Raw genomic sequence first — 144,179 nt, 5'->3', positions numbered from 1 at the left:
TGGAGTACTTATCTTACAACAATCCTGTGAGGTGGCTAAGAAAAGGATTATTATTCCCATTTTGCAGATGAGGAAACTGAGGCTTATAGAGATAAAATTATTTCCCCCAAGGTAGGGCAACTAGCAAGCAGCTGGCTGGCCTAGTTCTAAGGCTGGGCTGAAAAGCCCAGCCACTGTCTCAACTCATTTCTTATAGGGTCATAGGGTTTAGAGCAGGAAGGGACCTTGAGATCATTTAATCCAATCCCTTCATTTTGCAAACAAGTAAACTGAGGAAAAATAAGGTTAAGTGATTTGCCCAAGGTCATACAGATTATAAGAACTTACCTCATACTTAACAGCAGAAAATGTACCCTACTATTTCACTGAGAAGCCTGCATCTCTCCAACATAAACTCTCTAAGTTCCATTCCTCTGTTACTCAAAACAGCATCACCACTTTTTCCTTCCCTCCAGATGTCACAGAAATGGTATGCCTGCTTTTCACAAAAATCTTACCCCTCTCCCTCTGTCCTCAATTCCATTTTGTTTTGCATCCACTCAACCTTTTTTTTTTTTTCCGTCAGTCATCTCCTTATTCATGTGCCTTCAGTCTTTCCTTCTCTGGCACTTTCTCATTTTCCTACAACTATTCTCCCAATTCTAAAAACAAAACAAACAAAACTTTCTGTTCCATTCATCAATGAATGAACAAGTGTTCATGAAATACCTATTAGGTGCCAGGCACTATGCTAAATATAAGAGATATAAAAACAAAAATTCCTGTTCTCAAGAAGTTTACATTCAGGGGCAGTGAGGTGGCACGATGGATAGAGCACCGATCCTGAAGTCAAGAGGACCTGAGTTCAAATGTGGCCTCAGGGCAAATACTTGACACTTACTAGCTCTGTGACCCTGGGCAAGTCACTTAACCCCAATTGCCTAAAAAGAAAAAAAAGAAAAAAAGTTTACATGCTACTGGGTGAACAACCTGTTCATTAAAAAGGGTGGGCATGTCTGGAGTCTGGAAGACCTGAGTTCAAATCTAACCTCAGACTCTTACCATCTATGTAACCCTAGGCAAATCACTTTATCCTGTTTGCCTCAGTTTCCTTATCCGTAAAAATGAGCTGGAAAAGGAAATGAAAAACTACTCCAGTATCTTTGCCAAGATACAAGACCCAAATGGGGTCACAAAGAGTCTGACATCACTCAAATGACTGAATAACAAAAATTTAATGGGGAGAACGGACCAGAAACTGAGGGATCAGAAGGAGCCTAAAAAGGGTGACACTTGAGAAGAACTTTAAAGAAATAAGAACCAAGTAACAGGGATGAGTTGGAAATGCATTTCCCTGGGGAATTCCCATGTGTGTGAGGAGCAGTAAGGTGAGTTGGGCAGAACTTCAGGGTCTAGGAAGGGGATCAACATATAGCAAAGTTGGAAAAGTAGATTCTGAAGGACTTTAAAAGCCACAGGGGTTTATGATTGATTCTAGAAGCGATAGGAAGCCAAAGGATTTTATTGAATAGGGGAGTCAGTCCTGCACTATAGGAAAATCAATTTGGGAGCTGAGGGAAAGATGAATTGGAGTGGGGAAAACTTAAGGCAAAGAGATCAATAAGAAGGCTGTTGTTCATAGAAGAGGTGATGTGGGTCTGAACTAGTGATGGCTGTGTGAGGAAAGACAAGAGGTCGGATACATGAGATGTTGCTGGAAGAAGAAACAACAAGATTTGGCAACTGCTTGGTTATGCAAGGTGAGGGAGAATGCCCAATCGAGGACAACACTGAACTGGTGAACCTAGGTGACTAGGTTGTTGGGGACCTTAGAAATAATAATTACTAGCATGTATGTGGCACTTTAAGGTTTACAAAGTGCTTTACAGATGATATCTCCTTTAAGCTTCACAATAACCCAGCAAGGTAGGTGCTATTGTTATCCTCATTTTACAAAGAAGGAGACGAAGTCTCGGAGAAGTTAAGTGACTTTCCTAGGGTCACACAGTAAGTGCATGTCTGAAGCAGTATTCTAACTTGTCTTCTCAACAAGTTCAATACTTTATTGACATACTACCTAGCTAGCTGCCTAGAAAAACAGGGAAATTTGGAAGAAGATTGGATTTGGGGAGCAAGACAGTGAGTTCAGTTTTGGACAAGTTAAATTTGAGATATCTATGGAATGTTGAAATATCCAAAAGGGGAAATATGCATTTATTAATGCTTCTTATTATTAATGTATCTAATATATGCCAGGCACTATGCTAAATACTTTACAAATATTGCCTCACTTAATCCTCACAACAACCTTGTAATGTAGGTGCTATTATGATCCTCATTTTACATTTTAGGAAACTGAGGCAGACAGAGGTTAGGTGACTTGCCCAAGGTCACACAGTAAGTGTCTAAAGTAGGATTTGAACTCATCTGTCTTGACTCCAGGCCAAGTATTCTATCTAGTGCACCACCTAGCTGCCTTAAAAGGCAATTGAACATAGAAGTCAAAACCTAGGGTGGCGGCAGCTCATCTGAACAGGAGTGTTGGGATGATCCATCTTTCCCTTCCCACCCATCTGCCTCACTGCTGCATAGCCACCCCCTCTCATTGCAGTTTCAACCCTGTCCATTGGAATAAACAGTGTTTCTACAGAAAAAAAGGCAATTGAAGGAAGATGTCAGATTAGAGGCAGTCATCCAGCTGGCCTCTTCCAACCTCACCCTCCAAACAACTTTAAAATAATTCCTCAAATCAAATTTTGGAGCCATAGAGCCAACAAAAGGTCAGAGTGAGACATTTTTCCAGCCTAAGAAAATTTAGGAGGTCAACAGGAGAAGTCTATAGCACTGGGTGGGAATCAGTCCAGAGCATGGCAGCAACAGTAGCCTTGGGCCCTGGCGAAGACTGAGACAGTAGTAGCAACAGCAGCTTCAGGAACTGCCAGAACAGGAACTGTAAGGGGGTCAAATGACTTGTCAGAAACACAATACTGGGGACCCTTTGCTGGCACTGAGTGCAGCTGGCACTGATTGGTTGTTCTATTGCCCACATACAGTTCTGTGTTGCAGTTTCAGGGTACAGAGAAGCAGGTGGTCAGTTACAAAGGAGCAGGGGCCCTGGTCCTAGTTTCTATTTATTTATTTATCCATTTTAAGCAATTGGGGTTAAGTGACTTGCCCAGGGTCACACAGCTAGTAAGTGTCAAGTGTTTGGTCTGAGGCCAGATTTGAACTCAGGTCCTTCTGATTTCAGGGCCAGTGCTCTATCCACTGCGCCACCTAGCTGTGCCCCCTGGTCCTAGTTTCAAGGTAGAAAGGAGCACTAGCACTTGTGGCTATAAGAGAGCAGGGGACTTGGTGACAGTTGGTGACAGCCAGGAGGAACACCAACATTTGTGGTTGCAGGGGAGCAGGCAATGACCAGAGTGCAGACCAGGAGAGCAGGGACCACACCTCTGCCCTGACCACACAACCTTGAAAGCACCAAAAACTTGAAGATCCCCAGAACTAGCTTTGAAAATGATAGTACAAAAAAGTCTGAAGCTTGGGAAAGCACCTCCCCATCCTGAGGTGAACACAGTTCAACTTCATCTTAATATTCAAAGTCAAGAAGTAGACTGCAAAAAGTGCAAACAATAACAAAAGAACCTGACCATAAAAAGCTACAGGAAAGCCCAAGACATACTCAGAAGAAGACAATAATGTGAAAACAGCTACAATCAAAGTCTCAAAAAATGCTAATTGGACCCAAGCCCAACAAGAATTCCTGGAAGAGTTAAAGAACTAGATAAAAGCAATAGAGGAAAAAATTGGGAAAAGAAAGGCGAGAGATGTGAGAAAATTATGAAAAGAGAATTAACAGCTCAATAAAAGAGGCACAAAGATATTGAAGAAAACAACAACTTTAAAAACAGAATTGGCTTAATGGTAAAAGAGGCACAAATTCACTGAAGAAAAGAAGTCCTTAAAAAGCAGACTTGGCCAAATGGAAAAAGAGGATTTAAAAACCACTAAGAAAGTAATTCCTTAAAAATTAGAATTGGGCAAGTGGAAGTTAATGACTCTATGAGACATCAGGAAACAATAAAACAAAATCAAAATGAAAAAATAGAAGAAATGTGAAATATCTTATTGGAAAAACAACTGACCTGGAAAACAGATTGAGGAGAGATAATTTAAGAATTACAGGACTACCTGAAAGCCATGATCAAAAATAGAGCCTAGACATCATATTTCAGGTGCGCCAATATCTTAGATCCAGAGGGTAAAATAAAAATGGAAAGAATCCACTGGTCACCATTTGAAAGAGAACCCCAAATGAAAACTACCAGGAATATTAAAGCCAAATTCCAGAGCTCCCAGGTCAAGTGGAAAATATTACAAGCAGCCAGAAAGAAACCATTCAAATATCATGGAGCCACAGTTATGATCACACAAGATTTAGCATCTTCCATGTTAAAGGAGCACAGGGCTTAGAATATGATATTCTGGAAGGCAAAGGAGCTAGGATTACAACCTAGAAAAACCTGCCCAGCAAAACTGAGTATATTTCCCTTCAAGGGAAAAAACTACTATTTAATGAAATAGAGGACTTTCAAGCATTCCTTATTAAAAGACCAGAGCTGAACAGAAAATTTGACATTCAAACAGAAGACTCAAGAGAAGCATAAAAATGCAAACATGAAAGAATAATTAGAAGGGACTCAATAAAATTAAATTGTTTACATTCCTATATGGGAAGCTGATACATGTAACTCCTAAGAACTTTATCATTAGTAAGGCAATTAAAAGGAGTCGGCATAGACAGAGGTCATAGGTGTGAGTCAATTATGTTGGGATGATCTTTTTTTAAAAAAAATAAAGGAGTGAGAAACAGGGATACAAAGGGAGAAGGGGAAAGGAAAAGGTAGAATGGGGGAAATTTTCTCACGCAAAAGAGGCATGCAAGGAAGAACTTTTATAGTGCAAGAGGAACTTAGAGGGTTGTTAGGCAAGCTTGAACTTTACTCTCATCAGAATTGGTTCAAAGAAGGAAGAATACATATACGCATTCAATTGGGTATAGAAATCCATCCTATCCAAAAGGAAAACAGAAGGGGAAGGAGATAAGAGATATGGGGCAGGAAAATCATAAAAGGGAGAGCAGATCAAGGAAGGATGGTCAGAAGGAAAATGGACTTTTGAGGAGAGAATAAAAAGAGAGAGAGAGAAGGATAAAGGGAAGAAAATAGGATGAAGGAAATACACAGTTAGCAATAATAACTGAAAGTGAATGGGATAAGCTCACTCATAAAATGGAAGTAGATAGCAAAATGAATTAGAGACTAGAATCCAACAATATCTGTTTACAAGAGAAACACTGAAACAGAAAGACACACACAGAGTTAAAATAGAGGGCTGGAGCAATCTATTATGTTTCAGCTGAAGTAAAAAAGGCAGGGGTAGCAATCATGATCTTAGACAAAGCAAAAGCAAAAATAGACCTAATTAAAACAGGTTAGCCAGGAAACTACATTTTGCCAAAAGATACCATAGAGAATGAAGTAATTTTAAAAATTTAAGGGCAAATTTCTCTGATAAAGGCCACATTTCTCAGATGTATAGGAAACTGAGTCAAATTTATAAAATTTGGAACCATTCCTAAGTTGATAAATGATTTTAAAAAAAGATATAAAGTTTTTTAGTTGGCACAGTGGATAGAACTTCAGGCCAGGAGTCAAAAAGACCTGAGTTCAAATCTGGCCTCAGACACTTACTAGCTGTGTGAACCTGGGCAAGCCATTTAACCCTATTTGCCTCAGTTTCCTCATTTGTAAAATGAAGTGGAGAAAGAAATAGCAAACCACTCTAGTATCTCTGCCACGAAAACCCCAAATGCAGTCATGAAGAGTCAGACATGACTGAAACAATTGACCAACAACAAAAAAGATATAAACAGGCAGTTTTCAGAAGAAATCAAAGTTGTCTATAGCCACATGAAAAATGCTCTAAATCACTATTGATTAGAGAAGAACAAATTAAAAGAACCCTGAGGTACCACCTCACACCTATAAGACAAATATTGGTGATGAGGGAAAATAGGTAGATTAAAAAAACTGTTGTTGGAGTCATGAACTGGTCCAATCATTCTGCAGAACAATTTTGAACTATGCCCCAAAGAGCTATAAAACTGTGCATACCCTTTAGCCCAGCAACACCACTACCAAATCTGTACTCCAAAGAGAACAAAGGAAAAGGAAAATGACCTATATGGACAAAAATATTTATGGAAGCTCTTTTTGTGCTGACAAAGAATTGAAAATTGAGGGGATGCTTATCAGTTGGGGAATGGCTGAACAAGTTGTGACATATGATTATGATGGAGCACTATTGTGATGTAGGAAATGATGAGGGGGGTGGTTTCAGAAAAAACGTGGCCACACCTTTATGAACTGATGCAAAGTGAAGTGAGAAGAACCAAAAGACCATTGTGCACAATAAAAGCAATATTGTAATGATGATCAACTGTGAAAGACTTTGCTGCTCTGATCATTACAATGATCCAAGACAATTCCAAAGGATTCATGATGGAAAAAATGCTATCCACCTCTAGAAAGAGAATGGATGAAGTATAAATCAAACTGTAATTTTCTCTCTTTATTTTTCTTGCTTTTTTGTGATATGGTTAATATGGAAATATGTTTTGCATGATTTCACATGTATAATTGATAACATTTTACATTCCTTCTCAGTGGTTCAGTGATAAAGGAGGGAGAAAGGGAGAGATTTTGGAACTCAAAATTCAAAAAGAAAATATTCTTTAAAAAGAATGTATTTTGGAAAAAAAAAGATAATTGATAGCCTATTAGATATCAGGAGAAAGATAAGGGCTAGATAACAGCTTGGAATTTATTGGCTTAAAGATGATCATTGAATTCATGGAAGCTGATGAGGTAATAAAATGAGAGAGTGTAGCAATTAGAAGAGGGTTCAGGACAGAGCCCTGGGGCACAGTTTCAGTTAGAAGGCATGATGTGAAGGATGAATCAACAAAGGAGATGTTTAGTCATTTTTCTGTCATGTCTTACTCTTCACGACCCCATTTGGGGTTTTCCTGTCAAAATTACTAGAAGGATTTGCCATTTCCTTCTCTAGGTCATTTTACAGGTGAGGAAACTGAGGCAAACAGGGTTAAGTGACTTGCCCAAAGTCACGTGACTTGCCCAAGGTCACACAGCTAGTAAGTGTCTGAGGTCACATTTGAACTCAGGTCCTTCTGACTCCAGGTCCAGTGCTCTATTCATTGCATCATCTAGTTGCCCCAGCAAAGGAGATAAGTAGAAGGAAAACTAATAGAACAATGTCTTGAAAACCCAAGTGAGGTAAGAGAGTATTATTGGGGTAATCTTATCTTCTGTAAGATCTCATCAACCTTGGACCTATCACCACCCCCTGTTACTCTAATTGAAGGGTGGACTATGAACTCCAAAACCTCCATTTAAGGAGAGAGCTCAGCTAAGGCATCTCCTCATTTCTCACGTGGCTACACTACTGTGGGTGGGACTTCTCTGACTGACTTCTTTTCCATAGGCCCTGACTCAAGTACCTTCTGTAGCAAATACGAGAACTGATGAGGTCTAGAGGTTAGGGTTCCTGGAATCTCAAGATCATGACACGTGGGTCCTACCCAAAAGAATTCAACCCAAGCCTTCTTTCAGCCAAAAACAAGGTTTATTGAAGATTCACCATATTAGCTAGACTCTTAAGGAATCTGAGCATCTGTGGGCTATTGGCTAGATTGCGAAAATCTGAGCAGTAGCTAGATTATAAGAATCACAGCAGTGGCTAGATTTTAGGAATCCCAGCATCTTAATGGAGACAAGATGGACGTTATATACAGAAAGAATATGGGAGGGATCTAGGAGTGGTCAAGTAGTCTATGAGGTAATAGAACTCCAGGGGTGGCCAAGGGAGAATGGAGCCTAGACAGGATTAAGGGTGGGAAGTGGTCTGGAGACATAGGGAGCTCTAGGCTAGGTTAAGGGTAATAGAATTGGGAGATGGGGTGTAGCCACAAAGAAAGGCCAGTTGATGGGATTCTAGCCTCAGGGGAACACTAGAGATTTGGCCACGTGGAAAAGTCCAGGGTTTTTCCTTTTTGGGGCCTAGATCCCATCCTCATCAGAGCCCCTTTGGAGCAGAAGAAATGTTTCCTAGAGACATGCCATATAGAACAATTAGCTTTTTCTAGGGTCTTACCTCAACTAAGCTAGGTTAGTTTTTCTTTAAAAGGCACTAACATTCCTCAATTGATAAATGGTCAGTTTTCAGACAGTTTTCAGACAAAGAAATCAAAGCTATCTATAGTCATATAAAAATGTTCTAAATCACTATTGATTAGGGAAATGCAAATTAAAACAACTCTGAAGTATCAACTCACACCTATCAGATTGGCTAATATGACAAAAAAGGAAAATGATAAATGTTGGAGGGGATGTGGGAAAAATTGGGACATTAATGCATTGTTGGTAGAGTTGTGAACTGATCCAACCATTCTGGTGAGCAATTTGGAACTATGCCCAAAGGGCTATAAAACTGTGCATATTCTTTGATCCCGCAATACTAGACACCCCTCCCCCCAAAAAAGGGGAAAAGGACCTATTTGCACAAAAATATTTATAGCAGCTCTTTTTATGGTGGCTAAGAATTGGAAACTGAGAGGATGCCTATCAATTGGAGAATGGCTGAACAAGCTGTAGTATATGACTGTAATGGAATGTTATTGTGCTATAAGAAATGACAAGCAGGATGACTTCAGAAAAACCTGGAAAGATTTACATGAACTGATGCAAAGTAAAGTGAACAGAACCAGGAGAATATTGTACACAGTAACAGCAATATTGTACAATGAAGAACTGTGAATGGCTTGGCAATTCTCAGCAATACGATGATCCAAGACAATCCCAAAGAACTCGTGATGAAGCATGCTATCTGCCTCCAGAAAAAGAACTGATACTGTCTGAATACATATTGAAGTATGCCATTTTTTGCTTTCCTTCTTTCCTTTTTTTTTTTCAAGTCTTCTTGTAGAAAATGACTAATATAAAAATGTTTTATATGATTGCACATGTATAACCTATATAGGCTTGTTTACCGTCTTGGGAGAGGGGAAGGAGAGAGGGAGAGAAGGATAGAATTTGAAATGCAAAACTTTAAAAAAAAGTTTAAAAAATTGTTTTAACATAATTGGGTGAAAAATAAAATATTATATACAAAAAAAAATTTTAAATGAAACAGAAAAAAAAGGCACTGACACCTTCCTGAGACTTAATTGGTTCTGAGGACTAAGGCTTGAAACACTGATGTAGCTTCCTGGTGACCTAAGTACAAAAGCCAGTACATGAGGCATATGAGGTATATATGTATGTGTGTGTGTGTATGCACATATGTATACATATACATGTATATATAAATATATCTGTGCTTAATCATAGCCTTCTTGGGGGGGAGGAAGTGGAAAAATAAAGTAAAAAGTGCATAGCAGAAGATGAAAGAAAACATATAAGAAAGCAAAGAAAAGATGGACAGCTTTGAAAATAATTTGTAGTATTTATTATATAGGTTTTCTTGAAATGGAAATTTATTGCTTTACATTGAACCCTCTCGTGTTCTTTTGTGTACATGGCAACATTTTTTCTTTTGTTATTTTGTATTTAAGTTTAAAATAAATTCAAATATCATGAAAAGAAGGAAATTTAAGAGATCCCCGAGTTCAGTTTCAGTGTTCCGCTTAGGAGAGTTATGGGATCATTCATAAAACTAAACTGTGACTTGATAACCCCAAGAAAACCTGCCACCCTCCCAATCTAAGATACTCATAGTACCTTAAATAATCTGTAAAATACAAAACCCCTCAAGGTTGTCCTTCCATATACACTCTGATCTCAAGTAACTGCGTGCCCACAAATAATAGGAGTAAACCAACTGATAAAGAGAATCAGAAGCTGCATCTCAGTGGCTATGCTCCCAAAGAAGGGTGGTGGGAGAGTCTATTAGTGATCAGGCCCTTCCTCCAGCTGGGTTGTTACAATCCCATCTGCTTGGCATGGATGATGATACTGACCAGGGCAGTCTGTTGTTTTCTGCCCCATTAAGTCTCAGTCCTGTTTCCCAGTTGTGTTCCTCTTCCATTCTCTGTTCTTCAAGATCTCATACTCACTCTCATGACAAACCCTATACAGCAGGGATCTTGAACCCCTTTCCTTCCCTTGAACTCCTTGCTAGCAAACTCTCTCACTAGTCCCTGAAATCTTGAAGGAGGAGCTGTAGTGCCTACCTGTACACAGGATTAATTATAATAATCCCCTTTTTTAAATATAAATTCCAGTGGCTCCTTATTTCTTCTAGAATAAAATGTGAGCTTTTATGTTTAGTATTTAAAATTTTTTGCAACGTGGCCTCCACCTACCTTTCTAGGCTTATTATACATTATTCCCCTTCATGTACTCTTTGGACCAGCCCTGGACCTAAAGTGCATTTCCTATAGCTAGCCCAACTCAGACTTAGCACACTGCTTTCCTGTCATCATCATACCATGCCACCCCATGTACTCTTATACCTCTTTCCTTCCTAGAGGCAGACAGAAAGGTCCTTGTGCATACTGCTTGAGCCTCAGGGAAATGTATCAGGACCAGGAACTATAATGGCATTAGGGTTTCTTGAACCATTCATATTCCTATAGAGTTGCCATAGACGGAATAGGAGCTAAGCAATATTTGAGACACTGCAGAACCTCCCTAAGGGCCAAACTTTCCCAGAATCAAAGGGAAAGGACCTTAGAAATGGCCTAGTCTAACCTGATTTTAGTTATTTAATATATTTTTCAGGGGAAGGGTGATTTGTTTTAAATATAGATAGATAGATAGATAGATATAGATATCATGACCCAATGCTTTGAAAACAAATGTTAAAAATTGTTTTTACATGCAACTGGGAAATAAATAAATAAATAACCTGTATGGAGTTGCTTGCCTTCTCAATGACGGTAGGTGGGGAGGGAGAAAGGGAGAAAATTTGGAACCCAAAGTTTTAAAAACAAATGTTAAAAATTGTTTTCATATGCAACTGGGAAATAAGATACACGGGCAATGGGGTATAGAAATCTATCCTGACCTATAGGAAAATTGAAGGGGAAGGGAATAAGAGAAGGGGGGGAGGTGATAGAAGGGAGGGCAGATTAGGGCAAGGGGTATTCAGAATACACACCATCTTGGGGCAGGGGGAGAGGCAAGATGGGGAGAAAATTTGGAACTCAAAATCTTGTGGAAATGAATGTTGAAAACTAAAAATAAATAAATTAATTAATTTTTAAAAAATATTTTTAAAAATAATTTTAAAATATCATGAAAAAAAAAGAAATTGAATTGTTTAACATGTATGACTACAGTCCTCAACTGCCCCAGAAGATCTTGACTTTATGAGTTGCTCAGAAAGTACAGATCCATGGCGAATGTGAAACAGCTGTTCAACAAGCCTACAAAGTTGTCACTAGCTCATAGGGGAATATACTAGATGTGATGGGTTACTATTTTATGTTTTAAATATTTGCTAATTTGCACTTATGAGTCTTTTGTATTTTGTGCATATTTTTTGTGGTAGAAGAAATAAATAGCTGTCCCATACCTGGTACCTATTCTGTACATTGAGTAACTTTTCTAAAAGAGATACCTTAATTCATTTTAGGGAAGACCCTATACATGATCCATACCCAATCTATTTTTTTTTAAGATTTTTCTCCAAGGATTTACTCCAGTGTAGGGGCATATTAAGTCAGAGAATGAGAGAAAAGCTTGCCTTCCTCTAGTCATCCCTTGTGGGAAGGGAGCAGTACCTCCTAGGCCACAGGTGATAACATTGAACATTATAGCATTGGACCGACACAATTTGGGGTAGGAAAAAAATTACCAGAGGGCTGAACAGTGGAGAAAAATGCTTTCCCAAAATTATACTTGCCCCACTGCCACTGCGGCTATTAGATTCATGACAGGCAGACTGTGTTGTTAAGGAGTAGCAGTCTCTGGAACTTCCAGTCCTAAGTAGACAATGTAAAGCCACTAAGGAGTGGCATTGTAGTTTTTCAGTCACAATTTGAGCGATGTCTGAGAAGTCTAGCATCCAGGCAATGTTGGAGGTTTGCCTTCACTCCACTACTGATCAAGAGCAAAGAGAACTGAATTTCTGGATCAGTTATTGCTCTCCTGCTGGGAGTCAAGAGAAATGGGCCAGGGACTGGGTCCAGAGACTGAACAGAATATATGGGTTAGGCTTATGCTGCACATGAGTAACATTTGTATTCTTAATACTTTTTACCTGGGTGAATTAAATGGAGTACATTGTATGTAACCTTAAAGAAAAGGCAATCGGTAAGGGACAAATGGAAGTAAATAAGCCATTCTTAGACTTAAATAAAAAGGCCAATGGATGACAGTTAGTTTTTCTGAGAACCAGAGGGAAGAGGTTTAATGGATACACCAGAGTACTCTTTGGTGCTAAATGGTGTCACCTTCTTGGTGTCTTTGAGTTGTAACTGAATTATCCAGTCTCACAACTTCCTTTGCTCAGTACCAGAGGGTGCTCTGGGCATAAACCAAACTCCCAGTGAATTTTACTCTGAACTAAGTCCATGTAAGTGCCACAGATCCAATCAGAGGCATGGGAGCAAGAACTCTTGTGTGAGGCCCAAAGGACCTGTGGTACATGGGAAGGTTTCATAAATGGAGGCACCCCAGTCTACAGCTGTATTTTGAGATTCAAACAGCAAAACAGTCTGTAATGACAGAAATTCAGAAGCACTTTTCCTTTTTAGGACTATAAAGAAATAGTCCTTTTAGGACTATTAGGAAAGTGAGAGCTAGTTCCCTGGAAAGAAATAAGTATTTATTAAGCACCTACTATGTGCTAAGCACTTTGTAACTATCTCATTTGATCCTCACAACAACCTTGCAAGAAAGGTGCTATTATTTAAAGTTGAGGAGACTGAGGCAAACATAGATTAATACATAGATTAAACACAGTTTAATACATAATTATATTAATTATGTATTACATTATTATCTATACCTATTTATTAATAACTTTAATTATTAATTATTACATTAATATATAGATTAAACACAGTTAGTAAGTGTCTGAGGCCAAATTTGAACTCAGGTCTTCCTGACTCTAGGCCCAGCTCTTTATCCACTGTACCACCTAGTTACCTCAACCTTCTCTCTAGGTTTTCATACCATCTTTCTGTCTGACTGCTACTTAGTTTCCTTTGCTGCATCTTCATCTGGGTCATATCTGCGAACCATGCATGTCCCTCAGATCTTTGTCCTAGACCCTCTTCTCTTTTCCCTTTTACTATCTCACTATCTCATCAGCTCCTACGGAGGACCCAATTATCATCTCTATACAAGTGAATCTCAGTTTTATTTATCCAGATCCAACCTCTCTCAAGCTCCAGTCTTGTCTCTCCAACATGCCTATTGGACATCTTGAACTGGTTACTCCACAGACATCTCAAACTCAATACGTCCAAAACTGAACTCATTCTTTCCCCAAATATTCCCCTCTTTCTAACTTCCCTCATACTGTTGAGGACACCGCCATCCTTTCAGTCACCCAGGTTCACAACCTTTGTGTCATTCTTAACTCCTCACTGTCTCAACCTTTTCTATTCAGTCTGTTATGAAGGCCTGTTGCTCCTACTTTCACAACATCTCTCATCTATGCCCCTTTCTCTGCACTCACACAACCTCTTTGGTACAGGCCTTTGTCGCCCCGAGCCTGGGCTATTAAACAGACTTCTGCTTGATCATTTTGCCTTGTCTCTCCCTAATCTAACATATCTCCCACTCAACTGCCAAAGTGATCTTCCTAAAGTGCAAGACTGACCTCCCACTCAATACACTCTACTGGCTTCTTTTTACTTCCAAGACCAAACATAAACTCTTCTATTTGGCTTTTAAAGCTCTTCATACCTTTCTAGTCTTCTTATGACTTACCATCATAGCAGAGGATGCAATCCAGTGACACTGGCCCCACTGATGTTCATTGAACAAGATACTCCATCTCCCTACTGTGCATTTTCACTGGCTAGTCTATATGCTTGGAAAACTTTCCCTCCTCATGTCTACCCTCTGGCTTCCCTGGCTTCTTTCAGGTCTCAGCTAACATTCAACCATCTGCAAGAAGCTTTTCCCAGTGAAAGAAATTATTATTTTACTATTATATTAATAATCAATTATTAAATAGGGAGCCAGGACCTTCTCCTCAATTTCCTTATTAAATTCCCACTCCTGTAAATAGTCAGTCTCTGATGGACACAACTGATGGGAGATTACCCCTGCTCTTTCATCTCTGGGGGGCAGGATCTCACCTAACAAGGAGACCTAACTTTCCTTTAGAGTATAAAGAGTCCAGTCTGGGTGAGTTGTTACCCTTGGGGAAGGAGTTCCTGTCTTTGTATCCCTCCATTAGAGTTTAAGGTGACCCAGATTATGAAAGAGAAAACTGATCAGAGTGATGTGAATGGAGATGGATTTTCCCCTGCTCAGATTGCTGGAGGTAGTTGAGTCTCATGATCAAGCCAAGTTCTTAGCAAGAGGTGCTGAAGACTCCTAGCCTACCTCCTCATTAACCATCCACCAATCAGGGTTGATTTTCATTTGTCAGGGGCATTCTCTTTCAAAAATATTTAAGGCTTTCAGGCTCTTCACAGGTCATCTTATCATCAATCTATTGATTGCGAGCTAGCCTAATTAATAAATAATTAATAAATTATTAATTACCCAGAAACTCTGTCTCTCAGGGTTTTTCATTTGTTACACCAGTCTCGCCTCAAGGCTCATGCCTTCCCTTTGAGATTACTTCCATTTCACCTTATATATCTTGTTTGTACACAGTTGTTTGCATGTTGACTTCCCTTTTAGAAGTGAGCTCCTTGAGGGTAACAAACACACTTTTGCCTTTCTTTGTATCTCTAGCGCTTAGCACAGTGCCTGGCATATAGTAAGTACTTAAAAAATACTTCTTGACTTGACTAGATCTGACTTGACTGTTCCTCCCTAAAACTAGGAGGAATCTTAAAGAGGTCAAATCCAAGCTTGATTTATATTGAGGCTCAGAAAAATTGACTTTTTCAAGATCACACAAAACTAGTTAGGTTAGAAAGTTTGATTCCTTTACTTTATTATTGGCCTTTTTTTCTCAGCCATACAACAAACATTTATTAAGCACCTATTGTGCACGGAGTACTATGATAGATCTAAAGTTTAGATAAGACACAGATAGGGTCTCTGTCCTCATGGAGCTTATAATCTAGAAGTCATCAACACAAGTATGATTCACAGATATAACCCACCTTCACCCCTACCCCATAATTTCCAACATTTTTTTAAAAGGAGTCTGCCAATATATGGGACTTCCTTAACACACATTTTAAGTCAACTAGCTGCCATGTCCTTAGGTATGTTTTTGCACCCTGGAGTATAAAGAAATAAGGAGATACTGGAAATTGCAGATGCCTGTGGCCTGGGGTGGAGTGGACCTGGGATTAAAATTTGAAATAACTCCATCATCTAAAGATGCAGAATTTCTCACCTCTAAGCTGCTAGGACCTTTGAGTGCCTGCTGAGCTCTCAGAAGTGTCCTTGAGAGAATCAGCAACACCAGCAATCACTTCTGCTGGGCACCTCAAACTATAGTCATTGGCTACAGAATTATGTTTACAATTGGCTGCAATATATAAGTTTTTAAGTGATTGACTTGAATAGCTTTTATCAATGAAAAAGTTTTCACTTACGGCTTTGGCTTTCCTCTTTGTATTCCTTGATGCCCAGATAGAAGGTCCAAACTCACTGAGCTCCAGAGACAGCTGACCTAGCATCTAGCTACTGTGATGTTGAACAACAACAGAAGTACTGGGCCTGCCCTGCCATGCCCTCCTCATATACTCATTCACCCCAAGCAAAGATAGAATTTCCCAGTACTCCAGATAATCTCCACCTGTCTCCCTTCCATCAGGCTAGGTCAAGACAACTAATGGAGCCAGCTTGAATGGAACAATGAAGTATTTTTGGCCAAGACAGAAATGAGCAAGAATTCAGCTGGAATGAACTTGATGTCTGTTCAAATACAGATTTAGGACTGAACCCTCCCGAGGGCTGTGTAGCTCTGTCCAAAACCCAGATGAGAATCCTGTAGGTGACAGTGAAAATGACTGCTACTTGAATATGGGTCCTGAATAGCCATTAGCAGAGGCTGGGAAGGTTATACCTGATTTTCAGGGAAAGGGGGTGGAGCAATGGATAGGGTGAGATGACTTATTGGAAATTTACCTGCCTTTTTCCCTACAGCTGTCCGAGTACTTCAAAAATTTCTACCCAGAAGATAGAGAAGTGACAGGAAACCTTAGGTTTTGGAAAATATACTACACTACAGTCCCATTTCTAGGGAAGCTCTTCACAGTAGCCCGACATCTTGGAAATTCACTCAACCAGACCCAAGGTAATCACTTTTTAAAATGCTTGTTTACTGACTGTTAACTAGTATCAACCTTGGATTAAGTCTTGTCATATAGAATGTAAGCTCCCTCAGGGCAGAAACAATTTCATCCTTATCTTGCCCAGTACCTAACCCATTTCCTGACACCTAATAAACATTTGGTAATTGATTATGATATCTTTATTATAGAAACAAAATCCTTCCCTCCTGCTCTAAACATTCCTTAGTTTCAAGTATTCCCCCACTTCCAAGCCTCCTGGCACTTTCCCCCAGCTGGAGTCAGCTCTTGGCATGAGACAAGGCAGATTGGAGTAAACAGGTCTGCAAGCCTCCAAATAGTCACCATGTGGATTGGGTTTAAAACCTGGCATTCTCAAAAAGTCTCCTCAAGGATCCCCCAGTAGGGGTGGAGGAGTGGAGTTCAGAGTTTGATTAGAAGGGCATTCTATCCTCTTACTCCCATCCCTGACAAGTGGCAGCCTTCTCCAGAGTCCAATGCCTCTACCCAGAGGCATACCTGGGAAATCTTGAATCTAGGACAAATTCAGTTGGCAGAACTTGGTGGAGTTACAAAAGGCAGTCCAATCTTGGATGCAGTCGCCCTGGGAAAAGGAGGCAACCTGTTCCCTTGAGATTCTGATCTGATATCAAGTTCAGACTCCGATATATGTATTTCACCCATCAAGAGAGAAGAACCAGGTCAATGAAAAGTGCTATGTGGCAGTGCCAGTGAAATACCACATAGTGAGGCACTGCAACAGGGATAGGTGGGAGGAAACAAATCCTCTCAGGGAGAAATAAAACCTCTCTGGATGTCTGAGTCATCAGGCATAGCCCCAACTGTCCCTTAGGGCTTTGCCCATGACCCATCCTTCCTTTCCTCTTATTTCCCCACAACTGAAGTTAGACCTAATATTAAGAACTTTATAGAACTTTATTACAGTATTTCTATATTGATTATCTCAACCTATCCTTATAACAACCTTTGAAGGAAGATATGATTGATCCTCCTTTAGGAAATAAGAGACTGAGATAGAAAGGTTAAATGATTTGTTTAAGGTCACACAGTACATTAGCGGTGTTGTGGAATTGGACCCAGGTTTTCTGACTCCTACACAAGAATCCTTTTTACTACACCACATTGTTTCCTTGGATTAGCTGTGGTTATACTTCATCCTCAAGTGCTTAAAATGATACTATTGAACCAGGAGCAGAACTACAATTCTTAACCTTCTACCACATTCCTCTATTATGTCTTGACTCTCAGGGGACCTAGGCATGAACAACTGCACAGCTCTGTTTCTCCTCTTCATATTCAGTAGGAGAGTTGTTCTACAAACTGCTAACACTACAGAGCTTCCTGAACCCTCCCGGTTCCTAAATCTACTTGTTTCCTTGGATTTAGTCTGGTTGTTATTCAGTCGTATTTGACTCTTCCTGACCCCATAGACCAAGGCATGCCAAGCCTTTCTATCCTCTACTATCTCTCATGTTTGTTGTTTCCATGATACTATCTATTCATCTCATCCTCTATCATCTCCTTTTCCTTTTTGCCTCCAATCTTTCCCAACAGCAGGGTCTTTTCCAATGAGTCCTATCTCTTCATTATGTGGCCAAAATATTTAAGCTTTAGCTTCAGTAGTTGACCTTCCAGTGAATAGCCTGAACTAATTTCCTTTAGTATTGACTTATTTGATATCCTTGTTGCCCAAGGAACTCTTTTTTTTTTTTTTTGCTTTTTGATAAGGCAGTTGGGGTTAAGTGATTTGCCCCAAAATCTCACTTTCTTTTTTTTTTTAATTTTTTTTTTTTAGGGACGCAATTGGGGTTAAGTGACTTGCCCAGAGTCACACGGCTAGGAAGTATTATACGTCAGAGGCCAGATTTGAACTCAAGTCCTCCTGACTCCAGGGCCGGTGCCCTATCCACTGTGCCACCTAGCTGCCCTTGTCCAGGGGACTCTTGAAAGTCTTCTCCAGCACCTGGTAGATTTATTCATTCAATAAACATTTATTGTCTACTACTACTTTTCTCTCTGCCTCTACCTGATCTCCTCTGATCTCAAAAACTAAGCAAGGTTGGTCCTGGTTAATATGTGTGTGGAAGACTGCCTGGTAATAACAGGCACTCTAAGAAAATTGAAGCCTTGCTGTGGTGAAAAGAGAAAAGGCAGAGAAGTACTCAATTATAAATTGCTGGTGTTAATCAGATTCCTTTTCTTTTTCCATATCTGTTTCAAAAAGTGAGGTTGGGAGAGTTGGAGGAGGAAGAGCGGAAAAAGCATAAAAGGATATGATAGTAGGAAATACATAATTGACAATCATAAGCATGAAGTGAATGGAATGAACTCACCCATAAAAAGGAGTATAGAAGAATCAATTCGAAAATAGAATCCAACCATATATTGTTTACAAATCACTCGTAATGATGTTAGAGGGTTAGTGCAGTGATCAGGGTTATGGAACCATTCCTTTTAGCCCTTCACTCTACAGAAGTCACATTGTTCTGCAAATTTTGTCAATATAAGGCTCCTTTACCACTCTGAGAAGTAATATAAAAGGATTGAGTTTATCTGTTGATTAGCTCTGAGCCCCCAGCTAGGGATAACACTTTGAGAAAAATACTTTAGTGTTAGCTCTATCTTTGTTTCTTTTTTGGGGGTGTTTCTTCTCAGTTGCTTCCTCCCAACATTTCCTCAACTAGCAAATGTCAGTAGTTAGTGCTATTAATAAAGACAAAGTAAACATTTAAAACAAAGAAAGGTAACAAAAGTTCTGTCCTCACCCCCTTTCCAGAGGGAAAAAATTCCCATGAAGAATTTCAAAGGGAGAAAGAGATACAGAACCCTTGGAGTCTGTAGTGTGTAGGGCAGGGGGATTATGGGTAATTCAGCAACACAGCCTCTGTCACAACACACCATGCTCATCCCAAGTAGCTTCACTCCCAGAGTCCTGGCACCTTTCATTTGTTATCTTTTCCTCTGTCTGTGTTCCTGTTTCTCTCAATCTTCTTACAGCAGCTTTCCTTCCTCTAGCTCCATATGCTTTCTCCAGCTTCCACTCCTTCATTTTCATTTGTTTTTCTATAGATCCCCTTCTTCCATTTTTATGCTTCCTCTGTTCATTCCATCAGGAGCCAGATTCCTCTTTGAACCTATTTTCTGCACTCAATGAACTGACTTTTTAAAGGTCATCCCATCATTGATGCAATAATGCTTCATCCTATCCAGTTTCCCGGCAGATTCATTCAAGGGACTAATTTGCACCTCATAAAGAGATCACCTGGCCTGGCTGCATTTTTTACAGTTAGTTTAACACTACATTTTCAGCCCATTTTCAGTGGCTATATCCAGGGCTTTGAAGAACCACACCCTTTTATAAGCAATTACAAACTATAGACTAAGTAATGTGGGGGCTACTAGAGACTAGAGAGGACAAGAAAGGACTACTATAGGAAGGAGTATTTGAATTGCACTTTAAAGGATGTCATCCCCACTCTTAACAATCTCTGCTGCTCCTCTCACTAGGTACTCAATTCAGACATCTGTTTCTGATTCCCCTTACCTCTACCTAACCACCACATCATTATTATAACAATACTGACCACAGAATCTATTTCTAGCTTTTCTTTATAAGAAAAATAAGAATATATAAATTCAAAAAATATATACTAAGGAATGATAATTAGGCTTGGATGTAAAAGAAAACTTTTTAGTCATAGACTAAATGGCATTAAGGGGTAATTCAATGGCACAGTAAGTACAGCACTGGGCTTTGAATCAGGAAGACTCATCTTCATGAGTTCAAATCTGGCCTCAGACATTTATTAGCTGGGTGGCCCTCGGCAAGTCGGTTAGCCCTGCTTGCCCAGCTCATTTTCTACAGAGCTGGAGAAGGAAATGGCGAGCTATTCCAGCATCTTTGCCAAGAAAACCCCAAATAGGGTCACAAATAATTGGACATGATTGAAATTACTCAACAACAAAAAGATAGCATTAAACTGTCAATAAACACCCAAAAATGTGCCTACTATGTGACAGGCATTATTCTAAGATTAAGGAGGCTGAAAAAGAGGCAAAAGACAATCCTTGTCCTCAAAGAATTCACAGTCTAATGAGGAAGACAACAAGCAAACAAATATGTACAAATAAGCTATACACAACAAAAATAGGAAATAGTTAAAACAGGGAAGGCACTAGAATGAAGAGGGCTTGGTAAAGGTTGCCCATAGAAGATGGTGCTTTGGAGGAGGATCCAGCAAAGGAGACAGAGAAGGATTGGTCTAATAGGTTGGAAGAGAACCAGGAGAGTGTGGTGCTTCAAAAACCTAGAGAGAAGAGATTAGGAAACAAGGAGAAGAGGGTGATCAACAGGCTGCAGAGAGGTCAAGAACAATGAGGATTAGAAAAAGGCCACTGGATATGACAATTAAGAGATGACTGGTAACTTTGGAGAGAGCTGTTCTGGTAGAAAGATGAGGTCAAGGGGCAGCTGAGTGGCGCAGTGCATACAGCACTGGCACTGGATTCAGGAGGACCTGAGTTCAAATCCAGCCTCAGATACATTACACTCACTAGCTGTGTGATCCTGAGCAAGTCACTTAACCCCTGTGCCTAAACAAAAACAAACAAACAAAAAAGATGAGGTCAGAAGTCAGACTGTAAAGGGTTAAGAAGTGAGTGAGAGGAGAAAAAATGGAGGCACCTATTGGTGGCTTCTTCAAGGATGTCCTTAGTGACTAAGGGTAGAAGAGATGTAGGATGATAGTGGGGATGGAAGGAAAAAGGGAGGGATTTCTGAGGATGGAGGAGACATGGGCATGTTTCTAGGCAGTAGAGAAGTAGCCAGGAGAGAGGGACAGATTGAAAATAAGTGATAGAGTGGAGATGACTGAGAGGTAATCTGTTGGAGGAGACAGGATGGAATGGGATCCCTTGTGCAAGTGGAGGGGTGGGCCTTGGTAAGGAGCAAGGTCACCTCTTCTTGTGAGATAGAGGTGAAGGAGGAGATAGTAGCAGAAGGCATCTGAGTGATATGAGATAAGGAAGAGGGAAGAAGAGGGAGCTCACAGTGAATGGTCTCCATTTTTTTTCTATAAAATATGAGGCAAGGTTCTTAGCGGAAAGAGTTGGGGTGGGGATCAATGGAAGATTTGATGAGGGAGGAAAAGTTATGGAAGAGCTACTGTGGAAAGAGGGATAGTGAGTTAATAAGGGAGATATAGAAGAATTGCCTACTGGCATGGAGGACCCCATTGAGGTTTTACAGCATAAATTTGTAGTGGACTGAGTCAGAAAGGTTATATGATTTTCAACACCTACCTTCAGGAGAAGGTGTATTGGAGTGAAGGTGGCAGATAGTGGGAGTCATCAAAAGCTGAGGGCTAGCAGAACACAATTAGAGATATGGGGAAAGAGATTAAGAAAAGAGAACAGTAGAGAGTTCTTGTCTTTACAGAGGTGGATTGCTGGATAGGGGAGGGAAAGGGGTGTATTCAGAAAAGAGGGTGATATAAAAACAACACATACAATAAAAATATGAAAATGAATAATGTGTGGGAGGTTGTCTTTAAGGCAGAACTAGATTTGAATTCTGCCTCTGACAAGACTTAGCTAGCTGTGTGGCCATGGACAAGTCACTTAACTTCTCTGAACTTGAGTTGCCTGCTCTGCAAAATAGAGAAAATAATATCAACATTATTGTACAGTTCAGATGAGATAATGTTTGTGCAGTTTTTTGCAAACCTTAAAGCTCCATATAAATGTCAACTACTGTTGATGTCCAGTTGTAAAGGCTTGTCTTATGTTTTTAGTAAGTTAAATTCTTTGCCTATTGTTCTAACCTTGCTCCTGGCCCAGTGAGTGTATTCACTGTTGCTGTTCAGTCATTTTTTTCGGTCGTGTCTGACTCTTCATGACCTCATTTAGGGTTTTCTTGGTAAAGATAATGGAGTGGTTTGCCGTTTTCCTCTCCATCTCATTTTGCAGATGAGGAAACTGAAGCAAACAGGGTAAAATGACCTGCCCAGGGTCACGTAGCTAGTAAATGTCTGAGACCAGATTTGAACTCAGGAAGAATCTTCCTGACTGCAGGCCCAGTGCTCTATCCACTGTGTCACCTAGCTGCCCTAGTGAGTGTATATGTGAACAATATGACTAGCTTCACCTTTTCCTCCTTTCAATGGCCAGACACAGATTGGTCTTTTCCTATTTGAAGCTCACATTATCTGGAATCCCAAGTTTCTATATTGCTGCCTCCTCATTTTGTACTCTTTCGAAGGTAGGTATAGCATCTACTGCCCTTCAACTGATATGCTTTCTTGGGTTGAGTCCCTCAGAGGATGGCTCTACCTTGGGTTCAAAGGTACCCTCTGGGTCCATATTCCTTAAACTACAGCACACCAACCCCCTACTACTACTACTGTACTCACCTTTAATAGTTAGCTGGTAGACAGCTCAAAGTAAAGGGATATATTTCCTGACTATCTCCAGAGCTGGCAAGTTAGTTTTTTAAAGACTTCTATGAAAGTGTGGTGATTAAAAAGGTTCCAGAGACATAGTTTCTGGGCAATTTAATATTTTTATTAATAAGGCCAACATGTTATTAAGAAAAGGGTGGTCATTTGGCTGTCTCTCTTAGACCAAAGACAATCATGGCAGCTGGCTCAGGGCTTATATGTTCTTTTGGAAGAGGAGTGGCAGTCAACTCTGATTGGTTAACAAATAGGAGGTGGGCTGTATTAAAAAGAAGGGCTGAGAGTGACTTAGATAGAGAAACTATCTCTATACCCAGACCACTCCCAACCTTGGACTAGCTAGACAAAATGATCTGTCTCCACCCAAGCTTGACTGAATGGAATTCACCTGAGACTAAAGATTACTTGCAAGACTGGGTTGGATAGAGAAGTTTAGCTTGACCTTCAGAGACTAAGGTCTTGAAAACAGAAAAGAAAGGGGGAACTCTGAATCTCCCCAGGTCACTAATTATTAATAATCATTTCTCTCAAGAGTGTCCAATTTTCAGCTAGCCATTAGCAAGCTGCCTTCTAGCTCCACTAGGGAAAACTCCATTCTTTGTAAAGGAGTAAAAAGGCAGCCAGGTGGCTCAGTGGATAGAGCCACAGGGCCTAGAGTGAGGAAGACCTGAGTTCAACTCTGACCTCATACACTTACTAGCTGTGTGACCCTGAGCAAGTCACTTAACCTAGTTTGCCTCATCTGTTTCATCATCTATAAAATGAGATAGACAAGAAAATGGCAAACCACTCCAGTATCTGCCAAGAAAACCCCAGAGGGGGTCATGGAGAGTTGGATGTGTCTGAAATGATTCAACATCAAATAGATCTTTTTCACTTTATTTGGTGCCTTAGCACCTGTCTCTTACCTACCCTTTAAGTGATTTCATCACTTCAGCACCTATGAGGTGGCAGGGCAGGAAACCAATTAATCGAATGCACACTGACAACTCCCTTCCGCTCCACACTTTGGAGATGACTTACAAGTCTTGAGCTTAACTGATTATTGAGTAAGCCCTTTCCAGTTCAGGCTCTCTTTGCCTTTAGACAACACCAGGGTGGTGTTTTCCCAGAATTTCATTATTACTGTAGAAAAAATACTTTGCAGTCCTTTGATTCTTGAATACTTCAAGGACCCATAATTACTCTGGGTAGTAAAGTGATCTTTCTATGTTGCCATAGCAGCAAGGTTCATCATCCTGGGGCCAATCCATTGCTGAGTCTTTCCAAATTTAGCTAGGCTAGTCCTCAGATGACAGTCTGTCACCCAAGACAGACATCACAGCCTGTGATAATTATCACAGTCACAGTTTGTGTTCTGCTGGCATGGCCTTTGAAAACCCAGCATCATCTCTGCACCAAAATAAGGCGATAGAGTTTGAATCTGGGGGATAGTTAGTTGAAGTAGCCCTGTAGCTTTACAATTTTAAAATTACTTTATACATACAACACTGTCAATGGACAAGCCTCCTCAAAAGCAAGAAAGTCACATTCTCACAGATGCTACAGCCCTACCTCCTCCCTGAAGACACCCCCACCCCTGACCATGCCAGGGCAAACCAGTCTCAAATCCTATAGTACTTACTGTCCATACTAGTCCTTTGGACATATCACAACTCCCTGTCACATCTCTCATATCATATGTTACTCTTCTCTCCCAAACTAGATTGTAAACTTTCCTAAGAATAGAACTATGTTTTATATTCCTTTGAATCCCTCATGATGTCCAGTGCTAAGCTTGGCACATAGTAAGCCTCAAACCTTTGCACAGGCTATCCTCTCCCATGCCTGAAATGTATTTGGTTCTCACCTTACACCTCATACAATCTCTAGCTTCCTTCTGGGTTCAGCTCAAGGGCCAAGTTCTATCTGAGACCAATCCTGAGTCCACTAACTGCTAATGGTATCCTCACTGCCACTTCCAGAATTGCTTTGTTCATATTTCATATTTTCTGATCTAGGTAACTTGTTTCATCTCAATGGAATTTAAGCTCCCTGAGGGCAGGAACATTTTAGGAGCTGGGAGTGGGGTCAGTCTTGTGATTTATTTATTTTATAGTATAGAGAACTCTCAGGAAACTCCCCCATCAATGCAGATCGATGCTTATTCCACAACAACCTAGGGCTCTGAAGAGTTAAGTGACATGCCCACCATCAGACAGCCAGTAGATATCAGAGCTGGAACCTTACTCTAGGTCTTCCTGATTTCAAGGTCAGATCCCTGTCCAGTTTCTACTCCGCCTCTCTGCCTGATATATAATAGATGCTTAATGTCTGGTTAATGAATAAACAGAAGAACTAGTAAGCAGAGACATGGAATATGTAGTGTGAAAAAAGTCAGACAGCATGAGAAAAAAAGAACCTTAAAGAGGGAAAATGGCGTGTGATGGGAAAGCCCAAGAGACATATGAACAGCACTAAGATGAGAGGAGATTCAAACTAATTCACAACAGCAGTCCTTCAGGAAAGGGAAAGGTACTGCCAAAGCTTATCTGGAACTTGTGCTTTTGAGACTGAAAATCACCTACTAATGCACCACCTTCATGTTTAAGAACTCTGAAATCCCCTTATCTGACCACAGTCTCTTGGCTTTCCAGCTCTCCCTCTGCCTTTCTTTATCAAACCCTACTTTTTGGCTACACTATAACCTCTAATTCCTCCACCTCTCAGTTCTCTCCCTGGCCATCTTCCCTGCACTAGCCCATCTCTGCTCTTTTCCCTATCTTGATCCCTTGGTGAACTGGTTCAACTGTTTACTGTCCTCTTCTCTTAAGTACCTGGCCCCCTTATCATACCTCCAACTGTATGCTGCCATGCTTCAGCCTTGGATGACTCCCACCATTTGCCACCTTCACTCCAATACATCTTCTCCTGAAGGTAGGTGTTGAAAATCATACAACCTTTCAAACTCAGTCCACTGCAAATTTATGCTACAAAATCTCAACTGGGTCCTCACTGCCAGTAGGCAATCCTTCTACATCTCCCTTATTAACTCACTATCCCTCTCTCCACAGTAACTCTTCCACATCCTTTCCTCCCTCATCAAATCTTCCATTGATCCCCACCCCAACTCTCTCAGCTAAGAACCCTGCCTCATATTTTACAGGAAAAAAAAAATGGAGGCCATTCACTGTGAGCTCCTTCTTCTTCCCTCTTCCTTATATCATTCAAATGCCTTCTGCCACTATCTCCTCCTTCACCTCTATTTTACAAGAAGAGGTGACCTTGTCCTTCACCTGTACAAGGGATCCCATTCCATCCTGTCTCCTCCAACAGAATGCCTCTCAGTCATCTCCACTCTATCACTTACCTTCAATCTCTCCCTCTCTCCTGGCTACTTCTCTACTGCCTAGAAACATGCCCATGTCTCCTCCATCCTCAGAAATCCCTCCCTTGATCCTTCCATCCCCACTATCATCCTACATCTCTTCTGCCCTTAGTCACTAAGGGCATCCTTGAAGAGGCCCTCTATAATAGGTACCTCCATTTTCTGTCCTCTCACTCACTTCTTAATCCCTTCTCACCAGTCATCTCTTAATTGCCAAATCCAGTGGCCTTTTTCTAATCCTCATTCTTCTTGACCTCTCTGCAGCCTTTAACACTGTTGATCACCCTCTTCTCCTTGATAATCTCTTCTCTCTAGGTTTTTGGAGCACCACACTCTCCTGGTTCTCTTCCAACCTATCAAACCAATCCTTCTCTGTCTCCTTTGCTGGATCCTCCTCCAAAGCACTCTCTTTATTCATAAGCCTCCCTTAGGGTTCTGTCCTGGGCCCTCCCCTCCCCTCCCCTCCCCTCTCCTCTCCTCTCTATATTTCTTCACTTGATGATCTCATCAACTTCCATGAATTTAATTACCATCTCTATGCTGATGATTCTCAAATCTATCTATCTTTGCCCTTACCTACAATCTCAAATCTCCAGCTACCCTTCAGACCTCTTGAGCTGGATGCCCAGGAGATATCTTAAACTTCACATGTCCAAAATAAAACTCGCTATGTTTCCCCTAAGCCCTCCCTGTCTCTTAACTTCCTTATTACTGTCTAGGGCAACACCATCCTCCCGACACCAGGTCCTCAGGCTCACAAGCTAGGTGTCATCCTCTACTCCTTACTATCTCTTACTCCCATAACCAATATGTTGCCAAGGCCTGTTGATTTGACCTCTGCAACATCTCTGGAATACTCCCCTTTTCTCTCTCTGATACTGCCACCACCCTGGTGCAGGCCCTTATTACCTCATACTTGGACTATTCCAGCAGCCTATTAGTAGGTCTGCTTGCCTCAAGTGTATCTCCTCTTCAATTCATCCTCCTTTCAGCTTTCCCCAAAGCACAGATCTGACCATGTCCTTCCCCTACTCAATAAATTCCAGTGGCTCCCTGTTGCCTCCAGGATCAAATGTAAAATCCTGTGTTTAGCATTCAAAGCCTTTCATAACCACCATCCCCTCAACCTTTTCAGTCTTCTTACCCTTTACTTCCTATCCCTTACCCCTTACTTGTTCATCCAGTGACACTCTCCTCCTAGCTGTTCCTCAAACAAGACACTCCATCTCTTGATTCTGGGCATTTTCCCTGGCTGTCTCCCATGCCTGGAATGCTCTCCTTCCTCATCTCTATCTACCGGCTTCCTTTAAGTCCTAAAATCCTATGTTCTATAAGAAGCCTCTCCTAACCCTTCTTAATTCTAATGACTTCCTTCTTTTAATTATTTCCTATTTTTCCTGTATATAACTTGCTTGTATATATTTATTTGCCTATTTTCTTCCCAATTAGATCATGGGCTCCTCCAGGGCAGGGACTGTCTTTTACCTCTTTTTGTATCCCCAGAGTTCAGCACTGTGCTTTATTGACAACGTCTGGGCTACATTATCTTATTCATTATGTTGTTTAAAAAATTCTTTTTTCTTTCTTAAGGGCCATCTTTCAGGGTGTTTGCCTTACTGCTAGAGAATCTTGGGTTAAAATGAGTGAAAACTGGAAATGACCAATTTGGTCCCACCACATGTCCTAGCTGTGAGCCACAGGGAACAGGCAGGGAAGGACAAGCAGAAGGCCCAAGAAGCCCAGATCCTTTCCTGGGCTTCTAGAATTGAGGACAGGGTGAGAAAGGCGAGTTCCCACTGAGCAGCAGCTAGCCAAAAGTAATAGTAGTGACAGCAATGATGAACCCCCTAGTACTAGATTCTTCAACTTGGGGTCCCCCCTTCCCCTCATCTTTTCAACCCAGAGTTGCCCTCTCCTTCTAGTTCTGGGCCAATAGGCTGTCACCACCTCTTGCTGGAGGAGAGCCACCTTTCTTTTAGGAATGGTAGGGGGTAGAGATTATGGAGGAACCTGCTGCTTAGAGATCTGCAGGTCCATAACGGGATCCAGGATAGCTGCAGATGTCTGCATGAATTTGTAGATAAAAATTAAAACCAACAGTTTATTTTCAGTGGGTTGTGGTTGTGGAGAGAAGGCCTGGGGATGCAAATTAGCCATGAGTAGGAATGCAGATGCAAAGCAGATGTGGATATATTTGAAAAGTCTTGCTGTCCCAGGACCCTGCTGTAGCTTTCTCAGATATACTTTGGGGGACATTTCTCTTCTGTCCCCTTTCCCCTACAATGCCACCCTTACATCACTCTCTCTGAAGGTGCTAGTCATATGGTGTTGCCAGGAGAAAGGCATAAGGTATGTGCCGTATCAATTATCTTTGAATATCTCCCATTGTTTAGTACAATACTTTTCAAAGAAGGAAGAAATAAAAGACAGAACAGAAAGAAGGAACTAAAACCACTCAGCCTATTGTGGTACCTGGTACGAACCTTATTGAAGAGTATGGTCATCCTAGATATCACTCTCTCTCCTTTTCCCTCCCAAATGACCAGTCTCACTCCCTGGCTGTCCCAAATATCCTCATCCTAAATGTTGGGCAGCCCAGTTGATGATCCTGAGCCCCTCATGGGTGAGGGATTAAATGAGTTCGCAGGCTAATGGTAGACAGCAGTCCCTGGCTTAGTGGAAGGAGAGTTGAAGCCAAAGAGGCCCCATGTGGGAAGAGGCCAGGAATTCCTCAGCTCACCCTCAGAGCTGGATATTTAGTCTGAACACAGAAAGGGCAAAGAAGCCACTACCCTGGCGGCTCCCAGACAGTGTGAGAGCAGCCGAAACTAGGAGCTCTGGTTTCACAACACAGCTCTGCATCTCTTCCTTTACTTCTCATGCATTCAAGCCTCCACCTCTCCCTGTGTCTCATGGAGAACTTCTACAGTCCGCTACCCTGTCCTGAAAAGATTCCCAACTTCCCACAGAAAGGAATGCTTGGTTATAGCCTCTTCCTTTCTGCCTTTGCCAACCCGGGAAAGCCAGAGTTGCAGTCCCTGGTTTCACTTTTTTTGTTCAAGAATATAACAGGCCCAGGTAAAAGATTGGGATGTGTTCACGATCTCTCTCTACTCTAGCCTGGACTAAAACCTAGACAACCCATTTCACAGGCTGCACCTCATCACCCCACCCACTGTGGGGACCCAGGATGCTTCTACCAGCAAATACGTTTTCTCTCTGGCTTGTATACGATGTACATCGAATTGCTATGCATTCAACATTCAGCTGTCTGTATCTTTTATAGGTCTGTTGACAGCAAAGTTGGCTGACTTAGTCTTCTGAACTATGTGAACTCTGGTTCTAGCAACACCAATTTGGTGTTACCAATCATCACACAGACACACACACTGTATATACTACACAATTGTTTTGAAGGGGAAGATTTTTTTTTTCAGTCTGGTCTTGAGGGAAGTATTGTGAAATCATCTAATAATAGGGTGTTATGACTCCTGAAAGTCTGGAATTCACTTACAGGGTAGGGATGGTGTCTGTTGACCTACCTTGTACCGTGTCCAGCAGAACATCGTGTGCAGAGGCATTTAACAAATATTTTTGAGGATGATAAGGGCAATGTCAGAGCACAGCTAGAACCCTTGCCAAGTACGATGAAAAAGTAACCTTTTCCTCTTCCATTCATTCATTCATTCATTCGACAAGTATTAATTGAGCACCTTCTGAGGGTCCAACATTGTTAAACCATTTACTACATAAGGCCAAGTACCATGACCATAGATTCACAGGAGCTGAGCAGGAGGAATCATTGTAAGACTGGCATCCCAGGAAGCTGTATGGAGATGTAAAAACACAAGGAGGGACCGTGAAAGTTGAGTAAAACTTGGGAAGGAGAGAGGAAGATGTGGGAACCCCCGGATCCCATGGCTGCCAGCCTTCAGAAGACTATACCCACCCCTACCCACCTGTCTACTCCACTAAGGCCTGCAGTGGGAGCAAGAATATGGCTCTTCTCTAAACTTCCCTGCCAAAGGTTGTGCTTGTCTCTGAAGTAAACTCATTCGGTTAATATCTTTTAATTGGGGCTTCTGAAAGCTAGGGCCTTGGTCAGTTCCCACCCTTAGTGCCTCTTTTTCCATTCCACTGTCTTTTTAGGCAGTACTGTTCTTGTTGTTCAGTGGTTTTTTTGGTCGCGTCCTACTCTTTGTGACCCCTTTTGGGGTTTTCTTGGCAAAGATACTGAAGTGGTTTGCCACTTCATTCTCCAGTTCATTTTACAGATGAGGAGTCTGGGGTAAACAGGGTTAAGTGACTTGCCCAGGGTCACACAGCTGGAAAGTGTTTAAGGCCAGATTTGAACTCAAGAAGAGAGTCTTCCTAACTCCAGGCCTGGCTCTCTGTGCACTATGGCGCCATCTAGCTGCTTTTAGACAGTATACTGGGTAGATAAAACAAGGGACTTACAGTATACACAGTGCTTATCCACATCCACTGTATTGCTGTAGTGCTTTATTATCCAATAAGGTAATACCCTATATGACAGAAAAGGTAAATGACAAATGCTTCAGAGGACGTGGGAAAATTGGGACACTAATGCACTGTTGGTGGAGTTGTGAACTGATCCAACCATTCTGGAGAGCAACTTGGAACTAGGCCCAAAGGGCTGTAAAATTGTGCATACCCTTTGATCCAGCAATACCGCTGCTAATTCTGTATCCCAAAGAGATCAAAGAAAAGGGGAAAAGATCTGTAAAGGTACAAAAATATTAATAGCAGCTCTTTCTGTGGTGTTAAAGAACTGGAAATCAAGGGGATACCCATCAATTGGGGAGTTATGGTCTATGATGTGATAGAATACTATTGTGGTCTAAGAAATGATAAGCAGGATGGTTTCAGAAAAACCTGGGAAGACTTATATGAACTCAAAGTGCAAAGTGAAGTGAGCAGAACCAGGAGAACATTGTCCACAGTAACAGCAATACTGTAAGGATGATCAACTGTGAAAGATTTAGCTACTCTGATCAAGACAATGATCCAAGATGATTCCAAAGGACCCATAATAAAAAATGCTATCCATTTCCAAAGAGAGAACTGATAAACTCTGACTGCATATTGAAGCACATCTTTTTTTTTTTACTTTCTCTATTTTTATTGAGTTTTTGTGTGTTTTCTTTAGCAATATGGCTAATATGCATATAATATGCATGATCATATATTAATTATATATAATATTATATAATATTTAATTAATGTATATTATATTGATTATTAATATATAATAACTTGCATGACTTAACACATATAATCAATAACAAATTGCTTACCTTCTCAAGGAGGGGGGAGGGAGAGAATTTGAAACTCAAAATTTTTTAAAATGATTGTTAAAAAATTTTTACATATAATTAGGTAAATTTTAATGAAATAAATCAAAATAATAAAAAAATTAAAATTAAAACAAATTGTGATATGTTAATATACTAAGATATTCCTTGCTGTAAGAAACAACAAATACGAAACTTTCAGTTAAGGTGATGTGAAAAGTCTCTGAGAAGCCTAGCTCTCCCATACATATTTCAGCAAAGATCTAAAAAGGAAACCAAACAAAATAATGATCAAGAAATTAAAAAATAAACAACAATAAGCTCTTTCATTCAGTCCAGGAGTGAACAAAAAAATAGCCATAAGTGGTAGAAAAAGGAGTCCTATCAGAGGAGCCAGCACTACCTCAGATGAATAAGCCTAAGGTTGTAGGAAAGATAAGGAAAAGTATATCTCTCAATCAAAGCTATGCCCATCTAGTAGTATAGTCCAAGATGTGTGGTGAGGAGAGGAGGGGAAAGAAGAAGATGAAGATGGTGGTCAGAGCGTATGGTGAGGAAGTGGCATGGAGATAGACTTTGGGCAAGATAAGGCAAAACCTCACCTATTAGAGCTAGAGGACCCAAGGGTATCATGTAAGGTTGCTAAGGGAGAGTGGGGAGAGGGGATAAAAATGATTGGCAGAGAACACTTCTAGAACTAGAGCAAACAGTAGTGGTGGCAATGGGAATCTTTGCTTTACCACCATGTTATTGGAAAAACTAACATTTCGCTATTATATATAATATTAGCTCTTAGTTGTAGATAAATCCTATTTACCATATTAAAGAATGGTTCATTTCCATGGTTTATTTTTTTTTTAAACATCAAGCAGTGTGATATTTCGTCAAAAGCCTTATTGTTTTTGTTATTAATATGGTCTATTATGTTTATAGTTTTTCTAAAATTGAATCAACCCTCCAACCCTGGTATAAATCCAACCTGGTCATAGTGTATAATCTTTTAAATACAATGTTGTAACCACTTTGTGAATATTTTATTCAATATGCAACAAACCTACTTTTGAAGTGTGTGTCTGGTTTTATTGTTAAAGGAAAACCTCTTAATGAAGGATAAAAAAATCATCAATATTCATTGCATTAATACTCATTAGAGAGATTGCTCTACTATTTTCCTTCTCTATTTTGTCTCCTGATTTAAGTATCAGAAGCAGATTTGTTTCACAGAAGGAGTTTTGTATGATCTTTTCTTTCGCTACTTCCACAAAACATTTATGTATATTTGAATTACTTCTTTTTTTGGATGTTTGATATAAGTCATTGGAATCCACTTGGTGCTGGTTTTGTTTTTGTTTTTTAACCAGCTCCTTTATGCCTTATTCAATTTCATTTTTCAAAATTGACAATTTAAATTCCCTATTTTTTATTCTATTAATCTACATATTTTACATTTTTATAAATATTAATGCACTTAATTTATTAGTTCTATTGACAAATGTTTGGGCAAAAGTTCCCTCCTTCATTTCCTCATTTTTTTATGAATTCTTTTTTTCATATTTTTTATATTGACAATTTGGTTTCCCTCTTTTTAAAAATCAAATTAGATAATGGTTTATTTATTTTGTTTTTTGTCTTTTTGAATTTTATTTTTTATTCTAAATTTAATAAACACTTCCCCCCAAAAAGAAAACATTAATTTACAAAGTAGAACAGAAAAAGAGGATTATATGTGAAATCTCTATTATTTATAGCTTGATTTTTTTTTGGTTGATCAAATTTTTAAACTACATAATTAAACATGTTACTTTCAGATGTCCCGTGTTTGCCTCTGAATTTCCCTGTTCTTCGGTGCGTTTAAAAAATTGTTTCAGTGACCATCTTTTGTTTCCTTCCTATTTTTTTTAAAGATTTTCACTAGATCTACCCCCTCCCATAAACCCACCCCATTAAAAAAGAAAAACATAATTATTATAACAAATAGGCATAGTCAAGCAAAACAAATCTATACATTTGTCTTGTCCAAAAATATGTATCTCATCCTGCACATCGGTACATATTCCTCGACCGGGAGATGGACAGTATGCTTTATCAGCAGTTTTCTGGAGTCATGATTGGTCTTTGCATTGATTGGAATTCTTAAATCTTTGCAAGTTGTTTTTCTTTACAATGCTGTTATTTCTTAAATTGTTCTCCCTGGTTCTACTGACTTCAAACTGTATCAGTTCATACAAGATTTCCTAGGTTTCCCTGAATCCATCCCTTCCATTTTTTTCTTACAATTCAATAATATTCCATTAAATTTACATACCATAATTTGGCTCAGCTATTCCCCATCTGATGTGCACTCCTTTTGATTCTAGTTCTTTGCTACATCAACAACAACAAAAAGCTGCTATATATATTTTTGAATATATGGTTCTTTTTCCTTTTTCTTTGATCTCTTTAGGGATAAATTATAGGCTACATATTCATCAGTTAGTACCCTTTTGGAGATAGTTCCAGATGGCTTTCCAGAATGGCTGGACCAATTCACAGATCCATAACAGTACAGTTGGTGTGCTTTCCTACAGCTGCTACAACAATTGTCATTTTTCTTTCAAAATAATTAAGAAATATATAAAATAAATGTGAGTTGAGCTACCAAGACAAAGACAGAAATTATGTGAATACTGCAACAAAATAATCTTCACAGGTAAAAAGATAAAACTAAATCATTCAAAATATTAAACTTGCTCATGGTTAAACCATGAAAATATAATAAATGTGAGAAATTTTAAATTACCTAAAAATCTAAATTAATTTATGGATTCATTACCATACCAAAGTGCTAAGAGGTAACTTTTGCTATTTTTCAGCCATTTCAGACATGTCCGACTTCGTAACCCCAGTTGAGATTGCCTTGGCAAAGATACTGGAATGCTTTGCCATTTCCTTCTCCAGCTCATTTTACAGATGACAAACTCAGGCAAACAAGGGTTAAGTGACTTGCCCAGGGTCACACAGTTACTAAGTGTCTGAGGCTGGTTTTGGAACTCTTCCTGACTTCAGACTTGGTGCTCTATGCATTACACCACTCAGTTGCACCAAAGGTAACTTTTCAGAACTAGAAAAATACTAGCAAAATTCATCGAGGAACAAAAGATCAAGAATCTCAAAAGGAATAATGAAAAAAATGAGAAGGAAAACAGTCTAGATCTCAAAATATGCTTGCTTACAAGTTTATCACTAGAACAGATTCCATTCACAAGACCCAGAAGGAACTGAACATAGTAGTGTTTGATAAGCCCAAGGATTACAACTACTCTGGTAAAACTTGACCAAAAAGGTTGAGAGAACAGGAAAGCAGTCTGGTCATAATTAGGTTTAGGTCATCATCTAAGACTATATTCCAAAATAAGACCAAGATCTGAAAGGTCATATCATAAACAAATGAGAGGAATAGAGAAGGAAATGCCTTTCACAATTACGGATAAGAGAACAGTATTTTGACTAAGCAAAGGAGAAAAAAATCACAGAAAATAAGATGGACAGTTTTGATTAAAAAAAATGATTCTGCATTTAAAAAAAATCAATAGAATTAGAAGGCAACAGCAAATGGGGAAAAAAATCTTTGCAATAAATTTCTCTAATAAAGTCCTACTATCCAAGATATATAGAGAACTGTTTCAAATGTATAAGAACAAGAACCATTCTACAAGATAAATAGTCAAAGGATATGGACAGGCAGTTTTTAAAACAAGATAAGTTATCAACAATCATATTAATTTGAAAAAATCTTTACATTACTACTACTAAGAGAAATTAAAATTAAAACAACTCTAAGGTTCCACCTCCCATCTATTAGATTGGCAAAAATGACAAAAAGGACAGAGACAATTGTTGGAAGGGCTGTAAAAGGACAAATACACTATTACATTTTTGGTGGAGCTGTGAAATGGTCTGACTATTCTGGAAAGCAATCTTGATTCTACACCCAAAAAGCCACTAAACTGTGCATACCCGTTACCCCAGGGACATTATTATTAGGCACATATCCCAAAGAGATTTTTTAAAAGAAGAAAAAGGACCCATATGAACAAAAATATTTATATCAGAACTTTTTGTTAGAGAAAAAAGCTGGAAGTGGGTGTCTATCAATTTTGAAATGGATGAACAAATAATGGTGTTAAAAGGATAGAATATTGTACCGGCCGCGCCCCGAACACTCTCCTCCTATAAGGAGCAGGCTGCCAGAGTCATACTTACCAGTCTTCGGTGCCTACCCGGATATACACACACAGAGACGACCCATCAGGAGGCTGCCAACACCCGAGTTTTATTCAGAGGCCATCACAGCAAGGCCAAGCAGGAAGGCCATAGCAACAGAGCAGGAGCAAAGAGAGCCTGCGCTCCCCGACCGCGACCGTTCCTAAGTACCTACTTAGCCCCTCCTCCTCAGCCCGCCTACTAGCCAATGATTGTAGGGTCAGATACCGGAAGGGGCTGTCTGAGTTTAGCGCACCAAGGGAGAGGAAGTGACGCAGGAGGCTAGGACCGGATACAGGAAGGAGGCGTCTGGGATTAGTGCATAGACAAAGAGTATGTGACCTAGGAAGTCAGGAAGGACACAGAAAGGAGGTGTCTGGGGTTGACGTTGCATATAGGGAGGGGACTAAGCAAAGGGAACTCGTCCTCTGCCGTCCCACTCCCACGTGGCACCGCCCCTTGCCTCAGGAGCACATGCTCCGGCTACTTCCTTGCACCCAGCTTATCTCATATAGCACTGCCCACTGCCTCAGGGCTTCTCCGTACCCAGCCCATCCCAGTTCACCACAACTCCGCCTACCACAGCCCCTGCCTCGACTTCCAAATACCCAGATCTTACCCCAATCTTGCCACAACGCCCACCTGGCAGCTGCCAACATCAGACAGTCCCTCACAGAATATTATTGTGCCAGAAGAAATGGCATAAGGGACTGATTCAGAGATACCTTGGAAATTTGTAGGAATCAGTGCAGAATGAAGTGATGGGGATCACTAGAAGAATTTATAGAATGATTATAACATTATAAAGAAAAACATTTACGAAAGACTTAAGACCTATAATCAATGCAATAACCAACCAGCCCTAAGAAGATCAATGGTGAATTATGATTCCCTCCTCATTCTAGAATTAATGACTGAATAATGAGATACACATTTTAGATACAGTCCATGTGTGGATTTCTTTTGCATGACTACATATCCTCTGTTGTTCAAAGCCCTTTATAACCCAGCCCCCACCCACTATCTTTCCAGTTTTCTTACACCTTACACCACCCTCCTCCCCACTCTATCTGCTACCATGTACTCTTTGATCCAGTCACACTGGCCTCCTAGTTGTTCTTCCAAGGAGACACTCCATCTCTCAGCTCCAGGCAAATTCTCTGGTTGTCCCTCTGTGCCCGGAATGCTCTCCCTCCTCATCTCCACCAGCTAAAATCAATCTCTCTTAATTCTAGAGACTTTCCTTTATTGGTTATTTCCAATTTAATCTGTATCTAACTTGTTTATATATAGTTGTTTACATGCTGGCTCCTCTATTAGATTGTGAGCTCCTTCAGGGCAGACACCATCTTTTGCCTTTCTTTGTATCCATAGTACTTAGCACAGTGCCTGGCACATAGTAGGTGTTTAATAAATTCATACTGACTTATTTTTTTTTAATGAGTGCCTTTTTATAGAGCAGAATGGAGAGGATTGCAAGAATGGTGATAAGGATACTAAAAACCAACGAAGGAAACAAAGAAAAGAGCTTAATTTAAAAATGAACAGAAGAAAGTTTAGAAAGGACAAAGACATGCAAGCAAAGTATTGGACCTACCAAATAAAATTTGAATTACACAAAAAAGCCAAACTATACATATTGGAAAGAAAAAGAAATTGTACACAGCTAAGTTCAGTTTCACATATAATCTCCTCTTTTGTTTTTCTTTTCCATGCATATTCAAACATTTATGTTTCTTGATATTCATAATAAAAAAAAATTTAATGCATATGAAGACTTCAGAAGAGCATGGGAAGACCTGTATGAACTGACACTGAATGAAAGCAGCAGAACCAGGAAAATAATATGCATGACTACAAAACTAAAGAACTAAAGATAAAACTAAAGAAATAAAACTAAATAGCATGTAATTCTAATGGCCAAACTTGTCCTCAAAGTAAAACTGAGAAAATGTACCGCTCTCACCGCCTTAAAGAGGTGGGGAATAGGGGTCTGAAATACTGCGTATACTATGAGATTCATTTGATATGTTGATCAGTTTTATGAACTACTTTTTCTTTTCTGTTACACAGGATAGCTTGAGGAGGAGGAGGAAGGTATATTTGTTAACATTTGGAGCGAAGATGTCTCTAAATTTGTGTGTCCCATGTTTCCTTTGAGCTACTGCGATTCTGCTTTGCTCATACAGCATAGCACTTTCTTTGATGCGGGCATGCCATGCTGAGCGGTCCTTTGCCAGTGTCTCCCATGACACAAAATTAATTACAAAGTTCTTCAGAGAGATCTTGAGAGTGTCTTTGTATCACTTCTTCCTAAAACAATTCAAATGGAAGCGATTCAGTTTCTTGGCAAGGTGCTGGTATACTGTCCAGGTTTCACAGGCACACAACAATGAAATCAGCACAACAGCTTCAGTTTGGTAGGCACTCTAATACCTCTTCTGTCCCACACTTTCTTTCAGAGCCTCCCAAACACTGAGCTAGCTCTGGTAATGCATGTGTCAACCTCATTATCAATGTGTACATCCTTGGAAATCGTACTGCCACGGTAAGTGAACTTATTCACAGCATTCAATGTTTCTCCATTTGCTGTAACTAATGGTTCCATGGATGGATGGTGTGGTGCTGCCTGGCACATGAGTTTTCTCGGTGTTAATTGTTAGGCCAAAATTAGCACAAGCAGCAGAGAATTGGTCCAACTTTGTTGCATCTCAGCCTCAGAGGCTGAATTGAGTACACAGTCATCAGCAAACAAAAAGTTACACACCAACTTTTCCTCCATCTCTGACAAGCAGTCGATCCAATCTCTACCTAAAGACTTCCAATAATGGGGAAACCATCACCTCCTAAGGCAGCCTACTGTATTTTTGGACTTCTCTTATCGTTAGGATTTTTCCTTACACCAGGCTGAAATCCACCTCTTTGCAATTTTGACTGCTCTTAATTACATCTAATCTCTCTTCCATCTGACATCCCCTCACATGCTTGAAGACTGCTATGTCTCCACCAAAAAGCTCTCCTCAAGGCTAACCAATGTTAGTTCCTTCAATTGATCCTCCTATTGCATGATCTGGAAACTCTCCACCTTTTTGGTCACCCTCCTCTGCTGGCTCATCAATGCTTTCGCTAAAGTATTATAACTAGAACTGACCCATTATTTCAAATGTGGTGAATCCTGGGCAAAGAATTCTCTTCATTCTGGACACTATGCCTTTCTTAATGCAGCCTAAGATTGAGTTGAGGTTTTCCATTGATTTTGCCACTGTCATAATGTTGATTCCTCTTGAGCTGCAATACATTAAACCCCACTCCTTCAGATTTTTCATACAAACTGCTGTCTAGCTATGCTTCTGTACCCTCTCTTCATTCTACACTTGTGCAATTAGTTTTCTGAATCCATTTAGGACTTTACATTAAATTTCATCTTACTGGATGAATCTTTACTGGATCTTACTTATATCCCATTACTATAGCTCATCAAAGTTCTCCACCTTAAAAAAAAGTTTTATTTAATATTTAAAAATTGCAGTTTTTATTGGAGTTTGACCAGATCCATGACCAAATACCTTCTAACTTGGAATTCTGCCCTAGGACAACTGAGAATCATGGCAGGAACAATTTCAAAGGGGCAAGTGAAGGCAACCCCGGAGGTACCAAATAACCTCACTGCTAAGGTACCAATAGAAATGTTTCCATGCAAATTGCTCTTTCACATAAGAACAACACTTCAGAAACTATCTGTCCTTCATGACATGGAGGTTGGGCACATTCTTGTCTAACTCCTCAGAGTGCTTTGGCATATGGACATCTTTCTTGGTTAACATTACTTCCTTCTTAAAAAGTAGTTCATAGATGGCAATTTGGTTCTTCTTGGAGATAAACTTCTTGGCAGTGACTACTGCTACTCCTGAGAGAGCCAGAACTAAAAAGCTCAAGATCCTTTTGAATCCTGATTCTCCCATCCAGTGTGTTAGGTAATCAATCTAGCTTCATCTCAGCTACAAATCTGATATGCATGCTATCTACCCCTTCATCCAAATCATGAAAAAAATACTGAATATCACAGGATCAAGGACAGATCACTGGAGCACTCCATTAGTGGCCTGGATTCCATTAGTCCAGGTTGACATTCATCCATTTATATTCACTCTCTTAGTCTGGATGTTGAGCCAGTTCCAAATCCACCTAATTGTACTATCATCTATTATCTGGCCCACATCTCAGATACCTTGGGAAATATTGTAAAATGCCTTGCTGAAACCCAAGTATGAGTATATGAAATTCTGATCCTCCAGTCTTGTGTAACTGCCAAAAAAAAAGAAGAGATTCATCTGGCATGACCTATTCTCAATGAAACTACACTAGTCTCAGTAGTCATTTCTTCTCTTTCTAAATGCTTACAACCCATCTTTTTAGTTTTACAATGTAGGATTGTGACAAAACATTGATGTCAAGCTTTTATAGTTTAAAAATCTACCCTCTTCCTTTAAAAAAAATTCAGGATTCTTGATGGTCTCCAGTTCTATTGGACCTCTCCCATTTGTCATAATTTTTCAAAGATTAGTGATAAGAGGTCAGCAATCAGATCCACTAGGTCTTTCAGCACCCTGCAGGTTTACTGACTTGAACTTTTGAAGGAAACTCACTGAACTCACATGTGACAGATAATTAACTTCCACTATTTTCTATCCTTTCCAGTACAAAGATCACTCTCTTTAGTAGAAAAAAAAAAACAGGAGCAAAATAAGTTGAATAGTTCTGCCTTGTCTCCATTATCATTAACCCACCCAACCCAAATAATGGCCCTTTGATGCACATGCACATTAGTCATTTTTGGTTAGTTCTTCCTTCAAGCTGTGAATCAATTGTTTGTGTCATCAGATTCTAGTTCTTGAGAGCTTCCTATCTTTATTTATCCTAACTTATCCTAACTTCTCTTGGGGAGGAAATTAGTTTTCTAGTTCTTCGTTGTCCATACTTTGTATAGAAATCTGAGATCAAGGATTCTATTGGTGTCCCTCTCTTAATGGATAGTGTGTCTTGTGAATGATTGGTCCTCTTCACTGATATTCTTCTTCCTATGTCATACTTGCTACTCTCTATAGGCTCTGTGACCCCTAAGGGGTCAGTGAATAGATTTCAAGGAGTCGGTGAACTTGATTGGAGAAAAAAAAAATATCTTCATTTCCACTAACCTCTAACTGAAATTTAGAAATTTCTTTAATTCATCATTTCAGGAAGGCATCCATAGAATCCTTGCTCTAGATCACAGGTTCCCAAAGTAGGTGAAACCACCCGCAAGGGATGCTGGAATGATCCAGGGTGGTGGTAGTAGCCTTGGGGGCAATTGGGGTCATTGAATAAAAATAAGGGGGCAGTGGAAGCATAAAAAAGAAGAGAATTTTGAAAACCCATTTGTACATGTTTCATCTGTTGTGTAACATAGTTAAAGTGATAGTGATTACATTATTTTCCAAATAAATACACAAAATGCAAGTTATAACCAATCAGTGGTCACGTCCACCAACACATCTTAACAAGCAAGTGTTGACAGGCGAGCATGTCAGATATTGTTGGGAAGTCCAACATGCACTGGCAGGAATATGTGCATGTAATGACTTGTTTAGTCCAACATGCATTGGCAGGAATATGTGCATGTAATGACTTGTTTACAATACGATACTGTACAGTTACATGACACAATATTACCTCATCAAAATTTCAATGCAAGAAAAAACCCACAAATTTATAACAAATTATTAAATTTAAGATGTGTCATTTTTAAAAAGATATTTTATATCTTTTTAGATGATCCAAATAAAAAAAAAATGTCAAAGTGTTAAAGAAAGTAGATTTCCAGGGGTCACTGAGTAATTTTTTTTAAAAGGGGACAGAAGGCCAAATAAGTTTGGGAACTCCTGCTCTAGACCAATCTATATCTAAACATGAACACCCATTTACAAATCCCTGACAACTGATCACCCGGCTTCCACTTGAAAACTTTAAATGAATGAATACCTACTATAATCCATTTTTTTTTTTTAACTTCTCTAATTGTTAGGAAGTTTTGAGCTAAAATATGTCCTCCTGCAATGTCCACCTGTTCATTAATTCTAGTTCTGCCCTCTGGGGCCAAGCAGAACAAGCTTGATTCTTCTTAAAAGCCCTTCAAAGAATTGAAGACATAAACAAATTAGTTTCACTTTCTTTTTATAAATCAGAAATATACCACATAAAGCCAGTGTCAAAAGAAATTTTAAAAAGCAAATGGCAATTTAAATACTTTGCCACTAATTTAACTATTATCAGTTCCTCCTCTTTAGGCTTGATGTCCTTCAGCCTACTGGCAGTTCCAAACTATTTTGATTGCTTCTGGCCAGATCCATCTGTTTCAGTTTGTACTTAGCTGCTAGTTTGAGTACTCATGTTAAACATTTTATCAGCTCCTTTTTGCCATTCACTCTGAGCATTAATCTCTTAAATTGAAGCCTTTCCTCTTTTGATATTTCCAATTTATCCTGTATATAGTTTGTTTATACAGTTGTTTTCATATTGTCTCCCCATTAGGCTGTGAGCTCCCTGAGAGTGGAAATTGTCTTTTATCTCTCTTTGCATGTATCCCCAGCACTTAGCACAGTGCCTGGCACATTGCTATTTGCACTTAGTAAATGTTTGCTGATTGACTGTCAATTTCCATGATACAGAGACTTACATGGCCTTTCATATTTACCGAGGGGCAGCTGAGTCTCTCACTTGGTATCACCCATCATTTGGTATAAACCAGAATGTAAGAGTCCTGAAAGCAGATTCTTAAGGTGATGAGAGAGGTTGGAGTGGAGACATAAGTAAAGATATGGACTGGACTAGAACTCTGAAAAGCTGTGACAATAATCCTAAGAAAGGAAAAGAAATACAGTGTTTGCTAATAGTTAAATATCCATACCTTTCAAATGCCAGATTTGACTGGGCTCTGGCCTGGCTCCCTAGTATCCTTGTATAAACTGTAATTTTTTGTCCCTTCCCCATAATGCATCAATCTTAGAGACCTAGCTCATCAGATTACCACTGAATGAACTCCATCCCAAACCAAAAAAGCCTTTTCACAATTCCTTGACCTCCTATGCTTCCAACTCCGGAGATCCCCACAGCTGTACACTTAAGACTTCCAGGATACCGTCTTAATACTCCCCTGACTGGGATATCCAAATCCCAGTCCTTAATTGTATGACCTTGGGTAAGTCACTTAGCCCTTTAGGACATCATTCCTTTTCATCTCCTAAAAAATTGGATTTTACAATTTCCAAGGTTCCTTCCAAGGCCTAACATTGGATGATTCTCTGGATAACTCAGGTCCCTTTTGTGGGATAGACTTAAAATAAAGAAATCCCTTTCAGTATCGAAGTTCCTGGGGTGAACTGAATGCTTCGAGGAAGAAACTAAGGACTAGTTCTCCTAATGGCCACATCCTGGCCCAGGTCACATTCAGCTGAAATCAGGCTCAGAGACTTGAGGATCTGACTCTAGTTTGGGTACAAACTTAGAAATATAAATCAGCTGCAGTCTTTTCCAAAAAGATGACCAGAGACTCCTGACTGCCTGTTTTTGATTAACGTCAAGAGAAAATGGAGTGAACTTGAGTGTTTCCCATCTAGTCTGGTCACGAACAACTAGCCTCATTGCATCGCGTAGCTCTTTGCTGATTACTTCACAAAGCTGACTCTGCACTAGCTGTAGGGTCCATTAGACTTGGCATGACCTTATCTATCCTCTAGCCCCCTTGGTTATTCTGACCAAAGGATAAGCTCATTTGATTGTTGTGATAGACCTAGAGAAGTCAGCAGTACCCCCCCTCAACACTCAGACCTTAATTACATTCACTGTACCGGCAGGCCGCTGTCCAGCCTTTCGCTGCCAAAGTCAACACCTCAGGTCTGCTTTGTCTTGGACAGCAGGTTTAAGAGGATGGTGGGCTTTAGTACCACGTGATCAAATTTCCCAGTAGTGTTCCAGAGTCTGATTAGTTTACACAGTGGGGGAGGGGTGGGGGATGGATAGGGGCCTCTGTCCTGCTGCCTCTTGGTTTAGAATCCATTTTTTACAGGTTTTCTTGCTCCTCTGCAAAGTAAAAAGGAAGGATAATTTCTCTCCACTCATACATATAAAAAAGGCACTTGACAGATTTCACTCACAGTTGTTCCTCTGTACCTCTTTTAAGTCTCCAAAATTCATGAACAGAAGTGTTTTCCCAAAAGCTAAACAGGATTGAGGAAAGGGAACTGATGGGTTTGAGGTGCCCCACAAAGAAGGAAAGGGGAGGAAATATCCAAGGATAACTGGAAGACATACAAAGAAGAGACCACCAACTTGATAGGAGAACAAAAATTCTGGAGAAGGGTGTGTAAAGGAAATAGGGTCAGTGGTAGAGGCCCAGTTGAAGTAGAATAGCTTCAACTGTGAAGGTGGTAGGGAAGACACTTTAAGACAAATGGAGTGCAATGATGATGGATGTAGCTTACAGCTCTGGGAATGCCTGGCAGAGGCAACTATTCCATAGCTCTGAGCCTCATCTTGTTCTGTACCCCAGCATCTTTGGCTGTACCCATGTTGGAACAACTGAGGTTAAGATCAGTAAGCCAGCTATATGAATGGATGCAAAGTGAAGTGAACAGAACCAGAAGAACAATGTGCACAGTAACAGCCATATTGTAAGGATAATCAACTGTGATCAAGACAATCATCCAAGACAATTCCAAAGGATGAAAAATGTTATCCACCTTCAGAGAGAGAACAAATGAACTCTGAAAGCAGGTTGAAACATACTTTTTTTTAAACTTTATTTTTCTTAGGGTTTTTTAAAATCTGTTTTCTTTTGCAACATGGCTAATATGGGGGCAGGTAGGTGGCACAGTGGATAGAGCACCGGCCCTGAAGTCAAGAGTACCTGAGTTCAAATCTGGCCTCAGACCAAACACTTGACACTTTATAGCTGTGTGACCCTGGGCAAGTCACTTAACCCCAACTGCCTAAGCAAAAAACAAAAAACAAAAAACCAAACCATGGCTAATATGGAAATATGTTTTGCATGACTTAACATGTATAATTGATTCAAAATGGCTTACCTTCTCAAGGAAGGGAGAGTGGTAGGAAGAAGAGAATTTGGAACTCAAAATTCTCAAACATGAATGCTAAAAACAATTTTATGTGTATTGGGAAATATTTAGCAAAATAAAAATCTATTTTTCAAAAAGAAAAATCAGGAAATCAGCACTCCAAGGTTTGGTTCTATATCTACAGGGTTGTGATTTCACTGATTTAGATATCCCTAAATGAAGAAACTCTCTGTGCCAACACAAGTTGGCCTCTTCTATGCAACTTATTGTCTTAGAGAGTTGCCTAGACCACTTTAAGGTTAAATGAATTGTTCAGTGACAGAGACACGTAAAGAGAGTCTTGAACCCAGGCCTCCCTGGTTTACAGGATGCCTGTCTACTCACTTTGTCATGCTACCTTTTTATATCTATATACTGGGTGAATAATATCGTGGGAAATATGTTGTGTTTGGAGACAGAAAACCTGGGTTTAAATCCTGGTTCTACTATACTATGTGACCTTGGGCAAGTTATTTCACCTCAATGGGCCTATTTCCTAACCTACAAAATGAGGGGGCTGGGGAAAAAATGACCTCCAAAGTCCAGCTCTAAATGCATGATCCAGTGAACCAAGAGTTCATAGGACGATGCCCATTTCAAGATGCTAACAAACACAAAACATACTTTGCTCTACAAAAATAATAGCATTTTGTCATCACTTGGCTGGAAAGGGGACATAAAGGTTAAATAATTTTCCTTCCTCTGAAAAGTGATGGGAAGATAGTGAAGGTGATCTGAGGAAAGTAAACTATGAGATTCACGCAAGAGAGATAAGAGCTCAGGTGCTGTGTAGTGTCTTGAGACAAGAATAACAGAAAATGAAAGAGTAGGGTTTTCTCCTTCATCGAGAGAGCTTGGTAAACAAGGAATGATTGCTTTGTGAGGGACAGGCACCAGGAGTTTGGCTCAGGCCACTCCTATTGTTTTTCACATAAGGAAAGTTATTTAGAGACAAAAATCTTAAAGGGATTATTTAAATGAGCTTTTTCTCCAGGCATGCTAGCTAGAGATAAACATCTGCCTGTTGTCTCCTTCATTCTAATGGTTTCACTTGCATATGACCTACAGATTTTCCACTAAAGTGGAATATTAAAGTTTGGGGTGGGGTTTTTCCATCTGCATCCCCAAGGATGTCTTGTTTTCTTTATGTAGAATTCATTTTATTTAAACTTGGACGTCTCTCCACTAAACTCATTACTGAATGCTTGCATGGATTTTCTAGCCATTGCTGATAGTAACTTCTTACAACATTCTTCTGTGGTGTATCAATAGGGCCATATTCGCCCTCCCCAATATTGGGAAACTGACATAAAGAAAAAGAAAGTGCCAGTATCCACTTTGCAAAAGTGAGAGATCTAAGGAGGCAATAAGTCAAAAAGCATTTATTAAGATGTTGTGCTAAATAGTGGGAGTTACAAAGAAATGCAAATACATGGTCCTTGCCCTCCTTTTAATTGAGAAGGCACCATGCCAATACTTACAAGATACACACAGTGTGTGTGTGTATACACACATACACACACATGTATATATGTATGTATGTATGCATGTACACACACACGGTATACTATATGAGATACATAAAGTATAGGGGATATGTATATAAGATATATATATATAAGTGTACTATACAAGATATATAGAGTAAAAGGGACATAATCTCAAAATGAAGGCACTGAGGGAGTATGGAGGAAAGAAAGGAGAGGAGAAATAGAGAATGGGATAGGAAAGATTTCTTGCCTTACAGAGGGTGGAATTTTAGCTGAGATATGGAGGAAGCTAGGAGGTGATGAAGAGAGAGAGTATCCCAAAAATGAGGGACAGCCAATGAAATAGAGTTGGGAAACAGAGTTAGAAAATTTTGGGAGTTGGGAGTATTGTGTGTGAGGAATGGCAAGAAAGCTGGTGTCACTGGCTCATAGCATTCATGGAATGAAGTAAAGTATAAGAAGCCTGGAAAGGTACGAAGGGGTAGGTTGTGATGGGCTTTAAAAGTCAAGCAGAATTTTATTTAGTCTTGGAAGCGAAAGGGAACCAGTAGTGTTTACTGAATTGGGGATGGCGGGTGGGGAGAAGAGATGACATGGTCAGAGTTACGGTTTAGGTCAGGAAAATCAATTTGACAGCTGAGAAAAAGATGGACTGGAATGAGAAGAGACTAACCATGCAAGGAGACTAACCAGAAGGCTACTGCAGTAGTCCAAGAGTTGAGGTGATGAGGATACGCACCAGGGTGGTGGCAGCATCAGAGAGATGGGGGAATATAGGAGAGATGTGAAGGTAGAATCAATAGGACTTGGCAACAGACTAAATATGGGAAATAAGAGTCAGTATTAGAGGATGTCCTCTAGGCTTTGAGTCTCAGTGATTGGGAGAATGGTAGTGCCCTTGACACTAATATGGAAGTTTGGGAGAGGGGAGGATTTCTGGGGAAATGATGGGTTCAGTTTTGGACATACTGAGTTTGAGATGTCTATGGGATATCCAGTTCAAGATATCTAATAGGCAGTTGAAGATTGAAAACTAGAGCTCAGGAAAAAGGTTAAGGCTAGAATAAATAGATCTGAGAATAATCTGGACAGAGATGATAACTGAAACCATGGGAGATGATGAGATTATTAAGCCACATAATATGGAAAGGGAAAAAAGAAGGCCCAGGACAGAGCCTTAGGGTATACCTATAGTTATTGGAGAAAAATCCAGCAAAGGAGACTTTGAAGTGGTCAGAAAGGTTGGAAAACCAGAAGAGAACAGTGTCACAAAAACCTAGAGAGGAAAGTATCCAGGAGAGGAGGAATCAAGTGTCCAAGACTGCAAGAAGTTGAAGAAGGATAAAGATGAAGAAAAGGACTTGACAATTAACAGGTTATTGGTAATTTTGGGGAGAGCTGTTTTGGTGGAATAATGAGGTCTGGAAGCTAGACTGCAGAAGTTTTAAAATTGTGTGAGAGGTGAGGAAATGGAAGGATTTGTTATAGACGGCCTTCTCAAGGAATTTAGCCATGAGAGTGAAAAAGAAATATAAGGAGACAGCTAGCATGAATTTTGGATCAAGTGAGGCTTTTTAAGGATGATGGAGAAATCGGCAAATTTGTAGACAGCAGAATCAATCAGTCTGCAGATAAGGAGAGACTGAAGATTGGTAAGAGAGTGGAGATGACAGAGGGGCCATCTGTTGGAAAAGACAGGGTAGATGGGGCAAAGGTACACATAAAGGAGTTTGTCTCGACAAGGAGAAGGGCCATTTCTTCATATGAGACAAGGAAAGAGACAGTGGGAAATGACTTTTGAAGGAATGAAAAGGTCCATGGTCCATCCAACCTTTTGGCACTTGACCACGGAAATTCTACCTTCCTGCCATCATCAGGTAGGTAAAGAAAAGCAGAAATTGAAAGACTGCACAATAATAGAAATGGTAGATTCCATAAAGTGTCTGAAATGTGTCCCTAGTCTAGTCAATGAGGGATAATCTAATAGGGGAGAGATCTTTGATTTGAAAGGCTGTTGAGTTTTTTGTTTTGTTTTTGTTTGTTTGTTTGTTTTTTTTTTTTTTTTTTTTTTCATAAAAGTGGTTAGAAATATGTATCCTGGTCAAAGGCAAGGTGATCTAATACATAAAATGCACATTCCAATGGAAGGTGAATATGGGCAATTCCCACATGCCTAAGGCAACTATGTAGTCACTGTGAGATAAAAGAGGACTAAACTTGCAGTTAGGAGAGGTCTGGGTTTAAATCCTCGTTTCAATACTTAGTAGTTGTGCATCCTTATCCTATCAGACTCATTTTCCTCATCTATAAAAAGGGGATAAGAGGAGAACCTTGAAGAGTTATTTGTAGGGAAAGTACTTTGAAAATCTCAAAGTGCTCTAGAGGGTGTCCAAAAAGTCTTAGGTGATTCAAGCTTTAAGAGCTTAGTAACTTAAATAGTCCTTAAACTGCACTAATATTTTTGGGACACCCTGCATAATTAAGCTATTATTGAAGATTTATGTAATCACTTCTAGCCACTAAAATTACCAAGGTACTCAACAATGGTAAATGTTATTCAATTTAACCAAGATTTATTAAATAACTACTCTATTCAAGACGTGTGTGTCATGAATAAACCTAATGACTTTCTAAACAGTTTGAAGCATGTAGCTTATTTTCTAATTAACATTCCTACTTTGCAGGTAGGATAACAGGGTCAGTGCCAACAGCCTACAAAAATTAAAAACCCTGCATGATCACAGATTTACCTAAGGTCAAAGAAAGGAATCAAAGCATAGAAACAAAGAATCTTCAACCCATCAGTTCAGTGATCATGAACTGATAGAATATCCACCCTTCAACTTGCTGCAGAAGTTTTTATAACATTGTAACTCTCAACCACAGACTTTATCAAATCTTTCTGATATAAAATAGCCAAGTTCTGCCAACAATATCAAATTTATATCCAATAAACCTGGAGCATGAAGATCTCAAGGTTTAATTGGCAGAACTTGATTTGCCAGGTAAGAATGGATTCCTAACTATTAAATGTTGCACATTACTTCAGTTGATTCATTAGTCATTAATGCATTAATTACTTTCCACCATAAGTTGAATTAAATTTAGTTCTGTATCTTTTCAAAAAAGAAGAAATCCTTGTTTGTTACTAGAGAATTTCATATCTATCACTGACTCAGTGGTAAAGGAGAAAGTACAAGGGAGAAAATAACTGAAGAGAAAAGATACCAAAACTCCTATCGATACAATTTACAATTTTTAAAACATTAGAACTGCCTACAAATATTTTGAGGGCGCATGGGTGAAAGAGTTGTTGTTTATCCTTCATTCTTGAAGAAGACCATGACATCAGGAAGGTGATGTCATGACTTGCAGGTGAATTGGTTTTAAGTGAGGGAAGGGCTGTGCAAAGTCACCAGTCTCACTCTCTCCTGGAGTCACCTGGGTCCACTGGCAAGATATAGATCAGGATGACTGGAAATGGCCCCAGATGAAGTGGGAGACCTTGGCCTTTTTAAGCTAAGGTTTTTAACATGTCTCAGTTTGACTGAGGCAACACACATTAAGTGATGAAGGCTAGGTAAGAAATAAGGCAAAGAATGGCCTCGTTTACCTAGTCAAAAAAAAAAAATCAATCTGGGAGGGGAAGACCCTCAGGGTTTCTGGCCAAAACAGAAAGAGTTGTTATTTACACTCACTCATAGCCATCAAGACCCAAACAATGACCAAGTGGAGCTTGGACTGGGACCTACTGTTGGCCAATCAATGAAAGAAGGAATGATTTGGGTTTAAGGCCTGGTCCTTAAGAAAGAAATCTAGCTGGTAAACCCTAACCTTGTGAGGTTTCAGCAATCAAAATTTACACTCCTTTGGGCAGAGTACTCACAGGTAAGGTTAAGATACCCTATGTGGACAGAGGCAGACAAGGGAGTTAGAGAGTATCCAGCCTATGATGTAATTACCACTTTAATCTAAATATTAGATAGAAGTCATACTCTTTGGAAAGGGATCGAGTTTTAAGAAACTTTTAAAACTCAATATGAAATTTCATTTATAAGGAAAGTATTATAAAGCATGCTGTCTCATTACAGAACTAGAAAATGACTGCAAGCTTCTTCCTTTTCTATGAGAGAAGAAAATAGTAATTTTATTTTATTTTTTTTATTTTTTATTTTTTTTGCTTAGGCAGTTGGGGTTAAGTGACTTGCCCAAGGTCACACAGCTAGTAAGTGTCAAGTGTTTGGTCTGAGGCCGGATTTGAACTCAGGTCCTCCTAACGTCAGGGCCAGTGCTCTATCCACTGTGCGAAAATAGTAATTAAAAAAAAAATTTCACAATAGTCATGTATAGAAGAATTGAAACCAATGAGAGGAACCATGAGAAACAAAACAAAACAAAAAACAAACAGGCAAAAAAAAGAGAGCAAATAGTATGCTTCAATCTGCATTCAGACTCCATAGTTCTTTCTCCAGATGTAGATAGAATTTTCCATCATGAGTCTTCTGGAGTTGTCTTAGATCCTTGCATTGCTGAGAAGAGCTAACTCTATCAAAGTTAGTCAGTGTACAATGTTGCCGTTACTGTGTACAATGTTCTCCTGATTCTGCTCACTTCAATCAGTTTATATAAGTCTTTCCAGGTTTTTCTGAAAAATCTGCTCATCATTTCTTATGGAACAATAGCATTCTATTACATTCATATATCACAATTTGCTCAGTCATTCCCCAGTTGATGGATATCCCCTCAATTTCCAATTCTTGGCCACCACAAAAACAGGTTCTATAATATTTTTGTACATGTGGGTCCTTTTCCCATTTTTATGATCTCTTTGGGATACAGACCTAGAAGTAGTATTGCTGGGTCAAAGGGTATGCACAGTTTTATAGCCCTTTGGGTATAGCTCCAAATTGCTCTTCAAAATGATTGGATCAGTTCACAACTTCACCAACAATGCATTAGTGTTCCAATTTTCCCACATCTTTTCCAACATTTATCATTTTCCTGTTTTATCTTGTTAGCCAATCTGATAGGTGTGATGTGGTACCTCAGAGTCGTTTTGATTTGCATTTCTCTAATCAATAGTGATTTAGAGCATTTTTTCTTGACTATAGATAGCTTTAAAGAAAACGGTAATTTTAACAAAAACATCTGTATAATGCCCAGAAGAGATCAACTGCTTAGGGCCTCATGAATGAAAAGGAAGCAGAGGTACTATTATTCAGGAGAATCTTTGTGTGCTGACCATTGAAGGCAAGATGGACTAAATGTGGTTGAACTAGGAACTGGTAGACCTAACTGGAATGATTTAGAACTAGTGCTTTTTATGTGTATCTATTTATGTTTATGTATATATACACCATAGCCGTGGTTCTAAATCATTTTAGGTAGATCTAAGAGTTCTCTCTGTATCTATCTATCTATCTCTCTATCTCTCTATGTGTATGTGTGTGTGTCTGTTTTGGGTCAGGTTAAGGAGGGGAATTAACAACATAGATTTCCAGAATTCTTCCCTTTAGTCAAGATTCATGATTTACTCCACAACAGAATGAAATATACTACTCCTGTGATTAGATTCATGTGAAGCCAATTAACAGGGAATGGATTATAAAACTGTGTATACACACAAAGAAGTTAAAACTACTAAGTGAGAAACTAAAGGCAACATTTAAAAAAAAAAAAACAATCCACCTTTAGCTTTTTAAAAAAAAACCCTTTGGCACTGTTGGTGAAGTTGTGAACTGATCTAAGCACTCTAGAGAGCAATTGGGAACTATGCCCAAAGAGCAATCAAACTACCCTTTGATCCAGCAACACCACTACTAGATCTGTATCCCAAAGAGATTATATAAAAAAAAGGGAAAGGACTTACATGCACAAAAATACTTAGAGCCACTCTTTTTGTGGTGGCAAGGAATTAGAAATTGAGGGGATGCCCATTAATTGGGGAATGGTTGAACAAGTTGTGGTATATTAATGTAATGGAATGCTATTGCACTATGAGAAATGATGAGCAGGCAGATTTCAGAAAAACCTGAAAGAATTACATGAACTGATGCAAAGTGAAGTGAGTAGCACCAGGAGAACATTATATACAGTAACAGTAAAATTGTGCAATGATCAACTATGAATAACTTAGCCCTTCTCAGCAACAGAATGATCCAGGACAATTCCAAAGAACTCATGACGGAAAATGCGATCCACATCCAGAGAAAGAACTGATGGAGTCTGAATGCAAATCAAAGCATACTATTTTCATTTTCTTTATCTTTTTTGTGATTCTTTTTCCTTTTGGTCTGTTTCTTCTTTCATAACATGACTAATATGGAAATATGAAATTCTTACCTTTTTAGAGAGGTGAGGAAGAAAATTTTTAACTCAAAATTTCCAAAAAATGAATGTTAAAAATTGTCTTTACATGTAACTGGAAAAATATTATTTTAAAAAGGGAGGAAAAAGACCCTTTGGAATTCCTGCCTCTCCTTGACCAATCTAATTTTTCATATACCATAGGTCACTGGGCCATTCAAGTCTGCTTACTCCTCCTGCCTCACCTTCATCAATATGGCACCCACGACCACCACCACCACCAAAGGCTACTACAGCACCCTTCTTGCTCCCTCATCTCATGATTCCAATTACAATGGTGACTTGAAGGTTGTAAAGGAGTCTACCTCTCTCATAAGCACCTTAGCCAATGACAAACAGAAGCTGCTCCTGGTCAGGACCTACACAAAAGGACCCTCAGAATATTAACAAAGACTAAGAGAGTTCACACCTGGAAAGCCAATGTAGACCTTGGTAAACAAACTGAAGCTTGAAAGTATTGAACCATTCCAGGGAAAATATAATGGATGCAATGAAGAAGTATTATGGACGAAGAGAAATCCAAAAGTTAATCCCAGATAAAAAGATTAACTCTACAACAAGTACAGGCAGAAGCTCAGGGAAAAAAAAAAAGACTTGGCCACAAAGACTATAAGAATGACTGAACAAAAGTGAATTTCAAAAATGAAATTAAAAATGAAATAATAGCTGGGGAAGAAAAAATGGAAAGGAGAATAAATGGCTTAGAAAAGAAATAAATTATCCAAATAGCATATCCCTAAAAAATAGAATGAAATAATCAGAACTGAATGACTCCATGAAACAACAAGAAAGTTAGAACAAAATCAAAAGGTTGAAAAACTAAGAAAATGTAAGGTATCTATTATCAAAAACAACTAGCAAATAGGTCACAGAAAGATAATTTAAGAATCAGGCTCCCTGAAAAAAATGGCCAAACAAAAAACTTGAATATCATTTCAAGAAATAACAAAAGAAAACCACGCAGATCTATTGGAAGCAATATGCCCAAATGGGCAAAGTGAAAATTAAAAGAATCCATAAATCACCTCCTGGGACAAAGAAAACAAAACCCCAAAAAACAAAAACCTAAACCACCCAGGAAGGCCAGCCAAGATCCGGAGTTTCCAAATCAAAGAAAAAATACTACAATTAGCCAGAAAGAAAAAGCTCAAGTGCCAAGGACCCAAAATCAGTATCACAAGACTTGACAGCAACTTCTGAAAATCTAGTAATACAATATTATGAATACTTGCAAAATTGAGTACACTCCAAGAAGGGAGAAAGTGGACCTTTAATAAATCAGATAACAGGGGGCAGCTAGGTGGCACTGGCTCTGGAGTCAGGAGAAGCTGAGTTTAAATATGGCCTCAGACACTTACTAGTTGTGTGACTCTGGAAGTCACTTAACTCTGATTGCCACCTCCCCTTCAAAAAAATAAAATAAAACAAATCAGATGATATCCAAGAATTCTGTATGAAAAGACTGGACCAAAATTTTTGAAACACAAACATGAGAGACAAAAGAAACCTTGAATGACAAAACAAGAAAATGACAAATGTTGGAGATATGGGAAAACTGGAACACTAATGCATTGTTGGAGTTGTGAAATGATCCAACCATTTTGGAGAGCAATTTGGAACTATGCCCAAAGGGCTATAAAAATGTGCATACCCTTTGATCCAGCAATAGCACTTCTAGGGCTATATCCCAAAAAGATCATACAAATAGGAAAAGGACCCACATGTACAAAAATATTTATAGCAGCTCTTTTTGTGGTGGCAAAGAATTGGAAATTGAGAGGATGCCCATCAATTGGGGAATGGCTAAACAAGCTGTGATATATGAATGTAATGGAATACTATTGTGCTTTAAGAAATGATGAACAGGCTGCCTTTTGAAAAACCTGGAAAGACTTGTATAGTCTGATACTGAATGAAGTGAGTAGAACCAAGATAACACTGTACACAATAATAGCCACGTTGTGCAATGACTAATATTGATAAACTTAACCCTTCCCAGCACTACAAGGATCTAAGATCTCTCCAAAGGCCTCGTGATGGAAAATGCTATCCACATCCAAAGAAAGAACTATGGAATTTGAATGCAGATCGAAGCATACTATTTGCTATTTTTTTTCTCTTCTGTTGAGTTTTGTTTCCTCTTTCTGGTGGTTCCTCCTATTGGTTCTAATTCTTACTTACAACATCACTAATGTGAAAATATGTTTAATAGGAATGTATATGTATAGCCTATATCAGACTGTGTACCATCTTGGGGAGGGTGGTGGGGAGGAAGGGGGAGAAAAATTTTAAACTCAAAAGTATATGGAAATGATTGCTGATAAATCAAAATAAATTAATAAAAAATTTTTTTAAAAAAGAAATCTTGAAGTGCGTGCATTCAAAGAGGCAGAGGAGAGATGTGTCCTTTCAGAATCCCAGTTTTCAAGAGTCATGGAGGGAGTTAAAAAATATATACAGACACAGAATCTGGGTGTGGTTTTGTTTTTTAAGAGTGGAAAGGGAAAAAAGAGGACTACACAAAGAAAGAAATAAGGAAGAAGGGGAAGCAACTTATTATCTCACAGAGATAAATTGCACAAGAAAAAAAATATACAAATATGAAGGAAGGAATGAGAAGAAGAGGCATTTCGATCCTTACTCTTATATGAACCATGCAAAAGAGGGTTGAATACATGTACATCCACAGAGTCTGACACATTAAATTCGACAAGGACACAATAAGGTCATTGAGGGAACATTGAGGGAGGAGCTAAAAGAGGGAGGGAAGATCCAAACATACACAAAACAAACCTCAAATTTGGAACGTGAATAGTAAAGGAGAGATTACAAAGAAAGTATAAAAACCAGAGATAAATGTTTAGGCTTCGTGAGAAGAGATGCAAAGGAGCAGGAACAAACTACTTCAGCCATAAACGACTATATTATTGATCAGATTCCTTCTCTTTTTCCATTCTCTCTGTATTTGTGAAGAGAGGGACTAGTAGAAAAAAGATTTTTTAAAAAGCAAAAGAGAATATAATAAAGGGAAACATAATTAACAATCATAATAGTGACTGTAAATAGGATGAACTCAGCCAAAAAATGGAAGAGGGTAGTAAAATGGATTAGAAAGCACTATCCAACAATATGTTATTTGCAAGGAGCACACCTGAAATATTATTTACATTTAAAACAAAGAGTTGGTGCAGAATTTATGTTTCAGGAAAATTTTAAAAAGTACGATTAGCAAACATAATCTCGGACAAAACAATAGTAAAAATAGACATATCTGAAAGGGATAAACAAGGAAGTTACATTATGGCTAAAGGAACTATAGACAATGAAATAACATCAATACTTAATATCTATATCTATATCTATATATATGTATGTATGTATGTATATACACCAAGCAGCAAGACATTTAAGGACTTAAAGGAAAAATAAACCTAACTAAATAGAAGTAGATATAAAAACTAAAAGTTAGGGTATTCAACTTGCCCCTTTCATCCTTAAATAAAACATAAGAAAGAAGCTAAGGAACTGAATGAATTTTAGAAAAGTGAAATATAATAGCTTTCTGATGATTAATGAATGGGAATTAAAAGGAATATATATATATATTATATATATATATATACACACACACACACACACACACACACACATACATATATATATATTGTCCATGATACTTTCAGTCAATCAACAAACATTTATTATGTGCTAAGGTACTGTACTAAGCACTGGAGACACAAAGAAGGGCAAAAACATGGTTGTTACACTTCACATGCTGACAGGGAGGTAACATGTAAATAATTATACAAGATATATACAGGGTAAACTGGAAATAATATTAGAGGGAATGTACTAATATTGAAAGAGAACAAGAAAGGCCTCTTGCAGAAGGTAGGGTTTTAGCTGAGGCTTGAAGGAAGCCAAAGAAGTCAGGAGGCAGAAACAAGGAGGGAGAGTACTCTAAGTGTGGGGGACAGCAAGTAAAAATGCCCAGAGCCAGGAGATGAAATATCTCACTCCATGAGGAGCAAGGAGGTCAGTGTAACTAGATTGCAGAATACATGGAGAGGAGTAAAGTATGAGAAGACTGGATGGGAGCAGGGGAGAGAGTTGTAAAGGAATTTAAAAGCCAAAACAAAAGAGTTTCTATTTGATCCTGGAGGTTACAGGGGATCACTGAAGTTTACTGGGTAGGAGAGTGATATAGTCTGACCTGTGCTTCAGAAGATCACTTTGGCATCTGAATGGAAGACGGACTGGAGTGGGGAAAGACTTGAGGCAAGGAGACCAATCAGAAGATCACTGCAACAGTCCAGGCATGAGATCATGAGGGTCTGCACCACAGTGGTACCAGTATTAGAGAACAGAAAAGGACATATATGAGAGGTGTTGTGAGGGCAGAATCTATAGGATTTGGCAACAAATTAGATATGGGAAGAGAAGGGTGAAAATAGTGAAGAGTTGAGAGTAACACCTAAGTTGTAAGTCTAGGTGACTGAGAGAGTGATGGGTCCTTGATACTAACAGTCTGGGGAAAAGATGATGAGTTCAATTTTGGACATATGTTTTAAGATATTTAGGATATATTCAATTTTTCACAAAAATTGACAATGTGCTAGGGCATAAAAACACCACACACAAATGAGTAAAAGCAGAAATATTAAACATTTAAACATTTTCTTTATTAATCTCAATGCAATAAAATTATAATAAACAAAAGGTATTTGATAAAAAGATTCACACTTAGAGACTAAATAATTTAATGATAAAGAAATGGTGACTTAAAGAATAAATCAAAAAAGCAATAGATAATTTCATCGAAAGAGAATCACAATGATATACTGTACCAAAACTTTTGGGATGCAGCCAAAGTAGTCCTTAAGGAAAAATGTTTACTTTCATCAACAAAAGAACAAGAGTAAACCAAATAAATTAATGAGTTAGGCACAAAAGTTTTTTGGTTTTTGGTTTTTTTTTGGTGAGGCAATTGGGGTTAAGTGACTTGCCCAGAGTACACAGCTAGTGAGTGTTATGTGTCTGAGGTTGGATTTGAACTCAGGTCCTCTTGACTCCAGGGCCAGTGCTCTATCCACTGCACCACCTAGCTACCTCAAAAGTTTTTTTTTTAAAAAAACTACAAAAACCACCAGTCAAGAACTTCAACCAAATACAAAAACAGAAATTCCGAAAATCAAGGAGATAAAAAAAAAAAACTGGAAACAAAAAAGTTAATTGAATCGATAAATAAAACCAAGTGTTTTTGAAAAAAGTAATAAACTATTAGCTAATCTGATTTTTTAAACCAAATTGCCAATAGAAAAAATGCAAAAAGAGAACTCAAAACAAAAGAAGAGGAGATTTAAAAAATTATTAAAAACTATTTTGTCTAGTTATATGTCAAAAATTGATCATTTAAATGAAATGGATGAGTAGTTACAAAAAGATGTAAAATATCTAGATGAACAGAACAAGAAATAAAGAATTTTAATAACATAATGAGAAAAATAAATTGGAAAAGCAATAAAGAACTCTCCAAAGGGGAAAAAATACCAGAATCAGATTTACAAATAGATTCTGACAATAATCAAAGAAAAATTCCAATATTACATAAATTATTTGCAAAAATAAGTAATGAAAGTATCCTACCAAAACCCTTCTTTGAGACAAATGTGGTCATATTACCTAAACCAGAAAGAGATAAATCTAGATTACAGATTAATAGCTGTAGTAAATGTTGATACAAAAATACTGAATCAACTATTAGCAAGGAAGATAAAATAATATATTCAAAAGAATACACAATATCATCAGGTCAAATTTATATCAGGAAGGCAGGACTGGTTCAATATTAGGAAAACTATAACAGACTATATTAACAAAAAAAATTAATAATAACCATGATTACATCAAGGGGTGCAGAAAAAGCTTTTTACAAAATGCAACAATGTTTATGTTAAAAACACTAAAAAGCACAGGAATAAATGGACCTTCCATTAATATGGTAAATAGTATCTTTCTAACACCAAATGTTAAAATTATCTTATTATCAATAATGGAGAAACAGCACAGGTCTTTCCAATAAGGAAAGAGTAACATTGTTAGCACTATTATTTGATTATAGTTAGAGAAATGCTAGCTGTAGTAATACTACAAGAAAAAAGAAATGGAAGGAATAATCATAGGCAAAGAGAAAAACAAAATTATTTCCTTTTGCACACGACAGGATGTTTTACTTACACAGCCCTAAAGATTTAACTCCAAATTAAACGAAACAATAACTTCAGCAAAGTAGCTAGATACAAAAGAAACCTACAAAAACCATCAGTCTTTCTGTATATTATCAACAAAACCTAGAAGGAAAAGATTAAAAAAAAAAAAGGAATTCCTTCCAAAATAACTACAAAATGTGTAAAATATCGGCAGTCCAGCTACCAATATACAAAGCACTCATAACTACAACTACAAAATACCCTCCAAAGAGAGATCTAAATAACACTGTTAGGTTGTGACAGCATAATAAAAATGACAATACTATCCAAATTAATTTACAGATTCAGTGTAATACCAATCAAATTATCAAAGTAATATGTTATAAAGCTAAAAATAGTAATGACATAATTCACCTGGAAGAAGAAAAGAATCTCCAGAGAAATATAATTTTTTTAATGAGAAGGGAGCCTAGCAGTACCATATCCCGAACAACTATCAAAACTGTTCTTAGTTAAAAAACAGAAAGGATCAATGGAATAAATTATGTACAAAAGTCACAGAAGGAATTAAATAGTAGCATAGTGTTCAATAAATGTAACAATTTCAGACTAGAAAGCAATCTGGCAGAAATCAGGTTAAGACCAACATCTCAGACAATATACCAAAACAGGCTCGAAATAGATATATGACCAAGATAGACAGCATCACACATAAAATTAATTAGAGGAGCAGGAAAGGAGATTTTATAATATATGGGGGATAATTCTTGACCTAACAAGTGATAGAAAGCATGACAAGAGGTAAAACAGACAATTTTGAGCATATGAAATTGAAAAGATTTTGTACAGATTCAATTCAATTAATATCAATGGGGAAATAGTTAACTGGAAAAATCTTTGCAAAAAATTTCTTTGATAAAGGTCCAATATTCAAGATAAAGTGTAAACTGTTTCAAATATATAAGAACAAGAGCCATTCCACAAGAGATAAGTGGTCAAAGGATATGACTAGTGAGTTCTCTAAAGTAAGCTTTCAACTACCACACTGAAAAAATTCTCCAAATCACTACTAAAAGAAATGCAAATTAAAACAATTCTGAGGTGCTATCTCACACTTATCATATTGGCAAAGGTGACAAAAAAGTGCAGTGACAATTATTAGAGGAGCTGCTGCAGGGCAGATACATGAATACATTGCTGGTGGAACCGTGAATTGTTCCAACTCTAAAGTGATTTGATACCACATATCCCCAAAGTCATTAGCTGTGCGTGCCCTTTGATTCAGGGATGTCATTACTAAGCACAGCAAGACAAAATACTATACACTCCTTAGCTTCACATTTAAAGCCCATCACATCTTGGTTCCAAATCTACCTTTCTAAACTTTCTTCATATACTACGTGTATTCTATGTTCTAGCCAAATTAGTCTGCTGTTCCTCAAACTGGTAGTTCTGTTTCCACTCTCTACACTTTTGTACAAGCCACCCCCCAAACCTAGAAGGTGCTTACTCCTCTATTCCTTAGAAACCTCAGGAGAATGTCTACTCCAAGCATGTGAAGACTTCCCCTGGTAGAATGGGCAGATGAGAACAATTTGTTCCAACAGCCGTGAAGGTGGCTGAAGCAGGCACTGTGGAGTGCGAAGAGCTTGGTAAGTCATTAAAAATGCTAAGGTGATCCACTGCATCACAGACCACCACCAGTCACCTTGATTTTTGCCCTGTCACTGGACTTTGATGACTCATGGAAAGTGAGGCAAATGACTTCGAGTAACTCTGTCTCACTTAAATCCAATGCACACGCAAGTCAAGACATCACCCCATGATGTTATTGGTCCTCAAAACAAAGAACAAAAAACATAACATAACTAAGCTTATACCTCAAAGAGATCAAAGAAAGAATGAAAAGGACCCATATGCACAAAAGTATTTATATCGGGACTTTTTGTTACAATGAAAAGTTAGAAACAAAGTGGGTGCCAATCAATTTTGGAATGACTGAACAAACGGTAAGGTAATATAATGAAATATTATACCATAAGAAATTATGAAAGGGACAGATTCAGGGAAACCTTGGAGGACTTGTATAAATTGATAGAGTGAAGTAGAGCCAATAGAACAATTTACACAATAATTATAATACTGTAAAGAAAAATCATGAAAGACTTAGGTTGTTCAGTCATTTCAGTTGTATCTGACTCTTCGTGACCCCATTTGGGATTTTCTTGGCAAAGATACTGGAGTGGTTTGCTTTTCTTTTCCAGCTCATTTTACAAATGAGGAAACGGAGGCAAACAAGGTTAAGTGACTTGCCCAGGGTCACATAACTAGTAAGTGTCTGAGGCTGGACTGGAACTCAGGTCATCTGACTCCAAGCCCAATACTCTATCCACTGAACCACTTAGTTGCCCCATGAAAGACTTAAGAACTATGATAAATGCAATGACCAATCCCAACTCCAGAAAATTGATGATTAATCATAATTCTCTCCTCCTAGTAGAAAAGTTTTGAACTAGTGGTTCAGAATGAGATATAAAACTTCAGACATAGCTGATACACAGATTTGCTTTGCTCTTTCACTCATTTGTTAAGTGAGAACTCCTTTTTTCAGGGTCTGAAAAGGCTCAGAGGGGTTCATGGGGCAGTGGGGTATAGAGAATTGATAAAAAAAAAAACAAAAGAAAATTAAGAAAAGATTATTGATGAAAAAAATTTAAATACACAGAAGAGAGCAGAAGCAAGTTCAGAAGGGGACAGACAGGCAAGAAAGTGTTAGAAACTACCATGTTAAATTTAATTTAAACAAATAAGCTATATATAAGTGTCAATATGATCCTCTTTTTTTCTTCTTTATGTAGAGAAATGTTCGTGTTTGTTGATGCCAAATCCATAATAATGAAGAAAAAATTTTTAAAAAAGAAAATATGGCATGATGTATTGAAGTGAAGAGGAAGATTACTAAGTAGTAACAGGCACAGAAAAAAAGATATTTTATTCCTTGAAATGAACTATAAATATCTGATAAACAAGTTTAGATGGTTATACTGAAGTTCACAATTAAGTTTTCAATAAAACATTTAAGATTCTTAAAAAGCCTTTCAAGTCACACAGGGACACAGCCAAAGGAGAAAGAGTAAAATACCATCATTATTAATCACTCACCTGAAGAAAAACAGGATGCCTCCTTTTCCCCCTCTGTTAAGGTCATCTGCAACTTAGGTCAAAGGACTCTGCTTCTTCTATTTACAAAACATATCTTTGTGTTAACAAACTGGCACTGCTTTAACAAAAACTACTTTTTTTTTGGCCAAACTCAAAGCACTCAGGAAGAAGAATGGAATGGGTTCCTTCAGAGTCAGGCACAAGGCCAAGTAAAAAATGTTAAGAAATTTCAGTGGCTTACACCAATATCTGGTGGTGCAATGGACAGAATGCTCAGACAACTGGAGTCAGGAGGACCCAAGTTCAAATATGGCCTCTGACCCTTACTAGCTGTGTGGCCCTTGGTAAGTCACTTAACTTGTTTGCCTCAGTGTCAACCGTAAAATGGAAAAAGAAAATAATAGCACCTACTTGCAGGGTAATTGTGAGGATCAAATGAGATAATATTTATACAAAGTGCTCAGCACAGTGACTGGCACAGAACAGGCACTATGGAACTGCTTATTTCCTTCTTTTCCTTCCCCTTCTCCAGCAAGCACCTGAGTTCTACCCCTTCAATTTATTACTTTATTTATAAATGTGGAGAAATTAATGTGTTAACTCTTGTGCTGATGCAAAAAAAAAAATACTCAGCAACTACTGGCTACAATCTAACTACCTGCTGTTTACATCATTCACTACTTGACATAAACAGCCCTAATATGAAAGGATATGCAAGAGCCAGAAGCATTTCCATCCCTACAACTAAACACGCGCACTCCTGTGAAGGCCCTCCCTTAGACCTGCACACCAATGAGTTACATGCCCAACGGTGAAATCAACCATTGGTTTTCCTCCCCCTAGTCCAACCTCCCTCTTTCTATATCGATGGCTTCTAACAAATTGGCTCAACGACGTTCTCTCCCCTAGTCAGAAAGGAAGTATGAACAAGACGTTGTCTTTCTTGTGTGCCTCTGCCTTCTGCTACATACTAAGGACATTAGCTCTCAAATGTATAAAGGAAGAATGTGCGTTAATCAGTTTAGGAAAAATAATTCCTATCTTATTTCTTCTGTAATGTGGATGCTTTCTCCATAAAGGCTCACCCCAATGTGATGCTGTGAATTTGGAGGCAGGACCTGGATTTGAACCCTTCCTTCCTCTTTGGGTCTTAAGTATTCTCATCTGGAAAATGAGGTTAGAGCAAATGACCTCTAATGTCCTTCCAGCTCTAGGTATATGAGTCCTCTGACTCCTCCACTCAAGACTCTCCGTTTGGTTCCCATGACATAGTGCCTCTTTGGACCGTCTCACATAGCTACTTTCTCCACTGCCAGTCCAGATGATTTGAGCTTCTCTAAAAGATTTTTTTTTAGCTAAATTTTTTTTTCATTTATTTAGTATTTTATTTTTCCCCAGTTACATGTAAAAATAATTTCTAACATTTGTTTTTAAAACTTCTAAGAGATTTTTAATACTGCTTAAGGAAACCCTAAGTTTCTATTTTAAACAACACACATATTCTTTACTCTTTTCTTTTAAACTTTTATTTATTGTACAAATTATTTACACCATCAGCTGCAATTGTCCACATGGATCAAACCCTACCCAGCCTGACTAATCTATAGCAGGGACTGGCCCTTGCCTCAAGTTCCTGAAACATGCAGCCTTTTTCTTTGTTGTGAACTCAGTTAACCCCAAAGCACCTCAGTCACAAGGGAATAAATAAAAGTGCCGATCAAAAAAATACATATCAAGAACTGTCAAAAAATTAATAGTCTTTCCCTCAATGTTCTGTATCGTCTTCCCCCACTGGTAAGTGCCAAGGGCAGGATGGGAAGATCAGAGAGGGCCAAGAGCCTTTTTGGACTGAATGAAGGAGCAGGGTAAACTGGAGGCTGGAAAAAAACAAACAAACAATAGATAGTAAGTACCAAAGGGGTTTCATTAACCAAAGACACTGAGGATCCACTACTGGTATGGGGTTGACCTTAGAAAGCTATTATGGGACCCAAGTCCCCCTAAATGGGTAGCGAAACAAAAGCTTTACAGGACAGACTTCTAGCCAAGGAGATAACCTTAATTCCCAGCAGTAAGGTCCCTGGATGGCCACTGGAATGGTGATTAGGGGATCCAGAAGAGGGTCCACCACAGGAAAACCACAGAGGCAGTCCACATGCCCAAAGCTGAAAACCTCTATCTGAGCCTAAGAGATGAAGGGTTGTTCCTGTTTTCCAGGGTGGTGATTGTATCTGCCTTCCTACATCCTACTGGAAGAGGATTAAGGCAAGAAGCAACACCTTGTCTGGGTCCCTGAGGAGAGTAGTAAACATAGGGCATGGAGGATCTAGGAGTGCTAAGGCCCCAGCTGCAGGATTCTGGCTCCAGCAGATGGGAGAGGACAGCACCCTGGTCGAGAAAGAACAGATGACAGCTGAAAGACACTGAAGCCACAGAGGAGCTATAACAGCTCAGGGAGAGGGCAAAGAGTAGGGGTGAAGGGGCTTGTCCCTCCTGATCCCCACCTGGAGGTTTCCAGGAGGCTGAGGCCCTGCCATAAGTTCTGTCTCTTCTTAGGACTCTTGTGTACGTGCTGGTTTTGGCAACAAAGATGGCTTGTAGTACTCTTGGTGTAGATGCTCCACTGGGAATGGGGTGTCACAGCAAAGCATCCTTGAAAACAGAAACTTTTCAAGTGGGAGAAATTTCTAATCTTACAATTATTATTATTCAAATTTGTAATAAAAAAAAAGAAAATCTTTCAAGAGATATTTGCCAGTTTCCACCAATCAAGACACTGCACAGAGCTTCTCAGAAACTAGCACTCATAATTTCTTTTTTCCCTTCTCCCTTGCCCATACCCCTCCCATCCCAGTTGATAAGGGGAAGGCACTGATACAGCTCAACTTTTACTATTAAAGCAGGTCTGTTTTAAGCATATTCTCAGTACCCTGAACCTGAGAGAAAGGACATAGGAAGGCTTTACCACAGGTCAGCAGTGTGCTGTAATTCAGTAATTTAGATCTCTTTCTCCTTGCCTCAGTGCTCCCAGAATGGGGAAAATATTAAGAAGAAGAAGAAGAAAAAAAAAAAGGAATTCATATCTACCAGGAATAGTAATCCTTTGCTAGAAAGATTTCTCCAGTAGAATTCAAACAGATAATAAATAGGATCCCTATGCTAGAAAATTTTCTCTAGCAGGGTCTTAGGACAAGATACTAGCGCCATGCAAAAGATGGATTCACAGAACATAGCAGACTGTTCAACATGGAGGAAAGTGAACAGAGCCAGCTGAACCTCTGTGGGAAAAGAAACCCAATGCACAGTGTCGGTAGCCTCCAAGCCAGCCATGCACTCCAGTATGCCCCTTGATTCTACTACAGCTAAAGGTCGAGATATGTCCATTATGTTCAATTCGGGAGGCTGTAGCTGTATCATCTTACATATTCTAAACTCGGTCTGCTTTCTTTACTTGGCCTGAATTCAAGAAGGGAAAAAAACAACCAAATAAAATTCCATCAAAAGAACTCTCCCGGGGCTTTCTGCGCTCTTTTGGAAATGCTTACAAAAGCAGCTCCTCTTCCAGTTCTGTACCCAGTGTCATGTGACACCAGGAGAAGGGTACCTTTGTGCTGCCAGTTCCCATTAGAGGTAGTACAACGCCATGGCCTATGTATGCCTGCTTTGTGCAGGGAAACAAAGCAATGACCAGCCAGACTGGCCAGTTCCTATAGCAGATACTATGATTCTCTCCGCTCCTGATGAGAAAAGGCATCATCCTTTCCACAGAGAAGGTCTTGAGGCTGTGTCAGATCCCAGAGGGAAGAGAAAAGAGGGTTCCATTGAGGAGCATTAGCAGAGGGGCCTGGAGCAAGGCATGGGCAGATATTAAGGCTTCTAGAGAGCCAGATGTCCAATGGAGCTCAGAGCCCTTGGTACACAGCCTTCTACAAGATGCAAAGTCCCAACTACAAAGATCTTCTGCTCCCTGAGGACCAAATGGAATTCCTCTTCTCTTAGATGGATAACATGCCAAAAACTTCCAATATTTATGTACCATACCGAAGTGGCCTATGGTGAGGAGAAGGAAACAATATGGGATTTAGAGACAAGGCCTATAGGTGGCAAAATACTCCAGAAACAGGGGAGCATGCAACATCTTCTGGCTGACTGTTATGTCTGCCCTGAGGGCTGAAGGTTATGTCTATGCTCTGACTGAAAGGAAACTGTGCACCCAGGGCGCTCTGGAGAACCCAGGGGTCAGATGGACAGTAGAAGAGTAGATCAGAGCATGCCAAAGCCCTCGCAGCCCTCACTGATGGCCAGTTGCAGCATTTTGTGCACATCTTCGTATGAGTCATATGTAGGGAGGCACAACTGGTTGAAACTGGAAGGCAAGAAGAAAATCAATTAAATCATATTACTAATGACTGGTCATATAGGATAAAGGGTGGAAAGAACTCCTCCAAAAGGATGCTATTTGTGGTCAAACACTTACCATGTGTGTGCAGTGGGTAACGTGCTATGGGTTGGAGCTGCAATGATCTGGAATGAGGGACAGAGGGCGGCAAAGCCTCCGGGTGGCAACTGAGAGGAGCCAGTTGTGAACTGAAGCAATCTCGCCAATTCTTCCTGTGTGAGGCTGGAGACCACAGTCCAAAACCACCTCATTACCTGGCCAGAATAGCACAGGGTCAGAAAAATCAAGAAAAAGGAACTTATCCCAAAGAGGATCAGCCTGATGTCCAGGATATTCAGGAGTTACATAACCCTAATTGAGAGTTGCTCTTTCAAAAGTGCAAGGTCAACCAATGCTATAATTAACCTTTTCTATGAATATTTATTAGCTGGCTGATTGTTTGTATTTCCTGCTGCATACTTTCTGATTTTCCTGATGCACATACTAGGAAAGCCCTTAAGGATTCTGCTCCTTTAACATTTCGATCTCCTTACCTCCACTTTTCATTCCTTTCCATTAAACGTGTTTACTTCTCTGGTCCCCTTTAACCTTCTTCACAGTCTCATACTCTGAATTCTCCAATTTGTTTCCACTTTAAAATCTGTTTCCCAAATGGCAAGGTGGGATGCCTGATATGATGGAGTATAATTTTTACCTTTGTTCATTTAAGAAAGAGTAGCTAATGATAAAATTTCTTTCTCAACAATAACAACAAAAACTTCAACAAAACTAATCATCATGTAATCATAATGATCAAGCTTGGCTCCAAAGAAGAGAGGAAAAAAATGTATTCCCCACCTTTCATTCCAGAGTTAGAGGACTATGGATGAGAAACACTGCTTATACTGTCAAAACTTAGCTGATGATTTGCTTAGTTTTGCTGAACAGCTATTTTTTCTCCTATTAAAAAATTTTTTTAATTACAAAGATTGGCTCAGGGTGGGGTGGAGATAGGTTTGGAAATAAAGATGACATAAAAACAAAATATCCTCGAAGCATACTATTTGCTGTTTTTTTCTTCTGTTGTGCTTTGTTTCCTCTTTCTGGTGGTTCCTCCTATTGGTTCTAATTCTTACAACATCACTAATGTGAAAATATGTTTAATAGGAATGTATATGTATAACCTATATCAGATTGCATGCCATCTTAGGAAGAGAGGTGGGGAGGGAAGGAAAAATTTAAAACTCAAAAATTTATGGAAGTGATGGTTGATAAATCAAAATGAATTAATTTTTTAAAAATATTTAATTTTTTTCCATTTTAAAAGTTTTTTCTATTTACCTTTTCCCTGAAATGCCATGAGCCTCCCACCACCACAGCATGTGCCTTGAAGTCAGAGACATTGATGTCACCAGTACCACACATCAGCAGCTAGAAGGAGATTGGCAAAGATTAATAGGAGCATACTCACCAACTCAGTGCTATAACCAAATGGAGTAATTTCTATTGGGCTTTCTTAGATGATTCTTCCCTATATTTTATTGAAGTAACTATCCAACCAACGACACTATCAAAGATTAAAATATAAAATGCCACCCATTTCCTAGGCCAACATGCAAAAATCTTGAATAAAGAGATGATATCTCAAAAGACTAAGGTAAGTGAAAATTTTAGGAGAAGAAAGGCAAGATCATAACCCTATCATCAAAGGTCTTAGGGGCAAAATGGTAATTGCTAGTCACTTCTGTGAAGAGAAATAACAAGAGTGGACAAGGAATCAAAAGCAGGTATTTATGCCTTCCTGTGGGCCTTGTAGAGCAGGTCATGAGCACTAAACGAAGCAAGGAAGTGCTCCTGTCTCAAGCACTCAAACCAATCCCGAATGTTTCTGATATGCCTTCCTTCTTTCCTGCCTGCAGCCATTTTAAAATTAAACTTTAATTCTCTTTTAGCCCTTAACTTCCCCTCTTTCAATCATATAAATGGAGAACTACACTATCCCAGGGATAATAAAAACATTAACACATTAATAATTTCAGATGTTCTTGCTTGGTTCAAAATCTGAAAGATATTCAGTACATAGTAACCTAAAATGAAGATATGGTATTCATGTGCCATACAAACACCAGAGCCAACTAAACCTATTAAATAACCTCTTCCTACCACACACACAAAGTCTGTAGAACTAACCAACTAACGGGAATTTAAAATCATTAAAGAACTTTTCCGTTCCTTCTGCCCAACTGCATAAATATGATAATAGTAAAAGCACAAGGTGAGAGCTCTTCAACCCTAAAATAAGAAACTTCAGGCAATTAGTGTCAATTTCACTTAGATTCTATATCTAAGGGTTCAAGATACCTGATAATACACAAATGCCATAGAGACCACCCAAAAGGCACCACATCACCACGATCTAAGAAAATTCTGCTAACAAGTACAAACAAACACAAGGCTGCCAAGGCCCTGATCTGTAACCCTCCCCTCCCCACTGCCTCAAAGCGGCATTCCCACTTTGCAGGATGCAGAGTGTCTATAAAAAATCCAGGCCATTTTTTAAAAATCTAAAATTTTCAGTTATGAACTTCACTTGGGTTGTAGGTATGAAAGAAATCATCTGTAAGTGACAAACTGAATGTTCTTCTCACAGATAGTATAGACTTCAATTCTGTTCATCAAGGGGACAGTTTGCAATCTTGTCTACAGTAGCCATTTTGTGTCTGTCACAGGATCTGAAATAAGAATACATTGTGTACAACTGTGTGATGATGTTGTCCCAAATGTCATTAAGGCTGCTTTTAAATGCTGCTTACAGGCTGATGTCATCAGACCTACAACTTAAGTTACTGAAGTTTCAAAGTTCCTGAGGTTTTTTGGAAAACCCTGGACACCATAAAATAAGCCTTTCATACGGCTCCTAAGTACCTTGATGTATCTGTAATTGCACCCAAGTTAACACCCCCTTAACAGTGCAGATGCCAAGTCATTTGCACCATCTACTCATCCAACATAATTACTCGTTAAATGTGACTGGCCATTTTTAGGGTCTCCATTACTAATGAAGCAAGAAAGACTTTAAAAAGTGTTCAATCAGAAAAGGTTGTGGCAAAAGTAAAGATGATCCCTCTATAAAGGGCTTTCCCATTCTATTCCATATCAGACACCCAATAAAATAATTGCTTATAAATATACACATTAATTAATTCAACAAACATTTACTGAACTTTTACTATGTGCCAGGTATTACATGCTAGGTGCCATGAATCAAAGCAGGGCCTCAGGATTCAAGCACTTACCTCAAGTTCATTCTCATCGAAAATAGCCAAAAGGTTTTCAGGAACTAATTCATTCAGGCCTGAAACAGAGTAGCCAAACTCAAGTCAAATCTACAATGATGTTAAGGGTGCTATAGCTATCAAACCAAAAAGAGCAGACAAAAGTTTACCTTTCAAAAAATGTTCCACTTCATCTTTAACTTGACTGGCCAGTCTATATTGTGCCAACAAATTTAGGTAGAAGGTTTTATTTGAGTTGGTGACTGGGACTTGCGCTCCCCCAGTCATGAGCTCCACAACCTGAAACAGGAACGAGACTTGAGGAATGGTAAAAATGGTGATGTTCCACAAAGACTCTACCACTACCCTTCACTGCAAGTTCTCACCAAGCTCAACAAGCCTCTTCATGGTTTCTGTGTTATAGCAGTGGTTACTTCTGCGGATTGCATCTCTGGTTGTGTTTTCTTGTTTTGGTCACATTATAGGGATGGTGCTGCAGAAGGGAATCCTACCAAACTTATTACTGAACGTCTCAACATTTCAGTAGTCAAAGATTCCATCACCACTGATCTTACTCTGTTGTAGTGTCTATCCCTCAACTAAGCTGTGAATCCACAGGCTACAAAGGAAACTGAGAAGACTGAGGTAAAGAGTGTCATAAAAATACCACAGAAGGGAGAAGCGACAGATGGTCTAAAGAATTCTGCTACTTCAAGCTATAGAATTAGAAGGAGTTCCCAAAGTAGGCATAGTTGTTTTCCTAAACTTTGCTGTACTCTTTTCTCCAAAATGGTATAGTGACAAGAACAAGACTTGAAGTTAGGAAGCATAGGTTCTCACCCTAGTTGTGCCACTAAGTAACTGTGGGACCATAGGCAAGTCACTTAAACTTCTCTTGGCCTCATTTTCTTATTCTATAAAAGTTAGATAAGATGATCTCTAAGATTCTTTCCAGCGCTAAAATTCTAGGATTCCTATCCCCACATTGTGTCTCTTTTCTCTGGGAACAAAAAGGCTACACCAACTGGTAAAAGGAGTAATGTGTTCAATTACTAATAGCTAGACTGGCATCCCTTTATCACTGCAAGACTAAGGAAGAAGCCCCCATCCTTCTCTGTGTTAGTATAAAGAACGGACTTAGGCTTTGGTCCTGCCTCTCACCTTATCCAGCTGCCCTGATTTGTTGTATTTCTCTTCTGCAAAAACCAGTTCCATTTCACTCATGTCATTGTTGAGAATGAAACAAACCTTGGATTTATAAAATTCCGGATCATCAGTTTCAAAGTACTGAGAGGAAAGAAAAACAGTGAAAAGAAACATGAATGCTTGCTCTTCAACAAAAGTGAGCTTCATGTGGGAGAGGAACCCTATCCTTTCCACTTCCCCATCTGTAGGGACAGGCTCCAGATAGGCTCTAGAACTAGTTTGTGCCATCTAATCTTGACTGGGCCCTTCCTGCTACGTGGTATTCCCTTTATTCTTCTCTGATATAACTTTTAAAGTTCCAATTCTTCCCTTATCTCCTCAAACTTTCTATACTCTTCCTCCTCTTCTCATATCACTCAGATGAAGACCCTACCATCTCCTCCTTCACACCTTCTCTTATGAAGACAAGACTCTTCTCGTCAAAGAAAATCCTTATACATGCATCCTTAATTCCATCCCATCTCCCCCAGAAAACTGCACTTTCTATCACCAACTTCAACTTCTCCTTATTTCCTGGCTCCGTCACTGCTGCCTACAAACATGCCTAAGTCTCCTTTATCTTTAAAAATCCCTCATTTGCTAACTATCCTTCTATATCTCATCTCCTCTTCTCATCTAAAGTTTCTTGAGAAAGCAACAAATGGTGCTTCCACTTCCTCTCCTCTCACTGGATTCTAAACTCTCTGCAACCTGGCTTCCAACCTCAACATGCAACTGAAACTGCTCTTTCCCAAGTCACTGATGATCTCTTCATTGCAAAATATAATGGCCTTTTCTCAACCCTCATCCTTAACCTCTCTGCAATCTTCACTACTGTTTTCTTCTTCTTTCCTTATCTTTTTCTCCTGAATACTATCTCTTCTCTAAGTTTTTGTGACACTGCGCTCTCTTGGTTTCCTACCTGACTTGGTCTCCACTGCTGGATCTTCCTCACTAACCATGGCTGTACCCCAAAGCTTTGAACTGAGTCCTCCTTTAGTCTATACATCTCATTTAGTGATCTCATCAGCAACGATGAGCTCAATTACCATCTCTAGGCAAATGGTTCCCAAATCTATATATTCAGCCTAACTTTTTTCCTAAGCTCCAGTGAACAACTACCTTTTGGGTATCTTGAACTACATGCCCCACAGACATTTAAAACTGAACAAGTCCAAAACAGAACTCATCGTCCTTCTCCTCAACCCTCCTTTCTCCCAAATTTCCCTCGTACCATGGAGAGTATCACCATCTTTCCAGTCAGATGGTCTCTAAATCAAGGCATAATCCTCAACTCCTAATTTGCAATTACTCTATATACACAATCTATTTCTAAGTCTTGTCATTTCTACCTTCATAAGATCTCTCAGATACACCCCCATTCTCTCTACCTATCCAGACATCACCCTGGTGCAAACTCTCATCATTTCAAGTCTGGATTATTGCAATAGCCTTCTGGTTGGTCCTCCTATCTCAAGTTTCTCCCCATTCCAATCCATCTTCCACTCAAAAGCCAATGAGTTTTTCCCAAAGCAGTGATCTGACCTTGTCATTCTCCTCTACACAAACTCCAGTGGATCCCTATAATCTCCAGGATCAGAAATAAAATTAGTTGTTTGGCTTTTAAAATCTTTCACAACCTGGCCCTTCATACCTTACCAGTCTTCTTATACTTTACTTCAAACTTCCACCCATTCTACCACCAGAAACAATGGCCTCCCTTACAGAGGACACACTCTATCTCCCAACTATGACTTTCTGCTGACTATCCCCTATGTCTGAAACGCTCTCTTTCCTCATCTCTGTCTATGAGTTTCCCTGGCTTTCTTCAAGCTCAAAGCTCAACCCATAAATGAGCTCCCTAAGAAAAATATGCCAGGACCAGTTGGATTTACAAGCAAATTTTATCAAACACTTAAAGAACAATTAATTCCAATATTATAAACTGTTTAGAAAAATAGATAAGGGAGGAGTCCTACCAAATTCCTAGAAGAATAGTAAGAAAATCAATGAAAAAAAAAATGTGAAGGAAGGCAACCTAACAGTACCAGATTTAAAGCTGTATTACAAAGCAGTAATCATCAAAAGAATCTGGTACTGGCTAAGAAATAGAATGGTGGATCAGTGGAACAGACTAGGTACACAATACACAGTAGTAAATTACCATAGTAATCTAGTGTTTGATAAACACAAAGATCTAAGCTTTTGAGGTAAGAATTTTTTGACCAAAACTGCTGGGAAAACTGGAAAGCATTTTGGCAGAAACTAGGCACATAAAGGATGATATCTTAAGTAAATTAGGGGAGCATGGAAAAATGTACCTGTCAGATCTATAGATAAGGGAAGAGTCTATGACCAAATAAAAGATAGAGAGGATCATGGGAAGTAAAATTATTACATGAAATTAAAAAGTTTTTGCACAAACAAAAACAAGGCAGCCAAATTAAAGGGAAAGCAGGACACTGGGAGGTGGGGTATAGGGGTGGATTTTACAGAAAGTTTCTTGGAAAAAAGTCTCATTTCTCAAATATATAGGGAACTGAGGCAAGTTTATAAAACTAAGAGCCATTCCCCAACGGACAAATGGTCAAAGGATATGAACAGGCAGTTATCAGAAGAAGTCAAAGCTATCTATAGTCATATTAAAAAATGCTCTGAGAAATGCAAATTAAAACAACTCTGAGTTACCACCTTAAACCTATCAGATTGGTTAACATAATAGAAAAGAAAAATGACAAATGCTGGAGGGGATGTGGAAAAATTGGGACATTAATATGCTGTGGTACAGCTGTGAGCTGGTCCAACTATTCTGGAGAACAATGTGGAACTATACCCAAAGGGCTATAAAACTATGCAAATCTTTCACCCAATCATACCACTCTTAGTCCTATACCCTAAAAAGATCAAAGAAAAAAGAAAAGGACCCATATGTATAAATATATTTATACCAGTTCTTTTTGTGGTGGCAAAGAATTATAAACTGAAGGAATGCCCATCAATTGAGGAATGGCTGAACAAGCTGTGGTATAATTGTGATGGAATACTATTGTGCTATAAGAAATGAAGAGCAGGATGGTTTCGGGAAAAACCAGTTAGACTTATATGAATTGATGGAAAATGAAGTGAGCAGAACTAGGAGAACATCACACACAGTAACAGAAATATTATAACAACAACACTGAATTCTTATTTCCTAGCTACTCTGATCAATACAACAATCCACTACAAAGCTAAAGGATTCGTGATGAAAAATGTTTTCTATCTCCTAAGAGAGAACTGATGATCTGAGTGCAGACTGAAGTATACTTTTTTCATTTTCTTTTTCACAACATGGCTAATGTGGACATATGTTTTGCATAACTTCATATGTATAATGGGCGTCCTATATCTTGCCTTCTTAATGAGTGGGGGAAGGGTGAGGGGATTGGAGAGAAATCAAAACTAAAAATAACTTTTTTTTAAGTTAAAAAAAAAAAGATCTTATTGCCTGCCCTCTCAAGCTGTTGTCATCTCTCTCCTTTTCTCAGTTAAACTCGTTGCCTCTACTTTGCACCTCCAACTCCCTTCTCAAACCCTTGAAATTTGGCTTCTGGCTCTACTAGGTAGATATAGCTGACCCAAATCACTCTTCCAAGCTCCAAACCAACGGGTTATCTCTACCAGAATGCCCCACAAGTATCTCAAACTCAGCAAATCTAATTCCTAATTCATTACCTTCCTCTCCAAACCAGCTCATCCTCCAAATTTTCCTACTTCTGTTGAGAGCACCACTATTCTTCTAGTCACTTGGGTTCACTATCTTAAGTCCTCTTCAATTCCTTCCTTTCCCTCACCTTTCAGATCCAATTAATTACCTGATCTTGTCAATTCTCCATTCATGTCTTCTCTTGTATCCACTTACACAACTACTGCATTACCTCCACCTTTACATCTCTCACCTGGATTATTATAAGAGCTTCCTGATTGGTCTCCTTGCTTCTTGTCTCTCCCTTCTCCAAACCATATTCTACAAAGCTACCAAAAGGATCTTCCAGCTCAAGAATTCTCCATGGCCTCCTATCAACTCTAGGCTAAAAGAACCTCTCAGCTTGGCATTTAAAGTCCTTTCTAATATGTTTTCATACCACCTTTCCAGACATTTTACATTACCATCCTTAATACATTTCTTGTTCTACAAGGCCTATTTGCCATTTCCTGAATTCAGCATTCCATACTTGCCTCCCTGTCTCTGCCCAAGCTGTCTCATATACATAGAAGGCATTCCCCTCACCATCACTTCTTACAATAACTAGCTTCCTTGGCTCTATTTCCTATAGGAAACCCTTCCTGATATTCTTAGTTGTTAGTGTTCCTGACTCGTTCAAGTTATCTTGTATTTAATTATCTGTTAACATGCCACAGCCTCCAGTACAATGGAAGCTTCTTGAGGATGGGGACTTTAATTCTGATTTGTCTTTATAGCTTTAGCAGCAAGCACAGCACTTTGCACATAGAAAGTGCTTAATACATGTTTGCTGAAATGAATCAAATTGAAGAGAAGCCTGGAGCTTTACTGTGGAAAACACCCAGCATTACCTTGTAATGCATTCGAAGTCCTATGATTTGAGCCAGGAAAGAACGAGTAAAACGAGCTCGTACCAGTTGCTTGTAAGCTCCTCCTAAAGATGATTCATAGAGACACTTGCCTACAAGCCGCCCTGCAAATTCATATAACTTTAGCCGGAGATGTGGAGGTCGGTTAGGGTTTGGATGCACCTGTCAAGAGAAAAGAGATTTCAATGGCTCTGTCCATCATTCCCAGGATTAGGAGAGAACCTAAAGAAGAAAGAACTCAGTGTAACAACTGAAAAGCCCTCAAAATTGCCACAGTGTTTTTAGCAATTTAGGCCTTTTAGTCACTTAAGTAATTCAAAGTAAAGGCACACTTCTTTCCTTTCTTTGCAGAGGCAGGGGGCTATGGGTGTGGAATACTGCATATTAATTCTGGACTTGGTTGATATATTTAGTTTTTTTGCTTTTGTTTTTGTTTTTTTTTGGTGAGGCAATTGGGGTTAAGTGACTTGCCCAGAGTCACACAGCTAGTGAGTGTTATGTATCTGAGGCTGGATTTGAACTCAGGTCCTCCTGATTCCAGGGCCAGAACTCTATCTACCACACCACCTAGCTGCCCCAATATGTTTAGTTTTGCTGAACTTTGTTTAATTCTTTGTTATAAGACAAGACTATCTGGGCAGGGCAGGGTTACAAAGTGAAAAATACAGATAAATCTACAAAATGTGGATTTTGTAAAAGCAAAAGCTATCAATTTTTTTTTTTAACCTAGCCAACTTGAACAGCTTTGAGCTCAAGGTCCCTGTCCTCCTACCCCAGCTTCAACTCCTACGTCTCCTTTGAATTCAACAGGGTATATCTTCAGGCTTCGGATTGCCTTGAATAGGACCTCTTCAAGACTGAGTCATTCCTATCAACATCCTGCCATGCCACTTTATTCTAAGGTCTCCTCACATTCTAGAACAGGACAGGGATGCCTAACCTCTTAACACTTAGTTGCCTCCCTGAGAAGTTGGTGGGAAAAAAAGCTCAAGGGAGATGAAGAGTGATCCTAAGTATAACTTAGGGGTCTGTCCCAATCCAAGATGCTACCAGGATATATGTAAACTATTCCAACAACTCAGATTTTTTGATATAGGTCACACTACAGAGCTGGGTGGTGAGTTCTGAAATTTCTGTTTCTCTTTCTTTCCTTCCCCTTTTCCTTTTGATTTACAACCAGTGCTAGCTTAGGGTCTTCTTTGCTCCCTGGAGACAACACAAATTGTATGTTAAATGAAACACATACTTATGATATATATTGTTCCCATCACTTTGTTCCTTTAGAAAGGATGTTTTTAACTGTGAAGGACTTTCCTTCTTCTCCTAAATAGCTGCCATTTTACCTACAGACAGAAGCTACTGACCAGTTATAGTAGTAGTAGTTGAATACATTTATATGATGCTTTAAAGTTTATAAAACATTTTCCTTACAACCTTTTAAGGTAAGTAGTGTAAGTAATATCATCCCCATTTTTTTGAATGAAGAAACTGAGGATCAGAGTTGCAGCTGGAATTGGAACTCAGGCCTGAAGTCCAGGGCTTTTGCTACTACATCTTGTTTCCTCTCTACATGACGTTGCCTATTACCAGGACTCTGATTTCTTTCTCTTTCTCTCAGCTGACCCATGAACAAGTTGTTCAGTAAACTGGACTGGACAGTGATCTGACTGGATTTCCTATCTGGAATGTTTGGGGAAGAGATATAGGAGCAGTTGCCTGTCTCTAGAATTCTGATTTTGCTTCTTTTCACTAAGGAGTGAGCTCCTCTACCTCATTCTCACTCTCCCTTGAGGAAGTACAGGAGGGATTTTCTGGAACAACACTAAAGAATTATCCTTGTGGCCTGGAGGTTTCTCTGAGATATCTTTCTGACTTGCTTCTACAAACTCCTTTAAACTACTGTGTACCACTTTGAATGCACTTTCTAAATTGAGCTTGGGAATCATCTTGCTTTTGCAGCTGTTTTCTGTGATTGGTTGATGCTTATTTAATCTTTGCTCAGCCACAATCTTCACTTTTAGGAAAAGTAGGCAACGAGGCCCAACTTCCTCCTTCAGGTGAGATGAGCAACTCTTTTTATTTGGGAGCTCTCCAGGTGACTACTATGTTTGGGCTCAAAGATACTGGTGATAGTCACAACTTCATTAGCACCTAGAATGGGCTCTCCCTCACTCCCCCCTTCCCCAAATATAGACAGATGTAAAGAGCAACTACTCTGGGTTAGTTCAAAGGTGTGATTACCTCTAACTAGGTGGTTTCATTTGGTATTTGAAACCCCAAATCATTCGTCCCCTCCTTTCTCCTTGTTCCTCTCTCCCTGGGAAAGAACAGGGAGCTGGTCCCTGGATCTGCCACAAACCGGTGGTCTTTGTCTCATTTACTAGTTAGATTCCAGTGAGCTTGAGACAGTGCTCATGCTGTCCATCTTCAGTTTTATGTGTCATAACTTTTACTACTTTCTATATATTTTGTATGCATACTTTTATACAATTAAAAATCAATTTTCTGTTAAAAAAAATTTAATAGAAGGTCAAAATGTATCCTTCCCTTATTTGTAAAAGTAGGAACTAAAGGTATGTAACATTACATATACTGCCAAACATGGTTGATGTGCTATTTGGTTTTACTGAACTACTGATCTTTTTTTTCCTTTTTTTTATTCTTTGTTTACAAGGAATAGCTTGCTGGGTAGGGAACACTGGAAGGATATATTCAAAAATGAAGGAGACAGAACAGAAGAGTTAGCAAAAAAATTCAAAACTTGAAGAAAAAAAAAAGAGTGAAGATTATGAAGAACAAAGAGATTTAAAATCAGTTCTTCCTAGCAATTTATAGCTGAAAACTTATTTTGAATCTTTTCCTATACAAAAAATGCAGTAACAATACATGCTGAGTATAGGTGCAAACCCCATGAATTCTCCCAGTTAAAGTTTATTTCTGTGCTACTGAGAATTGATTAAGGAATCCTTTGAGAAGAAATCATGGACTAGAGTAATATTTAGTAATAGTGGTAGTGATTGCATTATCTTTTCTTTCACTTGTATGGGTTATCTGGCAACTAGTAAAATTCTTCCCATTTTAGAGATGCCAAAACTAAAGACAAAGAAAATAGAAACAGCCTGATTAGTTCACATATTGAGTCAATATCAAGACCAAGAACCTGGGTCTTTAGACTACTAAATCAGCACCATGGTCTACATATGCCCCTTGTTGGTTCTGCCATCTGATGCAGAGTTCTCCCTCTCTACCCCCACCCCTATCCCACTCAGGGAAAGGCACAGACTCACCAGAGCTTGGTTGTTGTCGCTGAATCGAGTGAAGAGCTGACTGGTGGTGTCAAACAATGCTCTACAGGTTAGTTCAAACCATTCCCGGCGAGGGCCTCCCCAATCCAGTGCTGAACAACAAAACAAAAACAAATCAGTTTGGGGCCTACAGTGACTTAATTTCCTTTATTTTTTTCTGACTTGTCCTAGTCCCTCCCTCTCCTCCCTCTTCTTCCCCCTCACCCCTAACACACACACACACACACACACACACACACACATCCCTAAAATACAAAGGTTTGTGAAATTTTGCCCCCATCTATAGAGTAATAACTATTTTGGCCACTGAACTGTGCCCCCTAGTGTAGATAAACAGAAAGACAAAAACTAGAAAAGCAGTTCATTTCCCTTTGCCTTCCAATTAATAACAACTCTAGGCTCCAAACTGTTACACCTCCTCTTTTGACTTTCCCTTGTGTTCATGCTCTTTAGGCTCTATCCTGCCATCTGAACCCATAATGTTATTGCTTTTTTTCTGGCTCACTGTGTATTTTTTTCTCTCAAAAGGGAAAAAAGGGATATCTCAAAGATGGTAAATAAAAACTCCCAAGTCACCTTCTTCATCCTGGAAAACTACTTCAAAATTCTTACTCCAATCTGAAATGGAGAAATTCCGAGTGGCTTTCAGAGACTGGAGGGCAATGAAAGAGAGAAAACTATCAACATACTGGCATATCAGAAATGCTGAGGTCAAGAGCATGGCTGTGCCTATTCAAATCCAACAATAACAAGAAGAAATGTCATAATTAGAAGTGAGCAAATTAATAACATCTCACATACACAAAGCATAAAGCTTCAAAGCAAACTGATTTTTTAAAAATATTAAAATATCTTTCCATGGGAAGGAAAGGCTACAGCTTATAACTTTGACTTTACTGACAGGAAAACGGAGGCCCAGAGAAGTGAGCAAACAATGAAAACTACTCAAGTAACTATAATAACCAAGGATGAGCTCTGGTTTGTAGCATGAAGGCCCCCTCTATTCACAACACAACTTTCTCTCTCTAGCCACAGAGCTAGGGGCAACACAGGGAATGAAGCCACAGCAAGAACACGGTGAAGAAAAAGAGACTTTCTACTGGGCTATCCAGAGTCAGACACTCAGAGCTTCTGGACGGAAGCCAAATCTACCCACTCCAAGGGAATGTATGAATTATGTTAATGTCTGTGCAAATGAGAAAGACACATCAGATGTCCATTTTCTGACTGACCGTCAGAAATGATTTCCTTTTAACCCAACAACATCTCTTCTCATCTATTAACAAGCAGTTTATTTCCTTAATAATTTTAACTACATCCTCCTGCCCTATACATATACGTAAGATTTCTTAAAGCTTTTTTTATTTAGATTTTAAAACTCATTGTGCTGCCCAGTCTAGTTCCTTCACCACTATACACCAAAGAGAATTATAGAGGAGACCATTTTAAGCAGTAAATAGGAAGAGAGTCTGACTACATTCAGAAGCACAAAGGGGTCTGTGGAGCTTCTAGGGAAATAAAACATTACTTACAGACTCCAACAGGGTGTGTCTGCTGATCTTCAGTGTGACTTTTGAATGTGGCCTTTTCATGTGTACCTGCCGAAGCTCTCGTTGGAAGAAGTTCACCTTGTCCTGAAAGGTCTCTGAGCCTCCTGGGAAGCAACAGGACCCACTGCGGTCACAATCCCATTACAAAGTGTGTCTGGCAAATCTACTTCTACATTCTTATACCGTGGGTTGTGAGTAACCCTTCCCTCCTCATTAAGAATCCCAGGTCAACTTTACCTATGTTTTTATGGAGAGAACGTATAAAAGTGGCAGCTAAGATGTTCCTTTCCTTACAGCTCAGCTCTACGGGAGGCTGGATGCCATCATCTACCACTAGTGTGAGCAGCTTATGCACAGGGTCAGGTCCATGGTATGAAAACTGTAAGGAAGGAAAAAAAAACACATACATTCAATGTCAGAACTGTTGATCTGCCAGATCAACCCAACAAAACCCCTCATGCCCCAAGCTGGCCACACAACATCAAAGAAAGTCTAGTGCACAGCATCAAAGCAGGGTGATCCTGTAGTAAGCACCACTGCCCCAAAATATTGCTTTGAGGTCTCACAAAATCTGAGTTCAAAATAATTTTCATCCATCAGGGTTTCACGAACAGAACTTGAGAACAAAAGACATAGGTAAAGCTCCTGCTCTCTGCAAAACACCAAGTTTATATCCCACTATATTCCTAGCCTAGGGATATTTAGTTTACTGGAGGTAAGCTAAATCTACAGGTAGGGGTTAAATGCCTCCAAATTGGAAGATTAGAGGGATTTAAAGGAATGGAGTCAAGCACATCATTACATATATGCACCCTTTATCATTACAAGTGCTTTCATTTTCTGTCAATCAAAACAAATTTTGACTGCTTTTCTAAGTAAAATGTTTTCAACAATCTTGAGCTAATATTTTGTTAAACTATAGATACAGGGAACTGTCTATTATTTGACATTTTGCTGCTGCAATTGCATTAGATGCTACATTCACTGTACAATTGTAATTGTCGTTCCTTATACTATTTCTGAGGTACTTTGAGATCTTGCTACGTCTTCTGATTCATCAGAGGACTAAAGTACGTTCACTTTGAGTTTTATTATTATGTATGTTTTGTTATACTTTTAAACCAGGGATATACCTTCTAAATACACAAATGTGCCCCCTTAAAAAAAAAATGCATAGGCAGCTCCATCTACTCTACTACCAAGCAACACAAGATGGAGAGTTTAGAACTGATCTTGAAAGTCCCTTTCAAGCCTAGGATTATAGACTAAGGACTTGGAGAATAACAGCAGGTAGACCTAGCTGCCATGAGTTAGCAAAGAATAAGTCTGTTTAGATTGTTTGGGGGAAGCTTACTCTTAACACAATGGCCCATTCCAGCAAAATCTTATCATTTCTCTAAGTCTATGTAGGAAAAGGAGTAAAAGGATGTATATAAATGCTGAGTCTATGGATTAATATTCAACACAGGATGATTGAACAAGATAAAGGCTTGAATGGACAACCACTCCTATTAATATAATCTTACAAACAAATTCTAGCACTAATGAGCTATTAGTGCTAGAATATTTTGAATTGCTAACAATTCCTATGGGGCATTCTTTCTATAATTTACATATTCCTGATGCTATTTAGTAGAGATAATGTTCCTTCCTTTGGCAGCAGATTCTATGTACAGTGAGAACATCCAGATCCATCAGAAGCTCTCCCAGGAAAAAAGGGAAAGAGGGTTAAATCAGGCATGGCAGTGCACACCTTGTAATCCTTGCTATTGTGTAGATCTGGCTGAGGCTGAAGGATCCCCTGAGCTCAGGAGTTCTTAGTTGCAGTGGGCTAAGTTGATCAGATGAACACACTAAGTTCAGCATTAATATGGGGGGAGGGGGTGGGAAGAAGCACAGGATGGGGGAGAAGGGAGTAGAGGTGTTGCCAAGTTGCCTAAGGAAAGGCAAACTGGTCCACATTAGGAACAGAGCAGATCAAAGCTCTTATGCTAATCATAGTGGGACTGGGCCAGTGTATAAGTCCTGTACTTCCAACCTGGGCAAGATAGGGAAACAGTCTTTAAAAAGGGAAAAAAAAATTCATTCAATATGGAAAAGACACAAAGCTCAACCTACCTTTGTCCCAGGGCATACTCTAAAAGTGTAGAGGCGCCAGGGAATGATTTTCAGGTAGAATTCTTTCACTGAGAGTTGCTGTGGGACCAAGAAACCAGAAAGGAAATAAAGCAAAAGAAATTTTTTAAAATTACCTGGAGTCATTGGAATTTAAGTTTTATTAAAGTTTAAACCCCATTTCTTATTGCAATAATAATAATAATAATAATAATTACTGCCCAAGGCTTAAGATCGAGAAATCCTTCAAAGTTCAAATCCTCACTCTACTTCTTATATGCACTTAGACAAATTACTTAACATCACCCCCTCCTTCCTCCTTGAGTCTGTTTCCTCAGCCCTCAAATGAGAAGGTTAGACTAGATGGTCACCAATGTCATTTTCAGCTCTAAGTCTTATTTTTTAAAAGGGGGGTTCTGTGCATTAAGAAACTGAGCACAGCTTTCTCCTTTCTTTCCAGTTTGACAGCAACCCTGGGATCGAGGAAAGTTAACTTGAAAACAACCCTTGGACTTTTCTTCAAAGAGGAAAAGGAGAAAATACCCCTCATACAAGGATACAGTAAGGCCCCCTTGATGTAATTTCCAACAAAACAAGGGAAGAAAAGAATGATACAAGAAGTAAAAAAATTCTAAGAGGGATCTATAATTTGAGTGTTTAGCAGGCCAGATCTTTAACTGTCAAAATTGCAAAAGAACGTTAAGTGGAACAAGCCCAAAATTTAGTTTGGGTCACAGAGATATAGGGACTCCAGATCTGTAACAAGGAGTTTGCATAGTTTCTCATTTATCTAAGTCCTGAATTCATAAACAAAATCCATATATTTAAAAAGAACTCCCTAACCCAAAGCACCTCTTTGGGAGGTTTATGTTCTCATCCCTGCCAAAGTATCTCTACTCCAATCCCTCCAGCTAGGGAGAGAGGGAAAGTCATTTGTCATGCACTGAGAGATTATAAAATTCTATCTTTAATCAACTTGTTTCAACACAGCACAAGGTGTCAGCTAAGATTTTAGTTCTTGAAAGAAAATTCCAACAGCTAAAGGTAACTTTCTCAAAACCAGCCCATAACTTTGAAAACTATATCCTCAGGAATAGCTAAAAACATATGGTGACAGATTACAATTTAAAACATCTTGGCTTCTCTAGTCCAGTCCAGATTATCAAAAAATTTCAGAATACCACGAGTGTATGTTCAACATCTATCTAGTTTTTCCAGTTTTCTAGAATGTTAAAGACAATTGCCCTATTCCAACTCTAGCGGAGTAGATATTCTGAAAGGCAACTCCAGTAAGCTATAGTCCTACAGATACTTAGTGGCAAGCACTATAAATATGTAAGCATGAGCAGGGGAATTTAAAAGCAAAAGTGAAAGGTGTTTTTACCTTGGGTGATACGTAGCAGTACACCTTTTTAGGTTTTTTCACCTTTTCAGGGGTCTGGCTGTCAGAGGGAGAATCTTCATCCTCCTCCTCAGTGGCAGTGGAAGGACGACGTTGGGAGGAGCTCATGTGCATGGGTGGAAGGTGCCACTGTGGGTTGGCACAGTTGGTGGCATTATAAAGATAAGCCTCAAAATAAATACTGACCCCTGAGGTGGATACATTGCGTTCTACAATGTTCTTCTCATTCTCTAAAAGGAATAAAGGAAAAGACTGAAAACAGGATATGTTAGAGAAACATACTATAGATAGAAAGATAGACAGATAAATAGACAAACTAAATGGTGGTATCTTTTTGCATACAGATCCAAATATCTAAAACTATATATAGATCTAGATACATAGAGCTAAATCTAGATCACCATTTAGTATGTAAGACTCTAAACCAGGAGTTCTTAACCCTGGGTTTTTGGATAGATTTCAGGGGATCATGAATTTTTTTTTAAGTATTTTTATAACTGTAAAGCAATATAGCTGGTTTCCTCTGTATTTTATTATATGGATTTAAAAAACATTATTTTGAGGAATCTATATGCTTTGCCAGAATGTTAAATGTTCATGTTACAAAAAAAGGTTAAGAACTGCTCTAAACCAAGAAGGGCTCAAAGATTTAATAAAAATTTCAGTAGGTATGGTCTGATGCTGAGTGAAGTGAGCAGAACCAGGAGAACGCTGTACACAGTCACAGCCACGTTGTGCGATGACTAACTTTGATAGACTTAGCCCTTCTCAGCAATGCAAGGATCTAAGACATCTCCAAAAGCCTGATGATGGAAAATGCTATCCATATCCAGAGGAAGAACTATGGAGTCTGAATGCAGATGGAAGCATACTACTTGCTCTTTTTTTTTCTCTTCTGTTTTGTTTTTCCTTTCTTGTGGTTCCTCCTATTGGTTCTAATTCTTCTTTACAACAAGACTGATGTGAAAATATGTTTAATAGAAATGTATATGTAGAGCCTATATCAGATTGCACGCTGTCTTGGGGAGGGAGGGGGAGAAAATTTAAAACTCAAAAGCTTATGGGAGGGGCAGCTAGGTGGTGCAATATATAGAACACATAGCCCTGGAGTCAGGAGGACCTGAGTTCAAATCCGGTCTCAGACACTTGACACTAGTTGTGTGACCCTGGGCAAGTCACTTAACCCCATTGCCCAGCCAAAAAAAAAAAAAGCTTATGGAAGTAAATGTTGAAAACTAAACATAAAATAATTAATTTAAAAAAATTTCAGTAGGTCAAAGGAGAGGAGAAATGCATCAAAAAGAACAAATTCCAAATCCCTTCAACTCACCACTTAGGACAATTATATCAAATTCACCATTGCTGATTGGCTGATTTTGGTATGAAATGCAGGCACGGAAGCAGCCCCGGGAATGCAAGGTGAGCTTAAGGAACACCTGGCAAGTCTGTCTTTTGGATATCACAGATTTCTCAAATGAGACATCAGTACTTTCTTCTTCTGGAGGACCAAGCTACAAAGAGAGATGGAATATCACTTAGCATAAGAAGAGGACAGGAAATGAGGTAAGAAAAGGAGACTGACTAAAAACAAAAAGACTTTAACCTCCCTAGCACACAAGAAAAGGAGAGCTCACCTCATGAATGGATACACTGTAATTGTGTTCATCTATCAAAGACACAGAATTGTTGGTAGGATTGTCATACTCATCTCGAGGGACTATCTGAAGGGTGTGCTGTTGGCCACAGGTCAGAACAAGAGTAGAGAAATGACACACAATTTTAGTCTTGGAAGGAACCACCATCCCTAGAACAAAAAGGACAGGATCTAACGTTTAGCGAGAGATGCTAAAACAGATGGATCTTCACAGTACAAAGAGCTCTACTTTGAACAGTGTGTTCTGAAGGCTTCGCCATCCCCAAGGACAAACAACACTTTTAAATCACAGCACAGAAGGAAATAAAGGGACTGTTTCATATGATGAATTCTAGGTTTCTATGTCTATAAATCCTTTACCAATCCAAGCACTAAGTGAAATGAGAGAGAAGGGACTTGAACAGAGAATTCAAAAGTTGGAGCTAAACTCCCACTTCTACTCTGTACTACTTTCCCAGTGGGGACTTTTTTTGTGAGGCAAAACCAAGACTAAAATGATGAAAGGAAATAAAAAGCCACATACTGTCATTGTCCACCCTGCCCCACACCCTGAGCTCCCACACCTTAGGGATAGGCTGGACTGAAAGGCAGAGGAGTGTCTTCAGCCTGCATTGAAGAGAATTTTGGGTAGAGATGGGGTCTCCAAGTGAGCACATTCTTGCAAAAGGAAGTTATAATGAAACAGCTAGTTACAAAAGAATCTATTTGAAAGATTTAGCTTCAAAGGAAAAGGTAAATGACAACAGCCTCATTCTATTGTTACAAGAGTAAGGAAATCAGTTACCAGCCCATGGTTAAAGTACCAAAACCAAATTAAACTCCGCTAGGATTTAACCCCAAAAGGTCATATATCTTTATTCTGTAGCTATTAAATTGGCTAATGCCCAGTGACACTCTCAAAAGGATGCCACCACAGTGTATATGGCACAAGTATCATTCCCACAAATTGAAACAAAACATATGCTGCATACTAGGACAGATTCCACATTTCTGAGTATTTTAAGAAGAACAAAGGAGGATCTAGTTGCTTATGTAATATGTACAAAGGATATGCAGAGTATAACTGGAGACAAAAGGAGGTTCAATTCTCAGAAAACTGAAGCTTCAGAAATATTTATTAAAGATAGGTTCCATCAGTATAGGAAAACATACAACGGCAATAAAGGTGAGAGGAAGACAGGACTATTTTCATTTGGAATGGTGTCAAACTACAGAAGACTTTTAAATCCACCTTGGCACTCCTATCCCTAAAATCTTACCAGCCTGAAAAATTTTGTAGTAGGGACTGTAGGCCACACTTAAGCCACCAAGTTTCACTGTGATTTCATAGCGACCAGCCTTGCGAACAGTGAAGGCCACTTTTACAACATTGGAATTGGGCTCCTGAAGGACTTCCTGGGTTACCGGAATATCCACTGCTAACTCAACATGGGAGATGTGAACTCGTAATCCCACAGGCCGATGAGCTGGGAAGGGCTGTCCATTCTTGTAGAATAACTGCATAGGGGAAGTGAAAGGCACCTGTTAATGCCCAGAGAAAGAATAGTGTTCCCCTATGACCAGAGTAAACCCATTTGTTGTACATGGGAGAAAGCAGGTACTGGTAAGGGGAGCAGGAATTGTGTGTTAGAATTGCCATCCACTCCCAGAGTCTCGCTCATAGTATCACAGGGAGAAATAACTAGCAACATACAATGCAAGGTTTAATGAAAGTTAAATAATATACAAACTTAGCTGTACAGAAGACAGGAGTGGACTGTGTCAGTGTACCACTCAAACCCCACATTTCTGAATAACCAATGCTAATTCTTGTCCTACCAGAAATTTCTCCTCTGGAGAGATTTATTAATATTGACCCAAATTTTAAAATCAAACTACATTGGTATCATTGAATGCCTGAATCCTGTGCTATTTGTGCTAAACACATTGCAGTGGGGATGTTCTGACTTGTGTTGTTCTGACAACATTTTTCACTTTCTGAAAAGGCATTAAGTTTATAAGTCCTCAAAGAGAAGTGTACCCTTGGAAGAAAAATAATAAAATAGTCCCTAGTGCTTAAATATGAATCCTTCCCAAATTCTTTGGGGTGGGAGGGCAGGGCAAGGGAAGATAATAATAGTATTTCAGTCTAGCACCACCCACAGGCAGAACCAGGCTCTTCAAAAGCAAGCCACTAGAAACCCCAATGGGTGTGGAGACAGAAACATTCCCTTACATGCACTCGGAAGGCCATGCTATGGCCCACCTCATAGGGGTCCTTCCAATCCCAGGAGACTTTGCAGGACCGGGGGTCCAGGTAATTTCCCCGCACGTAGTCATAAATAGTTCGGTCCCCTCGGCGCTCCCGGTCTTCATTCTGGAGGAAGCTGACTACTCGTGCGGCAAGCTCAAAGAAGAACTTAATTGTGAAGAAGAAGGCAACCACAGACACTGTGATTCCACCTATGTGGAGAAAAGACCAGACATATCACCCACCAGCTATACTTCACTGTAGCTTAATATGGGAGAGGCCAGGAGTCTTTGAGAAGGGTCAGAAAACCTTCCCAAATACAATATATGGACTTAGGGATTTGGCATCAGAAGACCTCGGTTTGATTCCTGGATTTGCAATGATTGGTATGATGCTTGGGTAAGTCACTTAACTTCTCTGAGCCTGAGTTTCCTCTTCTGTAAAATGAGGGGGTTGAACTAGATGACCTCTGAGGTTCCTTCTCACTCTAAATCTATAATCCTGTGTTATTGGTAGATAATGAGGTATACTTCTCTGACATGACATACATCATACATAATGCACCCAGTATTGCATGTGTAGTTCCCATAATTGTGGTAAAAACAAAACAGTCACAAGGCATCAGTAGTTTTACCACTGTCCAGTCTACTGAGGTATATTTGGCAGGACCAGCAATTTTCTAGGTCAAATAGCAATGGAGTTAAACAAGATTCACAAACAACAGAAAAAAAAAGAAAAAAAGGGATCTTTCCGTCACTCACCAATAACGTAAAACATCAGGTCCCTTCACTGAAGACAGACAGCTGAGGATCACAGCTGCAGCTGCAAAAGAAAACGAGCTTAGTTCTTTCCTCTCCTCTTCCTCACAGCCATATCACCTAGGATAGCACAGAATAAGTTTTATGGTTTTAATTAAGCCAATCAAATCCTTAAAGTCTTTCTATCCCTATCCTTTTATTCGAAACTAACATAGTCCTACCTAAGACATTTCATGGAAACAAAGATAGACTACATAATTCTCTCAAAAGAATTCTAATGTACCAAAAAAAAAAAAAAACCAACTCTGGGATACCAGACATTTCATTGTTTCATTGCTACTTACAAATAACATGGCTTTCATTTTCTCAAATTCAGGTCTCCTGGGACAGTTCCCTCCTCAAACAAATAGGTGCTAATTAATGCAAACAATGAGGGAAAAGAAGTCACTGTCCCCTTACAGTTGCTTTCTGGAAGTAATTCATCCAAATAGAATTAGCAATATAAAATGTTGGATTTAACAACCAAGTATTATTCTCATATTGGCATTATGTAATTAAAATAAATTTGAATTGTCCCAATAAGCACTGGGTATGTAACAACAGCAAGCTGCTTGTTTATGCTCAGCAATCAGGCTAATTGCCATTAATTGGCCCCTTGGCTGACAATCTCCATGGAGTAGCAGAGAACTGAGGCAAGAACAAGTTATGAAGGCTGTACTTCCCCTTACACTAAGAGGCCACTCTGTGAGGATGGCTTGGAACCTTGGGAAGCTCATATTGCTACTGCCAAGTCTTCACCACTTTTATATGAATCACCACAGGACTCCCTTGGGGTAACCTGCAGTGTACCTTGACACTCAAATACCTGTGGACCCCAATATCTCCTATTTCCCTCAAAACTATGTGCTGCATGATAAACCTATCAGTATTTTAACCTAATTTTGAATTCATGGCCAATGGGTGGGAACCACATCTGTTCTCCACTCTAAACTAAACTGAGCACAATTTCTACAACTGGAACGTATTAAAAAACTCATTATCACCTTCGTAAAACACCTTTTGCCAGGACCAATTTTTAATTACTGAAATATAAGAGAAAATTCCCAAAGCCAGAGCTAGCGATGAATAAAACGGGTCTTTCTAAGGAACATGCCTGAGAGATTAAAAAGGAGGGAAAGACAAGGAGCATCATCACTTCTTCCATTGCCAATATGCCAATGGAAAACAGGCAAAAGAGTTTTTTTCAGGGGTGCCTTAATCAAGTTTGATAAGAGCCCTTATTTAAGTCAATTTATACAGAGAAAAAAAAACAGGGAAAAAAAGCCACCCACCATTCCGTATCTGAAGCATTTACACTGTCAATACAGTTTAGCATCAAGCTACTTCTACATAGGACTACTACTTGAAGGACATAAGCAGCACAAAGAATTGGACCTTAATGACTGAGTCTTCTTCTCAAATAAGCACACAATGGTATCATTCTTCAGTGTTACACAATGGAAGCCATTATAGCATACCAGAAAGATCATCCCAATGGAAGTCAGGAGACCTGGACTCAAGTCCTAGCTCTGTTGAGTTTCCTCATCTGAAAAATGAGGATAAACAAGACAATCTTAAAGTTCCCATCCAGCTCTGATAGTCTATGACTATAGAGAAAAGCTGTAAGCCTCTCTCAGAAAGTATTCTGTCCTACCTATCCACATCCAGAGAAAGAACTATGGAGTCTGAATGCAGATGGAAGCATACTATTTGCTCTTCTTTTCCTTTGTTGTTTTGTTTTATTGCTTCATTCTCATGGTTCCTCCCATTAGTTCTAATTTTTCTTTACATCATGACTAATGGGAAAATACGTTTAATATGAATGTACAAGTAGAGCCTATATCAGATTGCACGCTGTCTTGGGGGGGGGGGGGAGAAAATTTAAAACTCAAAATCTTATGGAAGTGAATGCTGAAAACTAAAAATAAATAAATTATTTTTTAAAAATTAAATTAAATTTAAAAAAAAGTATTCTGTCTCTGAAATGGCATGATGTGCTGCTAACCTGGTGCAGCCAGAACCAATAGCTAGGCTGGGTTGAATACCAATCACATTATTGGAATATTCTCCAAATTGGTTCTGACTATGAAATTTCTACTCAATCATGGAATGCACAGGGCAGAGAATGCAAGGGCTTGCATACAACTTAAAAGTCTCAGGAGACATGAAAAGCCTCTTGCTCCTTGAAAAAATGAAGCCAGCATCAATGTACAGGACAAGACTTGGCACACAGTAGGTGCTCAACAAATGCTTGTTGAATTGAACAATTTGATGGGCACAGTCATCAGGAAGTCAATGGAAGACAGCACAGTGTAATGCAGAGAGCACTGGATATTCAACACTGAGTCACTCCCTCTTGCTGGACCTCATTTTCTTTCTTTATAAAATTAGAAATTAAGCTGGATGGTGTCTAAGGTTTCTTCCAGATCTAACATTTTCTCATTCTAACACACAACCCTGACTACTAATTCATTCTAAGAAACTAAAAATATTCAAGTTACAGGTGGAAGAGTAGAAAGGGAACTAGATTCAGAGTGAGGAGACTCATGCTTGAGTCCTGGCTCCAACATTCATTACTCCAGGCAAATCATCAACTTTCTGAGTCTCAGTTTTCTAATCTATAAAATGAGAATAATAGAATTGTAGGACTTAGAACTGGAGGGGACCTGTTCAAATCCTTTCTCTGTATGGACGAAACTGAAGCTAAGAGAGGATAAGGATGTCGCTCAGAATCACACAGGTGCTGAGCAGCAAGGCAGGGATTATAGCCCAGGTCCTCTGAACAATACTTACATCATATTATTTAACCTTACAGCCGTTGTGTCAAATGCAAACAGAAACCAATCTGGGTCACATATTGACTTAGAAAACCACATATTAATATTATTTATGTTGTATTTTTTAAAAAATTTTGTTAAACATTTCCTAGTTACATTTTAATCTGGTGGCCACACTCAGGAGGAACCACTGGGGCTGCTGGGGAGTGAGACACCTCCACCTCACAGGCTTGTGAGAAAAACCCTTTATAAGCCTTAAAGCACCATGAAAATGTAAGTTACTACTACCCAGGAAAAGATCATAGTAGCGTGTGTCATTAGACACTACTTAATAAGGAAGTAGAGTGAATTATTTGCTCCTTGGTGTGCTTAAAGACCTATGTATAATGGTACATTTAAAGAAAAATGTGTACCTGCTGTCATTGTCAAAATCTCTTCCTTGTCACAGTCATCTGACTATGTGATGTCCCAGAGCTATTAAGGCCTCTGTAGAGATCAAGGATTATTCTGCCTCGAAAGAAGTACTAACTAGATCAATGGCATCTAGGCAATGGATGCATGCAAAGAATGGTTCTTTCTGGTCACAGCTTCTTCAAGTCATCAGTCTATATATGCAAAGAACAAAGCCAAATGGACACAAGGTCAAAGTTTTCCAAAGATGGCTCAGGACCTATCCAAATATCGGCATTCTTTGTTGAAAAATACCTCTGCATGTTAAATTATTTTCAGAGACATGTATAATCATAAGAAAAATAGCAAAATTTCATTCCTTTCTAGAACCTTTGGCTGATTTACTGAACACAGATCCTAACACAGATTTAGAGCTGAAAGGGACCTCAAAGGTAAAGCCATCTAGACCAATTACCCTGTTTTACAGAGAAGGAAATTGAGGCTCAATTTTATCTAAGATCACACAGGTAAAGAGCCTATGAATGAGGGCCTCTGCCTCCAGAACCTCATGCTCTATCCATCTGCAGTGCTTCATCCATCCTCTCCCTTTTACAAATGAGAAAACTGAGGCCAAAAGGAGAGAAATGACTACCATAAAGACACAGATGGTTAAGGGCTGAACTGGAACTAGAATCCAGGTCTCTTGATTGCTACTTAAGTCATCAACAATATTTCAGTCCGGTGATTTTCATTTTACCTGAGGGGGAAAAGCCTAAACTTTACAAGAGGTAATATTCCCCTTTTACTAGCACATAAATACTATTTCTTATTTATGGAATTTAAATGCAGCATGTCAGTGTAATGGTACTTGGTAATGTTTGTGTGACCACTTCTACAATAAAAATTTGTTACTTTGAATGTTTTTACTTCTAAAAATAAATTTCTGTGAAATTAAAAAAAAAAGGATTATTCTGCCTCTAATGCCAACAAGATATGAAGGCAGTCATTCTTAACCTTTTTTATGTCAATGGCCCTTTGACAGTCGGGTAAAACCTATGCACTCCTCAGAATAATGTTTTAAAATACCTAACATAAAATACATAAAACTACAAAGGAAACCAATTAGGTCAAAACACAGTTATCAAAAGATTTTTTAAAACAAGCTTATGAACATCAAGTTACGAACTGTACAAAGGGAATGTTCCCATTTACCCATCTTTCCCTCAATGGAGATGCATCATTTAAAGGCACACATATGTTTTCCTGTCTACACTTACTTACACAGTCATTCCAAAAGACTAATAATGAGTTTTACCGATGGTTAAGTTACTGAGTAGCCTCCTCATTTTTTTCTTACATATAATTCATCATCACAAACCTATTTATTTTACCCAGACTTTTACTTTTAAGTCAATCCCATATTTCCACTCCTCTCCCCACCATCACACAGAATTCAGCAAGTCAAATACTGCTTTCTTTTGAAGTCCTTAGTTCTAGTTTGCAAACTGGGTATGAACTCTCACAATTTATCACTCACTAAAGATCAATGACTTGACCTTTGACAAAAGCTACTTCTTGGAACGACATACACACTCAATTGGGTATGGAAATCTATCTTACCATACAGGAAAATAGGGGGGAAGGAATAAGGAGGAGATAAGGGGGGGGATTGGGGTAGGGGGTAATCAAAAGCAAATACGTCTGAAGAGGGACAGGGTCAAAAGAGAGAACAGAATAAAGGGGGGGGTAGGATAGGATGAAGGGAAATATAGTTAGCTTTCCACAACATGACTACTATGGAAGTGTTTTGCATGACTAGGCATGTGTAACCTGTATCGAGTTGCTTGCCTTCTCAATGAGGGTGGGTGGGGAGGGAGGAAGGGAGCAAATTTGGAACCCAAAGTTTTAAAAACACATGTTAAAAAAAATTGTTTTCACATGCAACTGGGAAATAAGATATACCGGCAATGGGGTATAGAAATCTATCCTGACCTAGAAGAAAATAGAAGAGAAAGGGGATAAGACAAGGGGGGTGGAGATAGAAGGGAGGGCAGATTAGGGGAAGGGTATTCAGAACATGCCGTCTTGGGGTGGGGGGAGGGGAAAGATGGGGAGAAAATTTGGAAATCAAAATCTTGTAGAAATGAATGTTAAAAACTAAAAATAAAGAAATTAATAGAGGGAAAAAAAGATCATTTTGTCAGATATTTCTTTTTCTCTGCTCTCATTTCAACTGGTTAAAATGGATTGGAAAAGAGAGAGACTGGAAACAGGGAGATTATCAAAACAGTGTAGATTAGAGTTGATGAAGACCTGAACTAGGTTGGTGATAAAATGATTATAAAAAAGAAATAGGTGTGAGATATTTTGTGGAAGTAGAACCGACAAGATGTTAACTGTTTGAAAATGAGGGGGCAATAGAGATTGAAGAGAACATTACTTCCAAGGCTGTAAGCCTGCATAATAAAAAGGATGGTGGTGCTCTGAACAAAAGCAGGAAAGCTTAAATGAAGGGAAAATTTAAGGTGGAAACATTAGGTCTATACCGGACATGTTGAGTTTGAGATGCCTGTGGGATATTTATGTTGTGATAACTAGCAGGCAGTTAGCTGTACAAATTAAACCCCCCCCCAAATAAAAAGAAAGAAAAAAAACTACTTCTCTAACATTTCTGTAATTTATTTCATCCTTTTCATTCAACTGGCTGGCATGTAGTGTTTCTACCTTTTTAACACCTCTAAAAACCAACCCTTCCTCTACTTGCACGACTACCATCCTAGTTTAGACCTTCATTACCTCTCAACTATATTACTGCAACAGCCTCCGAATTGATCTCCCTGCTTTCAAGTCTCTCATCACTACTCCATCTTACACAATGCTACCAAATTTTCCTTAAGTGTAGATCTGACTATGTGACTCCTCTATTCAACCAACTCCACTGACTTTCCAGTGCCTGTAGGATCAAATATATACTTCTCTATTTAGCTTCTTATGTAGTGTTTAGGCCAGTGCCTGACACATAGTAGGCACTTAATAAATGTTTACTGATTGATTAATAAATGCTTGCACAGTTACATACCAAATGCCTTTTTACTTAAAAATGCTAGCAAGTTTTCTAGGTGGGGATGTTGCCCTCTCCTAAACCTCTCCTACTCATCCCCATGCCAAAATAATGTTCAAAAGCACAGCTCTGGGGGCAGCTAGGTGGCGAAGTGGATAGAGCACCGGCCCTGGAGTCAGGAGGTCCTGAGTTCAAATCTGACCTCAGACACTTACTAGCTAGCTGTGTGACCCTGGGCAAGTCACTTAATTCCCACTGCCTCAAAAGAAAAAAAAAAGCAAAAAAAAAAAAAAAAAAGCACAGCTCTGATTATGTCACTCCCTGACTCAAAAACTTGGAATGGTCTTCCACTGCCCACCAGTGAAAACCGCCTAGAATTCAAGAACCATTTTAATCCAGCTACCCTCTCTCATGCACCCCATATACCAGTAATGTTCAATTACTCTCAAATTCCTAAACAAGCCCCAAGTTTTTTCCACTTCTGGAGACTTGCTTCTATATTTTCCTATATGTTAAATACCCTCTGCCCCCTCTGCCTCTCAAAATTCTACTTATCCTTCAAGATCCAGGTCAAATGCTACCTCCTCCAAGCATGAAATCTTCCTCAAGTCTCCCCAGTTGAGGTAATTTCTCCTTCCATGTATGCACAGTACTTTGTGTATACCCTCTTTCATGAAACTTATTTCTTTTATTCTACTTTCTACTATGGGCATTTATGTAAGTGTCTCATCTTCCTTATTAGACTCTAAACTTCTTGAGGGCAAAGATCATGTCTTATTCATCTTTGGATAGCCCTGGAGTATCAAATAGTAAGTATTAAATAAATGTTTGTTAAATTGAAGTGGATTGGATTAGTCCGACCAGCAATGTACTCATTTGGGTTAAAGACCCAATTCTTCAAGTCAAAGGATTAATTCTAAATTACTAGTGCATGGTACAAGAACACAACTGTATTCTATGTTCACAATCACTAGAAATATTTATTTCTTCCAGCAGTTTATACAGCAACTAACCCACTTTCTCCTACTTACAGCATCCCCAATAAAATTATTTTGGAAGTTAAAGTTTCCCTGTCTGATTCAAGCCCAAAGAAACATTTTAACTTTTATCCAAATTGGTTCTTATATTTCAAAATTATAAAGATGGTTTTTTCTTTGTTTGTTTTAATATCCTATGATATGGTAGCATCCTGTGCTGATAAAATCACAATCTTTATTGAGGGAGAATAAGCAAAATCCTAGACAGTGAAGTATTCTCGAAAAAAAGGTAGACTAAAAAAAAAAGCGAATGCAAGCATAAGAGGGAATCTGGTTTCCTTCCAACTCAACTGTTGTAATTACAGATGACAAAGTGTTAATGCCAATGATTCCTTTATGAAGCGTGAACACTTTTCTGAGTGAATCAGACAGGACAACCCCTTGCCTGACAGAAGATGGCCATGCCCTCAGGTGATCCTTAAAAGACAGTTCACAAGTCAAGAGACACAAGCTCAGCAGGGTATATCTTAAAAGCCACGTAGCAGCCAAGCTCTGGGGAGATCCAATCCTTGAATGTAAGTACAAGTTAGAGAATAGTCCCAAGAGGGGTTCTACAGAGGTAACAAAACAATATGAACTACTCTAATCTATGGTGTCTCTTGGTAAGGCTGAAAATGGAAAGTCAAAACCTTCCTGACCTACAATGGAGACATCTTTCCATTTAAGACAAAAAAAAACTAAAGATAAAATATAAAAATAAGATATAACCCAAACTATTTAATGTAATTCCTTGTTTAAGGACCTTGGACAAGTTCCCAACTCCCTTTGGTACATTATGCGTGAAAGGAAACGAAACAAAAAAAAACCTCTTGGAGTTGCCTCAGGGAAATGCTGGGATATATAATGATGTCATTACTTCTAAAGTCTTTGGAAAATATACAAGGTTAATATTGTACTAATGAATGATTTTTTTAGATCTAACATTAAAGAGAAGTACTGGAAAAGCCATTCCCCAGAAATGAATGCTAGTTTCTTACACTCTCAAAATTATAAGATTGCAACACCTGGGTCAAATATAGCTGTTATTGTGGTATTGCTAAACGAAGCCCCTTCACAATTAAGCTATTTTTTTTCTGGAAATGCCCATACCATGATTTTCCTTCTGCCAACAATAACAACCTTAAACCACCGCCCAGTATCTTACCTTTAAAGGAGGGCCCATGTTCTGAGAGTTGAGGTAGTACTCTCATTCATTAAACCAATTTTCTCTTGGTCTCTGTTGCCTTGCTTTCCACTTTCCACATGGAGGAAAAAAGGGCGCAAGGTAAATAGGAATGGTCTGTCCATCACACCTTTGCTATGGTTGTATCACAGTGAAGCAGAATGTTTGGAACTCTCAGGGAGAAAAACCAATCCTAAGATTATGACTCCATCTCTGGTCTTCCTCTCCACAACAGGGCACAGTCCATCCAATCAGATGTTATGTGTTCCAGTTTCCCAGCCTGAAAAGTAAAGAAATCAGCTGATTATTTGTTTCTGAAAGAAAAAAACAAAGTGACACTGAAAAAGTAGAATAGAAAGAAGGTGGAGGCACTAGAGAAGAGGGAGGGGTAAAAATAATGATCAAGATCTAATTAGACTCTAGCCAGAGGTTTCCCAATTAAAATGACTTCACCATCACATCCTTAATTTCAATGGAATCACACAGCAGTAACAAGCTTAACACATCAATAAGATGTGATCCTCCAATGGTTTTTCAGTGCCTACAGAAGAAGTTCTAAATTCCTTACCCTGGCATCCAAGGCCTTCCCTGCTCTAGCCCCAAGCTAGCTTTCTGATTTTACCTTTCACTATTTCCCTTTTCTAAGACCTACGCTCCTGCAAAATTAAAATACCAAACATTTCCCAAACACATCCTGGGCTTTTGCTCATTGTGTTCCTTCTTCAACTCATTTCAACAAACACATATCGAACGCCTTGGGAAGTAACATGGCAAAGGGAACAGGGCACTGGACTTCGAATCAAGAAGACCTGTGATATACAAATATCCTGCCTCATACACTTACTTGCAAGGACAAGTCACATTATCAGCCTCGCTGTACTCCAATCTCCTCATCTGTAAAAATAGCCAGTTGGCCTCAATGGCCTTTACAATCCCTTCTAGCTCTGATCTAAATTTATGAACCTGTAACCCTTTTATGAGGGCACACTAGCATAGTATTGGTAGAGCTACGGGTTATTCTAATCACTCTGGAAAGCAATTTGGAATTAAGCTTTTAAAAAGTGACATAAAACGTTCATATCCTTTGATCTAGATTTTTCCCATTGCTAGGCTACCCTTGGGGACGTAAAAACAAAAAAGTCCCACATATGTAAAATATTCATGACAGTAAGTTTGGCGGTGGCAAAGAAATGGGAACAAAATAGGTAGTTGCCCAGCGATAGGAAAGGGCTAAGCAGAATGTAGTATATGACTGTAATAGGATATTATTATACCAAAAGAAATGAAAAAGATGAAGAATTCAGAGAAACATAGAAAGATAAAACTTGGAAAACAATTATGTTTATGGGACATATGAATTGATGCATGCATAATAAAGATATGTTTAGTTGTTCAATCGTTGTTCAGTCTTATCCAACTCTTCGTGACCCCACCTGGGGTTTTCCTGACAAGGATACTGGAGTGGTTTGCCATTTCCTTCTCCAGCCCATTTTACAGATGAGAAAACTGAGGCAAACAAGGTTAAGTGACTTGCCCAGGGTCACATAGCTATTAAGTCTCTGAAGTCAGATTTTAACTCAGGGAGATGAGTCTTCCTGACTCCAGGCCAAGCACCCTATCCACTGTTCCATCTAGCTGTCCATAAAGATATGTTTGTGAACAACTGAAACAATATACACAATGACAACAATGTAAAAGGAAAGAACAATAAAATAAAACTAAATGTTGCATGATTATAAGAACCAAGCTTGCCCCAGGGGGGGGAAAAAGAGTACCTTCCTCCCTTCAATGGAGAGATGGGGGACTGTGAATGAGGAAGAGGCAGATGCTTGTTCATACATAGTCAACGTGTTGGTTGGTTTTGATGAACTGCTATTTTTCTTTTTTCATCTTTGTTACTGGGGGAGACTCACTGAGTAGGGGAGAGGTAAACAGTATATTTAGAAACGCTTGTTATGTAAAAATATAAGGCATCATCTTTTTCAGATCATGATGCAATAAAAATTACACGGATAAAGGGCCACGGAAAGATAAACTAAAAATTAATTGGAAACTAAATAATCTACTCCTAGAGAATGAGTGGGTCAAATAACAAATCACAGAAACAATCAATAACTTCATCCAAGAGAATGAGTGATAAGAAGACATACCAAAACTTATGGGATGCAGCTAAAGTGGTTCTTAGGTGAAATTTTGTATCTCTAAATGCTTATATGAATAAAAAAAAGACAGAAGAGATCAATGAATTGGGAATACCACTAAAAAAGCCAGAAAAAGAACAAATTTAAAAGCCCTAATTAAATGCCAAATTAGAAATTCTGAAAATCAAAGGAGAGATTAATAAAATTGAAATTAAGAAAACTATTGAACTAATATATAAAACTAAGAGCTGGTTTTATGTTAAGAAAAATAGATAAACTTTGGTTAATTAAAAAAAAAAAAGAAAGAAGAAAACCAAATTACCAGTATCAAAAATGAAAAGGGTGAATTTACCACCAATGAAGAGGAAATTAAAACAATCATTAGGAGCTATTTTGCCCAACTGTATGCCAATAAATCTGACAATCTAAGTGAAATGGATGAATATTTACAAAAATGTAATTGTGCCTGGATTAACAGAAGAGGAAATAAAATACCTAAATAAACCCATTTCAGAAAAAGAAACTGAATACTCCCTAAGAAAAAATCTCCAGGGCCAGATGGATTTACAAGTGGATTTTACCAAACATTTAAAGAACAATTAATTCCAATACTATATAAACTATTTGAAAAAACAGAAGAAGGAATCCTACCAAATTATTTTTATGGTACAAATATGGAACTGATACCTAAACTGGAAAGAGCCAAAATAGAGAAAGAAAATTATAGACCAATTTCCCTAATGAATTTTAAATAAAATATTAGCCAAGAGATTACAACAACTTATCACGAGGATAATACACTACGACCAGGTGGGATTTATACCAGGAATGCAGGACTGATTCAATATTAGGTAAACTATCAGCATAATAGACCATATCAGTAACAAAATTAACAGAAATCATATGATTATCTCAATAGATGCAGAAAAAGCTTTTGACAAAATACAACACTCATTCTTATTAAAAACACTGGAAAGTAGAGAATCAATGGAGTTTTCCTTAAATGATAAGTAGCATCTATCTAAAACCATCAGCAAGCATTATATGTAATGGGGATAAACTAAAAACATTTCCAATAAGATCAGGAGTGAAACAAGGATGTCCATTATCACCACTGTTATTCAATATTGTACTAGAAATGTTAGCTTTAGCTATAAGAGAAGAAAAAGAAATTGAAATTGAAGGAATTAGAATAGGCAATGAGGAAATAAATCACACAAATAAAGTCAGATCTAAATAACTGGAAAGATATCAGTTGCTCATGGGTAGGCTGAGCTAATATAATAAAAATGACAATTCTACCTAAGCTAATTTACATATTCAGTGCCATAACAATCACAAAACCAAAAAATTATTTTATAGAGATGGAAAAATAATAACAAAATTCACCTGGAAGAATGGAAGGTCCAAAATATCAAGGTAATTAATGCAAAGAAATGCAAGGAAAGATGGCCTAGCTGTACCTGAATCTAAATCTAGATCTAAAACTGTATTATAAAGCAACAATCAACAAAACTACTTGGTACTGCCTAAGAAATAGAGGGGTGGATCAGTGGAATAGGTTAGGAACACAAGATATAGCAGTCAATGACTATAGTAATCCACTGTTTGATAAACCCAAAGATTCCAGCTTCTGGAATAAGAACTCACTATTTGACAAAAACCGCTGGGAAAACCAGAAAACAGTATGGCAGAAACAAGTTACAGATCAACATCTTACGCCATATGCCAAGATAAAGTCCAAATGGATACATGATTTAGATATAAAGGGTGAAACTATAAGCAAATTAGGAAAGCAAGGAATAGTTCACCAGTCAGATCTATGCAGAAGGGAAGAATTCATGACCAAACGAGATAAAGAACATTATGAAATGCAAAATGGATAATTTTGATTATATTAAATTAAAAAGGTTTTGCACAAAGCCAATGCAACCAAGATTAAAAGGGAAGCAGAAAGCTGAAAAACAATTTTTAGAGCCAGTGTCTGTGATAAAGGCCTCATTTCTAAAATATATAGAGAACTGAGTCAAATGTATAAGAATACAAGTCATTCCCCAGATAAATGGTCAAAGAATATGAACAAGCAGTTTTCAGATGAAGAAATTAAAGCTATCAATAGTCATATAAAAAATGCTCTAAATCACTACTGATTAGAGAAATTCAAATTAAAACAACTCTGAGGTACCACTTCACACTTATCAGACTGGTTAACACAACAAAACAGGAAAATGATAAATGTTAGAGAAGACGGGAAAATTGGAACACTAACGCATTGTTGATGGAGTTGTGAACTGATCCAACCATTCTGGAGAACAATTTGGAACTATGCCCAAAGGGCTACACAACTGGGCGTACCCTTTGATCTAGCAATATCACTACTAAGTCTGTATCCTAAAGATGCCATTAAAAAAGGGTGTACATGTACAAAAACATTTATAGCAGCTCTTTTTGTGGTGGCAAAGAATTAGAAATTGAAGGGATGCCCACCAATTGGGGAATGGCTGAACAAGCTGTGGTACATGAATGTAATGGAATACTATTGTTCCCTAAGAAATGGTGAGCAGGAGGACTTGAGAAAAACCTGGAAAGACTTGCATGAACTGAAGCTAAGTGAATTGAGCAAAACCAGGAGAACACTGTACACAGTGACAGCAACATTGTGCAGTGACTGACTTTGTTAGACTTGGCTCTTCTGAGCAATGCAATGATCTAAGACAGTTCCAAAAGACTCATCATGATGGAAAATGCTATTCATATCCAGCAAAAGAACTATGGAGTCTGAATGCAGATTGAAGCATACTGTTTTCTCTTTCTTTTACTGTTTTTTGTTTTATCTTTACCTTAGTTTTTCCCTTTTGTTCTGATTCTTCTTTCACGACATGACTAATGTGGAAATATGTTTAATATGATCATACACGTATAGCCTATATCAGATTTCATGCTGTCTTGGGGGGTAAGAAGTGGAGGGAAGGGGGAAAATCCAGAACTCAAAATTTTACAAAAGCAAATGTTTAAAACTAAAAATTAATTAATTTTTAAAAAACAAGGCATCAACAAAAAATGCCTCTGTGCAGAACACTGGGCTAAATCTTGGGAAAAACACAGTTTTGATAAGATGCACTCCTGCCTGCATAGAGTTTACAAACTAGTTGAGGGAAAGACAAATAGATAATGTTAATGCAATGTTACATGACAAGTATAATACAGCAGTATGAAAAGGTGCTATGTGAGGTCTTCAGAGAAAAATACTTGTGGATGGGAAACTAAGCTTCATAAAGGAGTTGACATTTAAGTTGAGCTTTGAAGGAGGTGGGAATTCAACAGGTGAATAAGAGGGGGAAGGACATTCCAAACCCAGGGAAGAACACAAGCAAAGACAAAGAACAGGGATAGGAAATCAAATGGCATGTTCAGAAGACAAACAGCAATTCAGCTGGAGTCAAGCCATGCAGCATGGGGGGGGGGGGGGGAAAATGTAGGGTAGCACACCTGTGGAAGGCCTTGAATGCCAAGCAAAGGAGTTTGAACCTTGTGCGATAGGCAGTAAGCAGTCATTCAAGATTTTTCAGCAGAGGAGAAATGTAGCAAGATTATATATAAGGAAAATGTCTGGCAACAAAACATAAACCCACAGAGGTTTCCAAACTTATTTGGCCTACCGCCCCCTTTTTAAAAAACTACTCAGCACCCCCCTGGAAGTCTACTTTCTTCAACCCTTTAATGGTTTTTTTGACATATGAGTCATTTTAAACTACTATCACCCCCTGGATCGTTCTAGCACCCCCCAGGGGAAGGTATCACCCACTTTGGGAACCTACAAAGGATGAATTAGATGAGGAAGAAAATGAAGGCAATTTCAGTGATTCTGGTAACTAGTAAAGAGAATCTATAATAGGGTGTTTGCATTGGGAATGAAGAGGTTAGCCATGGCACTGTGGAAAGTTCCTAGAATGTTCTTCCCTACAGTCTCCTCTTGTTAAAACCCTACCCATCATTTGAAGTCACATTCAAAGTCACCTCACTGATACCTCTTCACCCCACCCTGCACAAACTGAAAGAATTTCACCATCCTGTCTTGCCACTATACTTTGTTCCTCTTCCAAAGACCCATCACATTTTGCCTTGTATTAAAATTATTCTTAAACATGTTTTATCTCCCTATAAGACAGTAAGCTCCTTGAGGGCAAAAACATACATTACTAATTTTTGTAGCTCCTACTGCACTTTTCAAAAATAGTAGATACTCAATAAATATTTGTGGAACAATCTCATAGTGAACTTCAATAAAAGTCAGTTGTCAGTACAGGCACAGAAGGATCTGAAGGATCTTTTGTTTTGTTTTTTTTTAGTACTGTAAAAAGCATCTGCCTAAAGTCAAAAGTTAGCACACTATACAAAGGGAAAACACTAGAAACTTTCTCAATAAACATAGGAATAAAGCAAGGATCCCCCCTCCTTCCCTTCTATTATATGACATATCTAGAAATGTTAGTAATAGCAATAAGATAAGAGAAAGAAGAATTAGATGGGCAAAGAGACAAAACTATCATTATGTGCTGATGACAAAATAATTTATTTAGATAATCCTAAGGAATCAGCAGAGAAATTAATTGAGACAATTAATAGTTTCAGTAAAATCAAGACTGTAAACTTATTATTCTCACTGTTACCATCCTAGTATAGTACTAATAATCACAATTATTGAAATTGTCTTCATTTTCTTCCCCATACAATACAATCTTCACATTCTAGCCAGACATCTTCCATAATTTGGCCATATCACCCCTCTGCTGAAAAATCTTCAATGGCTCCATATTGTCTCTCATACAAGTTCAAATTCCACAGAATCAACATCATTTCTATATAGCAATAGTAAAATTGAAGAGACGATAATAGAAGTTCCATTCAAAATAACTACAATATCTGGGAATCAATCTACCAAAGCGCATTCAATAAATGTATAGACAGTTACAAAATACTCCTTAACACTAGAAGGACCAGAATTTAAGAATACCTTAAAGGACCAAGCAGCATCAATTGACACAGTGTATTGTTGTTGTTTTTAATCCATAAGGCAAAGAAAATAGAGATGAAAATGTTTATTTCAAAGCAAAATTATAATACTACTGTGCCAATTAAAGTGCCTGGTCCTTCTAGTGTTAAAGAAATAAAGAATAACTTAAATAGCTGGAAAAAAAATTCAATGCTCAAGGCTGGGCTATGACTTGACAAATATGACAATACTACCAAAATGTATTTTACAATTTAGTGCTAAAGCACCAGCCACGGAGTTAGGAGGACCTGAGTTCAAATCTGACCTCAGACACTTACTAGCTCCTGGGCAAGTCATTTAACCCCAATTTCCTCCAAAAAACAAACAAAAAAAAAAAAACTAGTACCAAGAAAACCATACTTCTAGGGAATACTTTACAGAGATAATTAAAATAATGATAAAATTCACTTAAGAGGAACAAAAGGTCTAGAATATCGAAGGAAATAATGAAAAGGTAGGAATGAAAGGAGAATAGCACTTCCAGACAACAAACTATATTATGAAGCAATAATTACCAAAATTATTTGGCACTGGTTTAAAAATAGGAAAGGATTAGTGAATGGAACACACTAAACAAGTAAGAATCAGAAAAAAAAATTAACTCAATAAACCAGTATTTGATAAACCTAAAAATATAAATTACCTAGGAAAGAACTCCCTATTTCATAAGAACTGCTGGGAAAACTGGAAAGCAGACTAGCAAAAACTGGGTTGAGACCAGTACTTTATATCATATTCTACAACATATTCAAAATAGATATGTGATCTCAAAATTAAAGATCAAATCATGAAAAGATTTGCAAGAAACGAATATACCTTTCATAGCTGTGGCTAGGAGGTGAATTTTTAACAAACAAGGGACAGAGATAAGATTAAAAGATAAAAGAGATAATTTTAATTATATTAAATTAAAACAAACAGTGTAACTAAGATAAGGGAATCTGTTAAATGGGAAAAATATTTGTATCAAATATCTCTGATAAGCATCTGATATCCATGATATAAAGACAACTAACAAAAATATGCAATACCCAAAGCCATTTCTCCATAGATAAGTGGTTAAAAGATATGAACAATTCTCAGAATTGTGAATTAAAAACAACCATATGAAAGAATGTTCTAAATCATTAAAAGAGAAATGAGAATCAAAACAATCTTGAGGTTTCACCTCATACCCCACAAATTTGTAGAGATTACAAAAACAGGGATAGTTAATGTTACAGAGTATATGGAAAGTCAGGTATACTACACTGTTGATGGAGCTGTGAACTGGTCCAACCATTTGAGAAAGTAACTTAGAACTATGCAAATAAAGTGACTAAAATGTCCATACCCTCTGACCTAGAAATGCCACTGCTAGGTATAGATTCCCCAAAAGGTCAATGATAAAAATATGATACCTATATACACCAAAATATTATAGCAGCATTTTTGTGGTAGCAAAGAACTGGAAGCAAAGTATACGCACACTGATCAGAGAATGGCTACACATATGTGGTAACGGAATATTATTGTGTTGTAAGAAACAATCAACACAATGAATACAGCGAAGTATGAGAAGACTTACATGAACTAATGAAAAGTGAAGTGAGCAGAACTAAGAAAACAATATACACAACCATAATAATGTAAATACAAAGTACAACCACAACAAAACAACAGAAAGTGAAGGCTATGAAAATTACAATGGTCAAAAATCTCTCCTTGGTCCCAAAGGAGAGCTATCAGAAGAAACCTCCCTGTTTTCTTTGTAGAGATGGAGGACTATGGGCAGGGATCTCAGCATATAACATTAAACTTTTTTTGATATGTCAGTTAGTTTTACAGAACTTTTAAAAAAATTCCTCTCTCTTTTTTTATATTCTTTATTACAAAAATGACTCTCTGAGATGCTGGAGAAAAATACAATAAGAAATGCAAGTGATATAAAAGCAAAATATGTCAATAAGATTTATTTTTTTAAAAATAAACTCAAGAATGAATACTATAGGAGCAAATGGGATAAAGAAAAATGATGACAAGGTCAGCACTGATATTACACATACTGCTGGCTTAACAGATGTCATAATCATTAAGAAGACGGGCAAACATTTCCTTCTGGTTTATATGACACTGCTTTGTTATGCGTAGCTTCACAGATGAGGAGGCAAAGTATAAATTATGCAAAGTAAGAAAGATCTCTGTGAACATGGAAGTCACCTCTCCATTTAATGACCCACAATGCCCACATCATTTCATCATTCCAAATCTTCTTGTCAAAGAGAATGTCATTCAAACTGATTTAGAAACTGACAAAAATCACTAGACTGGTAACTTGTACAGGATGACTAGTAGAACTAATTTGGGTCAAATTCATATTATCACCAAAAGGAAAAGATACATTGTGTTTTTGGGTTTTTTTTTTTTTGTTAACCATGTGAAAGATATTAATGGAAACAGTTTTGCCACTAGACTTTTCAGACATACTTGTAATTAGCAAAAGTAACAAGCCCTGGATTTTTCTGCCCAAAGAAAAGCTTCTCTACCTCAAAACTGCCAAAGAAAGAGAGAAGGGATTAGTAGCCAAAGCAATGGATAAATGACTGCACATCAGAACTAACAGAGATTTTAAAGCCAATTCAAGAATTTACAATAGGATTTTTTTTTTTGCTTTTTTGGTGAGGCAATCCGGGTTAAGTGACTTGCCCAGGGTCACACAGCTAGTAAGTATTTTATTAGCTTGGCTGATCTCTGACATCTAAATATGCTAGCAGTTTACAATTATAAATAGCACCTATTTTGGCAGAGCACATACATTTTAAAGAACTTTCTTCCTGAAGGAAAAAAAAATGCATTAAAGTGAGAGAGTACTATCCTCTTTTTTTTTTTTTTGGTGAGGCAATTGGGGTTAAGTGACTCGCCCAGGGTCACACAGCTAGTACATGTCAAGTGTCTGAGGCCAGATTTGAACTCAGGTCCTCCCAACTTCAAGGCCGGAGCTCTACCCACTGTGACACCTAGCTGCCCCTCCTCTTTTCATAGGTAAGGAAACACAAAGAGTTGAGCTCAGGAGACTAGTTTATTGAGCTCATTCACTACAAAATTAAACCACTCTCTATATTTGTGATCAGTAAATCAGAGTTTGCCATCCCTATAAAAGCAAGTAATTTTTTACCCCCCTAGATGCAGCTGTACCTTTAGTTAATGATATATACATTTCAAAAAATCAAAAAATAAACTAGAAAAATTTTTTCAAGTTTTCTCAGGACCCATTTAACAAAGGGCTATATCACTCCACAGATTATATCAGCAATTGTCTTAGCTGATCCCAATGTTCAGTGTGCATCCTCTAACAAAAATTAGTTTTTCACATAATTATTTCCCAAGCACAAGTTTTATTAAATTTATTAAATGTTTTTATTAACAACATTATTAGGCCAATGATCCATACAACTTCCATAAAACTGAATCAAATATCTATCCTCTCTTCCCTTCAATCATTAGAGGCCTAAATAGCTCTAAAATGCTGAGGGACACCTTAGTTGTAGATTCTATTTCAAAAAGCTGAGACATTTCAATCTTGTGCCTATCAGAGTTCCAAATAACCTACTTATTTCCAGAAAAGTTAAGAACTAGAAAGTTAAGAAAGAGGCTGGCTGTGGGAGGGTGTGGTCTATAGTGCCTTCTAGATGTAAGTAATAGATGTGATTCCAGGGAAAAAAGTACTAACTGAAAATAAAAAGCCATTTTGTGAAAAACTCATGAAGTATAGTAGACTTACTAAGAGGGAACCATTAAGTAGCTTTCATCATCAAACAATGTAGATATTTACCTTAAATTTTCTCTTGTTTAAATTTTACTCTGGTTTAATTCCTTCCACCCTCCCCAATTCCCACCCCCCAAAAAATTACCATTTTCCATAAGATTTCACCCATGAGATATTTATACAGTTGTATATTTCTGCAGTCTTTGTTCTGCCAAGTTTTAAGGATTTCATTTATATTCTTTCCTCATAAGTCAGTCCCTCCAGTTCCTTAATCATTCCTGTTATAATTCTCTGAACTCCCTCCAATTGCTCTATAGCTATCTTGTGATGAGGTGCCTTAAACTGATTGCAGCCTTCCAGGAACTGTCTCATCAGTCAAAACAAAATGAGCTAATCCTCCTTAGCTCCATGACCTAATACTTCTGTGTAGGCAATCCCCCAAAATCACACAACACTAGATTACTGTGATATTACACTACAATTTCCTATGTAATCTTCTGGTTAACAGTCCCATTACCACCTAACCCAGGAAAATAATGTATGCTTATATATGATTTTTTTACCATTGTTACTTTTCAGCTTTCTCCACTACCACCCAATATCTGTGTTTCAGATTAATTTTCTCCAGATGCCTTTGCTAAAACTAAGTTGCATTTCATGCTGTAATTTCCTGACTAGGTCACCATCTTTAGGTTCCTCTGTATTAATTTTTTTGGATTCCCTGGTGTTCTCATCACTTCCTGGTTTGACATGTCCTGCAAATGTAATTCACACGTCATTCCCACTCATTTTCATTATTAGTAAGGATACTAACCTAAACATGACCCAAAGCTGACACCCACTACCATAAATTCTAACAGTTCAATGTTTAAAATAGTTTTAAAGGCATGTAACAATTTCAAATCTAAACTGATCCGAATTCATTTTCTAGCCCTGTATAAATACTCCAGATCAGATAGCTTGTCACGATCTTTTTTAACTACTGCATTCCATTTTATCTCTAATTAAGTTGTCCCAATTCTATTATCTCTTTGTTTAAGTTTCAATTTGCCACATTACCAAGGTCTGTTTAGGTTACAGACTATGTCTGCATTTGGCAAGATTTTCAAGTTATAAAAGATTTTTCCCCTTTAGCCCTAATAAATTGCATTTCTCAATTTAACTTAGAGGGTTTTACTTCCAGTTCTTCTCCTCAAATTAACATGAAACATCTGTACTGCTGATGCTGAGTCAAATAAAAACACTAGGCCCTGGCCCATCTTCAGGTTAAATCAGCTTCAATTAACCACTTTCAAAACTAGTTTCAAAGCTAGTCCTCTTAAAATTATTCTCTGTTGTCATCATTAGCTGAAGCAGAGTAGTTATTAAAGTATCATACACTATCTGTTAAATGGAAATTTTAGGATTAGAGAATAAAGAACTTACCAAGAAGATAAATGTCAGAGACAGTAAAAACCCCAAGTCTATTAAATTCTATGCTCTGCCTACTGAACAATTCTGCCTCCTACAAAAAAAAAAAAAAGTCTAATAACCTGGAATTCAACCAAAAACTCTGTAGCCTAAAAAAGGAGATAACCTATCACAAACATTCAGGAAGTAGAATGTAAAACAAAACAGTTTAGGTTTTTTTTTTTTTTAAATTGGGCAAATCATTTAACCTCTCTGAGCCACAGTTTCCCTACTTATAAAATTAGGGAGTAAAACTTAAGTCCCTTTCTATCTTATGATTCTATGAAATATGTCTCTAGAACAGAGGAAGCAAAAGGGATTCAGACCTGAGCAGGAGGGAAAAGAGAAGCAACAGCTGAATAGTTTTTGACTTCACACAATGATCTAGAGACAGAAACATGGTAAATTGAATTATCTTTGTCATATACACAGGTCATTGAAGTGCCAGTATCAATTTGATATTCCTCATCCTCGTGTTTTTCTTACATATAAAACTGGACTTCCACAGTGCCAATAACCTGCAGAATTAGAAAGCACCCCAGGGTTCCCATACCAAGGCAGCTTTGGATATTTAAGTGACCTTGAGATGCTGACTCTTAGTTATAGTGGGAAAATTTCAGGACTAATTCCCTGAATCTGACAAGCCGTCTCCCTCAATAAGTCCAGGAAGTTACTTCATTAAGTTTTGCATGAAATGGTAGGCAAGTAGCCAGTTCTGCGATCCAGTGGAGTAGAACTAGAGCTACCTTTTGGGAATGTCTTTTCCTTTCCCTTCTTACAACATGTGTGTATGTATAAGTATTTATTTATGTATATACTTTACAAATATAAAACACATATATACATAAAAATAGGTGCTGATAGAGTCAGAAATACTGACTCTCCTAACAATTATTTTACTTTCTATCCTATTTTTATTTCTAAGTACATGCAGTATTTTACATACTACAAAGAAGAACAACCTTAGCTCAGCACTTCTGCAGTAGCTGACACTACATCAAACTCTAAGGAGAAACACTCAACCAGTCACAAAAAGTCCCAAGGTAAAGCAGCCCAGCTCTATGGGAAAACCAATTCAGATATTCAAATACCTTCACTACATTTCTTTCCTGCCTACCTAACAATCATTGCCTGTAGGAAGAAATAAAAATTAGAGTAAACAAAGTTTCAGGAATCAAGGTCCAATAAAACAACATTTGTCGTCAACAGGGGGCAAAGCTGTAACAAGCTGGAATTATTTACCTCACGGTCACTGCTCCTCCCCTTTCAACACTGGTCAGGACACTCAACAGAATCCAGGACCTGTTCTCCGAGGAACAAAACCAAAATGGCACACAGGTTTCCAACAGCAGGTTCAATTCCCCTTAAGGCATGGATTCCTTTATTTCCTTTCCCACCACTCCCAGCTAAACTTAATGCTTTAGAGAAAATGATTCTTTGAATCTTTTTCCATCTATTTTTTTTTTTTGCCAACCATTCTGTCATCCCCAAAGAGATGACAAAAACTTCTTTACCATTGTGAAAAAAGATTTGAAAGGGCAGATTTTTCCTTTTCCCATTAGTTTCAATATGTACAATGAAAATCAACACAAGACAGAACTCCCCAAAGGGGGCAAGAGGGTTGTCATACCTGGATGTTTCAATCTTTGAATAAAAGGAAAGGGAACAATGTAGGAAACTTGTTCTCCCAAAGACATTATAAAATTCCTTCTATCCAGTGGTTTAATCTGCAGTGAAAAAGTACAATCAAGTACAAAAAGATGCCTGTAATTCAAATTCACAAACAATGGTTAACACCGCAAAAAAACCATGCAACCTGCATCGAAAATGACGGCTCCTTTTGCACTGACAAAATCAGTGTAATTAGGAACTAAAGGGTGTTTTTTGGTGAAGGGGAAACGAGGTCCCCCCAGGTGGGAAGTTCAGCAGCCATTCACAGGCCCCATCCCACTGTTAGACATATACCTTGAGAAGATCAAAGATAGATAAAGGGGTCATACATCAAAATATTCACAGCAGTACTTTTTGTAGTAATAAAGAACTAGAAAAATAGATGCTCTTAGATTAGCAAACAGCTAAATAAATTGTGATACATGATATTCATGTGCTTTAAGAAATGACAATATAATACAGAGATACATGGGAAGATTTGTCTGAACAAATGCAAAGCACACTCAAGAAAAAATATACAATGAACACAATGTATACAACATCGAATGCAACAATGTAAACAGACAGAACCAAAAAATCATTGAATGCTGTGAAATTATAATGACCCAGCTTGGCCCTAAAGAGAAAAAAAGATATCTTTTCCCTGCTTCTTTGCAGACGTGGGTTCTATGAATGTGGAATAACATATAATGTCAGACTTTTTTAATATGTTGGCTAGTTTTGCTGACCCCTTTTCTCCTCTTTTTAATTTTCTATTATAAGGGATGAATCTCTGGGAAGAGAAGGACAGAGATATATTGAGAAATATAAATGTTATACATACAAAAGAGATCAAACATTCATTTTTTAAAAGAAACAATAAATATTGAAGAACTCAGAAAAGCATAGGGAAATTTATACGAACTAAAGCAAAATGAATTAAGCAGAACCAAAAAAACCAACAATAACCACAGCAGTTTAAATTGAAAGAATGAGAAAAAATATACTGTAAACTGTGAAAAAACAAGCCTGGCCCCAAAGAAGAAAGTGTACCTTGTTCTTTTCTTTTCCAAAGTGGGAGTTGATGAGTGTGAAACATTGCAGCTGCTGTCAGACTCAGTTGAGGTTGATTAGTGTTTAGGAACTGCCTTTTGTTCTTTTTTTTTTATTCTTTGCTATAACAGATAACTCTCTGGTGGAGGAGGTGGGAGGGTGAATACATTTAGAAATAAGTGATGTAAAAGAAAAATCTTTAAAGAAAATGAATCTTTCACAAAGCAACACATGAAATGATTAAGAGTGAAGCAAGCAGACCCAGGACAACAATATATACAAAGACTCAACGTAAATGGAAAGAAAAGCTAAAAATGAATGCACTAGACTGTAAGCTCCCTGAGGACAAGATCTGTTTTTTACCTTTATTTGTATTCTCTGAAGCAGTGTGCCTGGCACATGGTAGATGCTTAATAAAACTGGATGACCTATGTAATTACAATGTGACCAAGCCTAACCACAAAGAAGAATTGAGTAAATGAGTTTCCTTCCCCTCTCTGCACAGTCCAGTACTATGGTTGTAGAACACTGCATATAATATAATATAAACCAATGTTTATTGGTTTTACTGAACTACTCTTTTCCTTCCTTTTTAACACTTTGTTACAAGGGATGACCCCACTGATATGGAAGAAGAGGGGGCCATATTAATAAATACAAATTATGTAAAAACAAAATGATTCTAAAAGTAAGATTTAAATAATTCCTAAATGAAGGTGGTTAAAAAAGCATTATGAAAATGAGATTTAGAATAAGATTATAATAAGAGTTTGAAACATTGCTAAGCAAAAAAAAAAGAAAGAAAGAAAACAAATGCTTCAGACACAAGACCTACATCAAAGATGATAGCATAACAAAAACTCAAGACTCACTCAACTGGGCAATTGAGGGGCAAAAGAAAATGGAGACTTGAGCAATGATTGGATGTTTGGATTTTTCCAGATCTATCTGGAAAGAATTAAGGTACTGGAAAGAATTTTCTTTTCTTTTTTTTTTTTTTTGGTAAGGCAATTGGGGTTAAGTGACTTGCCCAAGGTCACACAGCTAGTATGTGTCAAGTGTTTGGTCTGAGGCCGGATTTGAACTCAGGTCCTCCTAACTTCAGGGCCAGTACTCTATGGAATGAATTTTCTAACTGCTGATTAATAACCTGGGCAAATATACAGAGATGCAGCCTCCATTAGGAATCCTAGTAGGAGCAAACCAGAAGAACCAAAATTTCAGCAGTTATGAAGGAATGTTTCTTTCAGTCATCTGTAGAAACTGCACTATGTCTACATTTCTTCCAAAGCAAATAAAAACACGTAAAAAAAAATGCAGATTAGTTCCCTGCATTTTGTACAAAAGGTTAAAATGGAGAAATGACTCTCTACTCTCCAGTGTATAAGGGAGAACCAAATGTTTCTTGAATGAAAAGAACTATTTCAAGAGGAAAACAGAGGGAAAAAAAAAAGACTCCAAGGAGGCAAAGGTGAACCTAAACCTGGTGCAGGGGAATGGAAAAATGTGACAAAGAAAAGAAAGAAGGATCACTAAATCTCTGGAGCTATGTATGTAATGGGTTCAAGGCTGGTCCCATAGAGGACAGAACCGGACCCTAATAGGAAGCAGCTTCCTGTACTTCACAAAATAACATAAGGATTCATCGGTGTTGCCAGGAGAGAGAACGTCTATGACTGACCAAAGGAAGAAGAAATGAATCCATGTGTTAGCCTGACACAAGCCATTGGGAGGCTGTCTTACACACGAGGTTTGCCAGTTCCTCATCCATGTCACCTGGCTGTCTTCCAAGGCTCTGTCCTTTTTCACTCTATACTGCCTTACATGGACATTCCATCAGCCTTGCTGAGTTCAATCATCATTTCTATGCAGATAAATCCCAGGTCTATATATCTATATACAGTCTCTGCTGAGGTAGTCATGCATCACCAACTGCCTTTTGGTCATCTTGAACTAGATTGGTATCTCAAACTCTACATGTCAAAAAACTTCATATGAACCCTTCCTTTTGCCACACTTCTCTATTATTGTCTAGAGAATCATCATTCTCCCAAGCCCCCCAGGTCTGTAACCCCAGCGTCATCCACCACCAAATCCTATTATTTCTACCTTCACATCCTCTCTTATAGGTCCATTTCTCTTTACTTATACAGACATCACACCAGTCCAAGCCCTCATCACCTCTCTCCTGGACTAGTATTCAACCACTTACTAACTGGCCCCCCTTCTGTGAAATTTTCCCCACTCCAATCCGTGGTCCACTCAGCTGCCAAGGTTATTTTTCTCAAGCATAGGTATGAACATAACACCCCCCACTCCCTATACTGAATATAGAGAAGGTGAAAGACAGGAAGAGCCACAATTTCAGCTGTTATGAAGGAATGTTTCAGTCATATGTAGAGATTGTGCTATGTTCCTATTACCTCCGTGAGCAAACACAAACTCCTCTGTTTGGCATTGAAAGGTCTTCATAAGGGAGAGGGATACAGGGGAAATTTTAGGCCATATAAAAACAAAAGATATCAATCACTTTTTTTTTTTTAAATAAAGCTCTTCATAAGCTGGCCCCTTCCTACCTTCCCAGTCTTCTTATAATTTACTCTCCTCCACACACTCTACATCCTACTAAAATAACCTACTTACAGTTTCACAAGCATGAAAACTCTATCTCCCACCCCCATGCCTTTGTTCTGGCTCTCCTACGTGCCTAGAACACTCAGCCTCCTTACCTTTGTCTCTTAATTTCTCTGGTTTCCTCCAGGACTAAGTTTAAATCTCATCTCCTGCAGGAGGCCTTTCCCAGTCCCCCTACCTGTTAATGACTTACCCTTTGGGAGTATTTTCCATCTACTCTGGAAATATCTTGTATGGACCTAGTTTATTACGTAGTCTCCCCCATTTAGGTATCAGCTCCCTGAAGGCAGGGATTATTTTTGCCTTCCTTTATATCCCTAGAGCTTAGCACAGTGCCTGGCACATAGTAAGTGCTTAATAAATACTTGACCAACACAGGATTTTACAGAGATACCTCCCAAGAACAATCAAACTGACGACTAATGACCACTTCTTCCAACAATTCTGGTAGAGCCAGATACAGAAAATACTTATACCAAAACAAAGCTCCCTGCGACACAGCTGTTATTTTCATCCATATTGCTTACTGAAGATACAGTCTTTAGAAGCTAGATTCAGGAGAGAATGGGCTTTGGAATTTTTGCTTAAGGATACAGGAATAAAGGGCTCTTGGCTACAGATGGAGTGCACCTAATGAAAGAAGAGAATATATTTGCTAATATGTTTGTGGGTCTGATTTAAGGTTTGTATTGAAATGGAAGAAGCAAACTATCTAATTATAGGTGTTTGGCCAGATATTACTTAGTAGCAAGTATGACTTGGGAAAAATAGTGGTAACGGTGGCTAGTAATTCCCAAAAGACAATATTCAACAAGGGTAGTAATAAACAATGGGCCCTGACATCTAAATTCAAATGCACTGAGCATTAATAATAATAAAATTAAGTATCTTAAAGATAAGGAAGCAAATACAACCTCAGACTTACCACTGACTAGATGGTATGTGTTCCAAGTCTGGAATATAGGAATAAAATGATATGAGTAAGTAAAAGAGGCATTATATATGAAGTCTAGAACAATTTCTTTCTTTTTTTTTTTTTTTAGTAGACTTGTGATTTCATCAGTGCAGGGAACTTCCCAGGAGCAACCTCCTCTACCAGTGTAGACTGGCACCTTCTCTGCAATGTGGTCTTATAAAGTAGCCTGGGGCACTGAGAGGTTAAGTAACTCCCCAATGGTCACACAGCCAGTGTCTATAAAAGATAGGACTTGGGGCAGCTAGGTGGCACAATGGATAGAGCACCAGCCCTGCAGTCAAGAGGACCTGAGTTCAAGTCCAGCCTCAGACCAAACACTTGACACTTACTAGCTGTGTGACCCTGGGCAAGTCACTTAACCCCAACTGCCAAAAAAAAAAAAGATAGGACTAAAAATCAAGGCTTCCTTATCTCACAGAGCTTAACAGAGCTACTTCTCTATCCCATTCACCACGCTACCTCATTTTGCAAAGATAGTATTATATATTAAAAGAGTCTTGTGTTGGCCATCCATGAACTGGAAGGAGGCAGTGAGGTGAAGAAAATGCAAGTGTATCTCAAAGGAGGGAGAAATAGAAGAGCTATTATGATGATAGTATATTATGCATCAGTAGTTCATTAAAAAAAAAAAAAGGCGTTGAATGATGAGGTCCAGAAGCAAAGTAAAAAGCTGGCGGAGGGGTATGATATGGCAGTGATGGGGGGAGGGGGAGTAAGGGGGCGATCAGCTAGAAGTGATCTCAGAGGCCACCTAATCTGTCTCATTTTACAGATTAAGGAAATTGAGGCCCAGAAAGCCCAAGTGGTTTTTACCCAAGGTTAGAGAAAAATTTGAACCTAGGTGTTCTGACTCCAAAGTCAATACTCTTTCCACTCAAGTTCCATTATTAAAAACAGAGGAAGCTGATAAATTTTTCATTCACATTACTGATCATTTCAACTTTTAGAAAGCAGAAGTGGCAAGAGAAACTACCATTGGGGGACCTTAGTCCTACCAATAAGGAGGATCTGGTTGACAAATTAATGGAAAAGTGAGGGATGGGAGGGCAGGAGAAATGCGGGGAGCAATGGTGCTTCTAAAAAAAGCAAAGAACATCAATGAATCATTTGGAAAAAAAAGAAAAGAACAGAAGAAGTTCAGGAGACACAAACAAGAAGGATAATGTTAGACAAACTACCGTATGAAATCTGAAACACACAAAAACCCTGAATTAATGGAGATTCAACATCATGTGCAATTTTTTTGGTTCTTCTCACATAAGGAATATTCATATTTGTTGATGCTTGTCAAGTTCATAATAATAAACAGGAAAAAAATTAAATGATGAGAACCTTGGAAGTGACCATTTAAGAGGACATGGTTAAGAACAAATAAAATGCTTGGCATAATCTGTTGATACCCTAGAATTAAAACAACACATTTCAAAGAGGGCAGAGGATAGGCAAGACACCATAGTAAGAGACAGAGACAGAGTCAGATTACGAGGAGTAAGGAGTCCTCAAGAACTTCAAGTTAAGTAATTCTGCCCAAAGTCATTCTGACTGTATAAACACAGATTACTCCAATGAGGCAGAAAACATGCAATCTTCTAAAGATACTGATTTCTCTATGTCAATATTTGATTTTGCATTTTTGCAACAATGTTTATCAGTGACTGATTTCCTATTTTTGCATCACTTCGTTAGTGATGGCTGTTGACAGATCTCTCACTGTGCTTTATCTTTCCATGGTGTAGAAATCAGAACTACATTTTTCTCATAGAGCTTAACAGAAAGCCTTTTTTCTCCACTTTTGAAAACAGTTGATTTGTTCTTTAAATGTTTGATAGAATTCACTGGTAAATCTATCTGGACTTTGAATTTTTTTTTCTTTAAAAGTTAATCTGTTGTTTCCTCAACATAATTTTCTGAGATTAAGTTATTTAGATTATCTAGATAATAATCAGTGATAACTTGCATCTATATGGAGCCTTTCAGTTTATAAACTGCTTTTTTCACAACAGCTTTGCAAAGTAGGTAATACAGATATTGTTATAGGTACTCTGTAGGCTTATCTGTGGGGTCACACAGTTGGTTAAGCAGCAGAGCTGGTACACAAATCCAGATCTTCTCACCTAAGATCAGCAGCCTTTCCACTAACCACCTTCCTCCTCAAGAAACTGATTTGGCCGTGAAGGAAATCTATCAACCAACTTTTCTTAAAGACACACGTTGGAAGCAAGAGTAGGCAAATGAGAACAAAAACAGGAGTGGCACAGTTCTTTAAAATAATATCAGGAAGGTTAATGAAAAGAATGAAGTGACGCTTGTGATGAAAGCTAATAACAACAAAAAACATTTTTAATTATAATATAAAGAAGAGGAAGATGAAGGGAGGAGCAGAATTGCTGCTTCAGGTGGATGGGATAATGAAGATGGATGATTTGAGAGAGGGTAGAGTTATTTATTGAACTGTGTGACCCTGGACAGTTTACTGTATCTCTCTATGCCTCTGTGTTCTATTAAAAAAACTATAAAACTGAAATATTTATATATTTGCATTATCTATTTCATGGGTAGTTGTAGAGGGAAACACTATGAAAATCTTAAAGCACTATATAAGTGTTGTTAGCATTATTATTACCTAAATTCTTCTTTCTGTTTTCTCTACAAAGAATGATCTAACTGACAAAGAAAGAAATGGCTAACAGGAAACTGAAATCTCATATAAGTGGGTTTACACTAAAAAAATATTTAGTTGTCTTCAACAAGTTCAAGTCACTAAACCCTAATAAATTATCCCTAGTATACTAATAACCTATTAATGTGACTTCTGTGCTTCAGTTACTAATCTTTGAAAATCATGGAGACCAAAAGAAGTTCCTCATGATGGAAGCCAGGAAAATGTACTTATTTTCAAAATCTGGGAGAAGGTTATAAACTATAGGTCACTGAGCTTGATGTTAATTCCTGGCAAAATTACTAAACCACATTATTAAAAGGATTGTTTGTGAGCACTTGGGGAGGCAAGCAGTAATCACTTCAAACCAACGAATCATGCCACATTAACCTTATTTCCTTTCTGGATAGGCTGCTAAATGGATAGATTAAGGGAATGCCATGACAAGAGTATATTTGGATTTTAGCAATGCATTTAACAAATGGTGGACAAAATGAAAAGACATATATCGGATAATATTTTTGGCCCAAAACTGTGATTTCATTGTTCTAGATTACTGCAAGGGAGGAAACTTCCTCTATCAAAGCATATTAGCAACTGATCTGAAATTTGAAGTCTTAGAAAGCTTCCTGGAACACTGAGAAGTTAAATGAACTGCCCAGATCACACAGCCAGGATGCCTTAGCAACAGAATTTGAACCCAGATACTTCCTAACTCGGAAGCCAAAAGTTCATATGGAAAGGATCACAAACTCAATTATAACATCACAATCAAGAAGCTAATACAATCTTGGACAACATTAAGAAGCCCTGACCAGATCAGAAATCGTAGGAAACTAATTTTGGCAGGAACACTGAAAAGTTGGAACACGTTCAGAAAAGGGGGCATGAGATAAACTTTGCCCAAGGTTGACTGGCTGAAAGAACTAAGAATGTTTAGCTTAAAGACTTGGGGGGGAAAGGGGAGAAGATATCAGTTTCCAAACTTAGAGGTACATAAACAGATAAGTTGTATCAGCTTGGTCTCAGGGAGCATAAATAAGGTCAATGGGTCCATGTTACATGGGGAAGGAGGGCAAATTTCAGCTCAATATGAGAGAAAATGTCCTAGCAATTAGAGGTATCCCAAAACAGAACAGGCTGCCTTGTAAGCGCTTTGGTTTCCCATCTCTGGAGATCTTCTAGAAGAAGCTGGATGAGTCATCACTTGATGGGTTTATTGTGCAGAGTGTGTTCCTGCTTCAAATAAAGATAAGTTGGACTAGACAAACTCTGACCTCTGAGGGTTCCCTTCCAACTTTGACATTTATATTTCTGTAATCTAAAAAAAGATGAGGCCAAGTTTAATTTCCAAATGGAACACTATAAAGTATTTAAGATTGCAAAATTATATGTCCTTGTTTAAGTCAGTTACACGAAGAAAAGGATCTTTAATTACATGGACTTATAACAAATTAAAACAATTTTTCTAATTCTTGTTTTTTAAAAAGTCTCCTAGAGCAAAGTTTTTTCACATTTTCCACTGCATTCTAACAGGAAAATACGGTCACAGTACAAGTGCATCATTTGTGAGGCCTTTCCTACTTTTGTCTCCTACCCCTCATGCCTTCCTTCTGAGATTTCACTTATACTGTACATATCTCGTATTATCTAGTTTTTTCATGTTGCTGCCCCATGAAAACGGGAGCAGAGTAGAGACCTTCTTTTTTTTTTGCCTTTGTCACATCCCCATCACTTAGCTCAATGCCTTACACACAGTAAGCACTTAACAAATATTTGCTGACCAAATGACTGTCTCCTCCGGACCCCACAGAACCCACATGAGGTTGGAATCTAAGGTTTGAAAACCTATGCAAAAAAGGCAGTGTGTTAAAAGAGAATAGAGACCCAGACTTGGAATCAGAAAGACCTAGGTTCGAATCCCTGAGCAAGACACTTAACCTTTCAACGTCCTCAGACAATTTTTAAAGAAAGCTGCAGAGCAAATGCCAGTTCCCCATAGGTAAAGGAAGTTTCTTCTCCTGGAGTTCCCTACAGTGATTAAATAAATCACGGATTAAGAACTCTCTGAATCTCATCTAAAAAAAAGTCACTAATGAAGGACCCGTAATGAATGCAGAAGATTGATGATGAAGCAAGCATGTTGCCTTCCCACTGCTTCCCTGAGAGGTAATAGACTAGAGAGACAGAAAGAAACACAGCCAACGCATTGATTTGTGTTGACTATACTTATTGGCTACAAGGGACGGCTAGACGGCTCAATGGATAAAGTGCTGGGCCTGAAGTCAGGAAGACTGAGTTCAAATCCAGCCTCAGTCACTTACTAGCTGTAGGACCCTGGGCAAGTCACTTAACCTCAGTCTGCCTTAATCCACTGGAGACGGAAATGGCAAGTGACTCCAGTGTCTTTGCCAAGAAAATTCCATGAACAGTACAGGGTCACAAAGAGTCAGACACAACTGAACAACAACAACTGGCTATGAGGGAGGACTTCTATTTGGGGAGGAGCTGATGAATGAGAGTGATTCAAAAAAAAGGGGAAAAAAAAATCAAAGAAACATTAAAAAATACATCAAAGAGAGCAGAAAGAAGTTCAGGACAGACAAGCAGGGGAGTTTTGTATGATAAATTTAACAAATACTTTTTAAAACTGTATATAACAGATGTTTAAAATTTCATATAAAAAACCATAAAGGTTCTATTTCAAAAGTTTGAAAATAAGTAAGTAAATAGTGTCACAAGTCCAATATCTCATTTCTTTATTAAGTTAGAGAAACAAGGAAAGCTCTGTGAAAACTAAACCTAAGCTAATTCATAGCCCAAACCATTTGAAATGCAAAATGATGTTACCTCACAAAAAAGAATCCTTGATAAAGCCATAAAATTTGACCTAGCATGACGATGTTCAATAAATGTTTTTTAAATTACAGTACTATGATTTGAATTAATATCCAGAGAGATATGGATGTCAATTATTCCAATATGTAAAACCAAAAATAGTTGACTACCAAATGAACATCAGGAGAACCTGTGTGAATAAATGTCTCTAGAAGCACTTCTATAATCTTTTCAGTGATAAAATTCAGCATCTAAATTAAAATTTGATGCCTCTAAAAAAAATTAAGTACAGGGTCTTTTTAAACCCCTACTTTAACATAAAGACAAGCGTCTTGTTACTTGAATTTGACTTAAAAAGCAGCACTGTAAAACTACAATAACAGTTAAAAACAAAAACATAGAGAAAATAACAACAAATCAACAAAATCCTTTTTTCAAACAGAAACAACAAGAGACAATTGGGTGCTTCTTGCTTCAATCTACATGACAAAGAACCATTCTCTCAAATTTCCCTATAAAACATTTCAATATAAAGAATTCCAGAGCAAAACATTTATTATCTAGCATGCTAGTATCTGTAGGTAAACAACTAAAAAACAATAATCTACACCTATTAACTGTCAACTGAAAATAGTAAAAAACAGACACACGCCACTAAAAGAATCTTCGAACTAAAAAGGAAAAGAACAAAATGGTGACATTCCAGAAAAAGTCTTTGAATTAATTAACTCATTTCCATGGTAATTATAGCAGAAGGAGCTCACTTATAATTCTTTGGCTCCAAAATATCAAGAAGTGCCCATGCAAATTTCTCTTACCTATAAAAAAAATTTATAAGATAAACACTAATGGCTGCAATAATGCTCAAATTAGTCCTTAGTACAATTTAGTCCAATTACTAGATGGAGTCAAGTCTGAGCTTCAGTGATTTCAGGCTGTGGATCAAATGTGAATAGGAATTCTTTCTTTAGTACTATAAATAACACTATATAGCCTTTTCTTATAACTTCTGCACAGCATTAAGTTATTTCTTCTACTCATCAGCGTACAAAGAAGTCTAAGTAGTTTTTGATCCTACCTCACCCAAAACAACACAGCCCTTCTCCAAAGCATACATACAGCCTCTATATATGCCTCTCCTGCATGGTAACAGTATCAGGTCTCAATAGAGAAAAACAAATATTTTTCAAAGAATGAGTCATGACCTGCTTACTATGGTTCAATCATTGCCAGAAATTTCTCTATAAAGTAAAAGCAAATAAGAACCTTCTGAGAAAGAAAAAAAATGCATAAAAGATGACTATACTTTAAAAATTTTCCAGGAATTCTAAATTTCAGGACACAAACTCTAAATCACGATCTTTTTGGTCCTAATCTGATTTCAACACAATTTCTAACTAACCAGACAAAGAGTCTGAGTCCTAACAGATTGGTGTTTTTGAAGAAGGGAAGAAGTTGCATTCATCAAACTACAGGTCACTGACCTTGACATAGATTGACATAGATTGATAAAATTCTAAAGCAAATAATTAAAGCAAAGGTTCATGAGTGCTTAGATCACCACAATACAAAAGACCAAAAGATTCAGCTAAAAGCGTTATTTACCAGTCAGAAGCTCCACTTCTTTATAAGAGAAGTAAAAACCAAAAAACTATTACCTGCCAAAGCCCCATCCACGGCTTTCACTCACATCTGGGTGAAAAGCTATATTCCGGCATTGCATAAGTCAGAATTAAACAGGAGCCAAGACCTGGAGATGCTTTGATAACTAAATTATTGCAACCTTAAATCATTTGTGTTACTCAACGGAGTCAGATATGAATAACAATGCCCTCCAAAAATGTGTAAATACAATGGAGAAAAATGAGGCAGCATAGCACAGTAAAAAGAGCATGAATTTAAAAGTCCTGAGCTTTAGTCCTCATCCCTACACTGACAAACTGTCAGACCTCTGTTAAGTCAAGGACTCACTAAGCCTCCATTTCTTCATTTGTAAAATGGGAATAATGTTGACACTATTTACCTAATAGAGCTGTGATGATCAAATGAGATCATTTATTTATTCAAGGATTTTTTAAAAGTATCTCTTATGAGAAATGCACCATCCTAACATAAGTGCTTTATAGCAGAAAGTCACACTGTTCAAAATTTCTTCCAAAGTCTAGAAAGAATTAAGTTTGGGACTATTACTACAGAATAACCATCTCTATCAAAATCACACATGGATCAACATATGTCTGCGTTTTTTACAACCTGAATATTTAATCAAATTATTCAATCAATTTAATTGATTTTTTGGCAGTTCCCACCAGGATGCTAGATAAATAATGATATTCATGTATGTGTATATAAACACATGGCTATACATCCACATATATATACATACATATTCATATATGGGAAGCTAATTATATATACATTTTACACACGTGTATATCTACATATACATACTAGTTATATAACAGGATATATACATATAGGATGCTAGATATTATGCATATACACATATGTATACATATTTCCTAGGTATATATTGTATCCTAGGATACTATAGGATATGTACATATAAATACACACGCATGTACACATACATGTATGTGTATGCACATACACATATTGCTAGCTATATACAGGAATATACTTATAGGATGCAAACTATAGGAAGGAAGCTAAAAGTTCAAATTATTTTCAGCACGTGCATCTAGAATACAGATGCACTCACATAAGATTTCTCCCTCAAAGGTAAAAGCTCTAAAGCTGTTTTTCTAGCTTGTACTTGCTTTATTTTAATCACCACCAAGGCCCTCGCCCAACAACTTCCACAACTGTCTGATATACAAAGGCTGTACTGCCCAGAATATACATACACCTAAGCCCTGATTCTCCTTCATGGGACAGCGCGTTACAGAACACAAGGCACTCATCTGTCTAATGAATGGGCGAATCAATCAATCTACCCACGTCCTGCAACCCGAGACAAATAAGGGGGCTTCCGCCTGTGAGGCGAAGGGCATTTCGGGGTCCCGACCAGCAGGTGCCACCGGGCCAACCTCCCCGCGACCCCGGGCTCGGTAGGGGACCCTGGACTGAGCCAGCAGCCGGAAGGGGTTCCCAGCCGTAGAAAAGAGACGTTACCCAGAGCGGGGACTGCAGCGACACCAGGTCCCCACCCCACTGCCTTGGGGGGTGCCAGCACCGAGTCCCCCGGACCGGCCGCCAACCCGCCGGAGACCTCGGTCCCCGGTCCCGTTACCGGTGCGGCTTGAGAAGCTCTTCCGTCTCCCAGGGAATGGACAGCACTTCCGGTTCCGGGGTTTCGTGTTGCCGGAAGTCGAGGAGATTGACGCAGAAAGTGTGGGCCGCTCTTCAGATCTCGGAGTGTGAAGGCTTCTAGTAACATGGTAGGAAAGTGGGAAGGGAAGGGATTGAGGAGGACTGCACTTTTCTTCACCGGAGAATAAACAAGTTGACGGAGGCGGGAGGAGCCCTTGTCGGTTGAATTCTCGAGCCGGGTTCTCGTCGGCTTCGCGCCGGACTTATCCGCCAGGAGCCGGGGTGGGGTGGGGGGAGTCTTGGGTAGACTCCAAGTATTTGGTGAAGGCCATCGGGGGAAATATCGGGACGGAGCTGAGAATTTTAACTCAAAGGTGTCTATTATTTTCAGGGGAAGCAAAAGAAAGCGAGGAAATACGCGACCATGAAGCGAATGCTTAGTTTACGAGATGAGAGATTGTGAGTGGCCTAAATCAGCTACTGTCCTAAAGCAGATGCTGGTAGAGGAGAGTCGTAATTTGCTTGCAGAGGTTTGGTCCCCGGATTCCTGGTTAGGTGTTTCTTGTTTTGAAATATGACTTAAATTTAAAGAAACCTCCTCTGAATTTTTTTGGGGGGGGAGAGAAAATGCGGATCTGAAAGTAAACTTTAATTTTTAAAAAGCTTCTCTTTAGGAGAATTATTCTATGTAGGCTTGCTTGTCATGCAGCTGATCTCAAGTAATTGGTTATAATTAGTTCCCAAAAGAAATAATTTTTGACATTCTTGTAGCTTCATTTCAGTTACTAAACTCAGCATCGTTTTGGAACATTTATCATATTATAGATAGGCAGTATGGCAGAGTAGATAGAGGACTGGCCTTGGAGTCTAGAATACCTGACTGGGTTCAAGCTCTGCTGCAAGACCACGCCAGTAATTTATTTTGGGTCCTGAAGTTAATTATTTGGTACTGTTGCCAAAAACGGGTGTTTCCATGCATCTGTCACAAAAAAGTTTTAAAACAAGCATGGGAAGAATGACAGTTAAGACGAGTGGATAGAGAATGGGAAGAGAGGCTGGGATGGGGTATAGCTTACACTTAGGCAACCAAGAGTTTGGGGGATTGGGAGAAAAAGAAATTAGGTGAGCTGAGTAGTGCATATTTTGTTAAATTGTTGTACTCTTAGAATAGCATGCTGTTCCGGAAAATGTGCCATTAACAGTATTGGGGAAGAACTTTTCCCTTTCCTTGTATTTATCAGGCCATACTAACTCTTAATACATTTGTTCTTATTTGGACAAATGTTTGGCTCATACACTTTGTTTATCCATGTGTGAACTAAAAATGTTGTATGTTTTAGATAAAAGAAGTGCCACATCCAAAATATACCTCTGACAGCATTAAGGGCTTTTTCTCTTCTATTCCTGCATTCATCAGCCAACACTAATTCTAACCCATTTAGTCTTGTAAAGTTTGGGGAAGTGTTTGATGTGATAATTCATCACCTAGATGTAGATTTTAATCCTTGATAAAGAAGCTATTGACTGAGAGATAAAATTATTTATTTCTTTGTGAGCCACAATTACATAGTGTTTAACCAGGCATTACTTAAAAATTCTACGTGTTTTTAATCTCAGGATATTAAGATATCTCCTTAGGCTAATCTCCTGACATCTAGTATGTCACTAGGGCATCTCTCACTGCAGCCTTCAGGGAATTGATTTTACTAATAGCAAAAGCCAAACAAAGTTAGATTACCTAAATCATTATTCTTATCCATTACTAAAAGTAATTAAGAGTTGGATGTACTTATATTTATTTAATAAAGACTTTTTTTACTATGATGTTATTCCTCAATTTATTTTTTACTTTATTAGAAAAGAAAAAGATCGATTAAAACCAAAAAAGAAAGAGAAGAAAGATCCCAGTGCTCTCAAAGAAAGAGAAGTGTAAGTGTTGAAGAAAATCCAGAATATTTTCCCATGTCCACCTCCACCCCTGCCCACCCTTTCCACCATGCCCTCTGCAACTGCTGTGTGTAGTTAACAAATTTCTCTTTTAAACCTCTTCCTCTCAGATTCCTTCCATTTTCTTGTACTTAGAGAATTGGCTTCTCCCAGGTGATAGTGCATTCCTAGCCATTTTCTCTATCACTTCCTGAACTTTCTTTCATATTCCTCTAACATACTGGTGAGCAGGAATATTCTTTGCTCCTCACTTGTAGTTCTAGATTAGTTTTACCACTATCAGTCCATTCAAGTTTATGTTGAGGTCCCCACATACCCTAGTTTTCCTAATCCCTCAATCCTCTTCCACTTCACTTCTGCTCCATACAGGGATGATCACACCCTTGATCTCTCCAACAAGTGTTTCACTTCAGTAATCAAAAACTCTCATCTCTTTATTATACCATATCTTTCTATCATTCCATTTCTCCCTATGCCACATCCCTCCTAAATCTGTTCTTTGTACCTCCAATCTTCCATCCTTCAGTATTCTCCCAGGCTTTCATCCTTGCTCTGACTTCACTTTCCCCCCTCCTCAATCTCCACACTACATTTAACTGATTCATACACTACTTTGTCCCAGATCCTGTTGACACCATTTTCCAAACCCTAATCTTGTATATTATGCCCAAAATCTACTTCATTCCTGCTCACATCCTGCTGAACAGATCTGGAGAAAGTCATGCAGTTGAGGTGACTGGTCCACTAAATATTTAAATTCTCTAATCTCAACTCAACCCTCCCCTTAGTGAGACAGTCCTTTTACTCCTTAGTAACTGGTTCAGTATTCCACTCAGGATAGAGGTTGTTCCAGGCTTTCTCTTTCCTCTTCAAGCCTCTTTCATTATTCCCTTCCTGTCTTTATTGAGGATGTCACTTCATATTTTATTGAGAAAATGAAAGACCTTTTGCCGTAAGCTGCCTCTTCTCCCTTTCTCTGTATCTGCAACTGCTTGATATCATCCTTTAATCTCACCTGTATGCCACTTCTGATGAAAAAGTGATTCCTGTCATCAAGGCCAGCCCTTCTTCATGTTCCCTTGATCTCACCCCCTCCCATCTTTTCAAATAGATTTCCTCCACAATCATCCCTTCCATTCCTGCTGTTCACAAATGCATCCAAGTCGCCTTTACTTACAGAAATCCTCTTTTACTCTACCACCCTCTCAAGCAAATATCTCTCCTCCCTTTCATAGTCAACCTCTTAGAAAAAAGCTGTGTATCCCCATTGCCTCTAATTTCCCTTACTTTTCTGAATCTTTTTCAGTGTGGCTTCTAATTAAACTGCTGTCTCCAAAGTTATCTGTGATCTCTTATTTGCCAGGTCTAATGGCCTTTTCCCAGTCCTCATCTTTCTGGATTTCTCAGCTATATTTGATATTCTTAACTTTCCTCTCTAAGTTTTTTATGATGCTGTTCTCTCTTTGTACTCTTCCTACCTATCTGATCACATCAGTCTCATTTGCTGGTTCGTTGACCCCCTAACAGTGTGTATACCCAAGACTGTTCTGAATCTTCTTCTGCATATACTCTTTCACTCGATGACCTCAGTAGCTCCCATGAGTTTAATTATCTCTATACAGATGACTCCCAAATACATAAGCTCCGGTCCTCTGCTTCCAATTCTTTATTGGGGTATTTGAAACTAGATGTCTCGTGATCTTCTCGAGGTTGGGATGTTAAAAACTGAACTCATTGTCTTTCCTCCAAAAACCCACCCTACTTTCCATTTTCCCTGTTTTTCTTATGATACCCAGACATCAATCTGAGCATTATCCTTGACTCCTTACTCATGTAGTCACTGATATCCCATCAGTTCCCAGATCTTGTCATTTCTACCACGATAATGTGTCTCACATCCATTCCTTTCTCTTTACTCACCTGGCCACCACCCTACTTCAGGCCTTCATCACCTGTTGCCTGTGTAATAGCTTTTTCCTTGGTCTCTCTGCCTCAAATCTTGTCCCATTCTGGTCCATCTTCCTCACAGTTGCCAAAGTGATTTTCCTGAAGTGCAGGTCTGCCCTTGTCACTCCCCCAGTGACTCCCTGTAGCATCTGGCATCCGACATAAGATCCTCATCAAGCCCTTCACAACCTGGCTTTCAGCTGACCTCTCCTTCCTCATCATTGCCCAGCATTCCATGTGCTATCTAAAGTCTTTCTCTTTGTAGGAACAATAGGGAAAAGAAGTTAGGCCTCAGAGTCCCCTTCACTTTGTTAATGTGCTGCACTCTTCCTAGAACATGCCTCTTCGGAGTTTGGACTCCTTCTCTTAACTGTCAGAGGACTTTAGTTGTTGTCAAGTGTGTTGTTGGTACTGAGTAAAAATCATTTTAAATTAATTTATTCTCTTGTCTTTTAGTCCCCAGCACCCGTCCTGCTTGTTCTTCCAATATAACACACAGTTGGGACCCCCTTACTACATCTTGGTTGATACCAACTTTATCAACTTCTCCATCAAAGCCAAGTTGGACTTAGTGCAGTCAATGATGGATTGTCTATATGCCAAGTGTGAGTATTGTCCTTGGAATAAGACTTTTTCTATAACAAATTAATCAGTGAGCACTTACTAAAACATTTACTATGTGCCAAATACTGGGAATACAAAGACAAAAATGAAACAAGTCTCTGCTGTAAAATATGTTAAGTTCTATTTACCTAAAACGGTTGTGAAGTGAGAAATTCTCATTAACCTAAGAGCTTATGTCTATATTTACTTACTGTGGCGACTATCAGTTTTCATGGAATTGGAATACAGGAAAAGCACTTAATCCAGAAGTATCTGGATATAACTTCTTTTTCCAGAAGTTGCTTCAGAATTAACAAGTGCCTCTAAAGGCCACAAGTTGTACAGGCAGGCCTGCTCTAGAGCTTCAAATATCAGTGTATAATATTTTATAAATTCTATTGAGCTTTTAAATTTGGAAATAATTGAATTTTCAGTATGCCATAAGTCAGTTCTCTCTTCTTTTCAATAAGGAATGGACCTCATTTCATACTACTTATATAGTAAGTGTTTATTGATCGATATACCATGTACTTCATTGGCTCCACAGATCATGGCAAGTAATCCTACCACCAGTACTGATTGCAACCCATCTATACTTTATCAGTGTGATTCATCCTTTAATTTCACAAATTCTTCATATAGGATCTGCCTTATGCTTGAAGGCCTTCTTTCAACGTTTCATAAATATCGATCTGACACTTGAGCCATCTTCTTCCAGTGTTTTGCCCATATTTTCCGCTCAAACATCTCATGGAGAAGACCTATGCTATTTTTGTGCATAAGTTTTTATTGGTAATGTTGTCATGGTAAAAATGGCCTTGGATTTTTGTGGGGCATAAGCTCTGCCATGGCCTACTAAAAGTTAAACTTGCTTCAGTTATGGGCCTCACATGGCTCAGTGTTGAGTTATCACCAGAAAGTTTGATCAGCAGGATTTTTTTTTTTTTTTTTTGTCACAGAAATGCAGTGAAATGCTTTGTTACAGTATGAAGGTGTTGCTATCTGTGTCAGTAGAGGGTATACCCATATTGATGAAATCATGGATGTTCTTGAAGGACTGGTGTATGGAAATTATTGATATAATAAATAAAATGGATAACTATAGGGAAGTTTCAGTTTTCTCATTAACCTTTGAGGATAATGTCATGGAGGGTGATTGTTATACCCTCCCATAGTTGTGCTTCTTTTAAAGTTCTCTTAATACCTTTGTTTTTTCGTACTATAGCAATTTCCTGCCTCATCATAACAAAAGCTGTTAAGCAAAACCGTCTAATGTATCAACCACTTTTGACAATTTGACACCACCACATTGCATAACTATAGTTCCCTACTTATACTGAGAGGAGAGAGATTGTTTCATCTTCTCTCTTTCTGGAACCAAGATTATTCATTATAATTAATCACAATTCAGCTGATTTTTTTGGTTTTAATTTGCATTTTGTAGTAATTGTCTATGTTATACTAGTTCTGTTCATTTTACTCTATATGAGTTCTTATGTGTCTTTCTGTGTTTCTTTAGATTCCCCAAAATTATTTAACTATGCAATATTGTACTGTTAGATTCATATGCCACAATTTGGTGAACCATTTCCTTACTAATAGCTACCCATTTTTTGGATTTTTGTTTCTTTCGGGATTTTTGTCATTACAAAAACAGTACTTTGAATATTTTGGTGTATATATAGGGCCAGCCTTTTCTGTCATTAACCATCATGAAACATGCCCAGTCATGAGATTACCGTTCTGTCAAAGGATTGGAATGGTTCAGAGACTTTTCTCCTACAATTCCAAATTGTTTTCCAAAATGGTTAGACCATTTTACAACTTCACCAACAGTATTTTAATGTGCCTGGCCTCTTTCAGCCCCTCCAGCATTAACTATTTATGTCTTCTATCATCTTTGCCACTTTGAGGAGTATAAGATATGTCAGAATTGTTTTAATTTGTATTTCTCTTATTGTTAATGATTTGGAGCATTCTTTCATCTCTTGATAGTTTGCAATTCTTGCGAAAACTGTTCACATTCTTTGAATGCTTATCTTTTCAGAATAGCTCTTGAACTTATATATTTATGCCAATATGTCTTGATATAGATTCGATATCAGGCTTTTATCAGATATTTGATACAAAGGTATTTTTCCTACTTCAATTTTTTGTATTCTAGCCGTATTGATTTTGTTCATATAAATGTTGTTTTGGTTTAGATTTTATGTTATTGAAAGTGTTTTCTCTTTTATGATCACCTCTATTCCTTGTTTTGTTAAGAATTCTCCTCCTAACATGAAACAATATACTTGTACTCCATTGATGTGTTAGTTTTTTTTTTTTTTTTTTTTTAGGCGATTGGGGTTAAGTGACTTGCCCAGGGTCACACAGCTAGTGTCAAGTGTTTGGTCTGAGCCGGACTTGAACTCAGGTCCTCCTGACTTAAGGGCTGGTGCTGTATCCACTGCGCCACCTAGCTGCCCCGATGAGTTAGTTTTGATGAACTGCTTTTTTTTTTTCCCCTCTTTTATTTTTTGTTAAAAGAGATAATTAACTGGGTAGAGGATGGAAGAGGAATATATTCAGAAAGATAATGTAAAAACAAAAAATGTCAAAAAAAAATTTTTTAAAGAATTCTAATCATGTATCTGAAAGTGCCACCTGCCCCTCTATTTTGTTGCATTTGGAGTTTATTGTGGTATATGGCATAAGATGCTATTCTAAATGTAATTTTTACCACAACATTTTCCTGCCTTCTCAGTTTTTGTTGAATTAGGAGTTCTTTCCCAAGAGGTTTGTGTTATTGGATTTATTGAATATTGGGCCACCATATTTGATTGCTTCTAGATTTAATTTGTCACTCTAGTCTATTCCACTGATCTACTTTTCTCTTTTTTCAACAATACCAAAAAGTTATAATGATTATTGTTTTATAATATAGTTATTAACCTTGAGATTTTAGATCTCTGTTCCTCTTAACCTAGAATCTATTGAACTTGATAACTATTTTAATGTAATTGATTTCTTTTGTACTGCTGTGTACTTTATGCATTTAAAAACAGAATTCAGGGCAGGAGTCCATAGATTTCATCAACCTGCCAGAGAGGTGCATGGCACAATTAAGGTTAAGCACCCTTGCTCTAAATGAATTTTCTTACTATTTTTGTCTAATTCTGTAAAGTAACCCCTTGGTAGTTTGTTCTAGTTGAAACTTATAAGGTAGTTTTAACATTTTTATTGTATTGCCATTGACTAACTGTGAACAGGGTTGATGCTGATGATTTCAGTGCACGCATTTTATAACCAGCTGCTTTACTGAAATTGTTAATCATCCCAGTTTCTTTGCCAATTCTTTGGAGGTTTTCTAAATAAACCACAATATCATCTGAAAGTCGGGTTAATTTTGTCTCTTAGAACATACCATAAACAAAGTGATACAGGTTTCTTCACAGGTATGAATCATAATTTTTTTTTAATTACATATAGGCATTCCCTGCATAACTGACTGTGTAATGGCTGAAATTGAAAAACTGGGACAGAAGTATCGAGTAGCCCTGAGGTAGGGACATATTGGGGATTCCTTTGGTCCCATTTCATTTATTTACTGTCCTAAATTTTCTCATCTTTTAACTTAGTTAAAATTCATGTAAACCTAATCACCTCTAGAGTTGCAGTTGAGAATTCAAAGCTCTAAACTCATTAGCTAGGATTTCTTGGTTAATTTATTCATGTTTTTGAACAACTTTTAAAACGTTATCTCCATTTTCAGTTAGAGGTAACATTTTAAGCTTTCTGTTCTCTTAAATTATATTATTATGTAGGAACCCTTGACTTAACAGAATTTCAGTTAATAATTTAATAATTTAAGTTTAGTTTAAGGGAAAGCCCCCCACCCTTAGTTTTCCATTATTTACTGCAATAAAAAGTGATGCTATGAATATTTTGTGTGTTTAGGTCTTTTACCTCCTTATTTTATACCTGTCAAGTATAATAACCTTACAGGTGGTCTCACTGGATCAAAGGATACGCACAATTTAGTAACTTTGGGGACATAGTTCCAAATTGCTTTCCAGAATGGCATAGTCTAGCCTGTTCTTAACAGGATTGTCATCTATGCCTTTATTCAAGTCATTGATAGAACTGAACTATGTAAGGAAATACTGACATTAATATCTCCTTATGAATTCTGTTGTGAATCCGTTGCTTGAAAAACGTAGTGACTGGATCGCATAGACACAGCTCTGAATTCAAGTTTTATATCCTCAGGATTGCCAAGGACCCACGCTTTGAACGCTTGCCGTGCTCACACAGAGGAACATATGCAGATGATTGCTTAGTCCAGAGGGTCACTCAGGTATCATTTTGAGTGGTCTACTTTGTGTTTAGCCTAGAAAAAGTTGCTTGATAATTGGTGAGCTATGTTCTCCATGTAGCCAAAAAAAATCCACAGATCCTGGGGGGATATCACATGGAACCTATTCATAAGCAAGTGAGAATATTTCTTCCTGAGGAAAAAAGGAAAGAGAGACAATGGCTACTAACATTAGTCTCTTGAAGAGTGACTGATTCTTTCATCCAGAAATCTACTTATTTTATGCGTTAGGTTGTTTTGGTAGCCTTTCTCATTAGTATTATGCTATGTAAGCTATCCAGTGGTATGTGTATATTATAGATAACCTCAGCCCCTGTCCCTCTTGCAGCATAAGTGTTACATTGTGGCTACAGTTGATCGAGACCTTAAACGAAGAATCCGGAAGATCCCTGGAGTTCCTATCATGTACATTTCTAATCATAGGTGAGACATGTCTGAAGGTGATGATGATAAGAATATTGTCATTCAAGTTAGTTTAAAAGTATTCATCATTTTTTATGCCCTTTCAGGTATGTTTATTCATTTAAAGATGAGGTGAAGATGCAAGATCTTACAGATTGCTCTATGTCAAATATTTAAATAGTTAAATATCAGAAGAGGAAAAAAGATGCTTTTACTTTTCCAGAATTTTTTAAGTCCATCCCCAGATCTGACTTGTTTTCCTCTTTTTCTTTACTGTGGACTCTCTGCCTAAACAAAGTTAGTACACTGTACTGCAAATTCCTCAGCATTTCTTTCTTTTTTTAATAACATTTTACTTTTTCCAATTATATATAAAGACAATTTTTGACATTCATTTTTTATAAAGTTTTGAGTCCTAAATTTTCTCCCCCCTTTCCCTACTCTCTAAGAAAGTAAGCAATTTGGTATAGGTTATATATGTACAATCACATAAAACATATTTTCATATTAGGTTGTGAAAGAAGAAATAACAAAAGGAAAACACAAAAAAAAAGTTAAGTGAAAATAGTATGCTTCAATCTGTATTCAGACTCCATCAGTTCCTTCTCTGGATGTGCATAGAATTTTCCATCATGAGTCTTTTAGAATTGTCTTGGTTCATTGTATTGCTGAGAAGAGCTAAGTCAATCATAGTTGATCATCACACAATGTTGCTGTTACTGTATACAATGTTCTTCAGCATTTCTTTCAGTGCCTGAATAATTCTAGATTCTAAGATGAATTTTATACCCTTTTTTGTTGCTTGCTGCAAGGCCAAGGAGAGAATGCCAGAGTTAGTTAATACAAAGCAAAATAAAGGCCATTGAATAGGTTTTTCAAGCTTTCTGAACAGTGTATTAATTCTTTGTTATGAATAGGTATAACATCGAGAGAATGCCGGATGATTATGGAGCCCCTCGATTGTAACATCAAGAGACTGAACTTCTGTGATGGCAGTCTACAAAACACCATTCTAGTCCATTACTTGTCGTATTGTATAAAATGGGGTTATAGAGATTTACTTTTTTGTCCTGTTCTGAAATGATTTTTGTATCTTAATGAAAAACTCATTTAATTTATACATAAATCACTTCTGTCCAGTCATTTCTATAGACTCAATTTTTCCTATTGTCTCATTTCTTCTTCATTGCTGGGTAAAGGGCTTTAAATAAATATTTCCATGGGCTTTCTTCCCTTGCCTCTCCTGAAGCTGATGCTACGGACAACTTTATTATATTGGGAATAAACATAAATGAGGAAAATATTGAAGCTGTCACTAGATATAAAAAATATTTCTTAAAGAATGTGCTGCCAGATATCTTAGGACATAAATTTCAAAATCTTAAGTAGTAGTTTCTAATTTGTATTAGAAGTATGAGGAAGCACTCTATTGAACATTATACAAGTTGATGTCAGTATCCTGGAAAAATGTCTTAACTTTCTCCTCTATTGAGCCTTTTGAAAGTTTTACTGATAACTTTTCTTACATTGCCTTCATTTCCTAATAATTACTCCTCCACCCAAATGAGTCAAAAAAAGACAGAGAGAAAAGGAAGTCAGCAAAACTAACACTTTTACAAATTCAAATGCCATGTGAACTGTTTCACACCCGTAATCTACAACCTCTGCAAAGAAGGAAGGGGAGGTACATTCGTATAGTTTGGTGGGGTCAGGGTAAGGGAGCAAGGATGATACAGAGGGTCCCTTTATCAACTTGTAAGGTTCAGTCTTTCCCAAACTCTTTTGGGAAGTATAATCAATGAGAAATTTTGACTCAAGGATAAGAATGCATTTTTAGTTCATTTTGAAGAAGAACCTGATCATTTTGTCCTTTCCCATTTCAACCACCCTGTGTGTTTTTTTTTTCATTCACCAAAAGTTATCTACAGAACTCTATGTACAGAGCCCTGTGCTAGGTACTGGGAAAAAATAGAAATGTTAAATAAAGTAAGTTCCTGCCTTCAGGGATCAGTGGAGGTATTTGACATATATAACTTTTTTTCTCAAAGTTTAAAAATGAAAGAGAAAAGACAAAAATAGGACCGTAGCTAATGAATCACAGAAGGGCTTTGTGATAGTGAGGTACCAAAATATGTTTGGAGGCAGATGAGAACAAATTAGTAGTGAAAAAGAGAATGAAGGCATGAGAGAGGGGACAGGTTAAGGGGGATATGATTGCTCCATGTTAGACTATTTGATAAGAGAGTTAAGCTTGACAGGGCTCCAATACTTTGGTTGCATAGAGTTCAAGAGATTGAAGGAAAGAATAGGATCCCATTGTCTAAAGTTTCTTTAGCAAAGTCAGAGTCCAGGAGGAGTAGAAGGCTCTCAAGTGACATCTCAAAAGCACAAAAGAGAAACAGTTCAGTGAAAAGGAAAAGGAGTTGTCTGAGAACACTTATGTATGCATTCTCAGATTTTTGAAAGGTATGTCCAGAATATGGAAGCATGGGCAGATAAAATGAACACAGAAGTGTGGCAATTCTAAAATATCAGGGTCAGGACCAGTAGAGCTCAGAATGAACCCAGGCTGGCAAGAAATGCAAAAGACAACTTTTTTTTTTAAAAAGCTTATTTTGATTTTTTTTTCTTTTAAGATATATTGAGGGAAAGGAGAATCAAAGATGGGACCACTGCTTAGGGTGGACAGAATGAGGAAAATGGCTAAATATTAAGATAGCACTACTCAAACTCTTATTTTGCTTCTGTTTTCTCTGCCATGCATAATGATAATCTTCAGACAAGAAAGAATAGAATGAAGAAACTTTAAAAATTTATTAATTGCTTACTGTGTGCTAAGCATTAGGGGTACATAGAAGATCATTACAGTGCTTGCTTTCAAGGAGCTCACATAATTTGGGGCACATATATGTATATATAAACTACATATACTATGTATGACATACATTATATTGTATGTGTACATATGCACAATACATAGACAATGTCTAATATACACCAAATGTGTGTATGAGTATATATATATGTGTGTGTGTGTGTATACAATGTATATATAATGTGTATGGTATATATGTCATATATAGTATATTTAGTCTCCCAAAATTATAATGTGAGCTCCTTGAGAGCAATTAATATAGGAGCTCATATATAGAATGTCTCATAGTCAGCTCTTGTTCCACCCTGGCTTAGAGTAGAAATTGTAGCCCAAATGAGTGACTTATGTATTTGGGGGTATAATTTGCTCCCCAAGATAGAGTAGGTGAACTTCATGGGTTCAAAGAACAGGTTTAGGTAGAATGGGGCAGAACGAACAAAGTCTAGGAGGTTATATTTAGAGGAAGGAATTTTAGCATTCAAGATCCTGAAAGCAGAATAGTTGTAAGTGATGCTGCTTTTGAAGTTGTGACCATCACCCTACATGACTGCTATGGAGTGAAGATATATGTTATAGGAGTTGAGAAGGTTAATGAATTAGAAGGCTAATGTGTTCAAAGTAATACCACCATGCATGTTGAGGTCCATAAGGATGAGGACAGGGTTTGGTGATGAAAGAAGACATTAAGCCAAGAACTGAATTCTCTGAGAAAGGAAGGAGAATACTTGGAAGGCAACCTATAACTACAGCAAGAATGTAGACCAGCTGATGTAGATGGACAGAATGAACCTCAAAGGAGAAATTTCTGATTGATGGCAGCAGAGGAAGGATTTTTCAGGAAGTGGTAATCAATCATTGAACATTTATTAAGCACCTAACTATGGGCCAGGCATTGTTCTAAGTGCTGGGGGTACAAAAAGAGGCAAAAGGCAGTCTCTGCCCCAAGGTGCTCACAGTCTAATGGGGGAAACATCAAGCAAATAAATATGTGCAACAAGATACATGCAGGATGAATAGGAAATAATTAATAGGAAAGGCCCTAGAATAAAGAGAGGTTTGGAAAGACTCTGTAGAAGATGGGATTTTAGTTAGGACCTAAAAGAAGCCAGAGAAGTCAATAGATAGAGTTGAAGAGCAAAGTCATTCCAGGCATGGGAGAAAGCCAGAGAAAATGCCCAGAGCCAAGAGATGGAGTGTTTGTTCTTGAAACAGCCAGGAGGCCAGTGTCACTGGATCATAGAGTATATGTTGTGGAGTAAGGCGTAAAAAGACTGGAAAGGTAGGCGGGGGCTGAGTTATAAAGGATTTTTAACGCCAAAAGAGAATTTTGTATTTGATCGTGGGTGTAATAGGGAGGCACTGGAGTTTATTTAGTGGGGAGTGATACATCAGACTTTCAATGTAGGAAAATCACTTTAGTTGCTGAATGAAAGATGGATTGGAGTGGACAGAGACTTGAGACAGGCAGGACCCAAAAGCAGGCTATTGGAAAAGTGCAAGTATGAGGTGATACAGTTTTCTCCAGGGTAGTGGCAGTGTCAAAGGAGAGAAGGGAGCAGGGCAGGGGAAAGGACAGAGAGGAAGAAAGTCGGGTATCAGAGAGATGTTGCAAATGTGAAATTGGCAGACCTTGGCAAGAGATTGGGGATGAAAGAGAGTGAGGGATCCAGGAGGACTCCTAGGTTGTGAAGCTGAATAACAGGTTCTTCTCCAGTAGTCGGGAAGGTAGGAGTGGAGGAGGGTTTGGGAAAGATAATGAGTTCAGTTTTGGACATATTGAGTTTAAGATGTCTACTGACGTCTAGTTTGAGATGTCTGAAAGGCAGCTGAAGATGCAAAATTGGACGCAAGCAGAGAGATTGGGGCAGGATAGACAGATTTGAAAATCGTCAAATCCATGGGAGCTGAGATTGCCAATTAAAATAGTATAGAAGAAGAAAAGAAGATCCAAGAAAGAATTCTGTGAGATACCTATGGTTAGAGGGTGTGATCTGGATGAGGATTTAGCAGAAGAGACTGAGAAGGAATGTTCAGATAGGTAGGAAGAGAACCAAGAGAGTATGGTGTTCCAAAAACCTAGAGAGAAGAGACTATCAAGGAGAAGAGGGTGATCAACAGTGTTAAAGGCTGCAGAGAGATAAAGGAGAACAAAGATTGAGAAAAGGCCATTGGATATGCCAATTAAGAGATCACTGGTAACTTTGGAAACAACAGTTTCAGTGGAATGATAAGGTCAGAAGCTGGATTGTGAGGGGTTAAGAAAAAAGAAGAGGAGAGAAAGTTACTATAGATGGCCTTTTCACGGAGGTTAGTCACAAAGGGCCAAAGGGTTATACAACAGACTAATCAGGAATAGAAGGATCAAGGTTGTTTTTTTTTTTTCAGGTTGGGAGAGACATGAGCGTGGGGTTTGTTTGTTTTTTTAGGCAGTAGGGAATGTACCAGTAGACAGAGATTGAAAATAAGTGATAGAATAGAGTGACAAAGGGGGTGGTATGTTAGAAGAGATGAAATGGAATGAAATCACTTGAGCTAATCCATTAGCTTTGGTAAATAAGGTCACTTCTAGTCACTCTAGATCTTAAATTGTATTATAAAGCAGCAATCATCAAAACTACTCGGTACTGGCTAAGAAATAGAGTGGTAGATCAGTGGAACAGGTTAGGTATGCAAGACACAGTAGTCAATGACTGTAGTAATCTACTATTTGATAAACCCAAAGACCCCAGCTTCTGGAATAAGAACTCACTATTTGACAAAAACTGCTGGGAAAACTGAAAAACAGTTTGGCAGAAACTAGGCACAGACCAAAATCTCGCACCATATATACCAAAATAGAGTCAAAATGGGTTCATGATTTAGATATAAAGGCTGATACTATAAGCAAACTGGGAGAGCAAGGAATAGTTTACTTGTCAGATTTATGGAGAACAGAAGAATTCATGACCAAACAGGAAATAGAGAACATTATGAAATGTAAAATGGATAATTTTGAGTACATTAAATTGAAAAGTTTTTGCACCAATAAAACCAATGCAACCAAGATTAGGAGGGAAGTGGAAAACTGGGAAAGAATGTTTACAACCATGTCTCTGATAAGGGCCTCATTTCTGAAATATATAGAGAACTAAGTCAAATTTATAAGAATATAAGTCGTTCCCCAATTGATAAATGGTCAAAGGATATGAACAGGCAGTCCTCAGATGAGGAAATTAAAGCCATCTATAGTCATATGAAAAAGTGCTCTAAATCATTATTAATTAGAGAAATGCAAATCAAAACAACTTTGAGGTACCACATCACACCTATCAGATTGGCCAACATGACAAAACAGGAAAATGATAAATGTTGGAGAAGATGTGGGAAAATTGGAACACTGATGTATTGTTAGTGAAGTTGTGAAATGATTGAACCATTTTGGAGAGCAATGTGGAACTATGCCCAAAGGGCTATAAAAATGTGCATACCCTTTGACCCAGCAATAGCACTTCTAGGGCTGTATCCCAAAGAGATCATAAAAATGGGAAAAGGACTCACATGCACAAAAATATTTATAGCAGTTCTTTCTGTGGTGGCAAAGAACTGGAAATTGAGGGGATGCCCATCAATTGGGGAATGGCTGCACAAGTTGTGGTATATGAATATAATGGAATACTATTGTGCTATAAGAAATGATGAACAGGCTGACTTCAGAAAAACCTATGGTCTGATGCTGAGTGAAGTGAGCAGAACCAGGAGAACGTTCTATACAGTTACAGCCATGTTGTGTGATTACTAACTTTGACAGACTTAGTCCTTCTCAGTAATGCAAGGATCTAAGACATCTCCAAAAGTCTCATGATGTAAAATGCTATCCACATCCAAAGAAAGAACTATGGAGTTTGATTGCAGATCGAAGCATACTATTTGCTCTTTTTTTTTCTTCTGTTTTGTTTTGTTTCCTCTTTCTTGTGGTTCCTTCTATTGGTTCTAATTCTTCCTTACAATATGACTAATGTGAAAATATGTTTAATAGGAATGTATATGTATAGGCTATATCAGATTGTGTGCCATCTTGGGGAATGAAATGGGGAGGGAGAGGGAGAAAAATTTAAAACTCAAAAGCTTATGGAAGTGATTGTCGATAAATCAAAATAAATTAATTTTAAAAAAAGAATAAGGCCACTTCATCACGTGAGACAGGGATGAAGGAAGAGATAGTGTAGAAAGCATCTGAGTGATATAAGATGAGGAAGAGGAAAGAAGAGACAGCTCACAGTGAATGGCTTCAATTTTTTTCTATAAAATATGAGGCAAGGCTTTCAGCTGAGAAACTGAGGGAAAGGAGAGCCATGGGAGATTTGAAAAGGGATGAAATTGGTTTGGAAGAGCCTCTGAGGAGAGTGGGATAGAGAGTTAAGACAGGTATAGAAGGTTTTCCTAGCAGCAGTAACAGCAAGGAATTTGCCTTCTCCTCTTCCTGGTCTCATGTATAGAGACTGTTAGGGAAGGAGCACCCGGTGTTAGAGAGGGTGATTGAGGGTATAATCTAGTCTGAAAAGAACCAGGTGTCTGTTAGTGCCAGGAGTTTATAAGAAAATGAAGTGCAGTTATCTAGGGAAAAAAAGAATTTATTAAAAATATAGCCGGGGCAGCTAGGTGGCACAATGTATAGAGCACCGGCCCTGAAGTCAGGAGGACCTGAGTTCAAATGCGGCCTCAGACCAAATACTTGACACTTACTAGCTGTGTGACCCTGGGCAAGTCACTTAACCCCAATTGCCTAAAAACAAAAAACAAAAAGAAAAAACAAAAAAAAGGAGATTTCTGAATGGAGGGATGCGTCTAAACCCTCTCCTCCTCACCACCTGAAAACTGAATGAATTGTGCCACATAAAGTAATATGAATAACAGAAGGAAGAGGAAGGAAACAAATTCCCCACATGCTAATAACTACAGGAAAAAATAAATAAGAGAAGGTTATGTCATTGATTCTGTTTGTACCCTGCACTCTTCTCTTCACAATTCCTAGTCAAGGGCTCCAAGCCCCATGTCACTTTGGCCATATCTATTATGGCCTCTTGGAGGCTCTCCTCAAACAGTGACTCATCTAGAATAGAAAGACACATGGGAGACAGGTCTCAGGGATTATGGGAAAGTGATGATGTGCTAGGTCAGAAAGGGTCCAGATCCTCAACAAATGCGTCATTGAGATTTAGAGATCATCACACTAGTAACAGATAGGGTCCTCCACCCAACCCAGGTATACACAGAGAAACCTCCAAAGTATTTTAGAGGTCATAGGATAGACAAACTACATGTAGAAAGCAAAGAGCAAAGTAAGAAATTCAGGTGGCCCTCTGGAGCCTTTAGAGAAGATTCCAGAACTGAGGGAATTGTGGGAACAGAGTGAACCACACTGATTGACTCCATCTTGTGACTCAATTCTGGCCCTTGCTCAGTTCGCTTTCTATTCACTTATGGATCTAGTACAATTTCTGTCTCGTAAGAAAATTTTATTCAATTATGGGAATTGTGAGAAAGCTTTATTACATTGTTTGAACCTGTCCCTACGTGGCTGGGAAGCTGGACTATCTCTATCTGCTGCTGGACCACCTCTATCTGTTGCTTAGATACCTTTAACTAACGACCTAGGTTATGCTGACCAGAAATCCAGTCAGATCAGATGATTGATGCAAGGAGTTTTCTCACAATTATACATCTCAAGCAACCCATTTGTCATATCTGAAAATTGGTCACAAACTGGTCGATCAGTTATTGTTTCCATGTTCCTTTGACTGAATACAGACACTCATGGGGAGTGGGACACTTTTTTTTTCTGATTTCAGGGAATTGCACCTATTCACTCTCCTCCTCCCAACTTGGAAATTCCCTAATCTTTCCTCCAATTAGAAATCAGATTATGTAATTTTATATCCTGGTTAATTGTTTTCATTTATTGGTCTTATTTGGTTAATTGTTTTAAATAAATAAAAATCTGTCTTACTCTGTATTCAAGGACTTTGGACTGACTGGGGAATCCAATGACCTGTTTATTATACCTGTTTTGTTAGTAAATTTTATAGCTCAAATTGTTTCCACAATTCTTTAGAACTCTAAGCCTGAACATTGCAACTGATAGCACCCAAGCCCAACCTAACCAAAGCCTTTACCCAGGCCCCTGACTGCCAGAGTCAGAGACAGTAACTTCAGGGCATTCCGGGCTGGTCCAGCATGATACTCCCTGCCTGAGTCAAATAGCTCCTGAGCCCAGCCTGATTCTTTTCCAAGATAGTGACTGCAGAAACTGAGCCTGAGAGAGCAACTTTGAAGAATTCTTAGGTAGTTGTAGTTGAACTTTTCGTCTGAGTCAAACAGAGCCAGAGCCTTGCTCAACAATGCCCAAGCAGAGTCCAAACTGAGTTCAAAAAGTAGCTTTGGGGACTCTAGGTAGGGTCTAACCTGGTAAAATCCAGTCCAAGCAGTCCCTGAAAACTGGGAAGGAATGCAACATAGGAGTAAGCCCTGACCCCAGAAGCAAGGAGAAAGCAAAGGAGAGGTACTGGAGTTCAGTGACAAGAGGAGCCTCTAGGGAGAGTATAACACTGTAAACCCTTAGTGTGCCTTGAAAGAAGGACCTAAACAAATTGTGGTGCATGAATTTAACAGAATTCTCATGTGTCATAGGAAATAATAAAATGAACAATTTCAGGGGAAACTGGGAAGATCTATAAGAACTTATGCAAAGAGTGCATATAAGTGGATAGAAAAGAATAGTTAGAAATATGTCTTTACAGGAAAAGCATTACAGATAAAACAATAGACAGACCAGCAAAAAAAGAAAAACTAGTAAACAGATGAAAGTATCCAATAAAATGGATAAATATCAGAGTGAAAACACCTGAGTAAAAGGAAAGGGTTCTAAAAACTTAAAATTAGCACACACCCCCAGAAGTTATAATAGATCAATGGTTTGTAAGAGCATTAAAAGAATTAAAAGAAGAATTAGGGATAAAAATTAGGACATCAACTAGAGCTCTCAAAAAACAAATCTAAAAATCAAAGGAATAGAGGATTTAAGGCAAATAATGGAGAACCTCTCCAAAACAGTAGATTCTAAGAAGACAAAAACATATTCAGTACTCAAAAATTAAGTAGAAGAAAAATTAACAGAAAAAATCAAAAGACAACAAAGAGTAGAACAAATGAACTCTCTATTAGCCAAGGCAACTGACCTTGAAGTTAAAATATGCAGAGATAATATGAAGGTCATAGATCTTCCAGAAAGAAAAAAAAAACCATAATGAAATAGAAATCCTGGATACCATATCTCAGGAAATCATATAAGAACTTTGCCAAGAAATATTGGGCACAAAGGCAAAGTACAAATAGACTCCACAACAGTTCCAA

At 38.2% G+C, this 144,179-nt stretch overlaps 2 protein-coding genes across 10 annotated transcripts; one reads left to right on the top strand and one right to left on the bottom strand.

Annotated features, from left to right (window-relative positions):
* Nucleotides 1–63,724: 63,724 nt before the first annotated feature.
* AREL1 (apoptosis resistant E3 ubiquitin protein ligase 1) lies at nt 63,725–124,636 on the bottom strand. Of its 9 annotated transcripts, none has more exons than XM_027844845.1 (22): nt 124,522–124,636; nt 97,171–97,468; nt 91,952–92,143; nt 90,240–90,307; nt 88,726–88,842; nt 87,950–88,176; nt 86,994–87,231; nt 85,715–85,884; nt 85,411–85,591; nt 84,063–84,310; nt 82,682–82,759; nt 80,801–80,942; nt 80,546–80,667; nt 79,590–79,665; nt 78,996–79,105; nt 75,691–75,870; nt 71,092–71,217; nt 70,101–70,230; nt 69,952–70,010; nt 67,997–68,086; nt 66,755–66,930; nt 63,730–66,643 (listed from the first exon to the last, which is right to left on the bottom strand). In XM_027844845.1, the coding sequence occupies exons 5-22, from the start codon at nt 88,739–88,741 to the stop codon at nt 66,541–66,543; spliced, it is 2,472 nt and encodes an 823-aa protein (XP_027700646.1). In that variant the 5' UTR covers nt 88,742–88,842; nt 90,240–90,307; nt 91,952–92,143; nt 97,171–97,468; nt 124,522–124,636; the 3' UTR covers nt 63,730–66,540. The 9 variants fall into 9 exon arrangements, 7 of the variants coding, with proteins under 7 accessions (XP_027700646.1, XP_027700649.1, XP_027700650.1 ...); XM_027844848.1 differs by having other exon boundaries at nt 88,726–88,786; XR_003567553.1 differs by lacking the exons at nt 90,240–90,307; nt 91,952–92,143 and having other exon boundaries at nt 63,725–64,154; nt 64,782–66,643.
* A 63-nt stretch (nt 124,637–124,699) lies between these two features.
* FCF1 (FCF1 rRNA-processing protein) lies at nt 124,700–135,068 on the top strand. Its single transcript, XM_027844841.1, has 8 exons — nt 124,700–124,787; nt 125,051–125,118; nt 126,517–126,588; nt 129,010–129,158; nt 132,628–132,700; nt 133,408–133,495; nt 133,842–133,936; nt 134,833–135,068. The coding sequence occupies exons 1-8, from the start codon at nt 124,785–124,787 to the stop codon at nt 134,879–134,881; spliced, it is 597 nt and encodes a 198-aa protein (XP_027700642.1). The 5' UTR covers nt 124,700–124,784; the 3' UTR covers nt 134,882–135,068.
* Nucleotides 135,069–144,179: the final 9,111 nt, after the last annotated feature.

This window comes from Vombatus ursinus, unplaced genomic scaffold (genome assembly GCF_900497805.2).
Source record: "Vombatus ursinus unplaced genomic scaffold, bare-nosed wombat genome assembly UNPS02014945.1, whole genome shotgun sequence".
NCBI lineage: Eukaryota > Metazoa > Chordata > Mammalia > Diprotodontia > Vombatidae > Vombatus > Vombatus ursinus.
Note: the sequence above shows the minus strand (reverse complement) of the source record. Positions and strands in the feature narration are given on the sequence as shown.

Coding starts and splice junctions, on each gene's coding strand:
- AREL1 (XM_027844845.1), bottom strand. Junction 85,592..85,714: donor ACAGTGTATCCATTCATGAG/GTGAGCTCTCCT, acceptor CTCTCTTTGTAG/CTTGGTCCTCCAGAAGAAGA. Junction 84,311..85,410: donor TGATATAATTGTCCTAAGTG/GTGAGTTGAAGG, acceptor TATTCCTTTTAG/AGAATGAGAAGAACATTGTA.
- FCF1 (XM_027844841.1), top strand. Junction 126,589..129,009: donor GCTCTCAAAGAAAGAGAAGT/GTAAGTGTTGAA, acceptor CTTGTCTTTTAG/TCCCCAGCACCCGTCCTGCT. Junction 133,937..134,832: donor ATGTACATTTCTAATCATAG/GTGAGACATGTC, acceptor TGTTATGAATAG/GTATAACATCGAGAGAATGC.